At 35.5% G+C, this 142,607-nt stretch overlaps 13 protein-coding genes and 1 pseudogene across 17 annotated transcripts; 5 read left to right on the forward strand and 9 right to left on the reverse strand.

The window, feature by feature from the left end:
- Positions 1–10,405: 10,405 nt before the first annotated feature.
- On the reverse strand, positions 10,406–17,141 carry LOC133857298 (stress-response A/B barrel domain-containing protein UP3-like). 3 transcript variants are annotated; one of them, XR_009898325.1, is made up of 3 exons: positions 16,295–17,141; positions 15,171–15,232; positions 14,602–14,890 (listed from the first exon to the last, which is right to left on the reverse strand). XR_009898325.1 is itself a non-coding variant. In XM_062292507.1 (2 exons), the coding sequence occupies exon 2, from the start codon at positions 14,089–14,091 to the stop codon at positions 12,907–12,909; it is 1,185 nt and encodes a 394-aa protein (XP_062148491.1). In that variant the 5' UTR covers positions 14,092–14,890; positions 15,171–15,238; the 3' UTR covers positions 10,406–12,906. The 3 variants fall into 3 exon arrangements, 2 of the variants coding, with proteins under 2 accessions (XP_062148491.1, XP_062148493.1); XM_062292507.1 differs by lacking the exon at positions 16,295–17,141 and having other exon boundaries at positions 10,406–14,890; positions 15,171–15,238; XM_062292509.1 differs by lacking the exon at positions 15,171–15,232.
- Positions 17,142–26,248: 9,107 nt separating this feature from the next.
- Positions 26,249–32,968, reverse strand: LOC133857452 (stress-response A/B barrel domain-containing protein UP3-like; annotated as a pseudogene).
- Positions 32,969–34,113: 1,145 nt separating this feature from the next.
- Positions 34,114–34,696, reverse strand: LOC133857453 (acyl-CoA-binding domain-containing protein 3-like). The gene is made up of 4 exons (XM_062292728.1): positions 34,685–34,696; positions 34,463–34,580; positions 34,306–34,368; positions 34,114–34,187 (listed from the first exon to the last, which is right to left on the reverse strand). The coding sequence occupies exons 1-4, from the start codon at positions 34,694–34,696 to the stop codon at positions 34,114–34,116; spliced, it is 267 nt and encodes an 88-aa protein (XP_062148712.1).
- A 12,390-nt stretch (positions 34,697–47,086) lies between these two features.
- On the forward strand, positions 47,087–49,094 carry LOC133857237 (protein ELF4-LIKE 4-like). Its single transcript, XM_062292421.1, has 2 exons — positions 47,087–47,312; positions 48,404–49,094. The coding sequence occupies exon 2, from the start codon at positions 48,446–48,448 to the stop codon at positions 48,788–48,790; it is 345 nt and encodes a 114-aa protein (XP_062148405.1). The 5' UTR covers positions 47,087–47,312; positions 48,404–48,445; the 3' UTR covers positions 48,791–49,094.
- Positions 49,095–60,211: 11,117 nt separating this feature from the next.
- LOC133857376 (small ribosomal subunit protein uS3x-like) lies at positions 60,212–63,030 on the forward strand. Its single transcript, XM_062292628.1, has 6 exons — positions 60,212–60,372; positions 60,504–60,651; positions 60,746–60,917; positions 62,256–62,310; positions 62,398–62,529; positions 62,680–63,030. Exons 1-6 carry the CDS (start codon positions 60,343–60,345, stop codon positions 62,845–62,847), a joined length of 705 nt encoding a protein of 234 aa, XP_062148612.1. The 5' UTR covers positions 60,212–60,342; the 3' UTR covers positions 62,848–63,030.
- A 1,765-nt stretch (positions 63,031–64,795) lies between these two features.
- LOC133857112 (replication protein A 70 kDa DNA-binding subunit A) lies at positions 64,796–68,557 on the forward strand. The gene is made up of 2 exons (XM_062292244.1): positions 64,796–65,264; positions 66,568–68,557. The coding sequence occupies exons 1-2, from the start codon at positions 65,005–65,007 to the stop codon at positions 68,180–68,182; spliced, it is 1,875 nt and encodes a 624-aa protein (XP_062148228.1). The 5' UTR covers positions 64,796–65,004; the 3' UTR covers positions 68,183–68,557.
- Positions 68,558–69,142: 585 nt separating this feature from the next.
- Positions 69,143–69,792, reverse strand: LOC133857114 (uncharacterized). Its single transcript, XM_062292245.1, has one exon. The coding sequence runs from the start codon at positions 69,670–69,672 to the stop codon at positions 69,307–69,309; it is 366 nt and encodes a 121-aa protein (XP_062148229.1). The 5' UTR covers positions 69,673–69,792; the 3' UTR covers positions 69,143–69,306.
- Positions 69,793–71,025: 1,233 nt separating this feature from the next.
- On the reverse strand, positions 71,026–75,756 carry LOC133857271 (mechanosensitive ion channel protein 10-like). Its single transcript, XM_062292471.1, has 7 exons — positions 75,502–75,756; positions 73,720–75,370; positions 73,499–73,622; positions 72,749–73,042; positions 72,469–72,671; positions 71,908–72,212; positions 71,026–71,327 (listed from the first exon to the last, which is right to left on the reverse strand). Exons 2-6 carry the CDS (start codon positions 75,168–75,170, stop codon positions 71,942–71,944), a joined length of 2,343 nt encoding a protein of 780 aa, XP_062148455.1. The 5' UTR covers positions 75,171–75,370; positions 75,502–75,756; the 3' UTR covers positions 71,026–71,327; positions 71,908–71,941.
- A 214-nt stretch (positions 75,757–75,970) lies between these two features.
- Positions 75,971–87,348, reverse strand: LOC133857454 (F-box protein At5g07610-like). The gene is made up of 2 exons (XM_062292730.1): positions 86,401–87,348; positions 75,971–76,174 (listed from the first exon to the last, which is right to left on the reverse strand). The coding sequence occupies exons 1-2, from the start codon at positions 87,346–87,348 to the stop codon at positions 75,971–75,973; spliced, it is 1,152 nt and encodes a 383-aa protein (XP_062148714.1).
- Positions 87,349–93,373: 6,025 nt separating this feature from the next.
- Positions 93,374–94,259, forward strand: LOC133857450 (RING-H2 finger protein ATL52-like). Its single transcript, XM_062292725.1, has one exon. The coding sequence runs from the start codon at positions 93,482–93,484 to the stop codon at positions 94,004–94,006; it is 525 nt and encodes a 174-aa protein (XP_062148709.1). The 5' UTR covers positions 93,374–93,481; the 3' UTR covers positions 94,007–94,259.
- Positions 94,260–96,209: 1,950 nt separating this feature from the next.
- LOC133857790 (vacuolar protein sorting-associated protein 2 homolog 1) lies at positions 96,210–99,719 on the reverse strand. The gene is made up of 5 exons (XM_062293137.1): positions 99,559–99,719; positions 98,647–98,777; positions 97,383–97,487; positions 96,632–96,892; positions 96,210–96,491 (listed from the first exon to the last, which is right to left on the reverse strand). The coding sequence occupies exons 1-5, from the start codon at positions 99,593–99,595 to the stop codon at positions 96,354–96,356; spliced, it is 672 nt and encodes a 223-aa protein (XP_062149121.1). The 5' UTR covers positions 99,596–99,719; the 3' UTR covers positions 96,210–96,353.
- A 7,520-nt stretch (positions 99,720–107,239) lies between these two features.
- On the reverse strand, positions 107,240–108,687 carry LOC133857799 (protein BIG GRAIN 1-like A). Its single transcript, XM_062293144.1, has one exon. It carries the CDS (start codon positions 108,404–108,406, stop codon positions 107,318–107,320), a length of 1,089 nt encoding a protein of 362 aa, XP_062149128.1. The 5' UTR covers positions 108,407–108,687; the 3' UTR covers positions 107,240–107,317.
- A 5,036-nt stretch (positions 108,688–113,723) lies between these two features.
- On the reverse strand, positions 113,724–119,154 carry LOC133856486 (protein Brevis radix-like 4). 3 transcript variants are annotated; one of them, XM_062291525.1, is made up of 8 exons: positions 118,817–119,154; positions 118,594–118,726; positions 118,372–118,496; positions 118,028–118,291; positions 116,008–116,143; positions 115,339–115,739; positions 114,194–114,314; positions 113,724–113,831 (listed from the first exon to the last, which is right to left on the reverse strand). In XM_062291525.1, the coding sequence occupies exons 2-7, from the start codon at positions 118,717–118,719 to the stop codon at positions 114,236–114,238; spliced, it is 1,131 nt and encodes a 376-aa protein (XP_062147509.1). In that variant the 5' UTR covers positions 118,720–118,726; positions 118,817–119,154; the 3' UTR covers positions 113,724–113,831; positions 114,194–114,235. The 3 variants fall into 3 exon arrangements, with proteins under 3 accessions (XP_062147509.1, XP_062147510.1, XP_062147508.1); XM_062291526.1 differs by lacking the exon at positions 113,724–113,831 and having other exon boundaries at positions 113,910–114,314; positions 118,848–119,154; XM_062291524.1 differs by lacking the exon at positions 113,724–113,831 and having other exon boundaries at positions 113,910–114,314.
- Positions 119,155–126,144: 6,990 nt separating this feature from the next.
- Positions 126,145–134,341, forward strand: LOC133857149 (phospholipid:diacylglycerol acyltransferase 1-like). The gene is made up of 7 exons (XM_062292284.1): positions 126,145–127,107; positions 128,898–129,120; positions 129,296–129,579; positions 130,364–130,688; positions 131,704–131,963; positions 132,499–132,991; positions 134,017–134,341. The coding sequence occupies exons 1-6, from the start codon at positions 126,671–126,673 to the stop codon at positions 132,980–132,982; spliced, it is 2,013 nt and encodes a 670-aa protein (XP_062148268.1). The 5' UTR covers positions 126,145–126,670; the 3' UTR covers positions 132,983–132,991; positions 134,017–134,341.
- Positions 134,342–142,607: the final 8,266 nt, after the last annotated feature.

Raw genomic sequence — 142,607 nt, forward strand, 5'->3', positions numbered from 1 at the left:
AGAAGTTAGGGAAAAATATATATTAGCCCCCCAAACTACCACCCTTTCTCCGGATGGCACCCCGAACTACCAACACTTGCACTCCGACCCCCTAAACTACCACTTTTTGATTTTTTGGTCCCATCCGTCTATTTATACAGTTAATTCTAATAGAAATTGGCCAAAAACCCGAAAATACCACTCCCTTAACCGTGAGAATTTCAAAGTGTAGGAGGGGTATTTTCGGAATTCTGTTTAGAATTGACGGCATAAATGGACAGGTGGGGCCAAAAAATCAGAAAGTGGTAGTTTGGGGGGCCAGAATCTAGACATTAGTAGTTTGGAGAGCCATCCGAAGAAAGAGTGATAGTTTAAGGAGCTAATATATATTTTTCCTTAAAAATTATTCTAGCTCTTCTAAAATATATACATAATTCACGGCGAGTGCCCCCTGAGAAAGACAAAAAGGGAAATAAACTTTATGATAGCCCTCACGTGACTTAGTGTTAAAAGTATTAGTACTAAAATAATAAGTTAAAAAGAATTAGAAAAATTAAAAATTAAAAAGACAAAAGGGTTAACATCATGTCGTGGCCCGAGGGTGCTTTAATAAAATAGAAAGTGGTTCGCGATTCAAGACAGAAACGCAAAGAGGGATCGTGCAACTGGGCAAAGTCACTTTCTCATCTATCCTTCACGCTTCTGCATGCTTTCACCTACCATTTTTGTGCACGTCCCGATCTCTTCCGCCCATTTCATCTCTCACCTAATTCCAAACCTCAGTTTTCAAACTTAGCATTCCTTCATTCTAGGAGATTCAACCCACCATGTTTATTTGATAATCCAATGTATTTTTTAACAATTAATTTCTGCCTAAATCTTTTAACTATATATATATATATATATAAAATGCTTTAATTAATATATAATTAAGATCATTAAAGAGGTAAATTATAAAAAGAACATGATACTAACCATGATTTTGCTTACAAAGAGGAGACGGGAAAATGTGACCATGATTTCAAGTATGAGACAAATGAAATGTATATATATATATATATAGGAAAGTTGCCATGATTATTTGGTTTATGAGCAAAATATTCAAGTACGATAATATTCAACACATACAATTATATTTAATTTAAATGATTGGACCCACCCCCTGTAATCCTTTTTTCCTCATTTAATTGGAAAAAAAAGTTAAAATGATTGGACCCTTTTATTTATTTATTTTTTTTTTGCATAGGTCCTTTTCCCATTTGATGGGCCCTTTACCTTTTTTATGAGCAAATATGTTGCCATGATCACCTTTTTGTCATTTCCGTTTGCCAAAAGTTGTACTCAGATTTGATTTGTCCAGCAGATTTTGTTTTTTATTTTTATTTTTTAAAAAAGTAAAAAGTAAAAAATAAAACTTTTTCAATTTGTGTACAAAATGTGTACACTTTGTGTGCAAATACAAGTCTTTCCAAGTCTTCCAATAATCGTCTGAATGACAGCAAAAGAAATAAAACGTAGTTTTTTTTTTCAAAAAAAAAAAAAAAAAGAGCTAACATGACAATTTTACACTTTTTTTTTTTTTCAAAATCTTTATATAGGATTAATTTTTATTATATCAAAAATATTAAAAAAAAATTGAAAATTGAAGTTTTATATTTTCAATCTCTTATATTATATTTTGTGACATTTATAAACACGTTCATATATTTTTTCATTAATATTAATTTCATGTTATTTTAATATATTTTATCTAGAAAAAGGGTCCAATCAAACGGGGATGTGTTTCTCCAAGAAAGGCATTTGACTTTATCCCCATCACCCCCATTCTTGTTGATTCTTCCGGCTGCCAGTGCACATCACATTACGTACGTATATTAAATTAGTTTTCTTAAATATTGATAATTCAGAAAGAGAAATGATAAAGATGCTTCTAACGTCTCTTTTGTGTTGTTGTGAATGATATAGATTTAATAATAATAATAAAAAAAAATTATCTCTAAAAGTAACATTCGAAATGTAATTTTTTTTTTTAAAAAAAAAAAAGAATTAAATCCACGTCATCCATAAGGATACCAACAAAATGCTAGAAAGAGCTCGATGAGAAATGTTATATATACACATTCACACTCTCAATTCTCAAGTACACATTATTTAATGTGACAATGAAAATTATCATTGAATAAAAAATACAATTATAATTCATCTAAAATTCATTTAAAATCTAGGTTGATTAATTTTTTCTATCGCGACAAGGAATATTCACTTTGAACCTTTGAATGGACCGCTAATTTAGGTTATTATTCTTATCATCATATTTATATAATAAATATGATTGTCCTTTGGTTGACAAATGACAGTAAAATAGAGCTAGTAGCTAGCTAGGTAAATCATGTAAGAATGGAAAGACTATTCTTTTTTCTTTTCTTTCTTTTTTTCATATAGCTTATAGTTCACTTGTCACTGTTTACGTTATTTATTAAATGATTAAATTTATTTGCTAAATTTTATTATTTAATTTGTTCACTCATGTTATACCGCGCGGTCTTCATACGGATTGTCATTTGTGTTTATAAAGAGTTGTAATAAAAGATAAAAATACCGAACCTTTTATATATATATATATAAAAAAAAAATTTGTTTACAAAATGAGTGTCGTTAAGGATACTAATTTTTTACTACAAATTATTTACGAATTGATGTAACAGCTCATAATTTGTGAAATAATTTAGAAAAAAAAGCTTGATTTGTCAATTTAAGAATTTTAAGTAACTAGCGGCTAAACCATCGATGAGTATCACATATATATAGTAGTTTCTCTAGTAGCATGAGCAGTTATACTACCCATACCTAGTTTACACTAAAAATTATGGATTAACACATTAATTTGTAAAGAAATTGTAATAAAAGTAGTAATACACCAAATATTTTCGTTACCAAATTAGACGTTCATCAATTAGGTTGGCCAATTTTTTTGGTAGTTTATAAATTTATCATATATCTCTTAATATGTGAGAAACTGAAACATATAAATTTTCTCTAATTCGGTCTATAAAACTGCCAAGTGTCCCTTACTATGTAGAACACGTAATTTTTTAGTTAATACATGAAAATTATATGCAAAATTCTCACACATCAATGGACAATTGACAGTTTTATAAATTGAATCCTATATTTTCTGTTCTTTTTATTTTTTTTTAATTAACTCGTGAGAAACTTTTTTTTTTTTTTTTCTTTTTAAATAGATACTTATGTCCTTGGTAACTACAATTAATGCTAAAATTTTCATATCCCATCTGTTTTTGAATCAAATTCAGATAAATAGTTGTAACAGATTATAATTTTCTGTTTTCAATAAGGTTCTTTAATTCTCAAGATTCTGCCGGAGATCGAGGTCAAATCATTTTTTAATTTCAGGCCAATTGCAAAAATAAATAAAAAAAGATTATTTGTGGAATTGCAGGAGGAATCAAAGTCACTCCGTAGAGATTATGCTTCTTGTATGATTGGATGTTGAGGATCATTGTGCAATATTATATTGTGGTGGAATTATTATAAAAATGTTGCGGTAATAATTTTGAGTTGGATTAAAAAAACGAGTGAAATAAAGTATTCATTCTCTTGCGACAGCATTGGGCAGTAGAGAAGAGGGGAAGAAAAAGACCAAAGCAAAAACCAAATAACAAGCAAACAATTAGTTTCATACTTTATAGATTCTCTTGACGTCCACAACATATATATATATATATATATGAGACGTTTTGCATGACGTGCGGGCAATCATGGAAAGCGAATCAAGATTCATCATAACCAATCACAACCGTCGCGATTAGATCACCAATCAAACAGTCGGATGGGGAATCCACATGTACAGCATGACGTACTCAAACAGGTGCGGCATTCACATTTCTTCTATACCGAAAATGAGTGTGATTTCTAAACGACTCTTCCACAATTTGGCCATGAAGGTGGCTCAGCCATCCCTACAAGATTAAAAAGCAAGGCCAAAGAAATAAAAAAGGGTTTAGCCATTGAGGGTGGCCGAACTACCTCCGTGGCCCATGGGGGTGGTTCAGCCACCTCCACAAGGCCAAAGAGCCAAAAAAAAAAAAAAAAAGGGGGCCGAGGGGGGGGGGGGGGGAAGTTTAGAAGACTTGACCCTTAAGGCTACGGGGGTGGTCGAGCCACCCCCATAATGCCAAAGAGCAAAAAAATAAAAAAACAAAATAAATAAAAAGTTTAAGGGTTTGGCCCTTGGGGGTGACCAAATCACCCCCAAAGGGCCACGGGGGTGGTTCGGCCACCCCCAGACTGGCCGATCTGGGGTGGTCGAACCCACTCCCAGGCAAAGTGGGGGTGGTCGAGCCACTCCCTTCAGGCCCTGGTAGTGGTTCGGTCACCCCCAAACCGACTATGGGAGCCACTCCCTTATATTTTTTTTTTCATTTTTTAAAAGTTTTATTATTTGCATTTTTAAAGCTTTTTATTTTCAATTTTTTAATTTTTTTAATACATATGACACGTGTCAACACCTTAGAGGTGTTGACGTAGACTTCCATCAATTTTTTGATGAAAATACCATCTTCGTCTTTCGCCATAACCAAAGTATCATCTGCAATACGAAATCAACTATAGAGAGAAAAAAATAAAGTCGTTAAACCACAAAGGGCAAAAACATATTTAACCTAAATTAAAAGAGATGCTATTTGTACACACACTAATATTTGGTGTGAGACTCATGCCTGTAAAATAGGTCTCATACCAAATATTAGTGTGTGTAAAAAAAAAAATGTATACAAATGTCAACAGAGGACAATTGGGGATGATCATCCTAGTTAGAAAAAGCAAAAAAAAAAAAAAAAAACAAATTTTCTTTATTTATTATTATTATTATTATTATTTTATATATTTTCTAACATCCAAATATTCGATTCGATATTCAATAAAACGAGATACATAGAAATCAGGTACAATGATTGGAAAATAGACAGAGTATAGCACTTTTGACAACCCACACTCATTTCTGCCTGAATTCTGAAGAGGGAAAATGATTTTTCTACATCACATTACTCTACATCAATCTTATACCAAGACATATAGGGTGTGAGACCTATGCATATATGTGGGTCTCATATATGTGGGTCTCACATCCAATATGTTTTGATGTAGAATTGATGTAGGATAATATGATGTAGAAATAACACATCACTTCTGAAGAGTAACATAAAAATTCGTACAATCTAAGACGGGATGTTGTGGGTTCACATGTCCTTTATCACGGGAGTAATATATTATTTATTAATGAATAATACTATAAATTATATTTTTTGCATTACTAATGTAGTAGTTATAACTAATCATTGATTCAGTTATTGTTAAAAAAACAATGCTACATACTATGTACACTCATATTTCACTAGCTTGATATGGCAATACCCTTCACACATTGTTAAAAAAATAAAAATAAAAATCAAACATTACTTGACTTAAACAGACGGGAGGTGTGGGACCAGGATGGGTGTGGATTAATATTGAGACAAAACTTATATACATTCAAGAGATAAGAGTTACAAGATGATAAATTATTGTTAGCAGGGGTGTATTGAGACAAAAGTTACATACACTCAAGAGACAATAGTTACAAGATGATAAATTATTATTAGTATAGATGTAAAAGAAACTTGTAACGTTTATATTATTTTTCTATAAATAGAGTCTTGTATACAATCAAATATATAAATGAAAGATATAGCCAAAAAAAAGGCTTTCAAGTGTGGATGTAGGTCATAGACCGAGCTACCTTAATTTTATGTGTCTCTATTTCATTTATTTGTTCTTACATGGTATCAGAGCTATAGACTAACGCTAGTATTCTATTCGGTGCCAATTATTTTTTTGTTTTTGGTTCACTCATCATTTTGCATTCTCAATCATAACCAAAATCAAAATACCCACAAATATCCATCGTGTGCCAAATTTTTCTTTTCTTCAATTTTCTCATCCTTTGCCCGAGCTATTTCTCTTCACACACCCACGTGAGTCACTCTCTTTGTCAAGATGACATGCCGCACTGTCATTGTTTCTTATACTAGCAAATACCACCACTCAATTCTCTCTTGTTGAAAAAAAAAAATGCTCAAAGAGGTTTTATGCCCATAGTTGGCTCAATTCTAGCTATAGTAGCAGCTTCCGGTCAAAGTCATCAATGTCCATGTCCCGGCCACAGTTGCCGAAGTTCAAGTTTCAGTCATAGAAATTGATCATTCAATTCAGGCCATAGTAGCCATATTTTATTTTTTAGCCCTTGGATGTTCAAAATCAAACCTCAACGTCTGTGTTATACCGTTGGGTTTGCGGGGGTGTATTGAGACAAAAATTACATACACTCAAGAAACAAGAGTTACAAAATGATAAATTATTGTTAGTATAGAAGTAGAAGAGACTTGTAATGTTTATATTATTTCTCTATAAATAGAATCTTGTATACAATCAAATATATAAAAGAAATTAAGATGTAGCCAAGAAAAGACTTTCAAGTGTGGACGTAGGTCATAGATCGAACCACCTTAATTCTATGTGTATCTCTTTCATTTATTAGTTATTACTTGAATGTATGTTATCCTTTGGGGCCCAACGCCACTGTCTTTTACAAAATTTGGGAATAATTAATTAAAGCCCTGCAAAATAGTTCATTTATTTCTCTATTTATTTATTTTTGTTCATTTTCCTACAATACACGTGTAAATTCGTTGTTGAACTTGTGAAATCCATCTGAAAGACCTATAGATTTAATTGTAATTTTTTTTAAAAAAAAAAAAAATATGGACAAGTCCCAAAATGGAGATGACCAATTTTGTAGTCATAATTTAACGACGTTATATTTAACTGTGTAGATAATATCGTAATAAAAATGTTAACACATCATTCCAAAAATTTAAAGAATATACTATTATTTATACCGTTAAATACTGCAACTTTAAATTTTAACTATAAAATGACTTATATTTATTTCAAATAGAGATAATTCTTTTCCTCGACGGACATGCATATAAGCATGTGACATTAATTATTATTATTTTTTGAATGTTGTCTTTTGCATTATTATGAATTTTTTTATTTATTTATTTGAAAGTGCATTATTATGATTAAGCAACTAACGTGGTCCACTTTGATATTGGCAATTCAACTATCACTATTAAGGGAGCCTAGAATAATATATATGTTTATTAATGTTTTTGTTTTTATAATATAAAATGAAATCGATAAGAAAATGACATTTAACAACAACAAAAAAACATTATATTGCAAGGTGACAAAAACATTTAGGCTATTTTAGCAAAGAATTGAGAACCGAGTCACTTGCATGTGATTGTTAAATCACCGCTTATATTAAAAGTTTAAGCTAATAGAAGATTTAATAATTTAATTAATATTTTAACATTTCATCTCACATGTAGGCTCAAATTCCAATTTAGTAAACAAATTCTTAAACCGAAAATATTTAATTAAAATGAAAGATAAATGACATAAATAAGATTTAAACACATAATCTTAACTCTGATACTATGATAACCACATATGACATATTTTAAAAGCTTAAACAGATAAAAAAAAAAAAAAAAAAAATCATTTAATTAATATTACAACAATAACATCACTTGCGATTTTATATTCCAATATTATGTCCAATTATCTTATCTTATCTCATTTTCTTTTCTCTTTTTTTTTTTTTTTTTTTTTTTTTTTTTTTTTTTTTTTTGTATTCCTATTTATCGTTAGTAATTGTATTTTCTTTTTCTTCAGAAGCTTCACGAACATCAATATTGTTTTTGTTGTCCACCTTAGGTAAACCAACTCAACTTGCCACGTGCCTCACGACAATTCAATTTGTCAGCATAGTTGAGTGGACAGTGGTAGGTTGCCTTGAAGCCCCGCATATTTATTTATTTATTTATTTTACTCTGTATTACTTTTTTTTTAAAAAAAAGTTGACCGAGTAAATATTTTAAAAAATTTGAGTACAATAAAATTTTATTCACAAACGAATTGCACTATACCAAATAAATGAATAGATATTTAGTGTTTTATTTCAGTACTATAACCAAATTAAGAAATATAAATAAATATTTCATTCAAGCTTCTTTAATTTATAATAATGTTGATTACTTTTCTATATAGAATAGTCATTTCAGCACCCACACCCTCTGAAATATGGACAGTGGTAGGTTGCCGCATCATGTCAACTCAAAACATGTATGCAAACTGTTGGGGAAACAGAACAGCAAAGTCATGAATCATGTATTATTCGTAGAAAATAATAAAAAAAAAAGAGAAATGCTAGTGTTCCCACCCCTATTCCACTCCCATCCCACCACTCCCTAAGTACAAAAATCTGAAAATGAATTTATTAAATAAAAAATTAAAATCACTTAGGATTGGTGGGATGGGAGTGGGATAGAGGTGGCAACTCTAGCATTTCCCTAAAAAAAAATAATAGATTATGTCGGGTAATAATACTTTTTGGCTTGTCCGATCTAAATTCAAATTATTGGGATGAAATTTTCATTGATCTAAATCATTGCATTCAAATATTTTAAGAGTTTTTCAGATTCTTTATCTAAATACGACATTAAAAGTGTTCTTGCGGTCTTTTTCAACTTTTTTGGGATTCTTTGCCTTTCGTAGTTGCTTTGCTGTCTTGTTTGTGGTTGCTTTTGCTGGTTGTTGTTGATTGGCTGAGGCTGATCCTTGTTTGCTGCTATTTTATTTAGCAGCTTGCTTCTTTTTCTCTGAAATGTTTGTAGACTTTTTGAGTTTGGGCTTTATAAAGCATTTATTCATCCAAAAAAAATAAAAATAAAAATACAACATTAAAGTAAAAATGATCGTCCCCTTTAACAAAAAAATACAATTGGTTAAAATTCACTTTTTTTTTTTTTTATTATTAGTTGTTTTCTGCTTTCAAAAATAAAAATAAAAATTAACAAACCATTGAAAAGATAAATTACTCAAACTTGTTTTAAGTTTTTAATCTTTATATCACGTTAAAACTTTTTTTTTTTTTTTTTTAAAAAAAAATAAAGAATAAAAAAATCAACAAAAACACATTTACCAACATCATATATCTAATGAAATTCCAAAGTATTTGAGAGAGAAGACAGAGACTTCCGGTGTATCGGCCAATATCTCTTGAGATCTGCGCCAAACTACAAACTAATAACCAAGTTGTCGTTGATTGATGACTGTAGCTCACCTTTGACACAACAGCTTCTTATTTTAATGGACTAATACTAATTACTAAAAGGACTTAACCAATGATTAAAATTAATAACCAAGTTGTCCTTTTTTTCCAATGGGCTGCCGAGTTGTGTTGACTTATCACTTTAAGATAATTTTTTTAAAATTGTAAGATTTTAAATTGTAAAAGAAAAAAAAAAAAGACCGTAATTTATTTATTTATTTTTTCAACATGTCCACACAAAAAGGGGAGAGAAATTCGAACTAGTGACCTCTGCTTTATAAGACGTGGTCTTTAACCAATTGAGCTGCTCATTTAAATCGTAATTTAAATCACTATAAATTAAACTCACTTTCTACCTGAAAGGCGCAAAATGTAATCCCTTGTTCAATTTTAAATACTGCTGGTTTAGTTATCTTTACATGTTTTATTTGTCGAAGCGAATCCAGTGGCTGGCACGAAGGGGCTGCAGCAGTGGCCCATGACTTTCCTTTTGCTTCTAATAATATTCCAGTCTAGTTTTGTTTTGGGCCTTTATATCTGGACATAGGTTTTAATAGCTTATTCTGTTAATCAAACTTCCGAATTTCTATATATAGTTTATAAAATAAGGAGTCATTCTCCCACCAGTATGTTCCTTATTCAGAGTTGAATTCAGAGTGTTCCTAGAAGGGTTGGCGAATCGTTCCACGACCTATGAACCTGACACCGGATAAGCAAATTAGAATTGAAAAGTCTCACTCATTTAATTAAGTAGGTCGGATTATGATTGACCTAAATAATCTTCTACCCTTGCTCAATACAACTCAACGCGCAACATTTAAAGTTTACAATTTTTTACACGATATACAAATTCAACACAAACCCAATACAAAATTAATGAGTTATGATTAAAGCGTACTTATTTAATTAAATGGGTCGAGTCAATATTAACATATATAACCTTATACTCATATTTCAATACAATCTAAATGTAAACGCAAATTATCACCCTTAATTCCGAACAGTTTTGAAGCCATTTTGAAAGGGATGTGATTGCTTTCTTTCGAGTTTCGAGAGTGATTGCTTAGACACCTAGATGTGATTGGGTATGTCTCTTATCTTTTCTTCTTTTTTTCTTTTTTTCTTCTATATTAATACTTTTGTGACTATAAAAGACTTGTAAAGAATCAATATAAGACTTTTGCGCTTGTGGTTTACAGCTTGCTTCTCTGGTCTTGGAAGGCGTCGATCTTTATTCCTGTAGGGCATCCATTGTAGGGGAGTTCCCGGAAAAGACGCATGTTTTTACACGTGCAGACTCTGGTGGCCGATTTTTTCGCGGTGCTTGTGTTCTAGGGTTTTTCTGTTTAGTGTCTTATGTAAATTCTTGTCTTTGGTCACAGTCTACCTTTTGGTAGCTGTTTTAAACCGGGTTGCCTCCAGGCTTTGTGGGTAGAGATTTTTTATCTCTACAACCTTAGGGCTCAGATTTTGCCTTCGGGCTTAATTGTTGTATTGGTGCTTTGTGCTCTGTATTGGATTCCTGCTTGTGTATTCCCTTTGGGGATGGTTTCTCCGTAATTAAGATAGCACTGTGTTCAATCAAAAAAAAAAAAAAAAAAGGGTAAAGAATCAATATAAGACTTAAACTTTCCAATCTGTCGCAACCTTTAAAAACGTATCTGGTTTCTTGCCTACAGCAAACCAGACCTTAAACAATTGACTAAAGCTGCTGCAGGACAGTTGACATTCTTCAACAAAAGGGAAATAGTGAATTGGTGCTAACTTGCTAAGTAGTAGATCTTTTACTCCATTGTGTGGTAGTGAGGGAGCCTTGTCATGTGCGTTCTCTTCAGAGCTATCGTCAATCAAATGAATTTTTCTTTTTTTCTTTAAAAAAAAAAAAAAAAAAGGTAGTAAACTTATACAAAACTTCCATCCCCACATTCCCATGAATAATACTATATACCACATCCACCATTATTATTATTTATTTATTTTTAAACAAAAGTTGATTTAAGGGTAGATTGACACTGCAATATCAATATAATGGAATAATAGCATGATATATAGCATTATTCGTATACTAAACGACCCTACATAATACTTGATGTCATAAACCTATTCAAAATCCCATGGTCAAATTAAACTTGATCATAACACACTACTGATCCAAATCTCAACCCAATGCTTAAAGATTCAAAATGGCACGAGTCAAGGGGAATTCTAGTTGGAGTTCAGAGATTGCTGGTATGAATCCTAACATACTTCTGTGAGCCCATTTGCCTCCAAACAAACAAGTTAAGAAACATCCTTCTTCATTATCATAGAAGCTTTGAACAAAGGGAGGGGCTTGAGTAAGATTATTTAGGTGGAATAAAGAAAAGGGAAAGCGAGAATACAAAGGCAAAGAAAAAGTTTTATTTTTTCAAAATGAGTTAGATGAAATTTCTTTAATCTAGTCTATTAAATTCATATATGTTCTTAAAGCATGTGATTCAAAATATTGAACAAAGTTTTTAAAAAATGCATGCTCTATTAAAAATTCATCTGAAAATTACATACTTCAAAAACATGTCAATTTAATAGACTAGGTTGACAGAATTTTCTCTAACCTAATTTTTTGATAAGTAAACAAAATTTTATTAAAGAAAAAAAGCGTAAGGCGCTCCTAAGTACACATGAAGTATACACAAGAATAACCAAAGCTAATCCACAATAACCCAACAAAACCCATAACCAAAACCCTAGAACCCGATAAAGAGCACCCAAAAACAACCCGCATAGGAACCCATACAAAAACGCAAGGAAAAAACCAAGGACCCGTAGGTCAACCCACAAAACCCACCAAGGCTCACCACCTTACATCATGTGAGCCTTGCATTTCCTACGCCTAGAGGAGGCTTTAACGTCGCCATAATTGATGGAACTTTGCAAATTCAAGAGCTCTCTCGTTTTTAGACTTCTGGCGCGCTATCATCTTGTATCGCAGAAAATCTTCTACCACGACATCCCTAATAGCCAAGGCCTCCTCCCCAAAATCATCATCCACCGCCCAATCCAAGGGTAATCCATTCCAAAAATCAACGTCCTCCTCCCAGACCACAATCTCCCCACTGTGATCAAAACTGACAAGCCAATCTTGAGATTGGGAAAATCCATTTTCCTCAACGGACGAGGGAATGAAACAACATCTCGTGTGGGGAGGAAGGACCTACAACCCCAACATCGATGACCTCTTGAGGTGAAACGGGAGTGACAACCCCGACATCGATGACCTCTTGAGGTGAAACAAGAGTGACAGATATAGTTGGGCAGGGGTTGAGAAACCCTTTCTTAAATAGACCCTGCTTCACTGGAGGTTGAGGCTTTGCTGCCTTCTTCGCAGGAAGCTCTGCATCCGAAATCTTCCCTGGAGGCTTTGCACCCGAAACTCTATTATCAAAGAGGCTACTAGGGAGTCTTCAAGTAACACATCATTCCACTTCACGAAATGCTCTTACCTGAGTTCTTTAGCCCTCCTGTAGTAACTCTGAAAAGGCTTAGTTATCTGCAACACAGGGAGAGAAGAACACAACTTCACTCCCAACTCAGCTGCCCCAGTGGAGGAGGAGGAGCAAAACAGGGCTGAGAAAACCCCACATGAGTGGGCTGAGGGACCACCTGTGCTGCCAAAGCAGCACCTGAACTACTCGGCAGAGGGAGAGGATTCAGAGAAGCAGCCAAAGACACCGGAACCAGCAACTTCGGCGCTGGCAAAGGGGGAAAACCGAACGGCTTGGAGGCTGGAACTTGGCTTGGGACCACCAGAGCCACCTGCATGCTGCATCCCCAGAAACTAATGGTGACGTGGACTTTAGTCGAGAAGAACACCCAAGAGAAGTCGACGGCACCAGACCCGCAATCTTTGTGGAGTCCAACTTGAGAGAAACTAAAGGTTTGGGTTTCGGCAAAACCCGTCCCAACCTAACCCTTTTGTGTTTAGAGCCCGAATCGGGTCCAGCAGCACAGCCCAAAAACTTCCCAATAGCCAAGCCCAAAGCTAAGTTAAAACCGAGAAACATCCGAAACCACATATGCAAATTTGAATTCAAACTAGTTGATACTGCGCCTCGAACAAAGTGAGTAGTATGGGTCTTTTTCTTACCCAGCGGATGAAGCAACAAACCCATATTCGTCGGATCAAACGAAGAGCAACGAATTGGAGCTTGCTTCTTACCCGGTGGATGAATAACCAGAGGGAGCCCCAAAATTGAGCAGTCCACTACCGTTCTCGAAACCTTAGGGACAGTACTCCTCAGCGCCGGAAAGAGGTCAAGGGCGCACAGTTCGGCCAGTGGAACCCTCAACCCGGAGAGACAACCACCCTTGAAGGGCAGCTCCTTCGCAATAAAATCCGAAAACGACCTTAGCACTGCACCATACGATGGCCCCTCCTGCTTTACCGTCGCATTAAGGGAGATGTTCCCGGGATCCACCGAAGCAAAAAGCGAAACAGGAACCAATTTCAACACGCCGGAAAACTTATGCCAGCCCCATCCTCTGTGACCCTCAGGGATCAGAATGAAACCTTTTCGACCACCCAACCCAAAGGCTGCTGCCTCTAAGAACTGGCCAGCTTTATTTTCACCTCTATGGGCAATCAAAAGTTTAGACCCTTCCCTAAAGGATTTGACGAAATCTTGATCTCCAAGGAAACCCAAGAGAATCTTCAACGTCGACGCTAGCCAATCGAAGCACTGGGTGCTCAGGACGATCCACCGAAGAAGTTTTTTCTTTTCTCCTCCAACCACACCATCGAAGCCCCCTCCAAAATCGAGATAGAAAAGGACTTCGACTCCACCAGAAAGTTCCTTTCCATCACAGACACTCCCGAACTCAGAAGGCCAACCCATCGCACATGTACTTGAGAGAAATCAAAATCGTCTCAAGGTTTGAGTACAATGCCTAACCTGTAAAGAGAATTCTTAACAAGCTTTTGCCCAAAAAATAAAGGACGCCATATAGAACATGTAACAACTGATGCAACCTCATATGAACACAGACTAACTGAAACAACCCTACCTCCCAATGAACGATTGTAGTTCAGCTCTCGAATTAATATGATCAAATTTCATTTAACATGAGACCAAGTATCATAACCTAAAAAAGCCTTACTTGTAGCTTCTTCATAACAAAGAGCTTCCTAATATTTTGCAACTGAGAGCTTAGTCATTGGGGCACCAGGGTTGGATATGTACTAGCATTGGTCCCAAGTCGAGTAACCAAAAGAAACCAACCAAGCCTGAAGGATACACCCTAAAGTGTCACTTAATATCATTCCCATTACTTTTCAATAAGTAAATGGAATTCATTCAAAATCAACGGCGCACCCAAGTATACTGAAAGTATAAAAGAAAAACATCTAAACAAAAATAGAAAAATAAATAATAAAAAAAAATTCATGAAAACTAGAAATTGGGAAAACTGTCACAAACATCTATCCACTAAATCAGGGTATGGAAAAATAAGGTCTTAAGCTCCAGCACCATCCTCTAACTGTTTTCAAAGTTCCGGTTATTTCCTTTTCTCCAAATGTACCACATCAAATAGAGTAAAATCATCTTCCACAAAGCTTCACTTTGAGAATTTAAAATCTTTATTCTCCAACAAACGAGTAGATCTCTCACTCGACGAGGTATGACCCACGCTAAGCTGCATAAACCGAAGATAGAGTACCATAAGACACTATCTCACAATAGAATAAGAGGTGGTCAACGGTTTACCCACACTTCTTACACAAGTAGCACCAATTTACTACAACGATTTTCCACTTTCTTTTTTTGATAAGTAAAGTATTATTCCAAAAGCGCAACCCATGGTACACAGGAAGTATACATGAAACCCCTAATTTAAAGAGAAAATAGAGCACTTATCTAAAAAATCAGAATAAGAACACTCAGACATAGATTGTAGTCCACTATAAGGATCTTACCTAAAGTGGCACATCAAGCGAAGAAAGCCACTCTCAAATAAGCTATGCTCCACCAAAAACGCCTACAAGAGAAATGATTGCTATCATGGGGGATTAAAACATTCTATAACGATTTTACATCAAACAACCCTTGCTTTGAGGGGTTCCAACAAAGCTTGTCAGCACCGTCATGTTCCAGCTTAATAAAATACAACTAATTAACAAGGAAAAAAATTCCAACGCCCAATTATGCGATGTTGTAACAAAATTAACGTTCCACAGAAGGGAGCCATTAGAGAACTAGAGATCATCAGCCACACAAGCATCACTAAGGCAAGCAATGTTATACAACTCCGGAAAAGTTGCCTTAAGAGGCCGTTCCACTCACCACACGTCATGCCAAAAACTAATCTTGCAACCATCACCCACCTTGAATCTAGAAAATCTAGAGAACTCCTCCCATCCCCTCCTAATGAATTGCACCCAACCCATAAGAAACGGAGACTTCATTCGAGCACTACCCACCCCCACTGAGTGACCATTGTAATGCCATAACCACTTTACTAAAAGGGATCAGTTGAACATGAGCAAATTTCAAACCCCCAAACCCCTCAGTGAGCAGAAAACATCCCTCATGCCATCTCACCAAATGAAATTTGACCTCATCACCCATACCTTTCCACAACAAATCCTGCCGCAACTTCTCAATTTGATTGGGAACGCTAGCCGGAAGGGGAAACAATGACAAGAAATATGTAGACAAATTAGATAAAATGCTCTTGATTAAAGTAATCCTACCCACTCTAGACAAGTACAGCCGCTTCCAACCTCGCATTAATACCCTTACAATCTCGGCCTAGTAGCCGTAATCTATAATTGGCCTCCATGGTTTCTAATACTAATACTACGATTGGGAATTAGAATCCGCTAGAGTTTTTAGACTACTTATCAGGTTTCCCAAAATCTTATATATTATTTTCAACTTAAATAATTAGAATTTTGCTCTGTCAGTAATTACTAATAAAATTTCATGTATTTAATTTGAAAACAATGATGGGTATTTGAGAAATTCTAGATGATCGTCGTCAAAAAAAGAGTAAAGATTTTTATTAATCAAATTAAAAGTCTCGGGGAAACATAAATACCAAATTCTAAAGGCTCGCGGATTGTGGCGGCGGAATCACGTAATCAACGACGACCACACTGTCCAAGTAATCCCTAACCTTCTCCTTCTGCGAGTTCACCAATTCCTCGTTGGAATCCACGGCCTCCATTTCGCTCACTCCAGGGAAAACCGCGAGCGAAGCCAGCGAGTACCCCTTGGCTCTCGCCGGCGAGAAGTTTTCTCCGCAGGTAATCTGATCAACCTGCGAGAATTTTCCCTTTATTCCCTTAATAACCCCGAGAATCTCAGATTTTACCTCCTCGCTCAGGCCCTCCTTGGGCTTCAAGAAGGTGAGTCTCATCGCGGACCCCGGCGGCGGGGCCAAGAGGAGATCTTCACTATCACCGTTGGCGATCCAATCAACGGCCATGATGTCGTCGACGATGGGGAGGACCGAGTCCTTGACCACGCTGACGTGGCGGGGGTGAGCTGAGTAGTCAGCGAGGTCGTCCTTGGTTTTGTAGCGGCTGTGGAGAGCGTGGGTGAAGGCGATGGGGGAGGATCGGGTGCGGTGGACCGGGCCTGCGGTGATATGGAGGACCTGGTCGAGCGAGATCAGGCCGTTGAGATTGCTGACCATCGCGTTGACCTTGGACGGCTCTGTGTTCTCCTTGACCTTGAAGAGGACCACGTGTTCTATGACGGATTGGGACGGCGAAGATGCCGACATCTTGGCGGCGAGTTTGAAGGAAAATGAGGGTTTGAGGACGGGAAGATGTTTGGGATGCGAGAAAATGAGGGGAAATGGAGGGGAAAAGAGTGTGCGGGCTTTCAGAGATAGCATTGTGTGAATTCGATATCCGCAAGTGAGTATCTGATGGAGTGGTTGGTTGCTTTGATAGCGATGGGTGGTCGAGTAAACAATTATTTTATTTTACAACGCCTTTTTCTATTTTGTTTTATTTTTTGGTAAGTAAATCCGACGAGTTAAAATACTTGGTAAAATAAACCTCCACCATTTAATGTAAGCTTATTGATATTCTGATTTCTTATTTCTTAATCACATTTTTTTTTAGAGGGCTGCTACACTTACACCCAAGTCTCACACCAATTTTTTACAACCTGACGTGACAGCAAATACATCACATACTTTTACTGGTTTCTTTTTTTTTTTTTTTTGAAAAAGGGGCACATCAACGGAGGAAAAAAAAGAGAAAGAAAAGAAAACAAGAAAGAGGAAGAAGACGGTGGTGACGGGGGAGTGGCAGCCCAGAAGATGGGGTAGCGTTGGCGGTGGGAGGAGAGGCCGGAAACGACGCACACCGGCCAACCACCCCGACCCCGACGTGGTACCTCTGCCGGAAACCCGAGCGCCCCGTCGCAGCCCAGGTGGAATATCGACCCGACCCGCCTCCCTCCGTGGCAGATCTCTCCGGCCGTCCCGAGCGTCCCCGCCTCCCTACCTCTTGTTCTCTTCACCATCTTCGGCAGATTCACCGGCTCGACATGGTACCCCGACCCCAACCTCGGGCTTCGCCGGTGAAACTGTCTCCGGCCATCCGGTATTCTCTCTCTGGAGCTCGGCGATCCCCTCTTGTTTTCTTTTTCTTTTTATCGTTTTTTTTCCTTCTGTTAATGTGATGTGCCTCTTTTTCTTACCAAAAAAAAAAAAGAAAAGAAAAGAAAAGAAAAAGAGTGAAAATATGTGATGCAGCTCTTACCACGTTAGGTTGTAAAAAAATGGTTGTGGGAGTTTGAGTGTAAGTGTAGCATTTTTCTTCTTCTTTTTTATGACATTTAACTATTTTATTCAACTAGTTTTTATCAAGTTAAAATTATCCCAAAAATTAATTATATGGAATACAAATAATCTTGTACTCTAATTTACCAATGTCTTTTTTTAACATAAAGGGAACCGTCTTAGGTTGACACCGTGTTAACAAAGAATAATTCTATACACGATTAGGGGTGTGCAGCGGTTAAATCGGCTAAGTCGATTAATTCACCGACATTTAACCGACATGAACAATTTTCGAAGTTTTCGATTAACTCGGTTAACTTGGTTAAGGCGGTCGGTTAATTAGTTTAGGTTAAGATTAAGCCTTAAAATGGGCCTTCTAGCCTTTCTTAATTTGGGCCTAATTTTTTAATGAGTCAAAAAGACTCAAAATAATTTTAAAAATAATTTTAAGGTCTTTATGCTTTATTTTTCAGTATTTACCGGTAGGCCCAGCTGTCCAGTAGGGCCACTGGGCCAGCACCACCACACCACTAGACACTAGTCCACTGTCCACCACAAGCCAATGCCAGTGGCCCTACTAGCCCATTCAAAATTCAAAATTTCAAATGAAAATTATTGAATATTCTTATACCTTGAGTCCTCTTTACATAATTTTTTTTAAAAAAATAATAATAATACATAAAAAAAAAAAAAAAAAAAAAAAAAAAAAAAAAACTGAAAAAGTGGCCAGTGAAAAACATAACATAATTACATAAAAATAAAAAATCAAATTCAGTGAATTCATAGTGAGTGCAAATGTGCAATTGTGCTTTGCGCAAAACATCAAAGTCCAAATTGCAAAATGAGTCAAATGCACTTATGCACTCAGACACTCAGTGCTGACTACTGAGTGCAAACCATAGTCCACAAATCTACAATCATACATTCATAATAAATTATAAAATTACTCCACTTTTCTTCAATAATACATTAATAATTGAATAAAAATAAAAATAAAAATAACTTAATGTTCAGCTAGTCAACTACTAGCTAGCTGCACGCCTGCACCTTGCAAGAAAAAAAAGTAGGAAAACATATGTTCTAAAGACTAAAAGCAGCAAGAAAAAATAGTAGTATCTGTATCATCCTAAAAAATGCAAGAAAAAAAAATAAAAATGCATGAAACATTGAAACTGATAAAAAATAGTCTAAAAGAAATTGCTTAGAAATCCTTTGCATATTCTGGTAAATCATAATATCAAATTCAGGATTTATCATAGCACACATCAAACAAAAAGAATATCTTGTATCTCTATCTCAATACCAACTCACAATAATAAGTATAAACTTATCAGTTATCTACTATCAAGTTTCCACCAACAGGCAACAACTCCAGAATTCCAAACATTATCATTTCCGAAAGCTCCAGAATTTCAAACAAAAGTTACAAAACCATAATTTAATAGTAACAAGCTAAAAATTACAGCTCCAAGTCTCCAACAAAAATTCCAAAAGAGAAGAGAAATAAAAACTTCTTCCAATAGACATGTGATGACTTTCAATGTGCTTCCTTGATCCTTCAATGATCAAACAAATTAAAAAACATAAGTCATAAATATAGATTATATAGTGATCAATAAAAAATAGTAAAAGACCATTAGACCACAAACAAGTAAGTGTCAAGGAAATAATAAGATGAAAAAACATACCACTTACTTTCAACGTGACAAAGTACATCATTCAAGCCTCATTGTTAAATGTGATGGACTCAGACATAATTTCTACCACAAGAAAATTTTAAAAGAACTAGTAAAAATCAATTCAATCGAATAATTGGAACAATAAACAAATATGATTAACAAATATTACTTGAGTCAAGCTTGTAGCTATCTTCATCTTCAAAAGTAGAAAGATGTAACTCATCATGCTCACTGACCCAAGAAGATCTCAACCAATTCTGAGTACATGTAAGAGCCTCTATTGTTTTTGGAGCTAAAGAACTCCGAAAAGGATCTATGACGTGACCTCTAGTGCTAAATGCCAACTCGGAAGCAACAGTGGTGATCGGAATTGCCAAGACATCTCGTGCAACCTCAGCTAGAACCGAAAACTTTGATGAATTTATCTTCCTCCACATCAAAGAATCAAAAGTTTTACATGGTGGCTTAACATCTTCTGCGAAATATCTTTATGTCTCTGTCCGACACAATGCCAAATTTTTGGACACTCGAAATCAATGGAAGTTCGTTAAAGCATCTTTTTTACTTCTAGAAGTAGTAGAAGTACCCACAGCCACTGAGGCTGAATTTCCGCAACTTTACTCTTCATTTGACTTGTCGTCACTTCCCCCAACATTCTTAGCATAGTGATTATACAACTGCTCCAATGCATTCTTCAATTTGGTGAAAATCCTCTATACTTTTTCTTCACCTACATTACTTTTGAACCAAAATTCTAAAATAATCATCTTGTAATGTGGATCAAGCACAGCAGCGACAAACAACAAGGGGTTAATTTTCTCAAAGTCTCCCCAATACTTGTCATATTTCATTTTCATCCTAATCAACATAGAACTCAACAAATCATCATCACTCTCACAATACTCAATCAAAGTATTATAAACATTTTAGAATATATTGAAATAATTGTTAGAAGTTGAGTATAAGGAACCCAATATCTCAATTGTCACCTCATAAAACACTTGCAAAAATTTGGCAAAGTTTCTAACATTTTTCCAATCTTCATCAAGCCAAACCCCCAACCCCATTCTCCATCCATCATCCTCACACTAGTAGTTCCCAAAACTAACATTTTCATCTAACATTAGTTCAAATGCACTTTCATACTTCTTTGTCACATTCAACATCATATAAGTAGAGTTTCATCGAGTTGGAACATCAAGAACCAATTGAAGCATAATACCCAATTGTCTTCCTTTCCGCACAAGACTTAAAGATGACCAATCTTTGAGGGGGTCCCTTTACATATTTCACCATATTTTAGATCCTTACGATTGAATCATCTACATCTTCTAATCCCTCATGCACAATTAAATTGATAATATGTGCACAACACCTTACATGAATAAACTCATGGCGACAAATAACTCTATTATTGGCCATAGTTCGCTTTTTAAAACAATCAACTGCAGTATCATTTGTACTTACATTGTCAAGTGATATTGTCAAAAACCCTGGAATCCCCCATTCCTCCAAACATTGTTCCAATTCTTTCGCAATCGTTAACCCCTTGTGATCGGATACTTGGCGAAATGCTAGTATTCTTTTATGATATTTCCAACTAGGATCAATGAAATGTCCAGTGATGCACATGTAATTCATATTTTGAATCGAAGTCCATGTGTTAGTGGTCAAATAAACCCTTTGACCAGTTTTCAAAAACTTGGTCTTCATTATTTCCTTAATTCGCATATACAACTTGACACAATCTCTCATTAATGTATAGTGAGAAGGAAGCCTAAATCGAGGCTCAAGAACTAGGGGTGTGCAGATTAACCGATTACCGCCTACCGACCGCCTATCGAACCGCGACCGAACCGAAATTAACCGCCTACCGACTTAACCGACAAAATTCGGTTCGGTAGTCGGAAGAGAATCTTTTAACCGAAAATTGGTCGGTTCGGTAGGCGGTCGGTTAAGCGGTTAACCGAATTACCGAACCGAAAATTAACCGACCGGTTGACCGATCGATTAACCGACCAATTAACCGATCCGTGAATTGAGATTTGAGAATTCACTGAATTGGATTTTTCATTTTTATGTAATTATGTTATGTTTTCCAATTTCCACTGCCACTGGACTACTTTTCCATTTTTTTTTGTTTTTATGTAGGGGAGTGATCCTTACACTCACACTACACAACAATGGCACAACACGAAGGCACAATGGAGTGAAGTCCATGTGTGGGCCCCACTCCATTGTGCCTTGGTGTTGTGTCATTGTTGTGTAGTGTGAGTGTTTTAATCATTTATCTTTTAGGTATTATTGTTTTTTTAAAAAAAAAATATATATATATATATATGTATATATGTAAAAAGGACTCAAGGTATAAGAAAATAATTTTGATTTTCATTTAAAATTTTGAATGGGCCAGTAGGGCCATTGGCATTGGCTTGTAGTTGTGGAGTTGTAGACCTTGTGGTGGACTAGTGGCAAAAAGGCCTTAAAATTATTTTGACTTTTTGAGTCTTTTTGACCCATTAAAAAATGAGGCCCAAATTAAGAAGGCCCAAAACCGATTAACCGACCGCCTTACCCGACCATTAACCGATGCCTTAACCGACCGATTACCGACCGCCTACCGACCGCCCTAACCGCCTAAACCGAAACCTTCAAAAATTTTTCTTGTCGGTTAAATGTCGGTGAATTAACCGACTTAACCGACCAAGTCGGTTAACCGAACCAACTTAACCGATTTAACCGACTTTCGAACCGCTGCACACCCCTATCAAGAACCTTGAACAATTTCTTAAACCCCATCCTATCCACAATTGAAAAAGGCATTTCATCCACAATAATCATCTCACAAAATGTCCCCCTAATGATTTTTTTCAGAGTACTTTGCAATCATTAGGTTCTTACAACTACCAGTATCACCATCACCCTCACTTGGCACAGACTCAAAAGTGAACTTAGATTGAGATACATCTTGATTAGCTAATAATGCCTTGTACTGTTAGCATGCTTTGATATACAACATGTTAGAGGTGACATTGCTCTTTCCGTGACATTTATACTCAAGCCTACAATAATTACAGCGTGCCACAGGTTTATCTGCAGGACTTTCTAGATCCTTAGTAAAATGTTGCCACACTATGAATTTTTTCCTAACATTTATTTTTCTTTTGTTCTTAGGGAGTAGTGGTCGTCCACCACGACCAACACATCTAATCCCTTGTGTATCCGTCTCCAACTCATCAGAATCACTTTCAACATTAATGATTTCTTCAATACCTATTGAACTATCAATAGGAGTTGATGGATAACAAGATGCAGCTACTGATAATGTAGGTGCATGTGCAGGTATAGGTGTAGAGGTACCAATAACCATAGGTGTAGGTGTAGGTGCAGGTGCATCCATCTGACCATCTGGATTATGAAAAAAATAATAATGATCAAACTTTTCATACTACCATGAAAAGCTCAAAAGCATTCCAAAGATTGTTAGAGAACTTAAAGGCTTAGAGCTCCAAAATCAGAAAGAAAAAAGCAAGCTCAAGCTCTTTACCCAATTTGGTTAGAGCACCAAAATTAGAAAGGAAAACATAGACTACATAGTTACATAAAGCCCAATTTTTATTTTTATTTTTGAAGACCAAGCATTCATTCGGGTGAACCTCAGCAAAATTCAGAGCTTATTAGAATTTCAATAAGAAATTTTGATAATGCTCCAGACCACCAAGGCTCCACTAACAACAGTGAACTACTAATGATAAGTCATTATCATAATTTCTTATTGAAAGGATCACATCAACAAATTACATACGAAGATTTACTTCAAAACACAAATAATTATTCAAGATGCTACACATATATAACAATTCAGTGCCATCTCATAGCATACAAATTTGAAGAAAAAGAACCAACAGTTAATCTCATCTCATCTAACATCTTCTCGGCAACGGCAAATTTTATAATCAAGAAGGGAACAAGTAAAAGAATAAGAAATAGGACATGGAAATGAGTTAACATGATGAATAAAAGGTGAAGAAGAATAAGGTAGGGGAAGAAACCAGCAAGCTCATAAACTTCAGCATGTTCTAAAGATTATTACAATGAATTTTTTTTTTTGAACAGAAAGAACAAACAAAAATGAAAAAATAAAACCTCAGATACAGAGTTAAAAAATAATATACTTGAAATTTTTTTCTTGTTCAGTTCCTAACTTGCTTTGCAATGGCCGACTGGCTGTTTCAAAAAAAATTAAAAATGATACATCAAAAAAAAATAAGACTAAGAGAGAGAAAGAGAGATACCAGACAGTTCAATTCCTAACTTCAGTAACTTGCTCTGCAATGGCTGGGGAGAAGATGGCAGTTGGCACTAGGCAGGTCACAAACTCACAGGTGGGGTCGTGGGGAGGCACCGCGGCAGCAAAGAAAATGGTCCAAATGGAAATGGAATGGCTGAATGGAGAGGGGATCCGGGAATCGTGATAGCCGGATAGGTCAAGCCATCAAGATCAAGGACTCAAGGGACTCACAAAACTGATGAAAGAAAGCAATGAATATATAGTCCTTATAAAACGGCGTCGTTTCATGTGTAACGAAACGACGCCATATATATATATATATATATATATATATATATATATATATATATTTTAAAAAAATGAATTGAAATGATGTCATTTCATTATCACTAAAACGACGTCGTTTCAATATAGGCGGTTCGGTTAAACGGTTGGGTAATTGTCGGTTCGGTAATTTGGTTAACCGCTTAACTGACCGCCTACTGAATTGACTAGTTTTCGGTTAAAAGATTCTCTACCGACTACCAATCGAATTTTGTCTGTTGAGTCGGTAATCGGTCGATTTCAGTTTGGTAGGCGGTCGGTAGGCGGTAATCGGTTAATCTGTACACCCCTATATACGATCTTTTTATTCACGTTTTATTCTCTCATCCATGTCACATTAGCTTTGGGAGATCAGAGGTAGAATGTTGATAAAAGTATGGTATATAGGCTTATAGCATTAATACTCACTTAGGAATTATTACAATAATACTTTGTGTTTAAGAATTATTGTTTAGAGTACTTTTAACTCTTTTACAAATTATTGACACGTGTGTTCAGCATGTGATTGGAATAAACCCAACTATTAAAAAAAATTAACACATTTCAATCACATGCTTATTCGTGCTAATAAGTTGTAAAAGAATTTCAAATTCAACATTTTCTTTTATTATTATAGCATCAGAGCAAAAAATGGCCTAGTGGTAATTACTCGATATACATAAATCTCGTGAACCGTATATGTAAGTAAGCTTTTACTACTAAGCCTTTTGCAAGTGTCTCCGGCAAATGCCCTAATATATATATATATATATATATATGTGCGTGTGTGTGTGTGTGTATTTAGTTAATATTAAGTAAAAATCAATTCAACCAACTTGTCTTCCTCCTGTTATTTAAAACACATATACTTTTTCTTTTTTTTTTGGGAAAAGTACACATATCCCCATCAAACTACCACTCAATTGTCAATGTACCCCTCAAACTACCAATTGTGTCAATGTTCCCCCTAAACTACAAAAAAATTTCAATGTTCCCCTTAAAGCCCTAAAGCCAACAAAAAGTCAAAAATAGCCTTAAAAAAATTTCAATAGGACAAATGTATTCTTATAAATTCGAAGAAAAACAAAATCAAATAATAAATTTTTTAAAACAAATAAATAAAAAAGAATTGAAAGATTGAAAAAAAAATTATTTTAAAAAAGAGAAAAATAAAAATCCAAGGGGCTAGCCCAAACTGAAAATTATATATATAAAATTTTTAAAAAAAAATCTTAAAAAAAAATGAAAAACCTTGGTTTTTTTTTTTTAAAAAAAAAATTTCCTTTTTTTTTCATTAAATTTGATTTTTATTTAGTTTTTTTTTTCAAAATTTTAATTTTATATATATATATATAATATATAATTTTAAGAATTTTATAATTTTAGGAATGATATTTTTGTCATTATAGGGTACATTGACATTGTTTAATAGTTTAGGGGGACATTGACACAATTAGTAGTTTGGGAAGCACATTGACAATTTTGTGATAGTTTGAGGAGGGTTTGTGTACTTTTTTTTTTTTTTTTTTATTAGCTTACTTTTAGGCAAACACTTTAGTTTATGTATTCTTTTTTTAGTCATTTTTCTCTTCTTCTTTTTTTCTCTCTACTCTTTTAGTGGTTTAAGAAAACAATAAAATAAAAAAATAAAAAATTGTGAAATAATATTTTAAAAAAATAGAAAATCATTTAGAGTTTGTCTCGAAAAGATAGTAAGTAAAGTGGGAAATTGTGCTTTTTTATTGACAAAAATGCTAAACATTGCTGAAGTATTTTTTGCTCCTGTACGAGCCATGTCATTTTTGTTCAATATACTTTTGTTTTTCAATCTTCGGCCCATTTGTTTTTATAAGCAAATAGAAGGGTTCATGGGCCTAGCCCAGATTCGAAACCAACCAAACCGTGTAAACATTCAAAACTATACTTGCTTCAAGAATTAATGAATCTAAAGAAGTAGAATCTCCATGAATATGACAAACTCTAAAGACTGGCGGAGTGTGGCGGCGGGACCACATAATCAACGACGAGCACTCTGTCAACGAAATCCCTAACCTTCTCTTTCTGCAAGTTCTTGAATTCGTGGTTGGAAATTTGGAATCCACGGCCTCCATTTCGCTCACTCCAGGGAAAACCGCGAGGGAAGCTAGCGAGAAGTTTATTTTTGGTTTGAAAACAAACCCTCTGGCTCTTGCCACCAAGAAGTTTTCCCCATAGGTAATCTGATCGATCTGCGAGAATTTCTTCTTTATTCCCTTAATAACACCGAGAATCTCAGATTTTATGTAACATAACCAATATTCTGCTATGAATTCAGGAAAGAAAATGGAAAGAAAGAAGAAAGATTGAGAAGGGAAGAATGGATTTTATTGAAAGAGATGGCATGTTCGAGAAGGCTACTCTTCTACCTTGGCATTCGAGGTGCCAAGAACCTCCAAAGTTCTATGAACCAATTACAATTACAATTAGAATGAATTACTCAACCCTTTTCCCTCTCTTTTATTCATTCAACTAACATAACAGCCAAAGTAGTTAACAACTACTACAACTTGTACACGTGAAAGCCTCCTGACTTCAACACATGCAAAACCACTTGCCATCCAACTGATACTTCTAATGACACCTCTGCACCTCCTATCACCACATCATGCAGCCATGTGTACTATCCTGGAATGACCCGTTACAAGACTCCCTCTTTTAAAGCACCTTGCCCACAAGGTGCGGGTAGGCTTGAGCGAGTTTATGATAGCTTTCCCAAGTAGCATCCTCTTGAGTTTGTCCTGTGACGTCCCACATCGCCTGGGAATGGGGATGTGCTTATATGTATAAATGCACCATATATGACACAGCGCGTTTTAAAGCCGTGATGGCAATGAACCTATCAGAACTCCGCAGTTAAGCGAGCCGCTGCGAGAGCAATCCCAGGATTGGTGACCTCCTGGGAAGTCTGGTATGGGGAGCTAAAAGTGGACAGTATTGTGTCATTGTGGGTGGATCGTTACAAATGGTATCAGAGCCATTGCCCAGCCTGAGATGGTGGGAGCGTGCACAAGCCCAAGAGGGTTGCCGGCGGGCACTCGCTGGGATGCCAAGAATGGGGTGATCCCATGAGGGTCGCCAGCGAGGACGCTGGGTCCCAAGGGGGGATGATTGTGACGTCCCACATCGCCTGGGAATGGGGATGTGCTTATATGTATAAATGCACCCTATATGACACAACGCGTTTTAAAGCCGTGATGGCAATGAACCTATCAGAACTCCGCAGTTAAGCGAGCCGCTGCGAGAGCAATCCCAGGATGGGTGACCTCCTGGAAAGTCTGGTATGGGGAGCTAAAAGCGGACAGTATTGTGTCATTGTGGGTGGATCGTTACATGTCCTGTCCACTGCACCAACACTTCAACGAGTGCCCGATTATTATGAGGCCTTGATCGACGATCCAGAATAGTCATTGGTTCCGGTTGAATAACCCCTTCAACATCCACAAGTGGCAATAGAGGTAAAACATGAACATGGTCTCCCAACTTAGGTTTAAGTTGAGAGACATGAAAGATGGGATGGATCCTGGAATGAGTGGGCAGATCCAATTCATATGCAACATCCCCAGCTTTCTTCAACATTGTATATGGACCATAAAAATCTTGGAGCCAATTTTAAAGCCCTTCTAGTTGCCAGTGAAGTTTGCCTATAGGGTTGCAGCCTCAAATAAACTTGCTGGTTTACTTCCAATGTTCTCTCACTTCTTCTCATATCCGCAAACTTTTTCATCCTCTGCTGTGCTTGAATCAAATTCTGCTTCAATAAGGCTAGAATCTGCTCCCGGTTCTTCAGTAATTCATCAACAGCTGCTACATTAGTAGTCCCCCGAACATAGGACAACAATCTTGGGGGAGGCTGACCATAGACTGCCTCATAAGGAGTTATTCTAATTGAACCATGCCAAGTAGTACCATACCAAAACTCAACCCCTGGAAGCCATGACAGCCACTGTTTTGGCCTATCCTGAGTAAAGCAACGAAGATAATTTTCCAAACATTTGTTTACCACTTGAGACTGGCCATTCGTTTGAGGATGGTAACTGGAGCTCATCTTCAAAGAAGTGCCTTGCTGCTTAAACAATTCTCTCCATAACTGACTTGTGAAAGCCGGATCCCTATCAGAAACTATAGAGGTTGGCATTTCATGCAACTTAAAAATATGAGAGATAAACAATTGGGCCACCTTAACTGCAGTGTAAGGATGAGCCAATGAAATAAAGTGGGCATACTTGGAGAATTGATCCGCTTCTACCAAGATGACTGGATGGCCTTGAGAAATAGGCAAACCTTCCACAAAATCAAGGGAAATATCAGACCATATCCGGTTTGGAATTAGAAAGGGTTGTAATAAGCCAGCAGGTAATGTATTCTCTTGCTTATTTCTCTGACAAATAGGGCATTCTCTAATGAATCTTTTGATACTTTTCTTCATTCCCTTCCAATAGAAATCCCTTATGGCTCTCTGCATAGTTCTCTCATAGCCTGAATGACCTATAACTGGATCACAGTGCACAAAATTAAGAACTTGTAGATGCAAATCCACAGCCCCACCAAGATGGATTCTATTTTTGAACAACAAAAGACCCTGCCGCATAGAAAACTTATGAGAGCCTAGAGTGTTAGACTGCCACTGGTTGATCAATTTCAGTAACTCTGGATCCTGTTAATACTGCAACTTCAAATTGTCCACCCAATCAACAATTGGAACTGAAATGGCAGAAAGAGTAGCTTCTGTGTTCCACCCTTCTCTTTTAAACAAGGCATCTGCTACCTTGTTATCTACTCCTTTTTTATACTCCACACTAAAATTAAACCCCATAAGCTTTGTTATCCCCTTCTGCTGAAAAAGGAGTATCGACTTTTTGTTCTAAAAGGAACTTCAAACACTGCTGATCTGTCTTCACCACAAAGGGCCTGCCAACCAAATATCAACTCCATTTTTGTACTGCAATGACAAGAGCAAACAACTCTTTCTCATATGTTGACAAATGCAAGGCTTTTCCCTTCAAAGCTTTACTCAAAAAGGCAATAGGCCTATTTCCTTGCATTAAGACAACTCCCACACCTAACCCACTAGCATCGCATTCAATGAGAAAAGGTTTCTCAAAATCAGGCAAAGCCAAAATAGGAGCCTCAGTAACTGTAAATTTCAACCTCAAGAAGGCTTCCATAGCCTCTTCAGTCCATATGAATACATTTTTCTTCAACATAGAAGTCAAAGGAGTTGCAATAGACCCATAAGCTTGTATGAACTTTCTGTATTAACCAGTTAAGCCCAAATACCCTCTTAAAACCTTGATGGTAGTTGGAATGGGCCAATCCACCATTGCTTGGATCTTTCCGGGATCAGCAGAAACCCCATTTGCAGAGATGATATGCTCCAAATATTCCACCTATGTACAACCGAATTTACACTTGGATCTCTTGGCAAAAAATTGATTAGTTCTCAGGATATCAAGAGTAATCCTGAGATGTTCTTGGTACAGCTCTAAGGTAGGACAAAACACCAATATATCATCGAAGAAGACCAAGATGAATTTCCGAAGGAAAGGCCTGAAGACATGATTCATCAAGCTCTGAAAAGTGGATGGTGCATTCGTTAAACCAAAAGACATCACTAAAAATTCATAGTGACCCTCATGTATAGGAAATGCCGTTTTTGGAAAATCTTGTCCAACCACTTGGATCTAGTGATATCCAGACCTTAAATCAAGCTTGGAAAAGATTTGTGCACCACATAACTCATCAAGCAGCTCGTCCACCACAAGGATTGGAAATTTATCATTCACTGTCACCTTATTCAAAGACCTATAGTCCATGCACATCCTCCATATGTCATCAGCTTTCCGGACTAAGAGGACAGGTGAAAAGAAAGGACTAGTACTATGCCGAATAACTCTAGAATCCAACAACTCCTTTACTATTTTTTCAATTTCTCTCTTTTGAAGAAAATGATACCTATATGGTCTTACCAAAACTAGCCCAGCACCCTCTACCAATGGAATTGCATAATCATGGGTTCGGTTGGGAGGAAGACATTTAGGTTCTACAAACACATCCTGATATTCCAAAAGGAAGCTATCCAATGGTGTTTGAGTCTCACCACTTTGAGTACCCTGCCTAACTTTTGCTGGAGCAGCATTTGCATTCTCCAAAAGATGGAGCACTACTCCTTTATCTCTAGTAGTGGAAAATTTAAAATTAGCAGCATCTTCTAAACTTAATTGTGGCCTTTGCAACACACAATCCACTTGACCATACTGGGACTTCATAGTAAGCTGCTGGAAATCCCAAAGAATGGGACCTAAAGTCCTCAACCACTAGATCCCTAGTAAAATATCACAACCAGCCAGAGGAAGGATATAAAATTCAAGTTGGAAAACAACCTTTTGAATTTTCAATGGTAATTCCTTACTTCTACCAGGACTCAATGTCTTGCCCATTAGCTATTCTAACTCAAATAGACTGAGTAAGCTGCACTTGTAGGCCAAAAAGCTTGGCTAGGTGAGCATCCACAAAATTGTGCCTACTACCTGAATCTATGAGAATGACCACTTGCTGATTCTTCAAAACCCCTACCAGCCTCATTGTTCTAGGATTAGGGGTACCCTTGATAGCATTAAGAGAAATCTCTGGTGTTTCCTCCATCTCCCCATCCTCCAACTCTCCTATCACATTGCCATCCTCAAGAGTTTCTACTTCTTCAATCAAGAAAAGTTTAGAGGCTGCCACACATGCCCCCTAGTCCATTTGGAATCACAGAAGTAACATAAACCCCTCATTCTTCGGTCATCCATTTGGGCTTGAGTCAATTTTTGAACAGGAACAATTGCTCTTTCAGCAGTGCCTACATTCAGTTTCTGAAAATTGGAAATAGGCTGAGATGATGGAGAACTGCGCTAGAACTGAGTTCTGGTGCCTACATCCTTGTTACTGCTTACTACAACTTCCGCATTTCCCCCCACCATACTGTTTTTACTCAAATTGGTTAGCCAAGGCCTACTACCCTTACCATTATTCAAGATATTCTCCTCCTGAATTTTGGCTAATGAATAGGCTTCTATCAAAGTCTTTGGATTAAACATCTTAACAAGAAACCTAATTTATGCCTTAAGACCCCCCAAAAAGAAACTCAATTTATGGTGCTCAGGCAAATCGTGCACCCTATTAGCCAACACTTCAAATTGACTTTTGTACTCTTCTAACTCCCCAATTTGATGAAGTTTGGAAAGAGTTTCCATCGGGTCATCATAGGACCCTTTCCCAAAACGAATTCTAATAGCTTTCAAAAACTCAATCCAACTATTGAGTTTATTTGTACTACGAAGCTCTTGAAACCAAATTAAAGCCTTACCTTCCATGTGAAAGGTTGCAAGATAGAACTTAAGTTGATCAGCCATTGCGTAACATTCGAAGAATTGGGTTGCCTTATAACACCACCCGTTTGGATCCTCGCTGTCAAAGCGTGGAAAATCCAACTTCAGTGATTTAGGTCGAAAAGAATCACCTGAACTGTAGTCTTCTTGAACAAATGAATCGTCATGGTCTACAAAGAATGGCCATGCACCATTGTCAGATACATGTTTTTGTTTGGCGGCAAGCTTCAGCATCTCTTGCATTTGCTTCATCATCTAAGCTTGAAACCTTTGCATCGAATCTTCCATGGATGCGGCTGTGACAGAGTTTCTCAGCGAATCTTTAAGGGAAGAAACGTATGTGTGGACTGCAGCTAAGCCCCGCTGAAGCTCAATGATACTTGGTTCGCCTTCAACCATGGAACGTGTTTTCATGAATTGAAAGGTGAATGAAAGAAAAGAAAGCGATTGTGAGCTTTGATACCACTTATAACAGAACCAATATTCTGCTATGAATTCAAGAAAGAAAATAGAAAGAAAGAAGAAAGATTGAGAAGGGAAGAATGGATTTTATTGAAAGAAATGGCCTGTTCGAGAAGGCTACTCTCCTACCTTGGCATTCGAGGTGCCAAGAACTTCCCAAGTTCTATAAACCAATTACAATCAGAATGAATTAGTCAACCCTTTTCCCTCCCTTTTATTCATTCAATTAACATAACAGCCAAAGTAGTTAACAACTACTACTTAACAGACTACAACTTGTACGCATAAAAACCTCCTGACTTCAACACGTGCAAAACCACTTGCCATCCAACTGATACTTCTAATGACACCTCTGCACCTCCTGTCACCACATCATGCAGCCACATGTACTATCCTGGAATGACCCATTACATTTTACCTCATCACCCAGGCCCTTTTTGATCTTCAAGAAGGTGAGTCTCATTGCGGACCCCGGCGGTGGGGTCGCGAGTTGATCTTGATCGTCAACGTTGGTGATCCAATCGACGACCGTGATGTCGTTGACGATGGGGAGGACAAAGTCCATGACGACGCTAACGTGGAGGGGGTGGGCCGAGTAGGTGGCGAGATCGTCCTTGGTTTTGAAGCGGCTGTGGAGCGCATGGGTGACGGAGATGGTGGAGGATCGGGTGGGGTGGACCGGCCCTGCTATGAGATGGAGGACCTGGTCGATCGAGATCAGGTTGTTGATATTGCTGACCATGGCGCCGACCTTGGACGCCTCTGCGTTCTCCTTGACCTTGAAGAGGACCACGTGTTCGATGACGGATTGGGACGACGAGGACAACATCTTGGAGTCGAGTTTGAAGAATAAGCAGGGTTTAAGGATGGGGAGGTGTTTGGGAGGCGGGAAAGTGAGGGAAAATGGTGGGAAAAGAGTGTGTGGGCTCTCAGAGAGAGCATTACATGAATTGTTTTTTGAACAGAAATTTCCTACAAAAAAAACATGTGAGAAGCACATATTGTTTTATTAATGCTATTAAAAAAGCATGTGAGAAGTACATGCTATTAAAACAACATGTGGTTCTCACATGCTAATAGACACATGTCAATTTTATATGTGAGTTGTATGGAATTTCATACAAATCGGTTTGTAAGAAATTTCTGTCATTATTTTTATTGAAGAGATTGTACAACAAACCACCTAAACTAGAAACAATGAAACAAATTAGACAGATACAAGAGACAAAGAAAAGAAACAAATTAAACCAATGGAGCAAATACAAAAGGAGCCTCAGCTCGAAAAACAGCAGCAAAGGAGGATCTTTTTCCACTGTGAGGAAGATCCAGTAGGGGGATATATATATCCTCAAATGAGTCTCTAATGGAGTACTGGTTGGTGCTTAAAGCTTTGATAGAGAAGGGAAGTCGTGTAAATAATTATTTTCTTAAATTACGCATAATAGATTTATTATTATTATTATTACACTTAAAACAATTGGATCCACACGTACAATAGTATGCTTATTCAGAAAGCAGTATATAATTACAAGGAATACATATGATATATTTTACACTAAAGTATTTTTTTCTCCTCTTCGAGCCAAGTCATTTGTTCAATCAACTTTTGATTTTAACTTCGGCCCTTTATGCATTGATGATTGCCAAATTGGCCTATCTTTAACTTACATGGGCCTAGCCCGGCCAGTGTTGAAACCAACCAAACCGTGTAACACCGTAACATTCGAAATGTACTTTATTGACTGACGTGATAAGTATCACGTAGAGTAACGCAACATGCCACAACTTTTAATAGACTTGTATAGTAAAAGTCTCACTAAGAAACTTGAAGAACAACCAGAGCGTAGATATGAATCCACTTAAAAATTAGTATACCGAGCACAAAGACCATAAAAGCAGTTTGAAACGTCTTGTTTGTATATATATATATATATATAGAGAGAGAGAGAGAGAGAGAGGTCGACCGTCGACCATTTATGTGGAAGCTACTTCTTGAAGCTGCTTCACCTTCGCGATGTAATCAGTCATTGCTTCTTCTTTGATCTTCCCTGCATCACATAAATCCCACTCTACTTATTTCAAGAAATATTGACAGAATGACAGTCAAAGAGATCGACTAGAAGCAGTTTACATTGAATTTTCAAACAATATCATATGATTTTAAACCTTCGACTGCTTTCCATGCATCCCATTTCGCCCTCTCCGTGGGACTGAAAAACCCTGGTCGATCTGCATTGTATATATATATTATATATATCATGGTCCACGCAGTGATGGACAACGGTCAACGGTAAAAGAGTGTTCAAAGTACGTTCTAACTCACTAGTGTTAATGGCGCCCACTGTTGCTTGCTTGTAAAGCCCATACAGGGCTAACTTATCTGAGTCCTTTGTTGTTGGAGGCAAAAACTTGGCCTTCTCTGCATATTCTTTGAATTCCTCCTGTCGTGGATCATGGTTGATATATTAGGAACTTTTGAAAGGGGTGTTATCATCGAAAACAAAATCAATAGAGAGAGAGAGAGAGAGAGAGAGAGAGAGAGAACCTGCAAAGCCATATTGATGGAGGTTGATTAGGAACTTTGAGACGCTTCTTATGAGCTGTGGGATTCTTTCTTTCTTCTTGTGAAGGTGATAGCTAGGTAGATAGGCATTGGGAGGGGCGGGATTATCAAGGAACATAAATTAATTTCATGTACAGTGTATGAAACTGTGACCATCTTCACGTCGATGATTGCAAGGAAATTGAAAGAAAACATAAATAAATGGAAAATAAAGATTGTGGAATAATAAAATAGACAAAGGAATTTTACGTGGTTCGGTCTATGACCTATATTTATAGGATAAAGCCCTAAAGCTACATTATGCTCTTATTGCTTGATTGATTTACAATACAAATTTTCCCTATTTATAGAAATATAGAGAGAATACAAAATGGTATGTAAAGAGAATACAATCAAATCAGAATTGAATGTATTCAAATCTGATTTGATTATAATCAATTACAATTAATGAGGATTAATTCAAATCCTATAATATATGGAGAATATCGTAATATACGGTATTGTTATATTCTCTAACATCTATATGGAGAGTACCGTAATATACGGTATCAATATATTCTCTAACATCCTCCTGCAAACTCAAGGTGGAAGATTCTGAAATCTTGAGTTTTTTTTTTTATTTTTATTTTTTATTTTTTTTTTATGTTGGGTCGTATATAACCCAGTTTAGAGAATATATTTTTTCTTCTTCTCTTCTTCTTCTTCGTCTTCCTTCTTCTGCTTCTTCATCTTCCTCCTCCTTCTTCTTCGAGCCAACTGGGGGCTAAATGGGTATGGGCTTAAAATAAGACCACAAATGCCAAAATACAAATAATGGGCTAACTATGAGTCAAATATAAAAGCCAACAATGAACTGAAATGGGCCTGGGTTTAAAACAATACCACAGGAGCCAAAAATATATGGGGCCAACTATGGGCTAAAATAGACATGGATTTGAAACAATACCACATGCCAAAATATGGGTCAATGACCAAAATAATATGGGCAACTTGGCCTCTTTTTAATGATTTTTTTTTTTCCTTTTCTTTTCCTTTTTTTTTTTTTTTTTTTCTTCCTTCGTTGCATCTGCACGATGCTACACTCATTTGATTCAAGTCATGCACATAAATAACTAAGCCTTTCTCAGTTTCTCTACACGTTTCCCCCTTTTTTTTTTTCTTTTTTTTTTCTTTTTTTTTTTTTCTTTTTTGACCAAGAAAACACTGAACTGAACGGTTTGAAAAACCAAACGAAATACCTGTAACCAAACGGAGACCTCCGTCTCCAACAGCTCGCCTGAGACCTGCCAAAAACTTGCCGGCAGGACTTAATCTCGCCGAAGAACACCACATATCGCCTGGAACATCGCCGGACAACTCAAAAGTTGGCGGAAAATATCAAAATACCACAAAAGCCGCTAACAACCATGAAAACACCATTAATGGCCAAACGTCGCCGGTGAACACAACAGAACCGCCCGAAACTTGACGAAGACAACCAGACGCCGTCTCAAACGATCTGAAACTGTCGGAGCAGATGAGAACTTGCTAGTGACACCAACTAAGATCGACAAAGAGTCAATCTACAGACACCCACCGTGAAAACACACGGAAAGACTTTTTTTTTTTTTCTTTTCTTTTCTTTTCTCAGGAAAAGTAATCTCCCCAAAACCAAAATGCATTTTTTTTTTCTCAGGAACAGTACGAAATCTCCTCATAACGAAATTTCCTCTTCTTTTTTTTTTTTTTTTTTTTTTTCTCCTCAGGAACAATAAGAAATCTCCTCATAACGGAATACAATTTTTTTTTTTCCTTTCCTTTTCTTTTCTCAAGAACAATACGAAATTTCTTCTTTCTTTTTTTTTTTTCCCATCAAATACACTGCAATATCTATGGGGACGAGATTTGCAAAGCATTGACTATAAGAAAACTAAAATACAAGAAAATGAAAAACAAGAGAAATAAATCACAGGACCATTGGATCGAACATTGGCGTTAGCCTATAGTTCTGAAACCATGAAAGAAAACATAAACAAATAAAAAATAAAGATTGCGGAATAATAAAATAGACAAAGGAATTTTACGTGGTTCGGTCTATGACCTACATCCACAGGATAAAGCCCTAAGGCTACATTATGCTCTTATTGCTTTATTGATTTACAATACAAATTATCCCTATTTATAGGGATATAGAGAGAATACAAAATGGTATGTAAAGAGAATACAATTAAATCAGAATTGAATGTATTCAAATCTGATTTGATTATAATCAATTACAATTAATGAAGATTAATTCAAATCCTACAATATATGGAGAGTACCGTAATATACAGTATCGTTATATTCTCTAACATCTATATGGAGAGTACCGTAATATACGATATCAATATATTCTCTAACAAAAATAAGATAGGGCCGACTACTGATGATACGATGTTTAGTGTCTTACTTTAGTTAAACTGCAATTTTAATTATCTGTATATAAATTTTTAGACACTCTTTTTACAAGCCGATTTTTAAAGGTAAATTTTACTTGAAATTTGTATTAGATGTTTAGTGGACCGTTCAAAAATTATAAAAGCTCAAAAAATAGTTAAGAACCAAAAATTAGAAGGATATATATAAAGGTTTTTTCCAAACTGTACAGGAGAAACTTATTTTAACTTTGTCTATTAAATTGATATTTGTCTTTAAGGAATGATATTTTTCAATCTCTAAGCATACTCAGCTGATTTTGGCATGCTCAATCCACCCTTGAATTTTTTATTTTTTTATTTTATTTTTTTTCATTTTCAATTAAGATTGATCTGAGGGTAGATTAAGCATATCATGTTAACTGAGTATACTGGGAGAATACAAAATCTCTTTGTCATTAGAATATGTGATTCCACACGCTCTATTAAAAATGCGTAAGAAATTCATATGCTCTAAAGATAAATATTAATTTAATAGACTAAGTAATTGGAAAAACTTTCCCCAAAGTGGTTGAAGGAAAACTTCATTAATTAAAAAAATAATATGCAATGCTATATAAAAATGTGGATATTTACGAGCATAGTTACTATTAGGATTGTCACTAAGGACGTGGCTTCTTTAATCATATGCTAAAAACGCTATTTAAATTGATGGCTTTACGTAAGAGCAATTAAAAATATATTTTCTACATGTGTGACAACTTTTAAATGCCTTGCTCCAATAATGCCTTGATATTGTAGCCATGATGTTTTTAAAAATCCACATATATTTAATATTGTTTTGTATGACGTTAAATGAGAGACCAACTAAAATATATGTTCCATGTGAGCATGTAAGATTAAAAAAAACCTTTGAAAACAATAATGTTTTTATGTGAATTAAGCTGATAGCTAGGTAACGTATTGTTTTTCATAAATACCTAAAGAATTGATTTATAATGTTATAATTTTAAGGGAAAACTTCACTTATCACTCCCGATCTTATATCACTTTTGCAATCATACCCTTAAACTTTAAAAAGTGTCAATTTAGGGTATATACCTTTTAATTTTAATTTTAAATTTTTTTTAAAAAAAAATTCATCCATCCATTAGGATTTTTCATTAAATCCTAACGGATGGGTGTCAAAACTCCTAAAATGCGTACCTCCCTTTTTTTATGAAAGAAAAAAAAATGAAACAAATTGCATGGATTTTGGCGTTGGTAAAGATTTAATGAAATTTACAAAAATACACATGCTTGAATCTTTGAAAATAAATTGTAATTTTTTTTTTAAAAAAAAAAAAGCAAAAAAAGGGTATTTTGGGAGTCAAAAATCCTAAAATACCCCTCATTTTTTTTAGGAAACAAAAAAAAAAAAAAAAAGGAGAAAAATTTGCAAGGAATTAGGCATTGATAAGGATTTAATCGAATTAGCAAAAATACTCATGCCCAAATCTTAAAAATAAATTTAAAAAAAAAAAAAAAAAAAAAACTTATATTTTCTTAGAATTGGTATTTTGGAAATTTTGACATGATTTAACGAAAAATCCTAATGGATGTGTGAAATGAAAAAAATTTGAAAGGTGGATACACTAAATTGACACTTTTTTAAATTTTACGGGTATGATTACAAAAGTTATGACAGATCAGGGGCGGTAATTGAGTGAAGTTTTTCCCAATTTTAAAACATGGATTGAAATATAACTTTTATAGGAGTCTTCTATGCAATTACATTAAAAACACTCAATGCAATGTTATTATGCCTTCGTAATTACTCTTCACACTTATTTTATATTAGTTAATTATGTGGCGTGTTTTAAATAGCTTACATACCTATATTAACTACTTAAAATATATTACGCCAATCAATATAAAATTGATGTAATAGATGAATATGAAGTACAACATTAGTAATCACTGCATGAAAAAAGAGCTCATCAAGCTCATAGATATTTATGGAAGACAACCTGGGAAGGGGCAAAGAATATTTCAAAAACTTTAAGGAGATCTCAGATCTGGGATACTCACATTTCAATTCAACTATGCAAAGGTTTGTATAATCAGGGAAACCGAAGCATCTGTCTTTGGATTGTCCCCCAACAAGAAAACCAGTCGTGGGGGTTTACAGATAATCATTGAAATCATTGGGGTTTTAAATAATAGTTCAAGAAATATCAAAACAGGATAATAAAATGTGTACTACTACTGCACTCCTCTTTCTTACTATTCTTCATCAAAGCCACGAATAGATTCCCTTTGCTTAATTAACCAAGATGCCCCCACATTAATACTAATTAAACTCTTATTTAATTAATAGGCATGGCCCTCGGGGATTTAATTAACTAAGTATGATAAGCATTAATTAATATCTAAACGCTAGCTTTATGAGAACTTGACAGATATATCTAACAAGTTGTTCTGATTAGCCCAATATTCAAAATTGGGGAACAGGATGTGCTAAACATAGCTGCAACGACTTAAGGTTTTAATCAACTGTTGTTAATTTTGTATAGGACACAAGAAAGAATATATTGTTCTTAAAATTGACGTTAAAATGAATGAAAAAACTCGTACATGCAAATTTTTATTTGAAATGCTAAAAAAATACCCTGATTTTAGGAGTTATAATATTGTATTTTTCCTTCAAATAATAATAATAATAATAAAATAGAGATGGGGTGGCTGAATTATCCCTACCTAAAGAAGACTTTGGGGGTAGCCGAACAACTCACTCGGGTGAAATGAGTGGTTCAATCACCCCAAAAAACAACTTTAGGGGTGCTCGAACCAACCACTTAACCTAAGAGGTGGTTCGGCCATCCCAAAAAATGATTTTAGGGTGGCCAAACCACCCCCATAACTTTGAGGGGGTGGTGAGGGGGTGGTTTGGCTACTAGGGTCTAGGGGTGTACAAGCGGTTACGATTAACGGTTTTTGGCTAAAACCGTTAACCGCAACCGCCTAAAACGGTTATTGAATTTTAACAACCGTATCTGCTTCAGCCTAGGCGGTTTGCGGTTATTTTTATAATCGCCGATTAGTGGTTATTATATTTATAATTGGTAGTTTGAAAACCGCTTTTTAATTTGAGCTTTAGGCATGTTTTAATTTTTTCAAAAAAAAAAAAAATTAATAATAAATTTTGGACCTTTTGGTACAAAATTAACAAATCTAAATACAAATCCAAAATATCTATTAAAAAATATATGCAAATTGAAATAACCAAATAAATTCAAAACCAAAACATTATTGGCCACCCCATAAAATGATTTCTGGGGTGAGGGTGGTCCATCCACCCTTTCAAAAAAAAAATTTCTTAGGTTGAAGGGTAATTTAAATATTTCAAATAAAAACTTTGCACTTGTACGTCCCATGCACACACTTCCATCTATTTTAATGTCAAACACCAACTAATGGTGCTAATTGAAAGTTAATGATTTGAAGGGAGTCAAGTATCGCAATTGATAATTTTGGGGGAACGAAGCATATTTTATCTTCTTAAATATATCAAATTTATTTTACACAATGAATATTACTCCATATAATAGTAAGGAAAAAAATTTGCTTACCACCCCTTATCTTTCATTACTTGTACAATTATACCCATAAACTTTAAAAAGTGTCAATTTAATGTATCTACCTTTCAAATTTTTTTTTCAATTTTTCTCTTCCATTAGAATTTTTCAATAAAATCCTAATGGAGGGGTGTCAAAATTCTTAAAATGCCCATAATTTTATTATGAAAAAAAAAAAAAAAAAAGTTGCAAGGATTTAGATGTTAGTCAGGATTTAGCAGAATTTGCAAAAATATCAATGCCTTAATTTTTGAAAAAAAAAATGAATATAATATTTAAGGGTACAATTGCAAAAATAATAATGGATCAGATGTCGTATGTGAAGTTTTCTCTAATAGTAATAATGCCCAAAAAAAAAAAAAAAAAATCAAGTTACTCGGTCTATATAATAAGTACTAAAGTAATACCGAGAAACAACTAATATTGAATTAAGTTTATTTTTTCCTTTTGAAAATAATAGTTAATCATGATATATGAATCCATTAAAATAGTTCTCTTAGAGCATTTATATGAGCTTCCTTTAAATTTTTTTTTTTTTTTAATGTAAGGAACAAAACTATTTTTTTGTTTTCCTATCCCAATAAATTCTACAATAACTTCCTTTATATTTTCCTATATCAATATTAAATATTATTTCTTTACAAATATAAATTCCTACCTACTCTCATATTTTTTCACAAAATTTCAATACAATTCACAATAAAAGGCAAAGAAATGAAAGGAAAGCTGTTATTAATGTTCTAATAGTAATAGGGCCAAAAAGAAAATCAAGTTACTCGGTCTATATAATAAATACTAAAGTAACACCGAGAAACATCTAATATTGAATTAAGTTTACTTTTTTGTTTTGAGAGAAACCCAAGTTTAACTTCTGAAAATAATAGTTAATCATAATATATGAATCTATTAAAATACTTCTATTAGAGCATTCATATGAGCTTCTCTTTGCTTTTTCTTAAATTTAAGAAACAAAACTACTTTTTGATTCTATATTCAAATACACTTCACAATAGCTTTTCTTATATTTTCCTATATCAATTAAATATTATTTATTTACAAATATAAATTCCTACCTACCCTTTACATGTTTCACAACATTTAAACACAATCCTCAATAAAAAGCAAATAAATGAGATGAGAGAAGAAAAAGAAATGTTTTATATTAAGATAATAGATAGAGAAATTCTTTTGGTTCCCAGGAATACAAACAACCCAGGACCGAGAGACAAGTCGGTCAGCCAAGGCCTGGGACAAGTATGTCCCGGGAACTTAGGTATCAGTCATCCTAGGAAATTCAGATTAAGATTATGCTCTAAGAATTGAAGTAGAAGTCATCCTCCAAGTCCAAGTCTAATCTGATCAACAATCCTATTTCTGATGGAATCGGGATAGGACTCCTAGTCCAAATCCGATCCTGAATTTTTCGGGATCAGATCCTATGTCTACTAAGGGATCAAAGTTCAAGTAGAATTCTAATTGCACTCATAGATCAATAAGGAGTAGGAAACCTAATTCAGGTTGACATATATCTCTTTGCTTAAAAATAGGCTCATACCCAAGTATAAATGACATCTATTTTATGCATAAAGTATATTTTTTTATCAGAAGCTAATTAGGCATTGGAACAAGACCCCTAAAAGAGTCTATAGTCTTAATTGTTTTGTAAATTCTTTGGAAGTTTGAAAAACGTTAAAAAAGAAAAAAAAAAAAGAAAAAGAAAAAGTGCAATTTACACTGTACCAACATTTAGCATACTCCCATGATAGTACCTAATCAAGCTTTGTTTAAAAAAGGAAAAAAAAAAGAACAAAAGAAAAAGAAAAAAAAGAGATTGATCGAACTCTGCAACATCAATCCAGTCAAATGGGATGAGATATGGAACATGCTAAATAGCATTTCTCTCAAAATAATAACGTAATTAATCAGGTTTGCATTGTACGTTGGGATTAATTAAGACGACTACACAACAAAAAGACTTGACAATTGGTGTGATTAATTAATTGCAACGGCAGAAAGAGAAAAGATTTCGTGAGATTATTTATTTACGTACAACCAATTAAGCATGCATTCCCAGATTAGTTAAAAGATGATTTTGGAGATATAAATAACAATGAAGCCTGCTCAGATACTTCTGGCCGAAACTGGACAAAACAAACATAGTGTACGTGTTACTAAAGGCTCTGTTTTCATTGGGCATTCACATATTTTATTTTTATTTTCTTTAGTGCTTTTTTTTTTTTTTGTTATCTATATCTATATATTTCTCACCACTTATATCCAATCTAATCAGTTCGTAATGTCACTTTCCAACAATAGAAAATGTTGTATACGGAATTAGGACGGAAATAGGACTAAATATTAATTAAATCCACTTTTATTATTATTGAAAACGTCTACTTGTGGCATATGTCCAAGAAGACTCTTCTCTTTTTTTCTTTTCTTTTTTCCTTTTTCATATTGTTTCTATAGTTATCAACCTTTTTTTTTTTTTTAATTATTATTCTATTAGTATTAGTTAATGACCCCAACTCAATAAGTGTTTTCTTTCTAATGTAATAATTTTGCCATTCGTGCCATTCTTACATGGATAGAGTATTCTTTCCAATTGATTTAGAAAATAATAATAATAATAATAATTCAGTTTATTAAACTACTACATGTTTTTTTATGTTTTTAGAATATGTGATCATGAGAAACAGTTTCTATATAGATAAAGTTTTCTTTTAAATTAAATTGAAAAAAAATCTTTTAATATAATTTATTAGATTGACATATGTCCTTAGAGCATGTGAGAAATACATTTAAAAATGCATGTAGGAATTATGAATAATGCTATTTAATAAACTGTTTTATTATTGTTTCATATAGTTTGATGATCTGGTAGTAAAAATCAGTATTTAGATCGACACTTGAAAAAAAAAAAAAAAAAAAATCAATTTTTATTTTCTCTTTTAAAACAAATAATTTAAATACAAAACATCCCCAAATCACGAAAACATTTCACGAGAATAATTTTTGAAACTAAAAACAAAAATACGTTTTGAGATGGACGTGTTGAGATCGACTCTACAACAAAAATGAACAAAAACCAATCAATCATTCATTTTTCGTCAAAATTATTTGTTATATATTTTCAATCACCTTAATGTGTCGTACTAGGTCGTATAAGATTAAAGTATGGAAGTGGTCATAAACATTGCACATGAGCAGAACCGTAGGGTACCATCAGGAGCGAAAAACATCATCAGCGTTGGACAGCGTGTCCCCCACACACACAGGTTTCTCTGTTCATGTGTGTGTATTTACTGCACTGAGAGGGCGTGATAGGGTGCGGGACCCAGTCTGGGGAGAAAAGAGAATCGCAGCAGAGCGAACAGACAGAGGCTCGGGTATCTGGATAGGCTCGGACCCGAAGCTGTAGATCTCCCGAGCCTCTTCCTGAACGTGGTGCAAAATGATTGGATGGAAACAGCTGTTCGGTAGATTTGATAATAATTTTAACCATTCTAGGCCAAAACGAAGATCCGCGGGCGGACTTGGGGCAGGCCGAAACCAATGTAACATTTATTTTAGGCCTCGTTACACGTCACCACTTGTGGTGACATAAGGAAAGGACACTCTCCAAAAAGTCCCATCTTTTAGGTATTTTCCCACGATTCGGCCTCCATCTCCTTGGAAGGTTATGTTTGATTTAAATAAATATTCGATTTGTGTAGTGGGACAAGGTTTGTATTATATATTTTGATTGAGTTGGAGCTAGATTTGTTTTATGCAAATCACATTTAGTAATGTTATACGATACGCATTTATCTTACTATACTTACGTGATAGGATGTAACGATAATTTTATTTTTTTATTATTTTTTTTTAAATATTATAAATTATATTTTTATTTCAAAATGATCACATAAAATTAACGTGACAGTCTTAATCAATTCTTGAATATATATATATAACCTTATATTTATGTCTTGTCATAACCTTAACCCGACATGTGACATAATAACTGATAATTTTTTACATGACTTACGAACTCTAAATGAACTCAACACGAAATTAGCAAGTTATAGTTGAGGAGTATGATCTATTTAATTAAATGAGTCGAATTATAATTGACTTGTATAATCTTATACACATGGCTCAACATGATATAAACCCAACACATTAATACGAATTGTTATTCTTGGATAAAAATTAAGCGTATGGCATTACTCTATATTATATATTTGGTTTTGATTTGTGCTTTGTACATGTGTGCGCAACATGCAAATTAAAGATGTTACACGTTCTTAATTATTGATGTAACACTCTTATCTTGCCTACTCATAAAGTCTTATCATGTGGTTTTAGTGAACCTAATAGAGATGTGAAGCGAGCATTTAAACTCATAGTCTTAAGGAGAATTTATTTGAAACACATACTATAGCTAGTTAGATTAAATTACACAATATTTTTAAATACGTTTTAAGCAATTAAATTAAACTGTATGAATCGAATAAGATATTTTTTGTACTGCATAATTGGTAATTTGGTACCAAGAATTAGGTTTAAATTAATGCTGAATTAGTTCGGAGAAAAGGAGTTAGCTTGACTTTCAATTGATTTAGAGTTATATTTAATTTTAATAAAATAGGGTATAATGTTTTAGACATGCAATGAATAAAACTTTAGTGGATTATGTCCCTATCTTTTAAATGTAGAATATAAATTAAGAATCAATCCATTTTTTTTTTTTTGGCATTATACTTGGGCATCCAATAGGATGTGAATCTTCAAAGCTAGCTATCATTTACAAAGTAATATTGCTTTATACATTTTTTTTTTTATCTTTTTTTTTTTTTTTTTGTAAAGTATACGTGACTTTTAAAATTACAATATAATCAAAATTTAATAGTGATTTATTCTAAATTCATTGATAATTTTTAAAAATCATGCCAACTTTAAATAATAATGATAATGATGATAATAATAATAATAAAAGATAGAAGAGTAGTATATAAGACTTTTGATACAGATGAAGGGTGAGAGTAACCATTTAGTCGATGTGAATTTGGAAAGAGAGTTGTACTATTCATAAAAACTAATTTTATGATTTCTCAAACACTCCTTATACTATATAACATGATATGAAGCTTTTTTTTTTTTTTTTTACATGTCCACATAAGAGGGGATAGGGAATTCGAACTAGTGACCTTCGCTTCATGAGGCGTGGTCCCCAACCGATTGAGCTGTCCCTTGAGGACACATGATATGAAGCTCACTGACAAAGATAAAACCAAGATTTCTCATAGGATCATGAATGAAAGGTTAAACATAAATTTGCCGAGAATTATTGATAATTCAAGTTTTATAGGTGCCAATTACCATATTAACACTAGATTCTCACTCATTTAATAGTTTGAATTACGTAGAAAACGACTCAATTTTTGTGCAATAAAAACACCCATATTACCTCAAGAATGAAAAAAAAAAGAGAGCATAAATATAAAGAGGAGATGAAGCCTTCTTTTATTATTTTTACAATGTATTTACTACATTATTTAAAAAATTAAATGATGGAGCAATATATTCACATGACATAATACATATCGTTAAATACAATAAAATACTGCATTTGTTTTCTTGCAACAGCAATTTTCTTGTTGAATTGAAGAATGAAAATGCCAGCCTAAATTAATTGAAGTTTTTGGAGGTGATCACCTTGCAACCCTTTCCTCCAATTGAGTTGAGCTCATTTTTATTTCACTTGAAATGAAATATAAATATATATATATATATATATATATATATATATATATATATATATATATATATATATATATATATATATATCATGAGCTATAGGTAAAATTGTAATAAAATTAGGAAATTTGATTGTTGTGATCCGTTTGTTAAAGAATTTGATAAACTTTCCTTTGAACCGACGGATACAAAATGTATTTTAAAAACATTAAACACAATCTAATTATCAATAATTATTGTACAACAAGTCTTTTCACCTATTTTTTTGACAAGAAGATCAAGTCGTACTCGGAAAAGAGAAAGAAAAAACATGGGGAAAATTCTTGTGGAGGAAGAAGAGGAGAAAGTGGTGATGAAACCTTTTCCCACAGTCGCCTTGTTAGGAAATCCCGGAAGTGGGTCCTTGTCATGATGGGAACTACATCATCCATCAACCGCCACGTGCCCAGAAATCAAATTAGCTTGAGAAGACAAGGACTTGGATCTGAGCAAAAGACACAAGCAGTCCCCCACAGAATCAATCAAAAACCTCAAAAAAAAAATAAAAAAATAAAAATCATTAATAATTACGAAAGAACAGGTGGATATGGATTATAGAATATAGCTAAAAAAATATTTAGACACACAGGGGGGTCCGAGCGTGACTGTCAAATCTACATATTCTCTCTCTCTCTCTCTCTCTCTCTGTGAAGGATTGGAAACTCTCTCTCTCTCTCTCTCTCTCTCTCAGAATTCAGAGGGCTTTGTTCCGGAGATTCGGATTGAATCGGCGATCTTTCCCACTGCTCCTCGGGAATCCCTCGTCTCCCTCTTTCAATCTGTGTCTTCTCCCAGAATATAATGTTCCAGATTTTCAAGGTACGAAATATTAATATTAATATATATTTTTTAGGAAACATGTTGGAATAAAAAAAACCCAGAAAATATCTTCTTCTTTCTTTGTTGTTTTTCACTTCCTTTGTTTTCATTCGTAGTTCTTTTTATGGGTTCGTTAATTTTCATTTGCTAGAGTATTGGATTTCAAGAAAAAGATATTTATGAATCTTATACATATTATAGAGTATGGTTTTCCTTTTTGTAAGATCTTTCGCAGTGCTAGTGGGTGTCGGATTTCTTTTTGGTAATGTTAGTGGGCATTATGTTATGAGTTTCTGTTTTTATTTTTTCAGATTAATTGTTTTTTCTACTTCAGGAATTTATGATTCTGTACCTGCAAGTTTTCATGTACGGTTTGAACGTATGAATTCCCAATTTGGTCCTTGTTTTCTGGTATTCCTGAATTTCAGGCAATACCCATTTGGATTATTTAATGGGTTTTTACTTTAATTTTGATTTCAACATTTTGGACACTATTTTTGAGTTTTGTTTTATCTTATTTTCTCTGGGTTTTTTTCTTTCTTTCTTTTTTTTTTTTTTTGTATTTTTGCTTGTAAAGATCAATAATGCTGTCTGTGCAGTAGTACCCCCTCATGGCCTCATCTTCTCCGCATCATTGACTGGAATTTTTTTTTGGGTCTTAGAGATTCTTTTTTGGGGCTCTGAGCTTTAGGTGGGTATTTTCTGTGTACATTAAAAAAGGTTCCCTTTTATGGAAATGGGATCTGCTTTTCCACATCTCATCATAAATAATAACAACGCTAATAATAATAATTCATGTTGGTTATCTGATCCCCTTGTGAAAAGAACCACCCATGGAGGTCATGATTTCTACCACAGAGCACAGACCTTGTCTTATGTGCAACAAATGCCTTAAAAAAATGCCAAACCTTCTCATGTTTTGTCTGGGGTTTTGGTTTGTGTAGCTGTGTAGGCATGTTCAGGTAAGAAGATATGATTATGGGTATTAATAGAAATGAATTTCGATCTAATTTAATAAAGACTGTATCAGCTTTTGTTCCTTCTATGCTCCTTCGCCTCCTCATCTTCTTCTTTTTGTTGGTTGAATGCAGGACTGGTTTTGATTCGATAGAATTTTTCTGACTCTCAAAAGAATGGAGGGTGACACATTTTCAGGACTTGGTAATGGCACCCAGATTGATGGCAAGATCTTGCAGACATTTCAGAAGAACTTTGTTCAAGTCCAGCATATCTTGGATCAGAACAGGGTCCTCATCAATGAGATAAACCAGAACCATGAGTCCAAGATCCCTGACAACCTCAGCAGGAATGTGGGTCTGATCAGGGAGCTCAACAACAACATCAGGAGGGTGGTTGACCTCTATGCAGACCTTTCCAGTTCCTTTACCAAATCCGTGGAAGCTTCCTCCGAGGGGGATTCTAGTGGTGCTTTGAAATCAGATGGCAAAGCTGGCCACAAGCGAAATAGGCCTGCGTAGAAAATTTGAGTTCGAAATTCTTTTGCATGGTGGGAGACAAGAATTTCACAATTCGTATTGAGGTGGTAGAGCATGATTAGATTATGTAACTCTCTTGTATCAGTGAACTGTCTAGTTCTTCACTTACATTTCGTAGAGAAAATAATGAATTTTCCAGAAGTTCTACTTGGCCTCCTTGTAACTCAGTGTAACTGTGGATCACTGGATCTAATTTGAGAGTACCGAGCATGTATGTGCCATCTATTTTCTTCTTCTGGTCCTGTTCTTGAAAATGGGTAATAAAAAGGTTTTTTTTTTTTGAACCTATTTATTCTCCGCCCAACCCCCATCCATTTTTTCTATATAACTCAGGGATTTAACAGAGAGCTGATCTGTCATTTATATACATGTACAGTTTCTTGATTTCCTTTTCAAAGATATTTAAGAGCTTTTTAGCTTCCATTAACTTTTTTCTGTTTGTCAAAAAGGCTGAAATCTAATATGGGGCTTTTCAAATTTGCCATATTATCGATCTCTTTTTCCTGTATTATCATCATCTACTTTTGATAAAGACTCATTTATTATGCCCTTTTGGACCTCCCCACATGCCAGTTTCTTTTAGGCCTTAGCTGAGGACTGAAGTGAAGAGGTTTCAGATACTGTTTTCAGTCATCTACCCAGTTAGCAAATCTCCTTTTCTTCCCTTCTCTTTGCCAAGAAGCTACTGTTGAAATGTATGTGGAGAAGTGAACAAGAATTCTTCTCCTGTGAAGATGCTCTGAAACAATTGAAAGAAAAGCAGCTTTAGATAATCTTTTTAGTTCCAAGTCACACACCACCACAAGAACAGAATCTTAGATAAGAGATGATGAGCTTTTGACCAATATTTTATCTCTGTTGTAACCAATGACAGTCTCTGGGATAGGGTATTGGTAGGGAAATAAAGTATTCTACAGGTGGTTTAAAACAAAGCACTACAGTTCCTGGAGACAGACAGATATGTGTAAACAGTGACCCCCAACAACATGACAAGGGACCCAAAGGTTCTTTTGGAGATGGAACTGAGCTTCTCCATGCTTATCCCTTCCTCTACATAGGTTCTTTCTCTTTTACTTTACAATTTTTTTTCCTCCTTTTGATTCTCATTATGCAATAAATATCCTTTATGACTTCCTTCAAGTTGATGATTCCCCCGGCATCTCTCTCTTTCTCTGATTGAGTACATGTCTTTTTTGGTGGACCCAGCTTTTGGAAACCTAATTTCCTGATCTTTGGAGAATGGCCCACATGACTGATTGCTGGAAATGGCTCGTTTCTGGTTCAGATTATTTTGAAATATTGATGCTGAGGGTATTACTTCTCCCTCTCTACCTCTTACCTAAAGGCACTTCACTTGTAAGCTAGTACCTTTTCAAAAAGCTATTATAATTATTACTTTAAATCACCACTTATTTTAAAAATTTAAACAGAAAACAAAAAAAAAAAATACTAAAATTTAATTATTTAATTAATATTTTAACATATCAACCAAATTCATTTGTGCCGGCCGCCAATGCAGGTAAAGAAATGAGGCTGGAATCTACTGGCCGGATCAAACAAAATATACCGTACGTACAGGGCCTCCATCTTTATTAAAAATACAGGTGGTTTGTTTAGGTTATCATCAAGTGGTAGAAGACCAGACCAGCTGGTTCCTAAACCAAGCCAAGACAAACGAAGCATTGCTTTTAACATAACATGTGAAGTGGGAATCTACTTTTTGCCTTTCTTTCCTTTTGTTCCTTGCATTTCCAGCAAATAGGTTGGAAAGGAACCCAAGTCTAGTTTGCCCCTTTATCCTGTACAATAATAATGGATATTATAGGTATCCACATCATTACTTGGACCCAATACAGTGATCCAACAACAATAATAATCTATGCCCATCCTTCAAATGTCAAATTATGGCCTAATTACAATATTAATAATGATCATGATAATATTAATAATTACAAATTCAATAACCTTTTTTTTTTTTTTTTTTTTTTTTATAGTATATTTTGGCCATACACACAATTTTAAATTACACCACCTATCCGAAAAGCTTAAGGTTATAAAAATGATTGATTTAATCATTTAATTAATATTCTAATACTTTTCTTCACATATGGGCTCAAACTCACATTTAATAAGTAAGTCACATTACGTGGAATATTTAACTGAAGTAGAGGTGAATTGACTGAGACAACGTTCAAACTCAAGCCTTTGCTTTGATACCATGTATTTGAAACTCAAGATCTTTGCTTTGATACTATGTTAAATCATCATTTAGCTCAGAAGTTTAAACTTATAAAAAAATGTTTGATTTAATAATTTAGTTAATATTCTAACACACAAACATCCATTTGAGTTTCAAAAAGACACATAACTCCCCTTTTAATATTGGACAGAGTTTTTTCTCCAAATTATATAGAAAAAAAAAATTATTCTAATCAGTCTATTAAATTGACATATATGCTTAGTGCACTATTAATCTTATTAAAAATAACGTAAAAATTACATGTTGTAGAGGCATATTTCAATTTAATAGACTAAATTGAAATAATTTCTTCCAGCCTAATTTTTTTTTTTTTATTTATTTAAAAAACCACTTTGTCCGTTAACCTGTTAACTTAATATCGACATCCTTAGTTAGGTAGCCCATGACAGTTTTTGAGTGGACAAGTTTATCGATACAACTTAGATGTTTTACTCTTCACTAATCAATCTAAAAAATATTTTTTTAATGTGAGTGTTCATTTGGTGGGATGATTAGAAAATTGGGTGCAATTTGGCAGGTCAACCAATCCATGGTCATGTTTAATCGATGTATTAAATTGATATATGTTTATAGAACACGTCATTTTTATATATATTTTTAAAATATATGTAATTTAATAATTTTATTAAAAATGTATGAGAAAATCACACGCTATAAAGATAAACGGTAATTTGACCGACTGAATTGTTGAAATTTAATCTGCCTAATTTGAAGAAAACGAACTTTATCCTCAAATTAATTCAAGCTTTTGAGATTTTGTCAAGGAAGAACAATTTGACTAATAATTGCCTATCCCGATGGTCCTAGCTTGAGGAATTAATTGCGAGGTGCGACCAAACAAAGCTTTTGAAATCTAAGCTGCAATGGATAGAACTGGTGAAACAGTTGGATGGACTAGTTTTGAAGTCTCCTAAAGTTGTTGGTTGGGTGATTAATATCATTATTATATTGTTGTTTTCTTCTCTTCGTAATTTAAGAGGTTTTCTGACCATGCTCTCTCACTCCAGTTATGGTAGTTGTTATTGGCAGTCAAACCATGTTGTTATTGTTGTAAGTTGTAACATGCAAATCCTATGTTTGCATCTTGTTGAAGCAATTTTTTTTTTAGATGGCGGGATGGATCGGGAGAGCTTTCGATGCTTAAATCAATAAGGTATTTGACAGAGAAAACTGAAAGGAAGAAGCGGGAGAGAGAATGTACGTGCTACTTGACTTTTGGAGATGAATGCCATTTTAAAACAGAGGATTCTAGAATATGGTCTCTCGGATGTTTGTCACGTGGCAAGCTGCTATCTTTTTCATGTAGTCGATTTGTTTCGGTATGCCTTTATTAAATTTATTGTACTAACAAACATGAAGAAAACTTAGATCTATTATTATTTTTGTTATTTTTTTTTTTCATCCACAATATATGAACATTTACGAGTAACATCTATTTTAATGAAATAATTGCTCTTTCTAAACTGTTTTTTACATCAAGGTGGTTCTAATATTAATTTAATGATTAAATCTATAACTTGTAACGAGTTTAAGTGTTTTTTAGAATAAGTAGTAATTTAATATGGTGTTAAAGTGAATATTTTGAATCTTAACTCTATAATTTATTCTCACTTCAATTAAAATAGTTCACGTATCATTTGATCCGACATGTAAAAATAAGTGTTAAAGTATTAATTTTGAATAATAAAATTTATCATTTTAAGTTTTTAAGACAATTGATAATTTAATAATAAGTAATGTCAGAAACTTGGTAATCTCAATTTTCAACTAATTTTTGGATTAATAATTTTTTAACAATAATCGATCTAAAGGTTAATGGGTATTGTCACATCAGCCTAGTTGTATGCATTATTATTCTTCTCATAAAAAAAATATATATATATATATATTAATTGAAATTGTCACATCAACCTTCCAAGATAATTTTCAGATAAAAGGTGGGTTATAAATTTCTCCAAATATGCAGTAAACTATGTTCAAATTTATAAAGGACTCTGCATAAGATAAGAAGATGGGTCATCAATCCAAAGGGCTTCAAAACAAGAAGGTTTTATTCCCCTTCCAGTGTCGTTCCAATTTCGCAGAGACAAGAAGAAAGAAAACTGTGGTCGGAGCCCATTGGTTTTTTTTTTTTTTTCAAACAAATCAATCATTCTTATAAATAATAATAGGAATAGAGATGATCTCAATAATTAGAATCTAGGACCAACTTGTTCTTTAATTACAATATCACTAATACTAGTGAGAATGTCTTCCAACCAACTAAGATCATTACTTTTAGTGATTGCATCCTTTGCCGGAGTATGAGCTGGACAATTTGCTTCCCTTCGAATGTGGACAACGGAAGGGGATCTAAAAGTATCCAACTCTTTTTTAATGCCTTCTATGAAATGGCCCGATCTGTGTATAGAAGAACTAATCGAATTGATCTCTCTAACAATATGAAGAGCATCACCTTATAAAATTATATAAAAAAAGCTCACCTCCTTGCTAAAAATCATCGCATTAAGTGTTGCAATTGCTTCTGCCTCTTTTGGATCCACAACTAACCTTTGAGAAAAACTATAGACACCCAGAAAAAAAAAAAAAAAAAAAAAAAAAAAAAAAAAAAAAAAAAAAAAAAAACCATAGTTGTCACAAGCTATGATGCCAATACAACAATTATTCTTGTTAATCACAGCATCTCAATTGACTTTGATCACACCTACCGATGGAGGTTACATAAAATCTGTTCCACTGTTTCTATTTCTCTTGCCTGCAAAGCAGCTTGTTCTTCTAGCAAGTTGCAGACACCACTTATAAACTAACGTGACAGTCAACGTGGGATTGCCACGCCAGCCACAATCAAATTCAATCGTTTAATGATTGGTGTGATAAGTCTATTAATATAAGAGTTAACGTGGTACTGCCACATCAGTCACGACTGATGTGGAAAGTGTCATGTGAACATACAAACTAATATGAGAGTTCACGTGGTATTGTCACATTAGACACGGACAAATTTAATTGTTTAATAGCTAACATGATGAGTACCAATAGACTGCCACATTAGTTTGTTGGTGATTAATTTGTAATAAACACATTGTAAGGGCTTGGAGCACTAGCAGTAGTTTCTCTTAAATTTTTCTTAAATTTAGGGCAACTAAACTATTTTTTTTTTACTTATATATTCAAATAAACTCCATAATAGTTTATCTATCATTTTTTTTATACCATTTAAGTATTCATTCAAATAAATGTTAGAGCAAAGAGAATAAAGAAAAAAATATTTTTATATTAAAATAACGTTAAAGAAAACGTTTTTACTTCCCTAAATTTATGGTAGCACTCGTGATTCGCTTGGTGTTACATTGGTTTGGGAACATCAAAATAATCAGTTGGAAGTCGTTTTTTTTTTTTTTTTTTTTTTTTTTTTTTCTATAAGTTTTTATTACATTTATGAAATGTAATGCGTTTTAAGAAAGCTATTCTTAGTGCTTTTAGAAACTAGAATGAGATTCCATGTGGTATTGCCACATCAGTCATCAATAAATTGAATTGCTTAATGATTAACATGGCAAGTATTACAGAAACTGTTACATTAATTTGTAATTAATTTAAAATAAAAATTATATTTACAGCAACAGCCCACGCCCAACATTTCTCTTACCTTCGGACATAATTGACCTTCGTGGATCGTTTTTACTGTTTAGAAGGCCTTTGATGATGTCATTGGGCCGTGCGCCCCAACATTTGGGCTCTTTTTGCTTTACTCTCTCTGTATTGTCTTTCTTTTTTTTCTTTTTTGTTGATTGCACTCTCTGTATTGTCAATATGGCTTCGATGATGTCATTTTCTGTATGAGCACATGATAGCTTATCTTATGTGACATGTTTTACGGACCTACAGCCTTGTATTGTCACGTCCCATTTGAAAAGAGTTTCAAATTTTCAATTGTCGAAACAAAAAATACAAATAAAAGGCCCTCAATTGACAAGACAACTGAGTTGTGATTCGAATACACATATGGATTTCACCTGCTGGGCTTGGGCTAGGAAGCCTGAACCCAGACTAGCCTATCAATCCATTTCGGCAAATGCAGAAAGATTGTAAGAGAGCGGGTAGCACTCAGTCTTCCTTTTATCTAAAAAGGGGACAACGCAAAGCATGTGAATAGATCTTTTTGGATAGCCCATGGTTTGGACTATGATTATTTATAATTATTAGTTTGAATTTGAGAGGATACGGATGGGTAATTGTGATATACCACTTAAGAGACCCACTTGACTAAATAAAAATTGGATTGTCCAATTACTTGTCCGGTCAGGAAAGTTCCATAAGTGGTATCTCACAGTCATCTGTCTACAATTATTTGCCCAAATTTGAGATAATTCAGGCAGGTGATTGTAAGAGACCACTTATGAGACCTACTTGACCAAATAAAAATTAGGTTGCCTAACTACTTATCCGGTCAGGTGGGTCCCATAAATGGTTATCACAATCATCTGCCCGAATTCTCTCAAATTCGGACAAATAATTATAAAGGATTCTGGTCCCCTATGGTTACACCATTCTCCTCGATAGTGGTGTAACCATGGGCAATTTGCACGTGTAAACTTTATGTAAAAACCTAGTAAACAACCAATAGATGACTAATTTTTGTTTTTCATAGGTCTTAAAATTTAGGGTAAATATTTAATAAATTCATGAGTCAATGCATGATTGGAAATCAGTCATTCCGTGATTTATCCGTCCAATTTTTTAACTTCTGTTAGTGCTACACTAGCCTTTTCACCACATAATCTTAAAATATTATTATTTTTTAATAATTTTATTTATTTTATTTTTTTTAAAAAAAAAAAACTTAAAAAATGAAAACGTTGGGTGGAGGGGTGGCTCGCCGCCTCCCCATGGGCCTAGGGTGGCCATGCACCACCCCTTCCGTGCAGCTCATTCGGTTTAAGGGTGCGATGGTAAGCCTTTCACTGTTTGTTAAAAATCTGTTATTTTTGGCTTGATGAAGTGGTTTTTAGTGTTTTTGTCGACGAGATTTCAAATGGGTTGTGACTGGAATGGTTGAATTCATCGTCATCGTTCCATGTAGTTGGTTTCTAGGGTTTTGAAGTTGTTTGTGCAAAATCCCAGCTGGGCTTCTTTTAGTAGTTTGATTTTAGGACTTCGAATCTGTCCAGCACTACAGTTTCCCATCGGGGTGTTTGTCAATTCCCGTCAAAATAGAGATAATTGGGCTCAAATTTTCATCTGGGTCAACTTCAAAATCATAAATTGGTTTACCTTTCCCTAGCTCTAGCATTTCGTTTGGTGGCAGTTTGGATATCCTAATGGAGGCTTGATTTCTCGAACCAAGAAGTGTTTTCAAGTCCGAACATGGGGGAGTTTCGGACCAGTTGCTCAATGTTTAGTTTATTTGATGAACTTCTCAAGAACACTCATGCTTGCACTCTAACCTACACTTGTAATTAGGGGTGTGCAAAACCCGTCCCGCCCGCCCGCCCTGCAAAACACCGAATTTTCAGTTTTTTTTTTTTTTTTGACGGTTTAGGGTCCAACAATGATATACCCATGCCGAGCAGGGCGGGTTGCGGGTTTAGAGTTTTAAAAAAATCAGGTTCCCACCCTGCTTCAATGGGAACAATAATAATAATAATAATAATAAGCTTATAACTACATTTACTAAAATCTGTGAGGACTGGAGAGAGAAAAAATCACCAGAGAGAAAACCAAAGAGCCTCCCCGTTTCAGAGCCGTTTTACCGGGGAGGGACCTCCTTCCGGCTGTTTTTTGTTTCTCTCAGTCTTTAGGACTGTAGAGTTTTGTTCCCTCCGGTTGAACCGGTGGAGGGTGTCTTGCCCCTAGCTCTTTGGGCTATGGTGGCTTTGTTTTTTCTTGTTTTTTCTTGTTTTTCTTTCTGTTTCTGGCAGGTTAACTCTTCTTAAGAAGTCTAAGGTGGAGTGAGGCCGGTTTTAGTGTCGTCAACGGCGTGTTTCTGGCCGGACTTTCTTGGTTTTCTCGGATTTTTTGAAGCTAGATCTACGCATGTCCGTCGACTTCTGGTGGACACTCGCTACCCAGCCTAAGTCCTTGCTGTGTTCCGCCCTGGTTGCCGGAAGCTGCGGTCGTGCAGGTCCTCGAAGCTCGGCGCGTGGCCCTCACGCACCAGGGCATCTTTGTTTTCTGTCTGCGCGTGTAGGCCACGCTCCGCACTTTCTGGCCGTGCTTGGCGGCGTCTGGGGTCTCCGGCGACGGATCTTCTGCTGGGTGCGTCCGGATGCGGTGCGTGTCCTACACGTGCCGTCACTCAAGTGAAGCTGCCACCCTACTCCACTGCCGGTGACTTTTTTAGGGTTTTCTGCCTTTGTGTTGTATTTTCTCATGTTTCTATGTACAGTTTGCCTATGTGTGGCTCAAGTTTTATTAGAATTTTTTTCGTAAGGGGCTTTATTGTAATTCTAGTGAGATTTGAGATTCTGCTAGGCAGTTGTTTTTAAGCTAGATCCTTCTGGCTTAGAGTGTGAGGGATCTGTCCCTCATTTCTCATCTTGTACGCCTTGGGCTTTTAATATCTATGGTTAGCACATGCTAATCCGTTCAAAAATAATAATAATAATAATAAGAAAAATAAAGAAAGAAAACCCTAGTCCCTGACTCCCTAAGTCCCCCACTTACCCAATTATCCAGCCCTAACACCGCACGCACACTACCCCTTTAGCCCACACTTCAGTTTTATTTCTTCTGTCTTCAAGTTCGAGCGCCGCACTTCACTGTTCTTCTCTTTGCATCTTCGCTTCTTCATCAACTTTCTTCAATCTTCACCTCTCCATCTCCTTCGGGTTTGCATTTGCAAGTATTATATGCTCTTTTTTATTTCCTGTACAATATTTGTATATTTGTATAGTTTATATTGAATATGTATCTGCATATATTGAATCTTCATTTGAAGTTGGTCTTTTGATATACTGATTGTAGCAGATTGTGTGTATACCCGCCTCGCCTCACCCCGCCCCATGAAACCCACAATCTCTGCCATGCACGAATTGCCTATTTTTTATGTGGTTTGTGGGTTGAAAATCGTCAACCCGCAAAGGTGCGGGGCGGGGCCAAAAAGAGTAGAAATCCACCTCACCCCGCCTCGTGCACACCCCTACTTGTAACCCATCCGACCCTCATTTTCTTTTTTTTAACTTTTTTTTTTTTAAAAAAAATCTTTCCTTTTAAATAAAATTATTAAAAATATAATATTTTAAGGTGATGTGGCAAAAAGACTGACGTGGCACTAACAGAAGTCAAAAAATTGGATGGAAAAATTACAGAATGACTGATTTCAAATCTGCGACAAACTTAATATGCAAAAATTGATTTTTAAACAGTGAAGGGCTGATTTCAAATCGTGCATTGATTCAGAAATTTATTAGATATTTACTCTAAAATTTATGTAAAAACCAAAAAGGCCACAACTTATGAAAATCTGAGTTTTAAAAATTTGCAAAGTGCATAAAGTGTATTTTTGTTTTTTTTTTTTTGAAAATTCGTAAAGTGTATTTTAAATTAAGGGGTAAATACCTTTTGGGTATTTGTGGTTTGAAAACTTTATTTATTGGTACTTCAATTTCAATTTATTACACAGATGGTACCTGAGTTTTGAAAAAAGACGAATTTGATACATCCGTTTATTTTTTCGTTCAAAATTTAACGGACTGCCACATGTCTACTCTAAGGGGTTGACACGTGGCGCAATTTAAAAAAAATTAAAAAATTGAAATTAAAAAAGTTTAAAAATTAAAAATAATAAAACTTTAAAAAAATAAAAACTTTAAAAAAAAAAAATTGAAAAAAAAAGAAGGGTGGCGAGGGGAGGGGGTGGTTCAGCCACCCCAAGGGCCAAAACCCTTACAATTTTTTTTTTTTAGAGGGTTTTGGCAATTGGGGATGGCTGAGGGTGGGCCGGCCACCCCTAAGTCGGCCGGTCTTGGGTAACCATGGGGTGATTTGGCCACCCCCAAGAGCCGAAACCTTCACTTTTTTTTTAATTTTTTTTTTTTAAGTTTTTTTTTTATTTATTAATTTTTAAATATCATTATTTTCTATTTTTTATTTTTTTTAGATTGTGTCACGTGTCAGCACCTTATAGTAGACATGTGACAGTCTATTAAATTTTGGACGGAAAAATAGACGGAGGTAGTAAATTCGTCTTTTTTCAAAATTTAGGTATTATTTATAAAACAAATTGAAACTGAGTTATAAAAAAAAAAAAAAATTTCAAATCACGTGTACCAAAAAATATAATGATGTGTTTGGCAACCGAGTGGAATAATTATTCCACTCGGATTTTTTCTAAAACCCGCCCACCCGCCCGAATACCCGAATTTGACCCGAATTTTGTTTGAATTTTAAGCTGACGATTTGAGTATTGGTTGGGCCCCACGTGCAGGACAAATTGTCTCCCAAAAAGCGCGTGGGTCCCACATATAAATAATAAAATAATACAAATTTAAATAAAAAAAATAAAAGAAATTAATTAAAAACACAAGGGTGGCTGCCACTTGGGGGTGGCCGCGCACAAGGGTGGCTGCCACTTGGGGGTGGCCGCGCGGCCACCCCCGACCCGGGCAGGGGTGGCCGCGCGGTCACCCCCGAACAGCGGGGGTGGCCGCGCGGCCTCCCCCGACCCTTGGGGTGGCTGCCAACCGGCAGCCACCCCTGCATCATTTTTTTTTTAATTTTAATTTTATTTTTTTTAAAAAAAATTATTTATTTATTTTTTAATTAAATAATCAATATATAATAAATTATTATTTTACACAACTTTTCAAAATACCAATCATTATACACAACTTTTTAAACTTCCAATCATTTTTTACCATTAAAATATAATATTTTTCAATCTCAAAATTCAACATCCAAACACAATTCTTTACCTCGATATTTGTAAATAGAATTAGAATTGAATTCTAATTCTCAAAATAGAATTAAATCAAACTCGACTTTTTCTTTTCAAAAAAAAAAAAAAAACTGGACTTTTTAGTCCTTTCCCCGTTTCTCCCTATGAATAGGTGAAAATAAAATAAAAAAGGTCACTACTTACCCTAATAATAAACTAAACCGATCCCATCCGTTCAAACAAAACCCTAATTTCACATCCACCGTCCGATCGGTTCCCTCCCTGTCTTATAATCCCCTCTCTCAACCTGAAGCCCTAGCGTGACTAGGGTTTACAAATTGCAGAGCTACCTGCCGCCTTGCTCTCAGATCTCGCCCACGCATCAGATCCCCGAATATGGCAGCCCAAATGAGCAAAAAGCGAAAGGTCAGCTCTTTCTTTCACTCTCCGTTTGTTTCATGAGAAAATAATTCCCAAGAAAAGCCCAAATAAAACAGAATATCACTCCCTCTTTAGCAGTGATTAATGCTTTCTAAAGCTTTGGTTTTTGGTTACAGTTCGTCGCTGACGGAGTCTTCTTCGCCGAGCTTAACGAGGTCCTGACCCGTGAACTCGCCGAGGACGGTTACTCCGGAGTGGAGGTTAGGGTCACTCCGATGCGCACCGAGATAATCATCAGAGCCACACGGACCCAAAACGTTCTGGGTCTGAATTTCCTTGATTTCTTCTGTGTTTCCAATTTTTGTTTGGTTTTGTGTGTGATTCCAACGTGTTGATTTTATGGGGTTTGATTTTATAGGTGAGAAGGGGAGGAGGATCAGAGAGCTGACCTCGTTGGTACAGAAGCGGTTCAAGTTCCCGGAGAACACCGTGGAGCTCTACGCCGAGAAGGTTAACAACAGAGGGCTCTGCGCTATTGCCCAGGCTGAGTCTCTCCGCTACAAGCTCCTCGGTGGTCTCGCCGTTCGGAGGTTGGTATTTTATTGCTGTCCTTTTGTTTATTAGGATTTCTTGTGTGCCTAGAATTGAAGTTAACAGTGATTGGAATTTAGGATTCTGATGTGGATTGAATGCGATATAAAGCTTTATAAATTTGATTTTCAATTCTGATGCGCGTAATATTTGCTTGGTTGACCTTTTGCTGTATTTGTTAATGGGTTTTATGTTTTTGTGTCTAACGTGGAATTTATGTTAGGAATCCTCGTTTGTGCTGTGTAGACAATTTGGAAAAAACAATCTTGTTTGAAGTCTACTGGGTCTGGTTTTTGTGAGATGTCTTTCTCGTGGTTGTACTTTGTTCCAGTTTTGTATGTCATCTATAAAGCAGATTGGTGGTTATATACCAACGTTGTGTCGGAAGATGACTATAGTAATATTACTCAAGTCCCCTTTGTGCCATCATCCTATTGAAATGCTCTGGTTTTCATGTAGTAACCTCGGGAAGGGGACATGATATTTTGATTATAATTTTTTTCTGCATAATGAAACTCATACCTTTGCATGGACTACTAATTTTGTTTGCCATCTTGTATTTTCAGTATCAATTGTTCTGTCCTTGTACTATATAATATGGTCAGTCATCTATAAAGCAAACAGGTCATATTTCATACCAGATTTGTGTCGGAAGATGACTATATTGACGTCGCGACTCAGGCTATTGCAACAATGACAAGAAATTTGCTTAGATTTGTGTGCTTGGAGTTGCTACATAATTGTTCATTTTCGTCCAAGTTTGTCCAAGTCTTTTGTCAACTCGTTTGTACCCTTGTTGTCTCACGTGTTTTCACGACCCAACAACCCTCCAACCTTCCAACAAAAAAAAAGTCTTCTGTTTTTATATTCCCTATTTGAAGAAGGATCTGGTTATTCACAAGGAAAGAATCTGGTTTTAAGAAGCTGCATCTTGAAGAAATCATTACCCTACACTGGTTTTGCTAGTTTTATTCCTTTTGTGGGTTTTGGTGTTGTTGTTGGAGTGCAGAAGAATGACTCTAGTCTTCCTTGTAGCATTACTCTTGTGATTGTATTTGAACTACACTGCTCTTCTGGTTGTGAGTGAGTTATTGGCTGGTGTAGAGGACCAAGATATTTAACAATAGATATAGTGTGAGAATTTGATCGCTACTGCCTTTTAGAAATGATTCTCACATGTGAAATGTGTTTCATCACAAACTTAAGCATCCTTTTATGGTTTTTGGTTTTGTGTAAGGAATCAGCTATGTTTGCTACACAGATTGACTTCATTCCTACAATGTTTGCTTAAAGGTTTTTAGAACTAAGCTAACTTGATTGATGTTATTCTTATTTAGGGCCTGCTATGGTGTATTGAGATTTGTCATGGAAAACGGCGCAAAGGGTTGCGAGGTTTGTAGGCAGCTTTTAACCCTTATAGTGCTAACTTTTATTCTTCTGCTTGGAATATGATTTTTGATATTCTTTGCATGTAAACAGGTGATTGTTAGTGGAAAACTTAGGGCACAACGTGCAAAGTCCATGAAGTTCAAGGACGGATACATGATTTCTTCTGGTCAGCCAGTGAAAGAATATATTGACTCAGCTGTGAGACATGTTCTTCTGAGACAGGTTAGCTTGACTAAATTTGTGTTGCTTAGAGTATATAGTGCTGCTCTCTTTGGACAAATCACTTTGCATTACTTTTTATGAACTCTTGCCTGTACATTTCTTTCTATATAGTGATTCTGTTTCTTATCAAAATATCAAATTTTCATACAGGGGGTGCTTGGTATTAAGGTCAAGATCATGCTTGATTGGGATCCTAAGGGAAAGGTCGGCCCCACCAAGCCCATACCTGATCTGGTTACTATACACACTCCCAAGGAGGAAGAGGAACACTTCCGGGCCCCGGTGGTGGCAACTGATATTGAGCTCCCAGTGGCTTAATTGCTGTCCTGAATTATTAGAGCCATCCGTGTTATACTTTATTGTCCTGCATATCTAAATTCTGTGGAGTTTTTTTAATTGCCAATTTTGGTTTCTAAGGACTTGTGATGGGTTGTTTGATATCTTCTTTTAGGATGTTACCCTAATTTTGCTATATCTTAAGTCACTATTTTTGTTTAATAATCCTTGCATTTATTTAATTGTTTTTTTCATCATTTTCTTATTTTATTGTTCTTGACAACCATTTTTTCTTTAATTTCGTGGCAATGAACTGGTAGATGGCCACTTCGTATTGAAAAATCCTGCACCAGTTAATTGTTGGAAATTTGGTGGCTGCTTTCAGGACCTAATGTTGTTTTGAGTGTTACTAGTTTATCGAAAATGATTTGTGGGGGACGTTTTTCCGTCCCCCATGAATCACTGTTCCTAGTTTATTATGACTGGTTTAATTTCAAAGACTGGATTTTCTGAGTTGCTCTTTTGGGTTGGGTGTTTCAAGTGCTCGATGTTCATGCCCTGAGAGATTTTTATTTTCGTCCAAGCAAACGAAAGCGAAATGTATTCCCTATTAGCTGTTTGAATTGTGTGTACAATTAGCTCGAATTACATGTGATTAGAATAATTCTCAAAAATGTGTTGGAAGAAAACAAGAATAATTCCCAACGTAGGGTTTGTTTGTTTAGCTCATAAGGCGTAAAGTATTTTTGGATCAAATAAATTATTATAAATACTACGCTTGTGCCGTCCTTAACCTGCATTTATCTCAAACTGCTTCCAATAACAATGGCTGATTGGAAAAATTTACTTGACAACATATTTTTAGGAAGATTAATGCTAGATTTACTATGCTTGTTTTAAAAAATAGAGTGCTGATTAAACAGTATTACATCAGTAAAAGTATGATAAAAATGAGATAAGAGGGCGGTGAAAATTTGAATCTTAACATATAAGATGTGTTAGGTATGGTTTTCTTAAAAATTGATGTTACCGATGTCTCTTCCAACAAAAACTTTTAAGTACATCTACGGTTTTTTTTTTGAAGTGGTGCTTAAGGGATGAATGTGTTGTTGGGCAACGAAATCACCTTTGTGAACCCTTTTGTTAGAGAGAAGTGACTGTTGTAGCTTGGTAATATGATTTTCTTTGTAACCAAATGTTTTTGTCGAAGGGGACATTTTGTTACTATTGGTAAATTCTGCTTTAACATTTAAACAATTAGTTTTCGTGATTCATAATTATGAAAAAGTATTACTTTTCAATGAGATGAGTTTCTTTTTCTTTTTGAGTAGTGCTACTTTTTATATTCATTTTACACACGTTGATGTGACATGCTCTACGAGGTTTCTTTTTTTTTTTTTTTAAAAAAAATTTCTCAAGTGACTCACATGGAAAGGCACTTAAAACATGCAATATCAGCTAGTGCATAATGAGTGTGATAAATGAGTGAAAAAAGTTGTATGTAATTCGTTAAAAGAAATTTGTTAAACACGCCACATGACACATCATCTCTCTAAAAAAGAAAAAGAAAAAAAGTAATGACAAACTGTTGAAGGTAATTTTAGGGCTGAAAAAGTGGGTGGTTAATAATCATCGCAACCGCCTTTTCAGCCCTAGGTAGTTTGTTTACTTTATCAATATCATTATGACTTATGAGTAACGCTAGTGATTCATTCTAAATTTAATAGTAATTTTAAAAGTCAAATCAATTTTAAAAGAATAAAAAGATAGTCTATAACATTACTTATATAAAACAACTAAATAATTAATTATTTGTAAACTTTTAGTATATTAAATTAGATTTGGCTTGGGTCCCAATTCAATTGAAATTGGGACGTATGTTGAACAATAGATACTACGGGTTTAAATCCCAACCGCCGAATTTCAACTAGCCACAACGTAAGATGTAAAAGATGAAAATGCACTATATAACGAAATTCTTTTATTTCCTTCAAAAAAATCAGATCTCTGGCCCCACCGAGTCAGTTATTTTCCTTCTCCAATCCCCCGCCACCATCACTCTCCAAAACATCAAATTTCTAATCTCTCTGCCTCTCAATTTCCATTTCTAGGGTTTCAGTGTCACCACCTCTCCGGCTGTCGCAGCGGGTAGGGTTTTCCTGTCTCTCTCTCGCTCTCTTCGATCGGAGGTCGAGAGCCATGGCAGTGAACCTGACGCCGAACGCAATTGCGGCGATAGAGTCCGGCGACGTGAACGCGAAGCCGCTAGTGCAGGTGCTGGACATCAAGCTGATCGGGAGCACGCAGGAGCGGTACCGGTTGCTCCTCTCCGACGCCGTTTCGACTCAGCACGCCATGCTGGCGACTCAGCTCAACGACCGGGTCAAGTCCGGCCGGGTCCGGAAAGGCTCCGTCGTCCAGTTGGTCGAGTACATTTGCAGCCCCGTCCAGAACCGCAAGTGAGCTCGCTTCATCAATCTTTAATGTTGGTTGATTGATTGATTGTCGACTTGATTTCGATCATTATTGCTATAACGATGAGGTTGTTTTGATGATCGAACGGTACTGTTTTCGTTTGCTTTGCTGATTGATCATTGACTTAGTTGTCATCCTTATCGCTATGAGATTGGCTGTCTGTCTACGTGCTAGAAAAAGTAGTTATCTGTGCTCTGATTTTTTTTTTTTTGGATGAACTAAACCATTTTATAACCAAGCACTTCAATTACAATTCACTCCAGTCAAAACTGGACACTCTCCCAACAACAGGGAACAACACAAACATTACACGGGAAACCACAACCTACAATAGAAAACACAGCCGACTAAAAGCAGAGAACAGCAAATCACATGATTACAACTTCCAAATCTGTGCTCTGATTTTTCGTCGATGCGAGTTTGAGCTGGTGAAATATACTTATGAAAGGCTCTGACTCCTCTGAGAAGTTCAATTTAAAATTTTTGAAGCTCTACTATATTCAGGATTTAAAAGAAAAATATTTCATTTTGGAAGAACTTATTTGCTTTCGAAAGCAAAAGTTTGGCTTGGCATTTTACTGAAAGAAGTGAGTAGTTCGAATTTAAGATCAAAAGGAGAATTCTAAGTTGAGATGCAGAATATTGTTATTTGTTGGGCTTGTGTGGCTATGGGTTGTGAATTAGATTTTGAGAATTAACTAGAAGTTGTTGGCATTTGAGGAAGTTATTTTCGAAATAAATGAAGAAAGTTTCTGAGAAGATTATTTAAGCTACCACCTTTTGTATTGGAGTCAATCACTGGTGGGCTTTCTGCAGAAAAATTGATTATAAAAAGAAAGGGATAAAACTATATATGAACAAAATTTTTGAGGACCAGTTCAATGTTTTGTTTGATTGGACTTGTTTTGCGTACTTTCTTCTCGGCGCCAGTGAATCTGGGAAGAAAAGAAATAAATTTCTCATGCTCTGAAGATATATGAAGTTGGATAATATGTCTGAAGCATAAGCCATGATAAGGTCATTTTGCATTGTAGAGGAAAAAAAGAAACTTAAATTTATGTAATTAGCAAAACCTTTTTATTTTATTTTTTATAAGTGTAATTAGCAAAACCTTTAGAACAGTCTTTAAATGATTACTTTGTTACTCTGAAGATTCATGCCTACTTAGTTGAAGAATTCTCCCTCCCTCCCTCCCTCCATCCCTCTCTCTCTCTCTCTCTCTCTCTCTCTCTCTTAAAAGCACACTTAAAAGTCTGGAGTGAATTTTGAATGGCACCATTTTTACAGGATAATTGTTGTGCTGAACATGGAAACTATAATCCCAGACTGTGAGATAATTGGGAATCCAAAGTCACTGGTTGAATCTGATTCAGCAGCTCAAAAACCATTGTTTAATGGCAATTTAGTGCAGTCAGCAAGGGTTAGCAATAACAATTTCAGTGCCCAGAAACCAGGTCATAACGTGCAAAATTTCCCACCAACTGTTCAACCTCCATACAAACCACCGCCAAATTACAAAAATCATGGTCCAATTTTGAAGAATGATGCACCAGCACGTATAATTCCCATTGCTGCTTTGAATCCTTATCAGGGGCGATGGGCTATCAAGGCTAGAGTTACTGCAAAAGGCGATCTCCGTCGCTATAATAATGCCCGGGGAGATGGGAAGGTGTTCTCTTTTGACCTCCTCGACTCTGATGGTGGAGAAATACGTGTCACTTGCTTCAATGCTGTTGTTGACCGCTTCTATGATGCTATTGAGCTCGGTAAAGTTTATATGATCTCAAAGGGTAGCTTAAAACCTGCTCAGAAGAACTATAACCATCTGAAGAATGAATGGGAGATATTTCTCGAGGCAACTTCGATGGTGGAGCTTTGCCCAGATGAAGATGGTTCTATACCAAGGCAGCAATTCTCCTTCAGGCCTATCAGTGAAATTGAGAATGCTGAAAACAATTCCATACTTGATGTTATTGGTGTTGTGATATCTGTGAATCCTTCAGTGCCCATTTTGAGAAAGAATGGGATGGAAACTCAGAGAAGAATCCTGAATCTGAAGGATGGATCTGGCAGGAGTGTTGAGCTAACCCTCTGGGGGGAGTTCTGCAACAGGGAAGGTCAAAAGCTGGAAGAAATGATCAACTCTGGGGGTTTTCCTGTTTTAGCTGTCAAATCTGGGAAGGTTAATGACTTTAGTGGGAAATCAATAGGGACAATTTCTGCGACACAGCTCCTCATAAATCCTGATCTGCCTGAGGCTCATGGTTTGAGAAACTGGTTTGATGGAGTTGGAAAAAGTGCTTCTTCTGTATCAATTTCTAGAGAAATTATTCTAGGAGGATCTAAGAATGAGATACGTAAAACAGTGTCTCAGATCAAGGATGAGGGTTTTGGAAGATCAGATAAGCCAGATTGGGTAACAGTGAAGGCAGCCATATCTTTCATTAAGACAGATACTTTCTGTTACACAGCCTGCCCATTGATGATTGGAGATAGACAGTGTAATAAGAAAGTGACAAGGTCAGGAAATGCAAGATGGCAATGTGACAGGTGCAATCAAGAGTTTGAGGAGTGTGACTATAGATACCTTCTTCAAGCCCAAATTCAAGACCATACAGGATTGACTTGGGTGACAGCTTTCCAGGAATCTGGGGAAGAGATCTTAGGTTGCTCGGCAAAGGAGTTGTATTCTTTGAAGTATGAAGACCAGGATGATGACAGGTTTGGAGGAATAATCCGGAGCAGACTCTTCATCCAATATCTTTTCCGGCTTAAAATCAAAGAGGAAATGTATGGTGATGAACAAAGGGTTAAGATCACTGTAGTTAAGGTGGATAATGTGAACTATTCTTCAGAGGGCAGATACATGCTAGATCTGATTTCAAAGTTTCCTAGGCAATGAAGGTTTCGAACCAACGTAAATGAGTTAGGATGCAGGAGCTTTCTTCCTGCCACGATGCCTGACACCTCTTTAGTGCGCAAGGTAACACCGAACTTGTTAGTTATTCTATAAATAACTATCAGCAGATACAAATTTATATACGCCCCCCACAAGTGCAGTTCTAGGGTGGGCACCGGTATTCTTCATACTCCAGGATTGAGGTGCATTCTTTTTCCAGTTTACTTAATGATTTAGAAGTCTATATCTTGTATTGACCTTTGAAACCTACACTGGCATTCATGTTGAATTCCTAAGAGAGGTATTATTCTAGTGTTCCAACTTCTTCATCGTGTCGGATAATAATTTCATTTTGTACATCATACTGCTTCTTACTTCTGAGTGCCTGTTAATTTATTTTTATTTTTATTTTTATTAAGTAATTGAAATATCATTAAAAGCAATAAGGTGCGCTCATGTACACAAGAAGTATACTTGCGAAAACACCCAACTATAAGGAGAAAATAGAACAAGGAAATCATGATAACTAATCACCGAAGGAAAAACAAAAGCTGATGTCCAAACATACAAGAGTATAGAAATATAACGAATTAATTTTCTCCAAAGTCGTCTCGTGGTCCTTAAAACTTGTGTCATTTCTTTCCCTCCATATATATATTGCAAAAGACACGAAAACACAATTTTTCACTCAAAAGCACTCTGAGCGTTACCGGCAGTCTATCAATACGCATATAAAAGTCGACTATTCGTTTAGGCATAACCCAAGACAGGGAGGGAAGAAAACATCTTATAACCAATTTGAAACTTTGGATATATTCTTGATATCAAATGGTTGAAACTTTGTGGTCTTGCTACATTAGATAGACCACGTATCAGATCTTATACCCGAACTTTGTGGGTCTCTTTGTGTAGAACTGATTGCTGAGGCTGAGTGGGTTGCTTAACATTCCCAAATACTGCAGAGAATATGAAAGATGGAAATTAAATTTCAGAATTCAGTTTCCGGCTAAATTACAGCTGAACGAGTCGCATATTACAAACATAACAGAGATCATTACTAAAAACATCAAACAGATACATGGAACTGAAAATCAATAAATTTCCAGGATTCACAGAATTGTTCTCTCTCAGCTCCGCTTGACTGGGTCAAAGTTGGAGACACCAACGACAGCACCAATTATCACAGTAAGCACGACTCCACCGGCCGCAATACTGAGCAAGAAGTTCTTGAGGGATGGAGAAACCCCAGAGCCAGCAGCCTCAGCCACCTCTGGTATCACCATGGAAGCCGTCAGCGCAGCTGCGGTGAGTCCTGTGACTGCCTTCTCCTTCAGAGAAGCCCTCACTTGAACCCTCCCACTTGATTTTGATGCAGCTAACGCCTTTGAGGGCCTCACTGGAAGTGGCCTGAGGAAGGCCTCTGAGGATGGAACCCTCTTTTGGCTGGCATAGGTTAATGGCATTGCCATTGAGACCGCAGATGTTGAAGCCATATCTCACTCTTTTACTTCTCTTCCCTCTCCGTTCCCGCTGCTTCTTTATGTGATTAAGTTGATTGACAAGGTTTTGATGCGAGTTTTTGAGAGGGAATGGGTGGACTTGGATAGAGGTGGGTGGAACAAGGAGGGGAATGAGAGGTCGAAATATTTTGTCATCTTTATCTCTGTCCTACGTGGCAGCTTCTCCAGTTGGAGCCGTGGATAAGGTTATCTTATTGGCCCAATCACCATCAAGCTTGAGAATTTGTTTAGGTTTCTCATAGTTTGCCTTGTCGCTAATAATGGTGCCAATCGCTAATGATAGTACGGGTCGGGCTTTCCTAGATGTGATTGGGTCCAGCCCACGTCATGTTGGGCCGAAACTCAACAAACTCGTCCATTTTAAAAGGACGGTTGTAGTTTTTGATAATAAATGCGAATTAGGATCCCCGCAACAGAGACTAGAGAGAGAGGATTTTGGGGCCTACCTTCTTTGGATAGTTTGTCGGTCGTGGAAATCATGTTAAAAGTACCACTCCTACGTCATCTGATTTCTCTCCCGATAATGATTTAACGTGATATTGGTTCAGCCTAATTTGAACAGGAAAAGAAAAACTAATCAAATTGCAATCCCTATTAAAATTGGTTACTGGAGTTGTTGTCTACGTGGTGTCTAAGAAGCATTCACGACAAGGTAAAGGAGTAACAATGTCGCTACAGCCTCTGATTTCAACAATATTGCAACCTGGAATAATGCAAAGCCATCGTCCACAAAGTAAATGCAGATGTTGAATTCATTCATTTTAGCCCACCAACAATTCTACACCTAATCCGCCACAACTTGTTTCAACCAACAAAGCAACGCACAGCCAAACAACACGAAATATAATTTTATCTCATATTTCAATTAAAATTTCACGTATTGAGCCTTTAACGGTCTTTTAGATTTGATCTTTTCTTGTAGTCAAGAGGCCGAATTCCAAATACAAATTCCAAATACAAACGTTAACAAAACAATATAACACCTTTGATATCATCATTGCAGATAATATGTTCACCCCATATTCTATTTCGTTACTGGCATGTGCAGCTTTAATCTGTCTTCCATCATTTTGGATGCTACAAGAGTTGGACTGGCTTTTGCAGCTTTAACGCATTAGTCAAAAAATTGAATCGGTTACTGCCGACGTAATAAATGTCATGTAGACTGACACTCTATACAAAAAAAATTGTAGTACTCTTAATAGCACTATATAGTGATTAAGGTTTGGCCTGTGTTCGTAGTGGCAAAAGTTTTGGAACATGCATGTAGCAAATATGTTAACAAAGCCTTGCCTCTGAGCTACGACCATATAAGAAGCAGGAGAATAATGATAAGCCAGAATACCCGCATCTTTGAAATTGAATAAACATGAACTCATCCTAAACTTGTAATAGACAATTTTTGAAAAACATAACAATCAGGATTTTCAACAATTCGTGATCACTTTGATGCGGCTCTTTTCCTTACAACCAGCCGGAGAATGTCGCAATTTTTGTTCATTTTACAGGAGGTAAGAACTGAGATCCAGCTTGAATCATCATTCTTCCTTGAGATGAATTACAACAAATCCTGCTCTTTGCTTTACAAACCACAGAGACTAGGAATTCACCTCGCATGCACCTGTCCTCTACAGAGGGATGAAAAATTCAAGATTAGTTACAATTCAATTGATTCAGAACTGTTAGTGATGACATTTCCAGCTAAGAAAATCTTGCAAACAAAAATCAAGTTATGAATTTGCTTTTGACTTTTAACATATGGTCAGTACGAGAGCAACAAAAACCTCAAAAGTCTATTCCGTAGCATGTTGACGTAGTAATGCCAATCAGTCTTTGTTAAAAAAATAATAATAATAAATGAATTCCAAAGGCTTTGTGATTTCTAGCATTACTTTATCCAGATAAATAAATAGGCATTTTATTGAAAGAGAGGAAAATGATGAAGTATACAAGAAGTCTACTAGATAACTCCTAAAAATTTACAATCCAAAGTTTAAGAGATCAAAAAATTATAGGAAAGATGTAGAATGAACACTGCCTAAGACAAACCTCCAGTCATAAAAAGTTTTCAGGATTTAAGATTTAATCAGGGACGAAAGTAAGTTCAACTCTGATGCAAGAATTTGATCATTATTGCCACAGAATCTTTATCTGCGGTATCAGAAGCCATGCATGCAGTGTTAGAAATATCAGAGAAGAAGCGCAAACCTGCAGCAGAGGAAAATTTTTGCACAAAGAATCGTCACCCCAGAGGTTGAAATGCTGGAGGAGCTGAGTCAACATATCTGAGATGAACTTCTTGAGGCAGCAGATGATACTTAATACCAAGCTCTTCAAAAATTTTCTTCAGCTCTAAGAGTAGTTCGGATCTCCGACTGTTCTTATCCCCATAGTTCTGAAAGTTTATGGTGTGTGTGACGTAAAGACCCATTTTCATCTTGTTTACATTCTCAATCTCCTTAACAACCACATTATGGCCAGGACGCCAGTGTTGAGGCTTGCTCTCCAAGTACCTGAAGTTTTAAGGACAGCCATCTCTAATCAACAAAGTATTTCTTAATCCCAAAAAAATGGAAACAAAGGGAACATAACACGGAAATTGAGCTGTACTGTCAGTATTGGAAAACCATTAGTTCATCATTATGTTTGATCAGATCTAAACATCTCTGCCTTTTGAGATCAACTAGTGTTTGAACATATCAGAAACATGAAGATGAGCCCCCCACCAATGTTAATGCAGCATACTTAAGATAATTAGAGTTGACTTACGTTTTTATTCTCCCTTTTAGGGCTCCAATACTCTCAATGGAAGTAGAAACATCTACCGCAAATTCAACAGAATCACTCATTTCTGGGCTCCTGTAAAAGTTGCTGATCGGTTTGGTAGACAGAACCGAATTTGGATAGAATATTTTCTCATTGTCATATTTCAAGAAGACTGTTGTCAAAATGTTCATCTCTTCAACAACCATCTGTGAGGTAGAAATACGTCATGCATAGTCACCCAGATCTAATAGATTAAAATTCATTCTTAGGATAAGGGAGTTACCTGCACTCCATCAACAACACAACGGTCCCCTACATCAAATGGGTGCATCACAAATACAAATATGATGGCTTCAAACATGGTCTTGGCACTATTACCAAACATAAACGCCACAAGTAGAAGTTGAGAAGAAATGAAGACAAGGATTTGGGTTGTTAAAAATCCCATCATAAGTAACCCCACAATAAGGGCCACAATAAGCACAATCACTGAAGCAATCTTGTTCAGCTCCTCTATGGCTGTTTTGGTATCATTCAAGGAATGTGCCAGTGATTTGCGTTCGAGGTAAACATTCACCTGCAACCAAGAATGATGTTATAAGAGCCATGATTTGAAATTTCCCCTACCACAGTTTCACTACTGTGAAATGGAAATATAAAAAGTTGTCATAGACAGACTCTACTCCCCTAACTAATGTTCAAAATCTAAGGTCATGCAAAAGAGAAGGTTCTGAGAGTTACAACCACATGTATCTGAGAACTTAGTGGACATAGAGATACTTGAATTTATCTTGTTGAACAATGTAATAATTTTTTTGTTGTATTTAACATCATTCCAAATTTTCAGTTGTACACATCACTCTGAAATATTATTGGCGTGCAAATAGTCATCAAGAGGTGTTTGAGAAAGATTTCATGTTTCGATGATAAAAGTTCTGGGGAAGTCCGGGCTCGAGCAAAACATTTAGAAAAAATCAGATATTAGGAAGGGCCCGTTGATCTGATAGGAAAAACAACTTGATAGAGAACTTACCAACCAGTTCTTTAAAAATTTTCTCTTGATCTTTCTGGTTTCTGCTGCTCCTTCAATCAGTGGTAGCAAATTGTCCACCTCCTCCTTTTTCATGAAGCGCAAGAGGTCCTCCTCATCAATGTACCTATAGTACGTAATTTGACAGAGTTGTTAGGGAGACAATTCAGAAACAAATAAGTCATCAGAAAATTGTAGGAACTTTTACAAGATGACATTCTCACTTGCTTCTAGGCTTCGCTACATTATTGAAAATCCGATAAGCAGCAGCCTGTGCTTCCCACTCGCTAGTGATCTCCTCATCTTTTTGCTCACTCTCATCATCATCATCAAAATTATCTAGTGTGTTTGAGATGGTAGACAGTCCAGAACCTCTTATGACACTAACTAATCCTTTCATGGTCCAAGCAGAAATTTTCTCTTGCTTCATTCTTTTGAGCTTGTCTACATCAATCACCTCTTCTTTCCCCTCACCCTTTGCTTTCTTCATATCCCTAAAACTCAATTGCCCCGCACTTGCTGAGGTCCCAACCTTTTCTGCCATCTCCATCAGCGGAGGCCCTGAAAGGGTCCTAAGCACATACTGATGAAAGATTGATTCTTGAATCCGGTCAAAGAATCTCGTGCACTGGAAAGAAGTAGACAGTAACTTCACTAACAGATTCTTCACAAGCCATATAGCTGCCCCAATAAGGCAAGCAGCAAGAGCCCTCGTGATATAATTTAGAACCTGAGATGTTTTCCTCGATCTTTTTACCCCCCTACTCAACAACAAACCCCATGCTAGTAGAACCAAACACAACCATACAAAAACTTGAACACTCCTCTTCAACCCGTACACAAAATACAAAACATTCTTTTTAAGCAAGAAGTTCCTTTCAATCAAGAAAACCAAAACATTAATGAACCACCCAGTGAACAATCTACCACAGAAGATTACCAACACTAGCACACTCAATTTCCACAGTTCCAAACCCCAAATCACACTGTTATGCAATTTGTCAACAGCTAAGCTAGAAACCAAAAACCCCATAATACACACAAACGCAATCCACTCAACCAAGACCGTCATTTTCAACTTCTTACCTATTTTCTCTCGCACTTTAAGATTGGCCGACTTGTACACCTCATCGTCATCTTCGTCCTCTCCTCCTGGCGATCCGATCAACGGCGTTCTGGGTGTAATTGGTGCTGACTTCAAGTTATCCCGTGGAGTACTAACACTGACTCTGTGGCTTGGGGAAGCGACATTCGGTGAGTTCCTATTACGGGTATTCACCAACTCGGCCTTCTCTTTCGCCAAATTGGCATCACCAGCATACGATGGCTCCACCAATCTCGACTTGGGCTTCGAGAACGCCGATTGCGCAAGCGATTTTCTTCGCGTTAAGGTCTCATTTGGGATCTTCGGAGGCTTATTAGGAGTCGGACTTGGGGCCGGAGAAGTAGTGGCTGTAAATGTAGACGTTTGGGCTCGGCTTTTGAGATCCTGCAGCTCTGTTAGCTCCAAGTTTGAACCTTTATTCGATTTCGGAGAAGACCCAAACCGGGAATTCTTTGAAACAGTGTAGGAACTGCTATCTTTGCAGGGGACGAAAGCTTCTTCGGTACCCAGAATCTGCACAACGACCTCGTTTGTTCCTTTCTTCTCTGTCACGCCATTTTCTCCCTCCATGGAGAGAGCTTTCCTTGGCACTGTTACAAAGCTCTAATCTTTTGCAATTTCAGTCACTCAGCCTGTAGCTTTTACGAATTTTCCCGGGGAAAAAAAAAATCCCGCTCATAAATCAGAAACAACGCGCTACTAACTAGTGGTTCTAATCCAGGACTTAGCTAAGAGGGAGCATAATGGTCGGTTTGCCTAGCAGGAAAGTTCTGAATAAAAAAATAGAAAAAGAAAAAAGAAAAAAGAGAATAAGAATAATCGGGATCTTACCACGTCTATTTCAATTTGCCAAGTGATTCTTATGATTAACTAGGAAAACAGAGTGACACAGAGGAATAACCTTTTTATCTGTTTATAAGACGCAACTCGATGTTTGATGAGGCAAAAACCTGTTTTGTTTCACCCAGAAGCCGGCGCTAATGAAGCAAAGTGTTGGGTTAAGAAAGAGCAGCGAGGGACAATAGTAGGGCGAGCCGCCATGAAGTTGCTTGTGTTGGGTCAATATATAAAAGGAAAAGAGAAGGAGATAGAAGAAAAAAAAAACGTGGGCTGCGTTTGTTGCTGACTGCTGAGGGTTGAGGAAGGTGAATAGGCAGGCTTTCCAATTCTAGCAGGATCTGTGTGTTCCCGGCTGAGAGTATTTAAATCCCACCCTACTACAACTTGTCAACTACGGCTCCGTTTATTAATGTTTGTATAATTGTATTTGAAAAATGAGGACCTATGAATGGTAGAACCTACCTGCATGGATCTACCAATCTTAAGTTGTGTAAATTTTTTTTTTGAACAGTGCCATCTTCTTCTTCCATTCAAACCAAAGGAAACAACTCCCCGAAAGGGGTACAACCAGGGAAGAAAACATTACAATCAAGGCACCAATAACAAATCAAACGCCCAAAGGCGAGAAACAGGTCGAAAGGCCGTTGGAGTGAGCAGAGATGAAGAATCTCTGCCCACAAAACCAGGAAAACCTGGTTTGAAGCAGCTACCCACCGGTAGACTGTGATTACAAGCTGGAATATACAAACAAAACCCAACACATACAGAAAAAACACAAACAGAAACCCAGACAGCAGACTCCAGCAAGAAACGACTGCCGGAGACGGCGCGTGTAAAACACGCCCCCTCGCCGGGAACCTTCCAAGCAACAGACGACTTCCACAAGCTGAGATCGGCATCTTCCGAGACCGAAGTTGTGCAACGAGTACATCACATTGCATTTATGTCTTTATAGGAGATATAAGTGACAATAATCTTCGTAACTTAAAATGTTGTGGTTCATTCGCTTGCTAACGAAGCATTACACGTAAGCAATGAGTAATAATTTTTTTAAAAAACCTCACGTATTTCAGATATTATCTTTGTTGAGCGTTATGCTTAATTCATATATATATAAAATGTGCTCGGTTCCAATAATAAAAAAAAAAAAAAAAAAAGTGACAATAATTTTAAATATTTTGTGCTTTAAGTTGTTTGTTAATGTTTTTATTTTGAAAAAAAAAAAGAAAAAAAAAACACACTTTAACAAACAAACTGGATCCTTTTTACACAATTGCATTTAATAGTATATGTGACGTATCACTCTATTCAAAATTTTGCCAGTATATGTATCATTGAATCTGTAAAACTTTTAATTCTTCATTTCAAATTTCAATACAACGCTTTTAAGTTTTGAATTGAAGTTTCTTTTAAATTGGGTCGAAAGAATTTCTTCCATTCTATTTTATAAATTTGACATATGTAAAAGTGATTCTCACATCTTCAAAAGTAACAATAGTTTTATAGACCAAGTTAGAGGAGATTCCTCTACCCCAATTTAAAGAAAATTTATGTTGTTGTGTTTTATCATCATAAAAAAACTAAAAAAAAAAAAAAAAAAACTACTTCATATATATTAAATTATCTTACTAGTATTATAACTATATTACAACGTGCATGCATTATGCAAAGATGCTAATTCTGTAAAGTAAAAAACAGCCAAATTTTGTCGGATGCCAATAGAGAAGGTTAAGTAATGGTATGTGCCATGTGGTAAGCTAGAGGGGTTGACTTTGGCAGAGCTGGAGCCCGACATTATGTGGCTGCTGAGTTGGTGTTGAATCTGTTGATAAATAATTAAGTATTTAAGTATATATGATGAGGCAATTGACCACATCACTAATCTTATCACCCTTCAACAAACATCCTTTCATATAACAAGAATGTAGGCCCATTAACCTTTTCAAATGATTCAAATTTAAGATTTTTTTTTTTTTTTTTTCTTTTACAAATGAGTTTGGCATAAATTAAGGAGATTCCAAAATTAGAAATAACGAGCATGTTTGGGTAAGAATTTTTTTTTAAATATCAAATTTCTATTTAGATTTTATTCAATATTTTTTAATTTTGTCTCAAATTTCTTAAATTATCCAAACCGAAATTAGTGGGCTTCGTATTTCGAGCTATTCAGAGCAAGTGAACAATATGGACAATGCAATTCTCCTTTTTGTGGAGTCGTTTGAATTGCAAAAAGACAAAAAACAACAGATCGAATAACAAAATTGTAAAAATTCCGACCATTCCTTAACTTTATCCTTACAACAATTTTATTTTTTCGATAGGAAAACGTTCCATTCAAGAATTCTTTTTATCGATTCTCTGTTTTTGTTTGTGTTGGAGAAATAATCAGCTCTAAAGACATGTGGGCCTAAGGTTGTGTCGGGGGCCGAGCCCGTCGGGTCGGCCCGGCCAAATCAGACCTAAGTATAAGACCATTTGTTATCTCCAAAAAAGATACACATCCCGAGTATATCAAGATAGGCTTTTATCCCATCAAATATAGGATAAGGTACCTAATAGTATGTCATCAGCTGAAGAGGTAGTGTCCTATCCAGTTTGGACTCTACTACCCAATTTAAATTATATGAAGATAAGATTAAAGACTATGTGATATAAGACTCAAACTTCTAATCAGATTATGCTTTAAGCACTTCAGTAGTTTCATAACTCTGAAATTATTGATACTTTCCAGAAAATAAATAATTTGAACTGACTTAGGCATCAGAGTGGGCATAGTCGGCACCTCCAACCAAGGAAGGCAATGAATTACAAGGCAACACGTCACCTTACTTGAAACTGTACCAACAGTTTGAAATCTCCTTTTGGAGCTTGATAGTAGTAATTAACTAATTATGCCACGTGATAATTGTTTTTTAAATACAACATATGCAGGTAAATGCATGCATGTCATTTTCTAAGTTACCATGTACATTATGCGTGATTGTAACAATTATGAATTCAACCATATCCACGTGGATCTTATGAAATGATTATATATTCAATGGGCACGTGGAAAACCATATTCATTGCCTTATTATTATTATTTTTTTAAAAAAAAGTATGTCTTTTCGTGAGATGAATAGTGTTTTTTATTATCATATATATTCCTTCCGCATGTGAATGCATAGGAACGTCAATTTTATCGGAAAGTGATGATAAAAATTGTATATTTATTTTTTAATGTTGACGTGACAGTTTTAACTAATTTTTAATTTAGTTATTTTTTTTTAAAAAAAATTAAAAGTTAATTGAGAATGCCACATCAATATTCTAAAATAATTATAAAATAAAAATATAGTATCTAAAACTAAAAAACTCGTATATGAGATTCACCACCGGTCCACCATAGTCTACGAGATTGTCTAAATTACATGTAACTTGAACAACTAATTATACACATACAATCTCTAAGACTTGTAAAAAGCGTATACACCAAGTAATAATTTATATATCCAGGAGTGGATCTAGCATTTAGGATTTGAGAGGTAAAATTGAAAAGAAATAATAATAATTTGAGAGGACAAAACTAAAAAAAATAAAAAAATTTAAAGGTAATTTTAATTTTTAATTTTTTTCTTTTTAAAAAAAAAACCGTGAAGCTTGGGAGGCCCAACCCCAATCCCAATGTAGCTCCGCCCTGTTAATTATCTTTCGATGCATTATTTGAGAAAAAGAATAGATCGTTGGAACTTGGAGCCCAGACCAATAATTCTGGAATGTTTTAGACCCAAAATGAGGGAAAACCCCAAAAGAAAGCCCATTGGGTTACAGCAACATGAAAATCAACATTTTTTTTTTTTTTTTCCGAAACTTTTTTTTCCTGGGTCATACTAATTTTTTTATTTTTTTTTATTTTTTGACTGGATCATACTATTTTAAACAAGCAGAGAAAACCAGGATTAAAAAGAAAAATCTCTACAAAGTGGTAAAAATATTATACAAATAACTGCAAACAAACCAAAAAAATAACCAACGAACTCTAGATAACTGTTCCATCTTCCAGTAACTCTTCAAACGAACTGGCTTTAAGTAAGATTGAAAGGAGAAAATTTCATGCGGTCTATTGAGGTCGACATTCACCCTGTGTACATTGGAGCAGCAAGTTTTAAAGTTGAACAATATTAGGCTCCAAAAGCCCTTCTTGAGTGCACAATATCCATGCTATTAAGCATGTAACCTGCAAGCTGCCGCTCATACAAATTTTGTGGATGCTGATTTCTTCTGACTCTGTTGATATTGATGACCGCATCGGTGACAAAGCCCAACATATTCATTCCTTTTTTGTTCTTTTATTCTTTAGTGAACCTATATATAACTATGTTAACATTTGTAGTTGATAAAGGATTGCATCTGATATAGGAAAATGATTCGTGCACAATTCCTTACACAATTTCTCTTCAAAATTTTCTCTAAATTTAACTCAAATAATCTACTTTTTTTTATTTTATCTATTACTTTTGAAAAACTCCATAAATCAAACTCTCTAAATATTTCTCTATTTTAACTAAATATTATATTTTATTAATTTTGAAAATAACTACTTTAATTGTCAAAATTGATTTCCTTCTTCAACTACTTTAAATTCCCTAGCCTTCATCAAACGCCAACATTAATTCCCTTCAACAACCAGCCAAGCCACTGTGCTTTAATTACATTAATTGAACCAACAATTAGCATGGACTTTTATTGTCTTCAATAACCAGCCAAGCAACTTCATCAAATGTTCTTTAACGTCCAACAACCAGCCAAAGCCAAAGAGAGATGAACGTCTAGCGTTGTTTTTTTTTTTGATAAAGAACGTCCAACGTTGTTGTCTTGTTGAGGAGAAGATGAATTTATTGATAATAAATAAGGCATGACAAATAACAAACAAAACAGTTGGACGTTGCTTTAATACCCATCTAGTGTCCCGGTTCAGGAAAAAGGTCGAGCACTTGAGCTGCAACCCTTCGAAACCACAGAAAAAACCGAGCTGTTATGAACAGATTTGATACTCGTACAACCCAGAAGACCAATTAGATCTAGAACTATAATCAGCTCAAATGACTCAAAACCCAAGTAAAGCATAAAAACTCAACAGATCAAAACCAAAATTCTAATAGCCAAAGGAAAAAACACATCATCCTCCTCAACGTCATGGGTCTCACTGCAAACGGGGTGGAGATCCGTCGTCGTCCTCTTCATCGTTCACGCTCTCCTCCGAACTCGATCTCCTCGCTGCCATCCTCTCAGCCTCGCCGCTTCTTGCAACTCAGGTTAGGCGCATGGTCGTTGGTCTCTTGCTTATGCACTGGAGAATTGGGGTTTTCTGTGGAAAGAACTGAAGGGGAAGGTGGGAATGAAAAAAAAAATTGTTAAAAAACTCAATAGAGAATACAATTTGTGAGCTGGATTTGTAATGAGAATCTGACAAGAGATAAATTAGAGAAACAATAAAGAGCTTGATGCATCATGCTTTCTGAAGGTATTCTCCAAATTTTAGAGAAAAGTTTGAAATAGCTAACTTGATACGGATGCTCTAAGACATATTGGTGGTATTCATGCAAGTGAGTCCATGTAAGTGGATTGTGCAGCAAACACATCCCATATATATATTTTAGTAATATGTCTATTCAATTTTGGACATAAAACGAAAGTCCACCTAGTGTCTTTTATTCTTGGTGTTTTTGCTATGTTGCTTTTTATCAAGCAAATCAAATGGTTATTTTATTAGACTTCGTTCATGAAAATGTGTCCTTAACGAAAGTAGATGCTATAGTAAATACGTGTAGATATATTTTTTTTAATATCTGCATATTCCTTTCACATGTGAATGCATAAGAACAATCCATTTTATAAAAAAGTGATGCTAAAAACTATATATATATGATGCAAATCAATCATTCACTCAGTTATTGTTAAAAAGAAATTTAAAGATTAGTTGGGACTTACACATTAAAATTGTGAAATATAAAATAAAAATGTGATATATAGAATTAAAAAACTCTACTAGAAGACTGGGTAATCAAGATGCCACTGTCAGTGAAGCTTTTGCAGCTTTGTTCGCGGTTCAGCTGGCTTCCACTTGATTTTTTTGTCTTGAAAAGAGGTGCCTTAACTGTTGTTGTTTTAGATATTCGTCTTTCTTTATCTATATCTTCTTCTTCTTTTTTGTAAGTTGGATTTTTTTGAAAATTTCTAAACGTGCCAATTTACGTGCATATGCTTTAGCGAAGTGAGTCACTTCTCACATTGAGTTTGAAAGCATTTCCAAAAGGTATCTCATTAAAAAAGAAAGGGTCGACATTTAAAATAAGTGTTTCAATCAAAGAAGTTTAGTATATAGAAATTGAAACCTATATAGTTCTCTTATCCAAAGTACGATGCCAAACTATTTGGACAGCTCAAAGCGTGGGATTTAACAGCATTGTCTATGAGGTGCCATGTAATTCAGACAACTAATTATAGAGATATGTTCCACCTGTAAAAAGCGTATACACCAAGTAATAATGTACATGTCTTTGGAGCCATTCTAGGCGAAAGAATAGAGTTCGAACCAGACCAACAATTATGAAATGCTCCAGCTAGACCCAAAGTGAGACTACTGATCTCTAAACAAAGCCCATCGGATTACAGCAACATGAAAATCCAACATTCAAAAGATAAACCGATCCTTCTCACGGAGTTGAAAAGATAGCCTTCTCCAAAACTGATTTTTTTTTTTTTTTTTTTTTTTTTTGGGATCATACTATTTTAAACAAGTATATCATATCTAAGAAAGACATGATTAAAATATATCCATTGTTTTTCCTTGTACCGGAACTGACTTTCCTTTTATTTATTTTTTTCCTTTTTCCTTTATGGGCCATACTATTTTAAACAAGTTCAGAAATCCATGATTAAACCTATTATTTCTCCTTGTCCCAGCTAGCACAATTAGAAATCGATAACGTAGACCCAAAAGAAAAGTACGTAACATAAGTTAGAAGAATTTGAATGAACTTTCAATTACTTTTCCATATGTATATCAAATAAATTCACAATTCAAATTAAAATTGAAAAATACTTAAAATTAATCTATTACATATTTAGATGTAACCTTTTTTTTTTTTTTTTTCCTCATATCACAAAGAAAAATCTCTACCTAAGTACTAGAAATACTATACAAGCAAGTACCGCAAGAAAACCAAAAAAACTTCCAAAGAACTCTAAAAAAATGTTCCCTCTTCCCAAAACTCGATCTTCAAATGAACCGGGTCTTAGTGAGATTGAAAGGAGAAAATTTCATGCAAAAGATTGAGGTTCACATTCAGTTTGCATACATTGGAGTTGCAAGTTTTAAAGTTGTGAAAAATTTGGCTCCAAAAGCCCTTCATTAGTACAATTTCAGAACTGTCAAGACTTAATGAAGAAGTATAGGCCAAGGTTCCACCCCGTCCCCTTGAACGGCTTCCATGCTGATAGTCAGTCTCTTGCTCCATATTTTTGTGTCGTAATCTTTCAACATCCACAGTTGCACTGAACTCTCTTCATCGCAAAGCATCACAAGGCAGCCACTATACTATACAAGCTTCAAATGCTTAAAATAACATTTCTTGCACAGAGGGAAAGGAAGATCAAACATTGTCTAGCTCTCTGTATGTACAAAAAATGTGAAGATTTCGTTATTGCTCATAAACCAATTAAGTGCACCACATGCAGGCATGGCGGGTTCAAAGCTTAAGGACTTGGAGTACGGCAACAAAGCATCTTCCAATATTTTCCATGCCCATTTTTCTGAAGAAAAAATTTCACAATGAAGGACATTGTACAAATTAAATAAACTTGTAGTTGATGTATGGAGATTTGGGTTTTGAAAACTGAATTATCTTATAACACACAGGCTATGATCTAAGTACCACCATCCCAACTCTTTCGGTGAAGTAGTGTGTTTTGGGATTCGGTATCTGGTGCCATTCTTTGGTACTAGGCTTGTAGAAATAATATTCTTGTGTTGCTTTCATTCACACATAACAATATGCCTTGTTTGGTAGCAGCTTTAATATTGACGTGAGGACAAGGCAAAAATTTAAGGGAGAGTAAGGAATCAGTACCCAAATCTTTGGTAGAGACGAACAATTGGGACGTGGGCTTGTTAGAAAACAAGGTTTGTATGAAGAACCTAGAGATTGTTTTTGTTCTTTGACAGAATACTTGCACGAACTTGACTCGTAGGTGGTCTAAGTTCAAATCTTTGGAAACCAACCTGGATCGCCAATGGTTTTAAGAGATGGTCACCTGAAGATTTCGAATAATACATCCGATGGGAGAGAACCGGGAGACTCCATTAGAGACGTTGAATGTCGGGTTCCCCAGTTGCATTGAACTCTCTTCCATACTAAGCATCGCAAGGCGGCCACAATACTCCACAAGCTTCGTATGCTTAAAATAACATTCCTTGCACAGGGAGAAAGGGAGATCAAAACCAAACTATATATATATATTTCATACTGAAATCTATAAACAATATAACACTGTTTTTTTAATTTCCTCCAATATTTTATTTTTTAAAGTTTATTAGAAGGCTCAAACATTTTGAAATGACAGTCTCTTTTGGCGAATTATAATGACAATATTCATGCTATTAAACATGCAGCTCATACAAATTTTGCGGATGCTGATTTCTTGTGACTCTGTTGATATTGATGACTCCATCGGTGACAAAGCACAACGTATTCATTCCTTTTTTGTTCTTTCATTCTTTAGTGATCCGATAACCATGTTAACATTGGTAGGTTATAAAGGATTTCATCTAATATTTGTATATACATTTACTCTTCTTTTCTTTTCTTTTTTGGTGAAATGTCTATTCAATTTTGGACATAAAACAAAAGTTCACCTGGTGTCTTTTATTCTTGGTGTTTTTTCTACGTGGCTTTTCATCAAGCAAATTAAAGAGTTATTCTATTAGATTTCGTTGTTGAGACATGTCCTTAACGGAGGTAGACGCTATAGTAAATACACGTAGATATTTTTTTTTTGAATATTTACACATTCCTTTCACATGTGAATGCATGGTCCGTTTGGGTGTTGAATTTTTTCGAATCCGAATATTATTCTAATTTACTGTGCGAATTACGAAGTTTGATTTTGTGAGATAAAATTTGAAAAAATTTGAAAAAGTTTTAAAAAGTTAAATAAAATATGATTTATTTTTGAAAAAAGTAGAATATTATTCAACTTTTTATTCGAACTTCCTTTTTTTTTAAAAAGGAAAAAAGAAAAGAAGTGATGCTAAAAACTATATATAAAAAAAATGATGCAAATCAATCATTCACCCCGTTATTGTAAAAAAAAAAAAAAAAAGTCAAAAATTAGTTTGAACTGACATGTTAGAATTGTGAAATATAAAATAAAAATGTGTATATAGAACTAAAAACTCTACTAGAAGATTGGGTAATCAAGATGCCACTGTCGGTGTAGCTTTTGCAGCTTTGTTCGTAGTTTAGTTGGCTTCCACTTGACACTTGTGGTTTTGTCTTAAAAGGAGATGCCTTAACTGTTATCCTTTTAGATATTAGTCTTTCTTTTATCTTTTTTTTTTCAAAGTTGGATTTCTTTGAAAATTTATACACAGTGCCAATTTTTGTGCATATGCTTTAGTAAAGTGAGTCACTTCTCACGTTGAATTTGAAAACATTTTCGATAGGTATCTCATTAAAAATAAAAAATAAAAAATAAAAATTTGGGTCTACATTTAAAATTGGTGTTTCAATCAAAGAAGTTTAGTATATAGAAATTGAAACCTATGTAGTTCTCTTATCAAAAGTACAGGGCCAAACTATTTGGACAGCTCAAAGCGCGGGATTCAAAAGCATTGTCTATGACTATGAGATGCCATGTAATTCGGACAACCAATTATAAAGATAATCTCCGCTTGCAAAAGCGTATACACCAAGTAATAATCTATGTCTTTAGAGCCATTCTAGGCGAACAAATAGAGTTCTAATTGAGCCAGACCAACAATTCTAGAATGTTCTAGGCCCAAAAGTGAGAGAGCCCTCTAAATTAACAAAGCCCATCGCTGTAACATGAAAATCCAACTTTTTTATGGCCCATCAAATTAGATTATCACTAAATTGGACCATCAAGACTGAAAATTTAAGCTTTCTTTTTCTTTTCTTTTTTTTTTTTTTTTAATGTTAATCCTTTATATAATTAATGGCTTAAAAAGTTAAACTGATCCTTCTCATGGAGTTGAAAAGCTAGCCTTTTCCGAAACTGATTTTTTTTTTTTTTTTTTTTTTTTCAGGGTCATACTATTTTAAACAAGTAGAGAAAGACATAATTAAAATATATCCATTGTTTCTGATCCTTGTACTGAAACTGATTTTCCTTTTTTTTTTTTTTTTTTTTTTTTTTTTTCTTTTTAATTTCCGTTATGGGCCATACTATTTTAAACAAGTTCAGAAATCCATCATTAATCTATTATTTCTCCTTGTCCCAGCTAGCACAATTAGGAATTGATAACGTAGACCCAAAAGAAAAGTATGTAACATATATAAGATAGAAGAAATTGAATCAACTTTCAATTATTTTTCCATATATATATATGTATATATAAAAATTAAATCCACAATTCAAATTTAAATTGAAGAAGACTTACAATTAATCTATTACATATTTAGATTTAACCTATTTTTTTCCTCATATTACAAAGAAAAATCTCTACCTAAGTACTAAAAATATTATACAAACAACTACAAAAAAACCAAAAAAACAACCAAAGAACTCTAAAAAAATGTTTCCTCTTCCCGTGACTCTTCAAATGAACCGGCTCTAAGTCAGATTGGAAGGTGAAAATTTCATCCGCACAACTGAGGTCAACATTCACCTTACATACATTGGAGTTGCAAGTTTTAAAATTGTAAAATATTAAGCTCCAAAAGCCCTTCATTAGTACAATATCAGAACTGTCAAGACTTAATGGAGAAGTATAGGATTCCACCCCTTGAACGGCTTTCAGGCTTATAGTCGGTCTCTTGCTCCATATTTTTGTGTCGTAATCTTCCAACACCCACAGTTGCATTGAACTATCTTCTATGCAAAGCATTGCAAGGCGGCCACTATACTCCACAAGCTTCATATGCTTAAAATAGTATTTTTTGCACAAAGGGAAAGGAAGATCAAACATTGTCGAGCTCTCTGTATCTACAAAAAATGTGAAGATTTCGTTGTTGCTCATAATCCAATTAAGTGCACCACAAGCAGACACCGCAGGTTCAAAGCTTAAGAACTCAGAGCATGGCAACAAGACATCTTCCAATCTTTTCCACGCCCATTTTTCGGAAGAAAAAATCTCACAATGAAGGACATTGTACAAAATAGACTTGTACTTAATGCACGGAGATTTGGGTTGTGAAAACCGAACTATCTTATAGCACAAAGGCTCTGATCTAAGTACCATCATCCCAACTCTCTCGGTGTAGTAGCGTGTTCTGGGGTTCGGTATTTGATGCCATTCTTTGGTACTAGGCTTGCAGACATAATATTCAGGTATTTTCCGTCTTCTTGTGTCACTTTCATTCACGCATAACAATATACCTTGTTTGGTAGCAGCTTTAATATTGACGTGACGACAAGGCAAAAATTTAAGGGAGAGTGAAGAATCAGTACCCAAATTTGTGGTAGAGACGAACTGTTGAGACGTGGGCTTGTTAGAAAACAAGGTTTGTGTGAAGAACCCAGAAATTGTTTTTGTTCTTTGACGAAATGCTTGCACAAAACTTGACTCATAGGTGGCCAAGTTCAAATCCTTGGAAACCAATCTGGATCGCCCAATGGTTTTTAGAGATGTTCGGCTAAAGATTTCGAATAATACATCCGATGGGAGAGTACTGGAGGACTCCATTAGAGACGTCGGACTTTGGAGCTCGCCTGCCAATTCAGTGAAACAAATTGACGTGTTACAAAATTGATGAAGTTCATTGTGCGATTTTTATTAGAGTTATATAAATTAATGAAGTTCCACATGGTTAATTAACAAGAGAAAAGAGACTAGATGTGATGCGAAGACAGATCGACTTCATTATACATATACATATATATAAGATATTGAAATATTATTGGTTGTTAAAATAACTCCATAAAAAATAAAATAAAATAAAATTACAATAGGAAATTATCAAGTAAATACAAAAAGAAAAGTCTACGTACGACTCTTCCTGGCCATCACCCTCTGGACCAAAATTGATAGCTTTGATTTATAATAACGAAAAACTTGACTCATCTCTGCTACGGTTACTCACAGAAAAGAAACAAGGGAAGGAAAAAAAAAAAAAACACACAAGTAGACCATGCTATGCTTGTTACGGTTAATTAGCATCGAGAAAAGGCATGGAAAAGAAAAATCAACTAAACATGATGGTGCGTACTCGGCTATATATATTAAGTAAAGGGAAAAGAAATAAATAAATCTTATGAAGACATGCTGCGCGCTTTGGTTAGAAAATTAAGAGAAGAAGAAAAAAAACAATTCTCATGAGCTGTTATGGCCGGCTAGAGGAACAGATCGAAAAAGAAAAGGAAAGGCTAGCTAATCCTATGATGCTACGTACGTTTAGAAGAGAAACAAAGAGAAAAGAAAGGAAAAAAGAAGAAGAAGAAAGCATGGTGAAAGGCTATTCTACCTGCTATGGCTACCGTAAAGAGAAAGAAGAAAAAAAAACAAAAGCAACTACTACACATGCAGTATACACGTAAATTAAGAGAGGCGTGCAGTTGAAAGTGTAAGGAAAAATCGTGCATACCTTGCACCGTTGCACGCACAGTGAGAGGGAGAGAGCAGTCCGAATCTGCAAGCTTGAGAAAAAAAAAACTGCTGTTTGACGGCGATGAGTGTTGCGGAGGCGTGGCTGAAACTCGATCTTCTGTAGTATGCATGTGATGAACTCAATGCTTCCTCTGACTCTTCTTTTATAAGCTAATATATTATCCAAAACTGTCCAGGATTCCAAATCCTTTCTAATATCGAGTTGGGTTTCCGAAAACATGTATGATTCCAAATCCTAAAATATATCGACATGGTTTGCGTAGGATTCCAAATCCTTTTCCAGGAAGGTTTATGAGTCCTAGCTCACTTCGCAAATATATCTTCGCTCTCGGCGCTGCTATTATCTCTGAGCTTATAATAAATAATATTTTTTTAAAAAGTTTATTAGATGTTGAATAACGAATCCATCGCAGGCCTTTTCATCTTTTCTTTTATGGTTAAATAGGCTTTTGATAATTGGGTTTTGAAAACTTTATCTTTTGATATTTTAATTTTAATTCGTATCGTAGACAGTATCTAAGTTTTGAAAAAAGACAAATTTGATGTTTCCGTCTATTTTTTTGTCCAAAACTTAACGGACGGACCGAGGATTGAAACGTGTTATAATGTAAAAAAACTTTAAAAACAGAAATTAAAAAAAAAAAAAAAAAAACTTTAAAAATTGAAAAATAATAAAACTTAAAAAAAAAAATTAAAAAACTTAAAAAAAGAAAAAGAAAAAAAAGAGGCCCCTTTACCGGTCTGGGGTGGCTCAGTCAGTTTGGAGGTGGCTGAACCACCCCCGTGGCCCATGGGGAAGGGGGGTTCGGCCACCCCGAAGGGCCAAAGAAAGAAAGAAAAAAAAAAAAAAAAAAACAAGGGGGTTTGGCCCTTGGGGGTGGTTCGGTCACCCCCATGGGCCAAAGGGCAAAAAAAAATAAAAAAAATAAAAATACATATGAAGGGGTTTTGGCTCTTGGGGATAGTTCGGCCACTCCATGGGCAAGAATGGGGGTGGCCAAAGGAGCCACCCCTTTTCTTTTTCTTTTTCTTTTTTTCATTTTTTTTAAGTTTTTAATACTTTAATTTTTTAAGTTTCATTATTTTCAATTTTTCAATTTTTTTTTATTAATTTTTAAAGATTTTTTTTTATTTTTTATACATTATGACACGTGTCAACCCTCCGAAGTTGACATGTGGTAGTCCGTACTAAATTCATATTTTTCCAAAATTCAACTACCATCTACGATGCGAATTGAAATTCGGGTACCAAAAAAAAAAATTTTCAAAACTTAGGTACCAAAAATGTTTTACCCTTTCTTTTAATTGAAACCGTCAATAATAAGGGGAATGATTCATGCACTATTAGTGCACAATCCCAAGACACATTAGAGTAAGACTTACACATGGGGGCTTGTTATTTGCACTTCATTGAGACCCACCCCCACCCCATGTGAGAAGGTGTTGTATCCATGTTGTACACCTAAAGTGCAAATAACATTTTTCCTTACACGTGTGAATCCCTTTACTGTGTACTTCTTGTATTTTTAGCATTTCCCAAATGCAATCATCATTGATCCCTCTCTAAGTTTCTCATTCTTTTCGCGAATTCAAAACAGACATGAACTCCAACAGAGGCGCAGAGACTATCAAGTATCAAGTATCAAGTTTCTTTGTAGCTATGGCGGAAAGATCCTCCCTCGCTATACCGACAGCGAGCTTCGTTACGTCGGCGGCCTTACACGAGTCCTTGCCGTCGATCGCTCTATTTCCTTTGCAGGTTCGTGTTTTTCGCTTCCAGCATTGACATTTAATTCAATTTCGTTGAATTTGTTTGTTTTTGTGAGCTTATTTTTTTATTTTGTACTTTTTTACAGAGTGAATGGTGAAGCTTTTAGAGTTCTGTGGCAATTCTGTGACTCTGAGGTGTCAGTTGCCGAGCGGAGATTTGGAAAATCTCCTCCGACGAAGATTCGGTGAATCTCAAATGGGTGGGCCGGCCACTCCAAATACTTCACGGGGTGGTTTCCGCCACCCACCAAATTTATTTATTTTTACTCTTTTTTTTTTTTTTTTTTTTTTTGTGTTTTTAAATTGATTTTTTTAAAAGATATTTTGAAAAGAATTGCTTTTAAAAACCCACGTGCGTCGCACGTGTCTATTTCAGTAAAAAATGACGGACTTAAGTAACGGATGGACAATATTGAAAATTTTCGTTAGAGTGCATTGCGATTTTATTTTTTTTTTTCACTTTATGCAACGTTTGTATCGGCATAAAATGATTTCTAAAATGATTTCGGCATTTTACAATGTTTGGTAGGGGCGAAAATAATGGTCAACGGAAATCATTTTCAGTTTGACCGTAAAAGCTTCTTTAATTTTTAGAAAAACCGTAAATCGTTTTCGAAAATTAAACTCTTTGTCCTTGCACGTATGTTTGATATCCGATTGTCAGAATTCAGCAATTGTCGGTCGTCGAAATCCAGCCGGTGCAGGAGCCCAGCAACATCCAGTCGCTAGAATCCGGCCACCGTCGCCGAATGTCGACGAACTAGATTCCGGCCGAAACTGGCCTGAATATTGCCATATTCCAGCCATGGTCAGAAGCTGGCTGGATATAGCCAAAATGGCCGGAATCCGGCCGGGATCCAGCCATTGATCTGGCTGGATCCGGAAGAGTCCAGCCGGAATCCGACCAAACTTGCTCGCCGGAATCCGGCAACGGCAACCGGACATTGCCAGATTCCAGTGGCATTTGTCAAATTCTGATTTTCGCATTTCGTAATTTTTTCGTACTAGCAAAATGCCAGAAAATATTTTCAAGAAAATTATTTTTCCTAAAAATAATTTTGTTGAAAATGTTTTACGACGGAAATCATTTTACATCGAAACAAATTTAGCATTAAAGACAAAATTGAAAAATAGATGAAACATTGAGGAAGTAAAAGTGTATTTTTTCCAAAAATAAAACTCAAATCCTGCTACAATAATAATGATTGGATTATTATTATTATTTTTACGTTAAATAACTATAATAAAGGAAATAAAAATAAAAAAGAGAGTAAAAGATAAAGGAGTAATAATATAATACACTGTAGTTAGATATAATAAAATAAAATTTCAACCGTAAAATAGATTTTCATATTAATAATGAAACTCATGGGCCATAATTTTTGGATCCTAAGTTTATTTTTGACGTCGGACTGATTTCCTGATGGTCGAGACTAACTATCACAATTGTCGGACGAAGTTGTATTAGGGTTCGTTTGGATATGCGATTTCGAAATAGTGATTTTAAAATGTGCGATTTGAAAAAAGTGATTTTTAAAAACGCAGTTAAGCGTTTGATTTTTAAAATCGCAGGTTAGCCTTTTAAAATATTGGGTTTTCAAAAAAAGCACCGCATTGCTTGCGATTTGAATAAGCAGAAAGGCAATTTTTTTAAAACGCAGTTTTCAAACGGTTTATTTTCTGCGATTTGGTTTAAAATCGCACTTTTTCTTCTACGAAATCGCAATCCCAAACACATCCTAAAGAGCATAAGAAACCGCTACCTCTTTCCTTGGTATTTGCATAACATGCCCATTAATTAATAATAATTTTGAAACGAGTATGGAAATTAGGTAATAATTAAAATCAAATTCTGTTTAATCTGTTTTTGTACACTTGACTTTTTTTGTTTTTTTCCTAATTATGTACACTTGACATGATCGGTGGTGCGTTGTGGCCTCTTATGGAAGTCCATAGCCTATTATTATGATCTAATTCAAATCAGCCATCCTTCAAGTTCTAGCAGCATATGATCACTTCAAGAAATTAAAAGGTTCTTGTTCCCTAAACCCATTTTTCGTCCATAAAATTAACAGAATTTATTAATTTACCGCATCATATAAATAATAAGCTAGATAATCTTTAAATATTATTTGTATTATAATCCACTGTCGGACTGTTTTACTGATCGAAGATCGTCGATCTTGATCCATGTCTTAGAGCACTAGTAGCAGTCTCCCTATATTGGTTCCCTACCCTAAATATAGGGAAAATTTAACAAAAACTCACAAAAAACGTCCCACAATAGCCACCCTAAATTTAGATAATTTGGTTGGATAGCACTGTAGCTTCCCAATCCATTATTATATTCACACAAACTCTGCTAGCCTGCAACGTATGTCCTCTCTCTTCGCGCTTCTCTCTCCTCCCTCACGGACGCTCGTGTGACTCTTCTTGTTGCCACCATCATACCCACCTCCTTTATACCCACCACTGCCACCATATCCACCCCCGCCACCTCCTCGCTCACCAAATCTCCCACCACGGACTCGATCTGGTTCTCCAAAGCCTCGCCCTCGCCTAGGATTCAGAAGCCCTCTGTGCATATCCAGGACAGGTGCACGAACAGGTCGTCCCCTCTGTCATCTGGGGTTATGAACTCGAACCCCTTTTGGTCATTGAACTACTTCACTGTCCCACTCAGCCTCTCGCCCATCTCTCTCACAAAACCGAAAGAAACTCTCTCTCTCTCTCTCTCTCTCTCTCTCTCTCTCTTCCTCTTTGCGATATGTGTGGACTTTGGCGTTACAGGTGTGGAACTGCTAGGATCAGCCGAACAAAATTACTTGGTACGGCCGTCAGATCCATGAGGAGGAAGAGGACTGCCAGGATCAGCTGAAGAGGTCGATGTCGTTAGTGAATCCCGGAGAAGACAATGGCAGCAAGAGAGAGAAGATGAGAGAGTAAAGAAAGAAGAAAAGAAATGAGTAAAAAAATAAAAGTAAGAAAGAGAAAAAAGAATAAAATAAGAGTAAGAAATAGTATTTAATTGATATAGGGAAATATAAGAGAATTTATTGTGAAGTGTTTTTTTTTAGGAAGCAAAAAATAGTTTTATTCTCTAAATATAAAGAAAATGGTTGAAAGACTGTTGTTAGTGCCCTTATCTACAATTCGGTCCCTGTCCTGGATCGTTGTTTATTGTCTACTGATTTGTACGTTGCTGTGTCTTTCATTATTGGGTGGCCCATAGATTGAGAAAAGAATATTATATATTTCCCTCGGCGACTAATTAACCAACACGGCTTTTAGATTAACTACTGAATATTACTTTAATCCTGATAATGATAGAATTCTCTTCACTCTTACTAGTCATACCCACTGGGCCACTGCATATAATGATGTTAACCTTGAAGCTTCTCTACAAAATTCCAAATCCTTGGCGATTTTCACAAACCCAAAAATGGGCGATGTACCAGGCCTCCTCACACAGCCGCCGCCTCCCTCTGCGCCAAAACCCCACATGCCCATGTTGTATTACGGCCTCCTGGTTATTGGAACCGCCGCGCTTCTGCTGGCAGTGTACAACCTACTCATCATCAGATGGTGTACGCAGCGCCGCCACAGCCAGGCTCCGCCGAGACCAAGTCCGTTGGTGGAGATCTCAGCGGGCGGCCAGAGCTTTGAAAACCTTAACAGGAACTTGTTGTCCAGCTTTAAGTACAAGAACGAAGATGGAGGAGGAGGAGGAGTGGCACAAGATGAGTGTGCGGTTTGCTTGTCGGTTTTTGAGGAAGGTGAAGAGCTGCGGACGCTGCCGCGTTGCAAGCACTCCTTTCATGCTCCATGCATAGATATGTGGCTCTACTCTCACTCTGATTGCCCGCTTTGTAGGGCTCCGGTGGGTTCGTGGTGTCAGCGACATGCCTTGTATAGGCAGCCGGCGAATTCTAGAGGAGGTTTGCTGGATTCAAGCATCTCAGTTTGATAGGATTTTTATTTTTATTTTTATTTTTTATTTTTCGATTGAAAAATACCTTCTCCTTTTTTTCATTGGGAATTGAAGGGGAATTTTGATACCCTTGCGTGTACGTTTGTTGGTGTCTGTGGGCCTGTGAGGACGATAAGAACAAAGAAAGATTGGGTAGGAAGCAGGTTGCACCGATGGTGTTGTGTCTGGACAAACTTTTTATCCAATTCAGTCCATTAAATTAATTGAAAAAAATATTATTCTTTTCAAACTTTCTCTCAAATTTGCTCACCAAATAATGTGTTACAATCTTATAAGATGGTGATATGCTTTTCAAAATAATAAATTATATAAGATTGTGACACATAATTAAAGAGCAAATTTGGGAGAAATTTTTTGAGAAGTGTAACATTTCTCAATTAATTGCTGTGTCTAAAATGATAAATGCTAGAGCTTATTCTAGTGTCTTTTTGGATCCTTCTATGTTAGCATAAAAAGATCTCAGAAGAATACTAAAATGAGCTCTGACATTTCTCGTGTTTCTTTATAAAGTTTTCCTCCAAAATGTTGTGTCCGAGTAATTCTTTTATGCATTTTTAGAAGTGTATGTTAGAATTACATGTATCTTGAACAGGTGTTAAATTAATAGACTGAATTAGAGGAAATTCTTTTCAATCCAATTGTGAAGAATCCTGTCCTTTATGTGATGCTTTTTTGTATAAGCCTTTCCATTCAAGTTCCATAATCACCATTCTAACTTATGTCACTTTTGATGAATTTAGTATCGTCTTATAATTGGATAAGGATCATCTTCATTTGTGTGGTCAATATTTAATATTGTTGCCACTAACAATATAAATGATGTCATAATATTTAAATTTTTTGAATAAATATCAATATATTTATTATATCTATAATTAAAGAAACCGTTCTTGTTAATTGGTTTAGCCTTCTATTTCCCATCTAAAATAAATTTTTTTTTTAAAAAAAAAAATCCCTTAAAAATATGATTTATACAATATAATCGTGTTTTAGTGAACCTAAACGAGGACATAATCCAGATTCCGGACAACTAGTGTTATCTATTACGTATTCAAATGCAACCTAAAGCAGAAAGAATAGATTCATTTTCCAACGGGCTGCAATAAAGAAGGTGAAAAGAAAAACAAACAATACTAGAGACCTCAATATCCAGATTTAAAAGGCAGATTTCCACTTCAAGAGCCTAGCTGCGCTGAAAAAGTATCCACTTTATGCTGGTCCTTGGCATTCAGGGTTTAAACCTCATAATATAATCATAATTTAATATTATTGTATTTAATGGTATAAATAATGTCAAATGATAAATATGTTGACATACTATTCAAAAAATTTAAATGATGTGATATCATTTACACCATTTTTTTTTTTAATAAGACACATCATTAAAAGCGTAAGGTGAAAAAACATATGCTTCCCACATGCTAAAGAATACATGTCATCTTAAATATGGTTTGTATAAAAATTTCCTACAATCCGGTTTGAAGAAAATTTATTTATTTTAATTAAAAAATAAAAATAAAAACCCAAACGAGAAAGAGCAAAAAGTACAAAAAAGAAAAGAGAAAAACTATAATTAATCGTCAAAGAAACACTGAAGCTGCTGTCTATGTATCTAATGGTATCATTTACACTCATTTTTAATGACGAGGAACCCCTCCAAGGCATGATCACTTCGTGTACCCACTCCTGTCAGGTAAACCTCAGACCTGTGTAAGGCATCTCCTCCACACAAATCGGATAATACTCCAACTTTGCCCGCGGGCTAGCCCCAAAAAATTATTTGTATCCAAGACGATTCGAACCTTAAACCTCATGGGTACACCCTTAAATGCAACAATATTAATTCCGGACCACAAAGCGGCTCTCCTACCGTCATCACCACTCATGAGTGTATACATTTAATTTTTATCCCCACTGTATCCTGTTGTGTTCATCAATTGAGCAAAACCGGAAAGGAATAGGTACGGTCTCCAAAATTATCTACTAATATTTCATGTATGACATTAACGCAGATATAATTTCAACACTACCAAGAGCATTTTAAACGCCAATAGAATCACAACACATGAAGAGAATCTTCTGATTTCACCGAGTAATGTGTCTATTGCCTACACAAGCATATATATCTCGGCCTATAATAGTAAATCACACATTTCTATATGTATAAATTTTCCACATGTTATGCTATTGAAATCTCCACTTTGTTTTTCAAACCCTGAGTTAATCAATTCTGGCTCAATTTTCATAAAAATTACATGCCCCAAATGAAACTTTCACTTTATACAGCAGACCTGAGGTTTATAATATAGAAAGGACATGAAGATTACATTCTTCTCAAATTATCTAACCTTGCCTGTAACTCGCTATCTATTCCACCGTCATCAGTAGTCGCTGTTTCCACTTGTGGAACCTTACTCTTGGCCGCCGGCGTAGCAACAGCAGATGATGGTGCATTAACAAGCTGTGTATCAAATTAAAACAGGTTTAAGACAGTAATTGTGATCCAATAGTTTGATTCCAACACCCAAGAAAAAAAGAATCCTCATTTGCTAAGTCAATCATGAGAACAGTGGGGAAAAACATGAGAACAGGTTTAAGTACCTCTTGATTGACGTCAATTCCAATCTCATCAAGAACTTGATTCACTAGTTCGTCTGTCTCTTCCTCTTCCTCGTCCCCTTCCAAAGCATCATCAATAGCATCTCCCATCACTTCAGTCATCAATTCCATCTTCTCATTCTGCCTCTCAAATTCTTGCATAATTTTCTGCAATGATGGCAAGTTCATCTGTCTATTCATCTGGCCCATTGCCTTTGTCACACCTTTCATTGCCTCTCCCATCGCTTGTGTTGATTTCAACGTCTACAAGTAAATCCGACTTTTAGAATCACGATGGGATAAACACAGGCTTTTGCAAACTTACGAGGTCATGCAAGACTCAAACCATAAGGCTCAAAGAAAGACTGAGATACGCAGTACTATAGATATTTTAATCTGGTGTCCCTAAAAAGAATACAGGGTTTCATAGCCAACCCGCAAATTTTTTTTTTTTCTCTCTCTCTTTTTTGATAGTCAAATATAACTAAAACACAAGTATAGGACATATACCACCTCCTTTTTCATAGTTACAGCGTCAACCTTGAAAACTAGCTGGCCTTACTTAGTGGTATCCTAAACACCACTTATATTCTTAAATAACAAAAGGCTACTAGCTTCCTCACGGAAAGCAAGTAACCACAATCATCTTCTGCTAGCATGGTTGGAAAAGATAGGCCTTGAGCTATTAGTACAATAGAAGAAATGCATGCCATCAGTATTAAACATTACAAGCATATAAGAAAGCATAACATACCTGAATTCTGAGGGATACACCCTGGAGTTGAGATTTAAGCTTATAAAATTTTTCAATCTGATGCCGTGTTCTAACAAGATCTTTCGCCATCACCTTCACAGCTCCCTGAAACAAAAATTACACCAAATCAAAGATAAATTTGACTGGAGTGGCCGCCAAACCTGTTTTATCGGGCTCCATTAAAATTGTACATAAAGCCGGTTTAATATCGGCCATAAATTTGGCAATTCTGAGACAAACAGATTTTGTGGCAGAAAAATGCGTCATTAGTTCACAAGTTGAAAACCAAAACTAAGTTTGACCTGCTTCTTCACACCAGTTTGATGAAATCTAAAGAGAATACCCCCATAAACTTGAATGAAACCAACCGGAAAGTGGCAGGGAACAAAAAATATGAGAGCCAAAAAGCTCTAGTACAAATGGTTACTTCCTCCCCATGTACAAACAAAGTGGATGGTGAGGTCATGGACTCAAGAGCCAGTAGTTCATGACTTAAAAGAAGAAATGAACTTTAGTACTGGCTTGGGAGATTCAAGTGAACACCGTATCTAGGCATTTGCCTCTTGTTTTTTATTGAACTTCGTAAGGATTGATGACTGGTCAGACAACAAAGCTCTTATTTAATGTAAAATAGCCATGCCATTACTCCTGCATTCTAGGTCACAGATATGTCAATAAAAAAACTATTTTATCTTAAAACTAAAAGAAAGACACTCGCGTGCCTGTGAAAGAATCTAAAGAGATTATGAAATAAAAGTGCATGTGACGTTCAACTAGAGAAGCATCATGTGCCGCATTAATTTTTTTCCTTCTTATTTTTCCCGTTACAAAGTAAAGTTTTGACAGAAACATTGTATAAGTATATTTTCTCAGACACTATAACTAGCATCAACATGCGTGATCTCATTCACCTCAACCTAGTTGGAGCAATTAAACCTCAATATGACATCCAAAAAAACAAAGGCACACTTAAGTCTAACAGAAAATAAAGCTCAAAAAGATCAAAATTATGCCTGACTAGTATAAAGTTGTCAAGTCAATGCATGTAAGATATTAACTCCAAAAACTGGAACTCTTGCACTGAGATTGCCTACATCACAGTTGAGCTGTATTTGCCTTCCCCATCTGCCACATACGGCAGTTGGGTAGGGATCTGTGATCACAAAAGTAGCTCAACTAGCACCTATTAGGAGATAAAGAAAGCTAGACATATATTCTGATGAAACAAGCAAAACGTGCAAGTAGTAGGAGAAGATAAACATACCATCTGCCCTTGTTTAGCACTTTTCTTTATCTCCATAATTAGTTTCTTCTCCTGCGTTTGCAGACCTTGTCTCTCCCGTTCTATTTCTCTAATGGATTTGTCCAGCATCCTCTTATTTTCCCGCAGAAGTTCTGTAGATAACAATTTTGCAACCACGCATAAATTCAGTTTGAAACACGATATATTGGTTAAAAATAAAGCCCAATTGTAACTACGAAAGCAATGCACCATCCCCAATTACAACAAAACACAGTTGATCTGCTCGCTCAGATGACAATATGCAATGTCATTTGTGACATTAGGCAAATTATGGACCCGGAACACCCCATTTTATAACCCAATCAAAGAAGTTATAACAAAACGATATCCTTGTATTTCACAAATTCTGAAATCCACCATCAAATAGATTACAACATGTACGCAATTATATCCTGATTCTTTGTGAACCGTAATCGTTACAAAAATATTCTAATGTGCAGCAGTGAAGAAATCTTTTTGCTTTTTTTCTGAGCAGCCTAGCAATCTACATCTGACAAATTCGATGTGATTCTTTCTGATTAATCTTAGTACACAACATTATACTCCAATTGTACATAATCACAATCAAACAAAGAGATCAGCGATTCAGGATGAAGTAATCCTTCAATTTCCTCCTCGGAAAAACGGTCAACAATTGAAAAGCCTAGCCGGCTAGCCCTGATTGCAAATCTAAGTCCTAGTCCAAATCAAAACCTGTATCGTATCGCAACTATCAAATCGATCCAAAAACCAGGCTTCGATCGCACCCAATATCAGAAAATAAATCCGTAGACTTCTTGCGACATTTAAATCCGACAGATACACGAATCGTTTCCGCAAATCATGTTCTTAACAAACCACAACAAACAAAAAAGGAAAGGTCAGAGGACGAACCTGCGGGAGTTTTTCTCTTGCCGAATAGAAAGCTCATGGCGATCGAGAATTGGTATGCTTCTGAATCGTGTCCGATGGTCCGGAGGTCTTTGCTTTTGGCTTCTTAAGCAAAGATGGTCGCTGAGGTTTTTTGATCGTCCAACTCTTCTCTCACGCGGTATAGTGGTTGAGGAATGGAATATCAATCTGCGGAAACCCCATCCGTTCACACGTGGCAACGCTGAGGTTGTAGGGCCCCACTCCCATCTTTTGCTTAATTGCTTAAACTATGCCATTTTGGATGGCGAATGGTGTCGGTTGTGACGAAGAAAGGTGACAATTTTTTTTTACAGGAATTGCAAATTTCACTCGAAGTTAATATAATTTTTGAGTTGACGTGGAATACTCAATTTATTTTTAAATTAATTTTAATTAAAATATAAATAAAAAAATTAAGAGCCCGTTGAATATGCCACGTCAACTGAATATGCTGAAAGAATGTCAAATAGTATTTTTTATATATTAAAGGTTAAATACATTTTTAGTTCTTGAGTTTTAAAAACTTTATTTTTTAGTACCTAAGTTTCAATTCGCATCACAGATGCTACTTCAGTTTTGAGAAAATACTGAATTAATACCTTAGTTAAGTTTTCCGTCAAAAACTAACAGTCCGCCACATGTCAACCCAGTGGCGGAGCTAGGAATCTATCTTAGTAGAGGCGGAGCTAGGAACATTTGCGTGTAGAGGAAGATTTGCTAGTACAGTCAACCCCTGAGGATTGACACGTGTTGTAATATAATAATAATAATAATAAAAATAAAAAAATAAAAAAAAAATAAAAAAAAAAAAAAGAAGAAGAAGAAGATAAGTAGTGGCTGGCCACCCCGGTCATGGGGGTGGCTCAGCCGCTCTCTTCTTCTTCTTTTTCTTTTTTCATTTTTTTTTTTTAAGTTTTTAATAATTTTTTTTAGTTTTATTTTTTTTTAAGAGATAATTTCACAAAAAGGTATCGAACTATAGGCCGTTTTGACGGAAGGACACTAAACTTCAAAAACTGTCGAACCCAGGTATTCAATTATCCTAAACCTCACTTTAGGGTATTCCGTCTGGTTCAGACGTTAAAACCAGACGAAATTGCAATCACGTGAAATGCACGTGACTTTTTCGCCCGTTTCTACCTGATTTGCCCATATGAGCAATGTATACAAAACTGATGATTGAGGGCAAAACGGGTAGAAACGGTCGAAAAAGTCACGTGTATGTCACGTGATTGCAATTCCGTCTGGTTTTAACGCCTAAACCAGACGGAATACCCTAATGTGAGGGTTTAGGATAATTGAATACCCGGGTTCGACAATTTTTGAAGTTTAGTGTTCTTCCGTCAAAACGGCCTATAGTTCGATACCCTTTTGTGAAGTTATTCATTTTTTTAATTTTTTAATTAATTTGTAAAGATTTTTTATTTTTTATTTTTGTAATTTTGTATATTGTGACATGTGTCAACCCTCATGGATTAATATGTGGCGGACAGTTAATTTTTTAACGGAAAACTTGACTGAGGTACTAATTTGGTATTTTTTTTAAAACTAAAACATCATCTGTGATGCGAATTGAAACTCAAAGACTAAAAAATAAAATTTTCAAAACTCAAGGACCAAAAGTGTATTTAACCCTAATATTAAAGATGACATTGTTTATTGAAAGACAAATTTTAGACTTACACTACTGTTAATATGTAATTAGAGTGTGTTAAACAAAAATTATTAGCTGCTGACATGGCCCGACCATGACGCTGACGCATGTCAATAAAAAGACACAAGAACAAGCAGGCCCAATACTACAATGAAGCCCGTTTGGATGATTGGAATGGTAGGTCCACCAACATATTCAAACTATTTGTTGGTTCAGATGATGTAGGCCCAAAGCTCATGAATTCGCAGGTTCGAATTGATAGATGGTTGTATTTTTGAGACCAATAGAACCAGGCCAAAACCATTCGGCCAAAAATATACATTGTCGGACCATAACTGGACATGACTTAAACAATGGGTTTAGGACTTTTTGAGTTCAAAACTCCTGTCCAGCCATTGGATCCGTATTGAATTTATTGATGAGTTTTTTCTTTTTTCTTTTAAAAAAAGTGTATATTTTGCAATAACAATTTTAAAATGTATAATTTTGAAACATGGTAATTTTAAAATATATTTAATCAAAATATAATTTTTAAAAATATAGTGAAGTATTTGGTGGAATTTTTATTTGGCCTTTAAGATAACAATACATACTACTGTTTAAAAATTGCCCTTTTTTTATTTTTATTTATTTATTTATTTTTTATTTTTTTTGAAGAATATTGCTATACTTCACATCAAAATCACACCAGTAACACCACAATCACACTATAGTGATGTCAGACGTGGCACGGGCTAGAGTAACCCTTAGTTTTTTTTTTTTTTTTTAAAACAACGGCAGATTTAAAGGCTATTAATCAATGTCATACGAGCATAGTGTGATTTTGGTGTGAAGAATAATATTTATCTTTTTTCAAATGAGTAATATTACATACCACATAAACATCTAACAAATATTCTGCAACGTTAATGTGGTAAGGTCTAATAACTATATATATATATATATATATATATATATATATATATATATATATGTTTGCTCTGCTTTTTATTCTGCCAAGCAATCGGTAGCCCCTTCCCAGGCTTCCCGAACTGAAGAAGGAGAAATTTCTCCCCCTGCTTCTATTTCTCCCTTTGCTTCTGATTTAAATGCTCCCATGTATGAGCCTATTTTCATCATTGTAATACTATAACTGCTTACCTCAAGAAAATGAATTTTCATGATCTTGATTGGCCTTCTTTGGAAAAAGATATTCATTCCAAAGAAAACCTCTGGCATAGGCTTATTTTTGCTAAATCTTTTTCAAAACACGAACAAGGTTTGATAAAACTTCAATAGGTGGAAAAGATGATTGAAGATCAAAGGCATATTTTGTTTTTCGATTTTCTCCAGGAAAATAAACCTAGTATTTTAAATATTATTAAAAAACCTTTTATTTTGGCTAAAGATAACACAGTTGTCAAAGCCTCTCATATATATATATAATAAAATAAAAAAGACTATTAGACCCTGTCACTTCAATTTTATGGGATATTTGCGAGATGTTAACATGGTACCTAACATAAAAAAGACTATTAGACCCTGTCACATCAACTTTATGGGATATTTGCGAGATGTTAACATGGTATCTAACATTACTCTTTTCCTTTCAAATGATATACTTTTCGCGATGAGCAATGCTACTCTTTACATTCAATTTGTACTAGACATGATGTGTTTAGTCACTTGAAACACTCAACGTTAACTGATGTGAAATAAGTACAATACATAAGTGTAAAGAATAATATTATTCCGCAATTTCGTTTGAAGATGCACTTTTGTCTGCTAAATTGCAAGACCAAACATGCTCAAATTGGTAATTAAAAATCTCTAAAAGATAAAGAGTGGTTGGTGCACAACATTTATACAGTCACTCACATTGGTGGAACCCAAGCATATGGATTTCACATATAAAGGTTAGAGAAATGATCAAAATACTCGCAATGTACAACAATGGTGTGTGTGAGTCCTACCCCAATGTGTCTTCTTGTTGTACAATTGTTGTACTCCAATAGTGCAAGGATCATTTCCCTAAAGGTTATACTAATGTGAGTGGTTGTGTAAATGTTGTACACAATATTATTGTGCTACAGTGCAAAGATATTTTTCAAAGAAAAAAGTTGGTGTTCATTTCGTACTAATAAATTTATTTTTAAAATGTGTTAGTTGTACAATATAAAGGTGTATAATATTTGTATAATAAGACACATTGGTAAGATTCATATATATATATATATATATATATATATATATATAAATTCATTAATATGTCTTTGTATAAATATCGTGCACTTTATATTACGAAAAAAATCATTTTTTTCTTTTTGGGTGGTTAGATAGCACGGTGTCGATTGTGAAAGAGTAATGGGTGAGCAGCTATGATTTTTCTTCACCTGAGGGCCTGACAGGGAAATGAGAGATGGCTGAGACACGTGGGGGGCTTTGCCTTTGGGAAAAGCCAAATACAGTACAGACACGGACCAGGTGGTCACGTACGGTTCTGCCTCACATTTATGAGTACACGTGCTCCTTTGTGACAATGCTTATCCTCAAACTGTATTGGAATTTCTGGCAATTATATATATAATTCTTGTAGAGTAATTCTCCCTAAATATTGCCTTATTAGAAGTAGGTTTATTTCCTAATATTGATCCATTCACAATTAAAATAGCACTTTCCTAAAGATGTAACGAGGAATTCAAACGAAGACTTAAAAATAATTAAAAGAGAGTAATGTTAGAAATTATATTTCTGTTATATAATGTTAACATGGCCGCTTCTACTAGAGTTTAGATTTTTTTAACAATAATTAGTTTAAGAGATAGTTAAAACTATTACATCAGCATTGTAGAATAATTAAGTGTTTTAAAAGGGTTAAATACATATTTGTTCCTTGTGCTTTACGACCTTCATTTTTTGTCCCTTTAGTTTCATTTTTTTATCAATTTTGGTACCTGTGGTATATGAAAAGACGGAAATGGTACCTCCGTCTGATTTTCTGTCATGTTGTTGTCTGGATGTTGTTGGAAACGATGTGTAAAAAATTGGGTTCTGGGCTTGAAATTTTTAGGTACCCAATGACGTGGGTGGACATTAGTTTTGGACGAGAAATCAGACGGAGGTACCATTTCCGTTTTTTCATATACCACAGGTACCAAATTTGATAAAAAGTGAAACTAAGGGGACAATAAATAAAGGTCGTAAAGCACAGGGGGCAAATATGTATTTAACCCGTTTTAAAATATTAAACTATTAATAAAATGATTGAATTCATCATTTTCTATCCATTTAAACTTTTGAAATAAGATATAATTTAACACAATATCATAAATCTGCTATTGCCTACCGCAAGATAGATATAAATGTTATTCGTTGGATGGGACGGACTGACTTCCTAAAACAGGAAGCTGACTAGAAGATGGATATTGCGGAAGGCTAAAAGGATAGCGGCGGGGTGTAGTGGTGGTTTTGGAGGTCGCATACCTTGGTTGCAGTGACATCGACACTGACAAGTCTTCTCATTTTCGCAATCCCAACAAGACTAGTAGTAAGGGACACAGAGAGTGCTCCCTCAGCATAAGCGCTAAGCAATAATAATTCCTCAGATTAGTCATCCATTTAGGGCTTCTAGGTGACGTACACAATATTGAACTCTAAGAGTTACATTTGCTACCTTGTTGTCACGGGCTGGCTTTTCAAAGAGATACTTTAGCAGGTCCATCCTTGCAATCAGCATGGTCGACTAGTTCAGCATGTAGTGGCGTAGGTGTTGCGAGGCCAGTATTTTTCACTTAGTTCCCCCAAGATGGATTTCGAGGGTTAACCTCCCAAGAAATACTAGAACATCTCTTGGTGTACATCCGGAATGACATAGATATAATTATTTTAATTAAAAAATTACATTTATCCCATCCAAAAGGACATAGATGTCTATGCCATTCCAGATGTATACCAAGAGATGCTCTAACATTTCTTTAACCTCCCTTGCCCAACTCTACTGTTTTCTTTGTAAACAAATATATTGAGTTCGAATCTTAACAGTACTACAATTTATCTTATTTCAATTAAATATTCAATGTATTGATGAAACTTTACCGACCCAAAATGCATCGTCGTATTACGACATATACGGGGGAGATGGAACCTACTACTTATAAACTAGCTAGATGGCTGGTATGTGGTCCTGATCAGCTTTGAGTAAAACGTATATAATTGCCCCACATCCACTTGTTACAAAATTATAATCCTTCCATGCATATATGTTCGAGATTTGTGCATGGTTGGTGAGAAACATGCCCCACGAATTCTTACTGGCAATAGGTATAGTGGGGATCTATAGTTTTTTTTTTTTTTTTTTGGACTCAAAATAATTAGGGGTGTGAAAAAACACACTAAAAAATTTGGCGAAATAGGAATGGGAAATGATAAATATACAACCCCATCACAACTAGGAGATCGATCGTTGCAAAGTCGTTTAGCAAGATGTACAGTATCCCAAAATAGGATACTTACAAAAGAATCTTTAGTCTTGCAATTTTCTTTGTATTTTTCCCATATGCTACAGAAATATGATTATTGTGAATGTCTTTCGTTCTCTTTTCAATCTTTGATATGGGAGTAGATAATTAAGGGATGGTGTTCAAGTCAACCATGGTGGCCACTGGTGTACCAAATCATCCCAAGAATGTATACTTTGTCATAAACTTTTCTATTTTCTCCTTTGGTGGAAAAGTTAGTTTGGATTTTTGCCATCATGTCTGATCCTGCTACATTTTTGACTTCTCAGATTCCCTTGTCAGCGTCCCTACTTGTCTGCCAAGTGTTCTACTGTTGTTCGTGTGGATATTATATGGTAATTGCGATATTAAGATCATTGGTAGGTTGGGATTTTATTCTACCCCAATTAAGTTTGATCACCATTACTGTTAACAACAATGATATGACTTATGAGGATATGCAAGTTTTGTGATTGCTTCTGATACGAGATCTGATATTAATATAATGTAGAACTTAAAAGCCAGGTGGTACACCTAGGAACGTAACATATCACCACGTTATGTTTATGGCAGCTCATTCTATCTTATAGGCTGTCCCCTCCGAGACTTAAACGTGTGACGTCGCGTCTGACTCTACTATCAAATTATATAAACTTTAGGTAGAACTCACACGTGAATACCGGCTTGCAAATGGAGAGTGCCTAATAATTAATATACACATAATTAAAATTATACTTAAGTCATTTGGGACAAGTATCATTAGGTTACGAAGACACTATTCAACAGCTATGGTTCAGAATTTGCTCTGGAAAATGACAAAATAGACAAGCTTTAGGTTGGCAGGGGAAGCTCTCTCTCTCTCTCTCTCTCTCTCTCTTTGGCTTCTAAACACACACACACACACATATATATATATATATATAACAGATTTGAGGGAAAGTAAGTCCAGGTTTTACAAGAATAAATCTCAGCATTGGGAATTTTGTTGTACAGGTGCTGAACAGAGATCTTTGCAACTGCAAAAGGATTTACTGATTTAGTTTGAATCTGCAGAGGCACTAGTTGTTACCATCTGTTGTATGGCTCGCATTGAAATTCACTGTTTCTTCCTGCTTTACTTGCAATAAAGTAGTCATTCAAAGGGACAAAGTTCTACACTGTAATCATTTTTAATTCTATGATTTCAAAGTGGGACTAAATTATTAGTGAAGCTGATGCCATGTGCTGAGCCAGTGAAAAAGTAAGTGCTTTTAACTTTCTCCATTCTCATGGGGGAGAGAGATCTATGTAAGCTTTTCCTTTTTCACTTTTAAAATTCATCCTTGTCTATTGCCTTGACGATTAAGCTTGTGAATGTGACATTTAGCTTTTGAATTGCTATTTCACATTAAACGGTCATTGCTCTCCAGTTTGGCTTGCCCTACTGAACCCTCTTCTTGTAAAAACAAACGGTAAAAATTGCTTCCAGTAAAGACATATATATATATATTCCATTAGAAGTTGTAAAATGACTTAGGGAAATGTAAAACAAAGTAAAAAAAAAGAAAGAACTAATTAACAACCCAAAGTTAATTAAGTTCTCCAAACCATTAATTACATTGATGACAATGAACTACAAAATAAACCCATTAGCAATTGCTTGATTTGTTTGCAAATTAGTAGTTTCATACACAGGAAGCTCCTCTCTATACCTTCCAATCCCAACAAGGTGATCAAGCTCAAACAAATCCGAACTGGAACAGCTCTGAGCATCATCATCATCTTCCTCATCATCAGCATCAGCATCCCCATTGTCACGAAAACCTCTCAAATTGAATGCACTTGTACTCTTCTTTACAGAACAAGTTTTTGCAATTTTTCGAAGAGTTGGAACTGGCATTAGGCAGGGATCCTCTTCATAGATACATTTATGAGCGCATGGCTGAGAATCCTCACCAACGATCACGTCGAGAGGAGAGAACCTCACTGACCTTTTGATACCATTGCTCAATTTTCCTCTTGAAGCAGGGGTTTTGCTCAGGCAAGACCTCGAAAATGAAGCCGCCGAAGAACACGCAGGCTTGGATTTAGGCTCCAAGTTCACATCTTCCACAGCTCCAACATAACACATTTTGGCTTTCTTGACATTATCCGAATTGAAAATCGAATTGAGAAAGGTAGCAATGCGACCGCCAGGTGAAATGGGCTGCTTCACTTTCTTCAACTCACCGTAGATTTTCAATGCCCGTAGTTTCGTCTTCGTAAAACCACCCTCAATCTTCGGCTTGGACTGCTTCTCTGAATTCCTATACTCCACGTTCGCTTGCTTCTTGGAGCTCTGCAATTTCGGCTTCAATTTGTGTTTGTAGCTCGACTCTGTTTCGGAGGATGAGAAGGCTGCGCCAGAGCTAGACTCTGAGGAGCTTGAGGTTGAGTTGAAGAGCACAGAGCTGCGAATGCTCTGCTTCTCCATCCAATCTTCGATCATGACCGCTCGGCGAAGATTCATCGCCTCCTTTTTCTCTTCGCCTACCCAAGTGCCACGCTTAGCTCTAGAACTGCTCTGTTTCTTGAACATGGTTGTTTCTTTGAAGTGGGCTTCGTCGGCGTTGGATTCGTCGATGGAACGGTAGATAGCGTCGAGGAGAGTGGAAGAGAAAGATGGGGTTCTCCTCCTTTGTGGGAATGTGTCTTCTCGTAGCGATCTCTCCCTTCTGTACATATTTGTGATGTACAATGGAATTTTGAAGATGAAACAGAGAGTCTTTCTTCTTCTTTTTTTTATAAGGGAAAACACAGAGGAGACGAACAGAGGACAAGACTGAGGTCTTGGGTTTAGTTTATGGGTAGTGAAGAGCTGTAGTGTTTGCTTTGAGAACGTCAAAAGCTGCAGGAGACATTAATAGAGTGCAAGTAGATCATGTGAAAGAACAAAAGAAAGAGAAAACATGTTTCTTGCTGTGCTTGTGTACGGCTTCAAGTAAACATAGATGAGAGAGATACGACCACTGGCACTGAGCAAGGAAGACAGGGAGAAAAAGGCAAATCACACGCTTGGATTTGGACTTTGAAAAAGTAAAGGTTGTAATCCCACCCGAATCCAAACTCCACTTGATAAGGTTAACAAAGAATACAAAAAAAAAAAACTCGGCTTGAGTTTGGCTCAAGCTATATGTCAAACATACCACGAAGATGTCCTAAAATTTTTTTGGTTCTTCCAATTGTTTTACATAAATTTAACCAGCTCAAGGATGAGATTGTGAGATTCATTTGTTTCGAATAGTCTAAGATATAAGATTTATCTACCTGAGACAGGCGAGCTTTGTAGTCTTCATCGGCTCTCGTTGAAGGGATTTCAATATGTAAGAACTAATAATAATTTAAAGAGAGATAAAAAAGAAGAAGAGAGAAAACATAGATTTTAGGTGGTTCGGCTTATGGCTTACATCCACACGTCAAAATCTTTTCTTTGACTACATATTTCCTTTATTCATTTTATAGTATACAAGACTCTATTTATAGAGAAAGAGTCTTAACGTTACAAGTCTTTTTTAATTTTACATTAACAACAATAAATTTAATTTATCATTTTATAACTCTTGTTTCTTGAGTACTTGTAACTATTGTCTCTTACTTGCAACTCTTGTCACTTGATTTCTTATAACTCTTGTCTTAATACAATCCATGTCATCTATATACTTAAATTAGGCTTGATAAAAAGTTTGATTCTTTTATCATTAGTCAATTCAATTTGAGTTAAGGATGTCAATTTGTGTTTTCGTGGTGGGTTTGAGTTGTAACGAGACATGAATATAAAATTATTTAGGTCAATTTTAACGTGCTAATTTCGTGTCGGGTTCACATGTCGTGTAAAAAATTGTCAGTTTTAAACGTCTCTTGTCGAGTTCGGATAATGTATGGGTATAAAGTTATATAAATCAACCATAACCCTACCAATTTAGTTAAACAAGTCAAACCCCTCAACCCGAACTCTCTAATTTTGCGTTGAGTTTGTGTCGGGTTTGCAAGTTATGTTGAAACTTGCACGCTTTAATCTAAGCTCAACCTATAGTGAACAAAGTATTATTTTAAATTGAGTTATAATTTTATTTTATTTTTTTCATTTTAGTTTATTAAACTGACATGATTCTCATGTGTATTTTTTAATAGGACATGTTTTCTTAAATGTACTTTTAAAAATATAGTGACACATGACAGTTTAATAGATTGCGTTTAAAGAAATCCGTCCAACCCAATTAAAAATAAAAAAAATAAAAAAGAATAAAACTTTGTCCACCTTTAATGAAACCCGAACTTACATATCCCTATTTCTTAATCAGAAAGTTCAAAAACTACGTAACATAATGAAGATAGTTAGAAGATAACTTGGATGAAAGAACGAAAGTGTAAATGTAAGAAGTTCCATTAATTCCCTTAGGCTTAGGCTCCGTTTGTTTGTTTGGTGTGCCTGATCATCATCGAGTCATTTTAGACCACCATCGGGTAACTCCAAGCCACCCTGGACCACAATTGAGCAACCTCTGAGTCACCGCCCGACCACCATCGAGCCACTGTCGTTTACTACTGAACTATCGACAGGCTTCCGTCAGACCACTGTCGAAACTCAATTTATCAGGTTAATTTTTTTAAAATTATTTTATATTAGTATTTTTATGTTATGAATAACAATTGATTTTTATAAGTTAATATAATTGATTGAAAATATAAAAAATATTTGTAATTTTTCGTACGTGTCAAACACAAAAAAAATATTTTCTTGAAAATTAATTTATCTCAAAACATTTTACGCCGGAAGAAACAAAACATTAAAATCCATTCTCAAACTTGTTTATCAACATAATAACTTGTTTGAGTTGTACTAATTGATAAAATATTTCCTAAAATAAAGATGTGAAAGAGAATATAATATGAAATATAAATAAATAGACACAAAGAATTACATGGTTCGGTTTATGACCTACGTTTATAGAATAAAAAGTAAATGTAGCCACGTTTATAATATAACAAGCTCTTATTTATAAGAGAATTAAATAATACAAATAGACTTCAATTACAATTAGGTAACTGTGATTAAGTGATAGACTTTAATTCTAATTATGTCAGTCTTCAACTGTGTCTAAGTAATAATCTTTAACTGTAATTAGGTTACAATCTTCAATTATAAGTAGGTGACAGTCTCCGGCTATAACTTGAATTTTATATCTCTTATATACACTAACAAAATGAATTACCCTTTCAATAAACAAACATAAATAGGTATATATATCAAGCAAATCGAAATTCTAGAACTTTTCATGAAATATTCGATTCGTTTAAAGAAAAAGTAGAGAGAGAGAGAGAGAGAGAGTAATTATGGGTGTTAAAAAGTGGAATAAGATCCCATACATGTAGCTAATCGTTTTAGAGCACTAGAAACTTTTGGAATGGTGAACGTGGTGCCGTTTTCACCAAGAGATATTGTTCCATATTCGATAATTGTAGAAAAATGAAACGATTTTTTGGGTAATAATTATAGGGTATTATTGGTCACAACAACTATTGTAAGCCAATTTGTAAGCCACTGCATACTTTTTATAAATACAGTAATGCCCTTTTCCCATTAATAATTGCAACTCTTCCAACTCAATCAAAAGATGCAATCTTTGAAGAGTTGTATTTATCCCCCTATCAAGGAACACCTTCCCTATCACTCTTGAGAGATAATTGTATATGTGGGAGCAGACCACCCTCCGGCCCCCCCCCCCCCCCCCACTCCCCAAAGTTTTTCATGTTTATCCTCTAATTTTATTTATTTATTTTTTAAAAAAAAAACTTCACTTAATCCCCTTGACCTTTCATCACATTTGCAATTATCTCCCTAAACTTCAAAATCTCTAAGTTTTTTAGTGTATCAAATTTTCAATTTTTTTTTTTTTTTTTTTTCACTTTCACATCTCTCCATTTAAAATTTCCGTTAAATCTTAATTGACGGGCGTCTAAATTTTCAAAATGCCGCTCTTTCTTCTTCATCTTCTTCTTTTTTTAATTTTCAAAAAATTTGGTAGGATTTCCAAAATGCTCATCCTTTTTCTATCAAAAAAAATTGCAAGAATTTAGGCGTTGGTCAAGATTTAACGGAGTTCGCAAAAATATTCAAGTATGAATCTTTGAATTTTAAATTTTTTTTTTTTAACAAAAAAAATAGTATTTTTGAGAATTTTTACATGATTTAACTGAAAATCTTAACGGATGTGTAAAATTGAACCAAAAAAAAAAAAATAATAAAAGACGGATACACTAAATTGAGAATTTTTTTAAGTTTAGAAGGATCATTGCAAAAGTAACAACGATTCATGGGGTTAAACCAAGTTTCTCCTTAATTTTTTACCCTCCCCAAAAAGCATTCTTTTTAGTTTTGCTGCCCAAATTAACCTAAATTTTTAGTTCCGCTCATGTGGGATTAGACACTATTATATTGCGATCACCCCCACATAAACCTTCAAATGAGACCAAATATGTCTCAATAAAATGTTTTAGGGTTAAATATATTTTAGCCCCCCAAACTATCAGCCTATCTCCGGATGGCCCCCCAAACTACCAATGCTTAGATTCTGGCCCCCCAAACTACCACTTTCTGATTTTTTAGCCCCATCCGTCTATTTATGCCGTCAATTCTAATAGAAATTTGTCAAAAACCCGAAAATACCCCTCCTTTAACTGTGAGAATTTCAAAGTGTAGGAGAAGTATTTTCAGATTTCTGTTTAAAATTGACGGCATAAATGGACGGACGGAACAAAAAAATCAGAAAGTGGTAGTTTGGGGGGCCATCCAAAGAAAGAGTGGTAGTTTGGGGGCTAAAATATATTTATCCCAATGTTTTAATAATGAAATTGTAGTAATTGTGTGAAATAGGCCTGTTACAATCAAGAACGGAATTAGAAATTTAATTTGGAAGGGATAAGATTGCAATGGATTTTTTTAAAGAAGTTGTCATTATTAAAAAACAAATTTTTGGAAAGAAAAAAATATTTTTACAAATTTTGGGAGTGGGGGTATGATCCAATAATGTTATATGTAAGACTCATATCTTATCATTCCAAATGTGATATGCCTTTTAAAATTACCATTGAATTTGAGATGGATTATTTTTTTTTTTTTTTATTGACATGTCCACACAAGAGGGAGAGGGAGATTCGAACTAGTGACCTCCGCTTCATGAGGCGTGGTCCCCAGCCTATTGAGCTATCCCTTGGAGACGAATTTGAGATCGATTATTATTAGATTTTGGTCCAATAACGGATGCTAAGGACTATCACGTCAGCTTGTAAAGTACTCATAATAAAAACTGTAAGGCCAAGCTAAATCTTTTTTTTGGGGGGGGGGGGGGGTTACTAAATTTTTGAGTGGTCTAAGCAAGAATGGAGTAAACTCTATAAGCAAAAAAAAAAAAAAAAGAGACCTAATATGTATGCTTATGAAGCTAGTTTGGAAAATCGTCACAATTAGTGGCATATAATTTCGTTAGCGAGATAAATAAATCAACTTTAATCCAACTGTGAAGCTAGTCTATTATCAAAATATGCTTCAACGGAGTATTGCCTGCATGCCCCCAATTGATTTTTTTTTTCAGCCCTACCTAACATAGGTTCAAATGGGCTGTATGTGGTCCAACTACAAGTCCATGACCAAGCCCACTCTAATCAGGACTCAAATGGACATGGATCAAGATTGGCTTGTTCAAATTGCATGTCATTTTGACTGCATACAAAAATTGAAGCCCATTTGTTTACAAATGTTTAGTTACCCACTACGTTAAGGGAGTAATGCTATAATTTCCTCTTGTATCACTCTTGTATCCTTCAAAAAATAAGGTGACTTTCAAAATCACCATTGAACTTGTGATTTATCACTATTAAATTTTGATCAAATAATAATTTTACAAGCGACTTCATTAGGGTGAACTGACGACGAACCTGTGAAAAAAAGTGTTTGAATAGCAATTAAACGATTAAATTTATTAATTTTTTATGGGCTTAAACTTTTGGAATAAGTAGTGATTTAACGTAACATCAAAGCAAAAGTTCTGAATTCGAACCTGCCTCTGTAATTTGTCTCCTATTTCAAGTAAATATTCCACGTATTGAACCTATTTATTTAACAAAAAGCAGCAACTTGAAATTAGGTGGAATATCAAAAGAAGCTAGATCCTTAAAAATTTATTCAGGAAGAAAAATGAACATATTCTTTTCATTGATATTGACTTAATCATGTTATAAACTTTACCACCCATATCCCTTGAGAATATTCTGAAGCAATAACGAAGACAGAAAAACTTTCATAAGCGTGACTCACTTACAAATGGTGTGTGTAGCCCCCCCAAACATGAAGTGGCGCCAGTGGCACCTCACCTCTTTGCACATCTAATTTATCTATAGACGACGAGACTTTACTAGTGTGGCCAAAAATAAATAAAAGAAAACACTCCAGTAAGCAACATCTCCTCCACACCTTGGAAAGCGCCAGTATCCATCCTCTTTGCTCAATCACAATTCACAAGTACTGTTCATGTATCCTGGCACGGTTCTCTTCCCACCATAATCTAGCATGCATCTCCCCAAATTTTTCTCGGCTGCCAAACACGCATATAACAAGAATATCCAATAGCATTCGAGTCAATACAGAGAGAAGTAACATTTCCACGTTCAAAACTTTCTTATAGAAGAATAAAAAACCAAAGGGAAAAGAAAAGAATTAGTGGAAGCAGAATAATTAGTAGCAGCAATGATGATGTTCTTAAAGATGTCATAGGTGATAATTGTGTTGGTTTGAAATTCAAGTCACAGTTGGCCATCGGTCGAACCTCAATTAAGGCCTCGATAACATGATATGACATTGTGCCTTAAGTCTAATCATAGTCCATAGAAAGCCTAGTTCTTAAAGCATTCACAATGGATCTGAAATCCTAAATTTTCTTCATAAAGCTCAATTTTCTTCTGATTTTGGTACTTGTCCCACCCTGTCATCAACCATATGAAACCCTAATTGAAAATAACAGGAACTTTGCCGCCACAATGCTTAAACCAGATCATTTGAGATCTTGGCAAGCCAAGTACAAGCTAATAGGGAGGATGGCCAGCATACATGGATAGATTATGCCCATCAGAGAAGTTAGTTGACTAATCAAATCATCCTAACATCAGATTGACAACTTGTAGGTAAAAGGTGGGGCAGCAGGTGTAAAATCATATCATGTTTGTTCTTTCACTATCAAAATTGTAAGAAAATGCAATGACCAGAATTTTTCACATGGGACCCATCAATTCATGATTTTGACAAGCCAAAAGTGCAGGAGCATTGTAAGCATCCCACCAACGATGCTAATGGATTAAAATACCAGATGACCATGACCTAATATGTACTCTATCATATAGTTGCAAGAACATCTAAGTGCGACCATTAGGATCAAACCAAATATCTAATCTGTAATCGATCAGATAGTTGGAAGAAAATCAAAGGTTGTACAAGGATCAAAATTCTACCAGGCCAATTTATTTGTACTGGGCCATGTCTGATGAGGTACCTCATTATAATTTTCACTAGGTATGCTTCTTAGGGAACTCTCTATCTGACCAAAAAGTTGCCAAGAAGCTCACCTGAATCTGACTCTTCTGAGCTCCCTTTTGCCGCCTGGTAATGCTCTAATTGTGATGTAAACCCCTGGTTCATCTTGTTCAACCCATTCAGTCTCAAGATCACTAGCATTACTGATGGATAGCTCCCCTGAGCGATCTGCCTCCCTCGATGAGCTACTTCTTATAGAAGCATCCATCGATGATGTCTCTGTCTTGGCACCACTGATGCTGGAGAGTTTTGGGGTTGATCCGAGGCCACCTGAGTCATAGTAATGTCGAGATTGCATAGAGTGTTTTTCAAGTGAATCTGAAGATGAGTACCCCATTCCCATCCCTGTTGGACGGTATAAGTTACGAGGTAAGCGTTCTCTGGTCAATGGGGGTGTGACAGGGCTGCCTTCTGCAGATTCCATCTTTGAGCTCTATAAAAGGAGAGAAGAATGACAATATTAGCACATAAAAATGACAAAAAGGAAATAATTGTGTACAAATTATTAGCACATCTATGGGCCAGGGCCATGCATGTGAAAATGTGATTGAATGAAAAAGGTTTTGGTTGCTCTACTATACATATTGATACCCAACATCAAACTCTTAAAATTATAAGTGGAATAACTACAGGCTGCAGCCATCAAGTGCTTTATTGTCCTTGATAATATGTCTTAAGAGGTTATTAGGCTTAGAGCTGACCTCATCTTCAGATCTTGGGGGGGTTGGAAGTGGGAAAGCTTGGCGATTGAATCTCTGGACGTTGTACAGTTCCATAACCCGATCATAGTTCTCTGCCCACCACCTTTGAGCTTGCCATTTATTAAACAACTCTCGACTGATCATAGAAAATAAACTTCAATCAAAATTCCTGAGTTAAAGAATAACTGCATGAGCAGTGAGAAATAGTGACCCATGCCACATTACAAGTGTCATACATTTTTATACAGTGTCAATCCGTTTTGTTGATGATAGAGAAATGCAAGTTTTATTTTTTTTTTCTCTTTTGGTAATAATACTCTTACACATCTCACAAACATGTCATCAAGTTTATTACCTGCTATAATTAGTCCGCGTGCCTATTGCTTGAAGCCTTGAACCAATTCCATTATGTTAAACTATCATTGGTTATGGAACTGTTGTCAATAATGTTCGACCAGTGAACTGCACACTCATACATTTTGACAAAAGGAACTCAAGAATAATTAAAAGCAAAAACTGACATTCGGTGCTTGTAATAAAGTAGTTTTTATGGTGGAAACCATGACCTAACATTAGGGAGGGAGTGTCTTTGACTATAGAAAACAGGTGGGTCCACATTCAATCAATTTCCTTGCTACATTACCAAATCAACAAAAGCACAAAAACCATTAATTGGATCTTTTATTTGGTATCACCTTCATTTTAAAGTCAATCCATGACTCCAAATTATTGTTGATAATTATCCAAAATATTTCCATACTCCATCTGATAGGATTGCACCCAATATTCCCATACTACTTTACAGCAGTTTTTGTCTCCTCCTAGAAAATAAGGAAGCAGCTGCAAAATCCTGCCAACACACTGCTAATGGAGGTTCACATTTTGTCTTCTATTTAGTTTTGGTGGCAGATGATGTGGGTATTCCAAGTTCATCAGAACATGAAATGACAAGAGAATGGTCATAAAGAGACAAAGCCACGGAGAATCAGGCAGGCGTGAAGGAATTTGAAAAAGGACGGGAAGAGCCTTCTCCGACACGACGACAGTACTCAGTGAAATAGGTACCCAACACAATCAAATCTGCCCCACCACCATTAACAAGTCACAATGAGTTCTCCTTTTGGACTTTTTTGGATTGCTTTTCATAAGGGCGTGAAAATTGCTGTCAAAGTGCTGGCCCCACAAAAATTCCTCATATGAGCAGAGGTTTCCAATGGGTAGTGTTTGGATGTCACGTTCAAATGGGTTCCCTTTTTTTCTATTAAATAATTAAGAGAATAAAATGAGTGGATTGAACCATAATTTATATAGTTTTAATGTAGTTTTATATTGATACATAATATGATAAAGAAAAGCCTAGTTGTGAATGGCCCCCATAGGAATGAAACAAAGTCATCCCCGCATTGACACATCTCTAACAATTTGATTATCAATAAAAATACAACCGTTCCTTTTTCCTTTTAGCTTTTAAAAGCTACCCAAAGCTTTAACTAAATGTTCATGCCCAAGAACCACACGGATTACGGGATTAGGATCTTCTTTATTTAAGTGAAATAATAAAAATAAAAAATAAAAAACATTTATTTTATTTTGTTGTATAATTCTGTACATCATGTCACGTAATTTAAAATAACGTAACAACTTGTGGTCATAAATATGTATAATTTAATCTTATCATAAAATAATTTCTTAATTTCTCTCTATTTTAAGTGAGACGAAGAAGATCCAATTCCTCTGCGTACGATATAAAGGGCCAGTAAGCTCTCATGCCAAGAAATGAGTCTTTTTCCATATAACCAACAAAAATAAAAAAATAAAAAATTAACGCATTTAGCGACACATCCAAACACCTCCATTCTAAACAGTGTAAACACCCGAATTGTGACGTATGCAATTCACCAACAGAGTTGCAAATCATAGTGTCACACAGTAACTAAAATAAACTAAATCACAACCACCGTCGGATCAAAATCAAACTATACCAAAGGAACAGGGAGAGAGAGAGAGAGAGAGGGCGTACCTGAAGCGTATCCTCTTGAGATCGTTCCCGCCACGCGGGAGCGAGACGAAGGTGATGAGCACGCCAGGCTCCACCTGGGCCACCCACTCCTTGGGCTCACTCTCCTCCACGAACACCACCGGCTCCACCACCCTCCGCCCGCTCCCCGAGCTCGGCGTCCCCTCCCCGCTCGAACTCGACATTCCCTTCAGCCTCGCCTCCATCTCCTTCCCCCACACCCTCGTCGTCCCCGAGCTCGAACTCCCCGTCCTCTTGTACGACCACCTGCGTTGCAATTTTAATTAAAATGAATTAATTCACCGTTTCTTATTAGATATTATATATTTAAGTCGAATTTTATCGACCTGAACCGCTCGGACTCGGCGTCCGACTCGCCGGTTCCCCTGAGTCGACTGGCCGGCAGCGGAGGCCCTGTGCAAGGGTTGCAGCTCCGGTACGCTCCCGAGGCCTTCAACGCCATGTCCTTGAGCTGAAATTACGTAATTACCCCCGGTCACCAACACAACCCCGAGAAAGGCTGATAAGATTAGGGTTTCAGGGAAGGAGAGCACGCACGTACTACGTACCTGAGAAGTGAGGGATCTGATAGCCTGAGTTTTGGCGCCGGACGCATTGGCTGTCGGGTCGGAGTCTTCGGGTTGACCCGGCGAGTCATCGCCGAGTTTCTTGGGCCGAGCTATGCACGTCAGCATTTTTTCTCTGCGACACACACAAAGAGAATTCACATTATAAAGAGGTAATGCTTACAGTTACAGAAACCAAAACGGGTCCGTGGACCGTAGCCCGTACAGTTTGGTAGGAAGGGCTTCTACGGTGAAACCTGCGGAGCGCGCGGCTGGTTGGATTTCAGAGCGCAGAGAAGGAGACTTTTAATGCCACCTTAAATTACGCCCAGAGAATCTCTGAAAATTGAAATACAAGCTATGGACGGAAATTAAAACTTGTGGCAAAGAGAAAGAAGGAAAACTCATCGGAGTTAATGGCTGGTTACGAGGTTTGACGCGGATTTCGGAGGGTGTGGAGTGGAGTGGGGCTGGCAAAGGTAGACGGAGCGCGGGGGCCGGGGAGTGAGGTAAAGGCAGGCTTGGCTTTTCTTTGTTGCATACTTTGCTTTGCTAAAATGCCAATGCCTATAATGGGGCTCGTGTTTCTGTTTCATTTCACTGCCAACTTTGCTTTTCTTCTCACCTGCTACCGGCTTTTTACCGGTTATTACATGTACAGTCCGAATGTTCCTAACAATTTTCCGAATGAAAGTGTTTGTTGCACAACCCAAACACACAACTCTTAGACAACTCAAAACATGTTTACAGTAGGAAAGATAACTGTTAGGAAAAACAAAAAATTATATAATTTTTTAACCCAAACTCTATTTTACCTCTACAATAAATCAATAATGCCCTTACAATGCTACAAGTCCCTACAAATTAAATCAAAACATTCATTCACATGTATATGATGTATTTGCTCAGAAAAATAAAATAAAATAAATTCAAGACAACTTAGCCCAGTCCCAACAACACCCTTAAAAAATGAAAGTTATTCTTAAATTTGGGCTGATATTAAACTAATAAAACCCAACCTAAAACCAAAATTAGACACCATAAATGATCGACACATCTTAAATCTACTTTGATGTGCTTAATCATCCAAAATTAAAAAAAAATGTCTTCCATTGCGGAATTATGTCTATGATTGATAGAGACAGAAAAATCATAGACATGCTATCTTATTGATAGATTGATTTGTCTTGTTTTGACTATTTCAGTGTCTACGACGACTATCGAACGAGCGTTTTCAGCTATGAAAATTGTTAAAATAAGACTTCGTAACAAAATGGAGGATGAATTTCTTGCAGATAATTTAGTTGTCTACATTGAAAGAAAAATTTCTGAAAGCTTCAATTCAAATTTGATATTTGATGATTTTGTTTCTCTAAGGGCGCGTATAATGCAATTTTAGACACCTTGTATTTTGTATTTTCTTCTTTTTTTGTATTAGTGCCTACATGTTAACTGATATATCAATTTGGTAGATATTTATGAAGTTTGATAGATGCATTTTTTTGAATTGTAATTAACATACTTTTATCTATTATAATAAAAATATAGTATATAAAAAGAAAAAAAAATATTTATCGTTATATTTTATTATTTTAATTCCGTTCCTACTAAGACAGATTTCTGGCTCCGCCACTGCACGTTGATGGCACCTATGCATGTGGATCCCACCAATGTATCTTGGGTTGTATAAGAGTTCTGCATTTTAGTTGTGCAAAAATCATTTTACTTCCCCAATAAATGTGAAAGAGTTATTTCGAAATAAAAATAAATAAATGTGAAAGCTAGTCCATATGAGAGACTTACAATATATGGAATAAGATCCTCTCAATTTCAAATGAAATGGATACTATCTATTTTATGGTCGGGATTTAAAGTTGATGCATCTAATGATGTACATGATTTCACATTATTTAATTTAAAAAAAAAAAAAAACTGCCAACATTAACTTCATATACATTATTAAATGCATCAACTTTAAATCATGAACTTTCATTTGAAATGGTTATTATCAATTTCATTAAATAAAATGAAGATGATCTTATTCCAGTATATAGAGCCCAAAATTTGCTAATAATTCGATCAACAAAATTACTAGGGATTTCTAACTATTTTGGTATGCATGAATAGACCAAGGAATGGAATAATTTCGTTGTTTGGTTTCACATCATTATTAAATTAAATAACTATTTTTCCGTGAATGTCTAAAAAAAAAAAAAAGGGTGTTTTGGGAAATGAATTTTAGTGGTAGGATATTTTAGAGAATTTGATTCAATTTCGGTGAGGAAATTTGGTTATTATTATTATTATTATTATTTTTTTTTTTTTTTTGTGATATGTCCACACAATAGCGGGGGATTCAAACTAGTGACTTTCGCTTCATGAGACGTGGTCCCAGCCGATTGAGCTATCCCTTGCGAACATGTTATTAATGTGCTGTCACCAAACAAAAGAATATAAGTGGTTATTTTACTCAAACTTCTTGTACTCATAATAATACCCATTCATATTCATAATGAATCGCCAGAATAGTGTATTAAATGTTGCCTAAAATGTTTTCTAATGGAGCTCAAACTTGAGAAAATGTTTTATGAAAAATGATCAAAACACTCACAATGCACTACAATGACACAGCACCAAGGCACATTGGCGTGATGCCCACACATTGGGTCTCACCTCAATGTGCCTTGATGTTGTATCATTATTGTGCACAAAAAGTGCAAGCATCACTCCCCATGTTTTATATGGGTTATACCGGCTTATTTTGAGAAAAGCACAAACACATATAGAGTTTTACTTTTACTTCTGAAAAAATAGTGGTCGTGTGGCCGCTCTCCTCGAATGAAAGAGTTGGTGACATGTTCAGCCCAATTTAGTCAGGATGACTGTGCATCCGCTCTTCTTCCATTAAGAGTAGCCACACGACCCGTCTTTTTTTTATTATTATTTTTTAAAACAAAAGTTAGCTTATGCCCACACAAGAGTTCAACAGGATTTTTATTTTTTGTTAAAATATTCCTATAAAAAGGTGTGAATTTTTTTTTTTTATAAAAAAAGTGTTTTGAGATGTTCAGTAAATATTTGTAGTCAAATGATTCTAATTTTATTACATCAATGTATAATAAAAAATAACATATAATGAATTAAAAATTATAGATCTTTTAAAGATGATAATTTTTTATCACCTCCCGTGTCTTTAAATTGTTTAAGATGATTTTGATGAAGTTTTTAACTCTTATTTATTTTTGTTAATAAATAATTCATATTTATCACATGAATGTTGGATTCAGATCCTTTATATATTATTAAAATTAAATTTAAAAGACATTTAAATTTGATTGTCTCAAAATATAGCAAAATAAGATAAAATAAATTAATAATCCAGAAAATTCTGACCCAATGCATCCTTGGACACCGATGGAAAACGGGAATAGGATCTTCTCCATTTCGTTTGAAATTGATAAGAGCCGATTCATTATCTAGATTGGCTTAAAAAGATCTAAGGTTATAAATTTGGCACGTCATTTAAAAGCTACTTAACGGCATCCAGAGAAAACGTTCAACATTCTAAACCAAACCATTCCACGTGAGAATTGTGAACCAAGGACAGTTCCAGGTGGATCAAAGAGTTGTCTGAGCGTGGGGGAGCGCATAGCGGCGCGTCACGGTTGCCCTTGGTTAGTGGCAGCGGCTCCGTTCTTGCTGGGTGATGGGGAAGCTCTTTAGTGTGTCGTTTGCGAGGAAAGGGAGATGTGAGTGTAGATCGGGCCGGTGTGTCTGTGTGGCCTGCTAGGCCTGGAGGTGTTATGCGGCCGTGTCCTTCGACGACGCCGGCCGGTGCACCTCTGTGGTCTTTATCTTGCGTTTTGTTATGTTCCTTTGTACCTCTAGAATTTCTGCCGTTTGACATTGGGGGTGAGTTGTGCAGAGGGGCACAATCTTCTCAAATGGGTGATGTAGAGGCTGGTTCGGTGAGTGAAGTGGAGGCTAAGGAAAAATGGAACGGGTTGATTTTGTTTATTTTCTCTTTCTCAGCAGCCAAAAAAGAAAGGGAAAAATGAAGAAGAGACACAAAGATTGGTTTTTAATGCTCTAAAGCTGAAAAATTATTGGGAAAATGAAGAAGAGGGGGGAAGAAATAAACAGAATACTGTCGGCTTAAAAAAAAAAAATCCTGCATCAAGTAGAGGAGAAAATAAACAAAATCAAGACCATGATTCCATGCCTTTGCCATCATTGTCGAATCCGAGTCAAGCTTCTCTCCTTGCAGACATGGGGATGGAAGAGGAGAGGGGGACTTTTTTTTTTTTTTTTTTGTTCCTTTCTGAACTCATAATGTGGAGTTAGTCTAATGTTAAAAACTTGACTGGCGTTAACTTTCCATCTTTTATTATGAGAGCACTAGTAGCAGTTATCCTATATTGGTTCCCTTCTCTATATTTAAGGAAAATTTCATAAAAAAAATCAAAAAACCTTCCACAGATACCACATATTTAGATGAGGGGGTTGGGAATGAATAGTAATTCTCTATGTATACATATCTACTATTCCTTCCCTATGTATTATTTTAATATAAAAAAAGTATAATTAATTGATATAGGGAATAGAGAAAAAGTAGAAAAGAGAGAAAAAGAATAAAATAAAAGTAAAAAAATAATATTTAATTGATATAGGGAAATGTAAGGGAATCTATTGTGGGATATTTTTTTATAGGGAAGCAAAAAATTGTTTTGTTCCCTAAATATAAGAAAAATTGTTAAAAATCTGCTGCTAGTGCTCTCAAAGTCGGATAACGTGGCACCTTTTTGTGCCTGAACCGATAGCTTTTAAGTCCACATCTTACTATGTTGTCCAATTTTTGGATATTTCGCCAACAAATAAGTTATGCACTAATCATAATTTATTTTGGAAGAATTCATTTTCTCTTCCACTTTATGGACAGGGAATTTATAAGTGGTAAGCGTTAAAAAATAATAATAATAATAAATAAATAAAATCATAAAGCCTACGACCAATAATTTGACCCATGTAATAAATTAGAGTTAAATGAATAATGGATATTAGTAGATTTGCTATTTATGAAAAAGTTATATAGGTATTAAAAGTCGACTAAATTAATACATGTACTTCTTAAGTTTATCAATTTGACTCATTCGCCCACCTACCATTTAAAAACTTAACGGAATTTTCATACCTCCCCACCCTAGGTCCTTGAGGGTAGTCCAGCCACCTTTAAGTGATAGAGAGTTGTGTTTTTTCATTATTATTTTTTTTAAAAAAAAATTATTAGGCATTAAGTTAAAGTGACATTTTGTACATGTATCAACGTTTTATTGGTCTTAGATGACTTTTTATATATGTGGTAAAACTTTAATTAAGTTTTTAAATGGTAGATGAACAGAAATATCAAATTAATAAGGGTAAAGTCCACATACATGACTGTTTTACCAAATTTCAAAGCCAAAAACATGGATAGTTTGTGAACTTTTATTGATTCAAAACCATTTGGTCAAATGGAGCCACCACTAGGTTTTTCCTTTAAAAAATAAAAAATAAATTTGTTGTTTGGAGTTTTTTTATTTATTTATTTTTAATTCACGAGTATATTTTTGTTTTCGTAAAAAATTGTGGGGGTCATTTTTTTTTTTTTTTGGGTTGGCCCGAAGAGACATTGATAATTTTTTTTTTTTTTTTTTTTGTAGTTTGTGAATCTATTGAAAGTTTAGAGGGACATTGTCAATTGAGTGGTAGTTTGAAAAAAAAAATATAAAGTATGTAGACTTTTCCTAATTAATAAACTTGAAAATTACATGTTTCAATTTTATAAATTTTTAAAACTCAAGTACATTTTTTATAAGCTTAGAACTCACATGTATTAATTATGCATTTAACCCAATCAACTAATGCAAACCAATATTGGGTTGGGCTCCAACTTCCAAGAAAACATGTCGTGTGTGGGTGGTCCAAGCCCAAATCAATGTTTGAAAGCCTATGTGTGCGACTTGCCCTAACGGGCCTAACCTCAAAATTTCTAACATCATCTTAATTTTGCTCTTTCTCTCTCTCCCTTCTTCTTCTTCTTTTTTTTTTTTTTTTTTTTTTAAATCATCTTTATTTTGTTGAGTAATGCTATTATAAACTAAACTTTTATATAATGACTATGCCATAATATTAATGTGGTAGTCCCAACCAATCCTTAGATGAGATTTGATTTTTACACTACATCATCACAACAACTGCACAACAACCCGTCACATGAGGGTGAGCCCCAGTGTGATGTTGTAAATCTAACATTTTTCAACTAAATAAGGTAGGGAATAAACCTTAATAGAAATGACAATAAACCAGAGAGAATAATATCAAATATTCTAGCATTAAGGTTGGTTGGGACTGCCACTAGTGACAGAGCGAGGAATTCATGCTTGAAGGGGCTGAATTAAATGCAATGACAATTTTTTTTATTTATTTTTTCTCTTTATATACTATGTTTCTACTATGGACATAAAATATGATAAACATAATTTGAAATAGGAATTAAATATTTTATAACATTCATATTATCACATATCTATCAAAATTCACAAGTATATGCAAAGATTGATATATTAGTAAGGTACCATGTAAGCTTAAGTAAAGAGCAAAGTTTAAATTGCTGCATACCCTTTTTTCTAAAGAAGACAATATAAATTTGTAAAATTTCTATAAGATAAAAATATAGTATATATATATATATATATATATATTATTTTAATTTAGCTTAAATGCTGTAAAAAAAAGTTTGAAGAGATTTCTTGTAGTTATTCCAAATAGTCTAAATTTAATTCTAAAATTTTAATGAGAAAGAGAAAGAGAAAGAGAAAGAGAAAGATAATATAATTAAATATGGCCCGTTAAAAAAGCTCAATAGAATCTCTTATAATTTTTTTTAGAGAATCAAGACAAATTCAATATTTTTTTTAAGGGATAAAAAATGTGAACTAATTGTGGTTGGCCTCCAATATTGTAGAAGAAAACATGCACGTCTGAGAACTACTTTCACCGACCTACCTACCAAAAGGCCCAAGGCCCAAGCTTATATATATATATATATATATATTAATTTCGTCCATTCACATCCAAAATCCTAGTTTTGTCCCTGCTATGATATATTTCCTTTTTTTTTTTTAAAAAAAAAAAAATGCACAAAATGCCAACATAGTTGTTCAGAATCTCGCAAAATGAATTTATGCTAGTTCTTTTGGTCTATCCGTAATCTCCTTTATATTGTTAAAAAGTGTGCTTGATCCAGCAATTTTATAATTTTAAAAAAAAAAAAAAAAAAAAAAAAACTGTATAATGTAAAACAGAACGATTTATAACAATTTTTTTACTAAAGAAAATCATATTACTTATAATTTGAAAACATGTATATATATATTTTAACCTTTTTAAATCACAATTTTTTGAAAATTCATTCTCAAACTTACATTTTCTAGATTCGATTTAAAATCGTAGTTATTTTTTAGAATAATAATATTTTGTCTCTTTTCCTTTTATCTTTTCTAGAACAATGTAAAGGCAGTTTCTGAGTTCTGACAGGCACCCCATTTAGCAGCTTTTTGGCTGCCAATGGAGAAAACCACCGGAAAGCTCTACCTAAAAAAGACAAACCAAAACCGCCAAAGGCATTCAAGTACACCGCTCTAATCCACTGCTTCAACAAAGGTCACGCAAAGTCAACCTCCCCACCGCTCGATCATCCCCGAGATCTACGCCACGCCCTCTGATGGGCAGACCACTCGTTTTAGTATTTTCATACTCCCACGTCAGATCTGAAGCTCCAGCCGCCCGAATATGAGCCAAAAAACGCCCATAGGGAAACACTGCCAATCCCGTGCCTCCACCTCTCACTCGCCAAGAAAGCCTTCTCTCCGGTCAGTGACGGTTACGGTAACCCAATCATATTATCCTTCTGGAAAGAATCACCACACACACCAACAAAACTCAGGGTTTGGGTTCGGATCAGGTACTTCGCCGAGCACTACACCAGCTCAGACTCCATTAATGCCCACTCCGACCTTTTGAAACCCAGCACCCGTAAACGATGTCGTTTCTGCGGCGCAGAAAGGCCACGGAGCGCCCAAACGCAAAGCCTCACGACATCGACATCGACACCGAGAACGACGACATCCACGACAAGAAGACGAAACCGAGGCCGAAGCTCAGGCCGAAGAGATGGTCGTGCGTGGACACGTGTTACTGGTTGATTGGGTGCGTATGCTCGGTGTGGTGGTTCTTGCTGTTCCTGTTCAGCGCAATGCCGGCGTCGTTTCCTCAGTACGTGACGGAGGCGATAACGGGTCCGTTGCCGGACCCGCCGGGCGTGAAGCTGAAGAAGGAGGGTCTGACGGCGATGCACCCAGTGGTGTTCGTGCCCGGAATCGTCACCGGCGGGCTCGAGCTGTGGGAGGGCCACCAGTGCGCCGAGGGCTTGTTCAGGAAGAGGCTCTGGGGTGGGACTTTCGGGGAATTGTACAGAAGGTATTGGCTTTTGGGGTCTCTACTGCGCATAAATTCTGGTGCTTCGTGATGAGCAATTTGGGTTTTTGGTTGTACTCTTGGTCTTGTTCAGAAAAAAAAGAAAAGAAAAGCACTTTTTGTCTTTTGGATTTTGGGTTTTCTTTAGTAATGCTCAAGCAAAAGTTCTTTATGTGTGTTTTGCTTAGTCACAAAGCTACGGGTGAGGGAGTGGAGCGGTTGTTGGGTCACTTGGGTGAGACCCATGTGAGCAAAGTGTTTGATTGTTTATTTATGGTCCCTTTTTTCGTAAGGAAGAAACCTATGATGATTTATAGGGTTTAGGCAATACTATGTTTGTTTATAGGGTTTAGGCAGTACCATTTCCTTTCATGGGATTGGGAATGGATAGTATTGGGTGGTGTTTTTTTTTTTTTTTTTTTGGAGTAATTGAAGCTTGTGGAATCATCTTCCTTTGGTGGTAAATAAGTGTGATCTTGAAGATGAAGCAATACCATTTCCTTTCATGGAATTGGGAATGGATGGTATTGGGTTTTTTTTTGTTGAGTAATTGATGCTTTTGGAATCGACCCTCTGTGGTGGTAAATAAGTGTGGTCTAGAAGATGAAGCGGTAGCAAATTGAATCGTATGTTGCATATTGGTATGAGAAAATCTTTTGGAGCATGACATTTGAGGAAAGTTTACTTAAGTGTTAATTGGGTTGTAGCAAGAATGCAAAACTTCATGTCATATGGTTCTTGGCTTATAGTGGAAATCATAATGGAGAGGTTCTTGGAATCTGACTTATGTTAATAATGTTCGATAAATGTCTGAAAAAAAGTACTTTGCTGCTGACAGAAATTTTAATAATGTTTGAACCAGGGGGCGTTGTAAACGGTAGTTTCTATATAATATCTTTAACATAAGATTGGCTATGAGGTGATTATATAATGATAGTCCAGTAGAGATGTCTTTTGTTGTCATCTGCTCTGTACAGCAAAGCTGTTCAGAACATTAAACTACAATAGGGTCGACTGAGTATTGCATTTTGTTCTCAATAATTACCAAAAGTTTATCTCCAAAAACCAATTACATGTTAGATGAAGATGATCTTTAGGAAGTTATCGTGTGTTATCTCAAATCTCTAATTCTTAATTCTGCCAACCCAATTTAACCAATTTTAAGCCTTTATTGAATATTTTGTGGTCTTTCTGCTTGAGTTGGATTTATTATCAACACTCAGGACTTGTGAATTCTGTGCTTCCACCCTTTTTCATTCTTTCTGATATAGGCATGGATTGTTCCACATAGTTAATAGGTTTCCTGTATCCATACAAAAAATTGACTTAAGAGCACTTTTCTTTCTTGCTTCTTCTGACACATAGGAGTTACATTATATGAGAGATTTTGTAGGCAAAATATTGTATCCTTTTAAAAATACGGTTTGAGTGGGTAGAATTTGATGATCAATGAACCATAATTCTCCCTGCGTACCTGCTAATTTAATTTATACTTTTAATTTTTAATAAGAAATGAATATTTTTTGGCAAAGCACAGGAAAGTAATTAAAGATAAATGAATGTACACTAACTACACCTTATATTGATTTATTCTTGTTATATATGTTAAATTGACCATATGTATCTGTTTTTGATTATTAACAGCGGGTAGGATTTGATCATGCCAAATTTGCCTATATGCTTACTGTTTGTGAGAGTTAGCTCCCAATTTGTTACAAGTTTTACAATGATTGGTGGTGGAATTCACTCTTTCAGGGGGTGTTTCCCTCCTTGTTTCTGTATATTCTCTGCAGACCATTATGCTGGGCTGAGCACATGTCGCTGGATAATGAAACTGGACTGGACCCTTCTGGTATAAGAGTCAGGCCTGTATCTGGACTTGTGGCAGCTGATTACTTTGCACCAGGTTATTTTGTCTGGGCAGTCTTAATTGCCAATTTGGCTCGCATTGGATATGAGGAGAAAACTATGTATATGGCTGCATATGATTGGAGATTATCATTTCAAAACACAGAGGTATAATCTTCAATTAGGAATTAATTTTTCCTAGAGTTAGTCCACCAAATCATCTTGCATTGGTGAAATTTCATTACTTAACTATTTGGCTGAATTTTCTGTTATTAACTTGTAGTATAGCATATGTTACTATCTTAAATCAGTTTGTCATTTTCTGCCTAATTGGATTGATCAGGTCAGAGACCAAACTCTAAGCAGGATAAAAAGTAATATAGAACTCTTGGTAGCTACAAATGGTGGGAACAAGGTGGTTGTTCTGCCACACTCAATGGGTGTTTTGTACTTTCTGCATTTCATGAAATGGGTTGAGGCACCAGCTCCAATGGGTGGTGGTGGAGGGTCAGATTGGTGTGCCAAGCATATAAAAGCGGTTATGAACATTGGTGCACCCTTTCTTGGTGTTCCAAAAGCAGTCGCAGGACTTTTCTCGATTGAAGCCAAGGATATAGCTGTTGCCAGGTTTATATCGTAACTAGTATGATTTGAGTAGGACTAGGTCATTATCTTGTCATTGATTGTCTTAATCACACCAATTTCAGAATCACTGCAGAAGAAAAGAATGTTTTGTAGCATGTATAGGATCATTTCAAGGAAATCAGGTGCATCAATTTCTTTTAGTATGAATTTAGTGCTGGTCCTAATGGATGAAGAAGTCATCAATTTCATGATGACTTCAATCTAGCTGATGGGTCTATGCTGTCAATGCTAAGAGAACAAAGGGAATCATTCCATTTCCATGCAATTCTTCATGTATGCCATAGAGATTACTCCAAAGCAGAAATGTCCGAATGTTCTGTTTCAGTTTGCTTCTAGTAGCCTTTTTCCATATACAAGAATTAATTTTATTACTAACAAGAGACACTCAACTACATGGGGTATGTACGAGAGATCCCTTAAAAGTTGCAATATAAAATTCACTCAATCAAGAAATTAAAAAGAAGAAAAAGGAGTTCAAGAATTTTCTTCTTAGTCTTTGATTTGCAATGTACTTTCTCGAGGAATCCTTGTTCATTTACTCAAAACGTTGTTTCTCTGATGTTTAGGATTTTTGTTGTTTAAGCTTTTACTTCCCAGCTCAAAATAATGCCATCATGCTCTCCAAGAATGCCCATGCATCTTTGGGTAAACTCTGTGTTCAAATATCATTTACCTGAACACCTAAATTTACTTCCAGACGCCAAACATCCATGCATGTTTTCATATCTGTGTTTGGTTAATTGATGAACTGCTAATCCTTAAACAGGGCTTTCGCACCAGGTGTTTTTGATAAAGACGTTTTTGGTCTTCAAACTCTACAACATATGATGCGGATGACCCGTACATGGGATTCAACCATGTCAATGATACCAAAAGGTGGGGATACTATCTGGGGTGGCCTTGATTGGTCACCTGAAGAGTACTTTAACTGTAGTGCAAAGAAGCTCAAGAATAATGATACCCGCACTGCAGACGAAAATGAGAATGGGACTCTGGGTTCTACAAAGAGGGTAAATTATGGGAGGATAATATCATTTGGGAAAGATCTAGCTGAGATACATTCCGACGAGATTGATAGGATGGATTTCAAGGTAATGTTCTGAATTTCTGTTTGGCTACTGTTAAGTTAAAGCCCATTCCATTGATCATAAATAGATCATCCGTGTGTGTGTTTGTGTGCGCGCGTGCACATATGTGTGTTTCTATTTGTGAAAGTACAAACCTTTCAAAGAGTATTTTTTTCTTCAACCTGCAAAACGTTATGCTATTGACTTTATACATTTGAAGGAAAAGAAAAGGATTTTTAATAAAAAGGGAAAAAGAAAAATGAATATAAAATATAGATAAGTAATAAAAATATCATATTGTAGCAATTTATTACACATGAATTAAAGGAATACATAAGAATAATTTTTTCTTTAATCAATTTCACAACAAGAATCAAGAAGAAGATAACTTAGTTGATGGAAGAACACGAGCATATCTGGAGATCAACTGGTAGTGAGAAAAGGGATCACTTATTTCTTGAACTGTTCTTTCAGAAATCTGATTGATGAGCCGTAATATAATTCATGGCTCATATGGTAACATATAATTTATATAGTATTTTCAGTCAGTCTGTATGCAAAGCTACTAGTCCCATTGCAGATATAATGGGAGGGTTTCTTGCATTTTGCATGGTGGTGATTTTGATCTCAATGCTTCTGCTTTGCAAGATTATGCAAAAACGACTTATCAAAAAAAAAATATTTATACTTATCAAAAAGATTATGCAAAAACGAAAGTGCTGCATTTTTTTTTCCCTTAGATTTTGTGTGGAAGCATGATTCTTTGTTTTTGTTATATCAAATGCAAGCCTGTAGAAGTTGTCATATATTACTTGCTAGAATGCTCAACCAATCATATGAAGGGCGGAGTGCCATCTACTGCACTCTAATAATGGCTGATTTCCTATAATCAAAGTTTGGTTTTATGTCTGAACTACATTTTTATACTAGCTGAATTATCCCAGATTTGTTTTTGAGATGCTTACTGATTTGAGGCATTTGCTACCTGCACTAGCAATTATTATTTGTGTGAAGTGTATTGCTGCTCATTGACCAACAGGGTGCTGCCAAGGGCAATAACTTTACAAATGCAACCAAGTGTGATGTATGGACAGAGTACCATGAAATGGGTATTGAGGGTGTCAAAGCTGTCGCAGATTACAAACTTTACACAGCTGGATCGATTTTGGATCTGCTTCGTTATGTTGCCCCCAAGTTGATGGCGCGTGGAGATGCTCATTTTTCATACGGAATTGCTGACAATTTGGATGACCCTAAATATGAACATTACAAATATTGGTCAAATCCCTTAGAAACAAAGTGAGTTTTTCAACTTTTCTTTGTTGTTCTTACAGTTGTTTCATATGAATGATGAATTGAACTAGGCATAATAATTACTTTCCTCCTTTAAATGCTGTTGATGATGCCCTATCAAATTGTACAAAAAGAACGCATTAATGTAACTGCCCAATGTCGAAGCTTTTAACTAGCCAAGCGTGCATCATTCTCTATTGTGTGTGTGTAAATATGTACATGCATGCACATACGTACACGTACATACATATGTATTTACATGTTTATACACGTCAGGCCATGATGCCACCTAGTCTAGGTTGAAAAAGCCACATCTGTGTGGTACAGAAGCTCAGATTTGAAATCCATCTTCATGTTGTAGTTACTAAAGAAAATAGACATCTATGTGATAGGTCTCAGCGGTTGGAAAGTGTCTCTTATTGATCTTAAAATGGTCTTCATGATTTGTTTCGTCTTTATTTATCTCGGCAATTTGTTGTTCTAGGTTGGTAAATTAGCCCTTAGTAGCACTGCTTAAACTTCTGTTACTCTGCCTTTGCAGATTACCAAATGCTTCAGACATGGAAATCTACACTATGTATGGTGTTGGAGTCCCTACAGAAAGAGCATATGTGTACAAGTTAACTCCTGCTGGCGAATGCTACATTCCTTTTCAGATAGATACCTCAGCAGAGGGTGGAAGTGAGGAGTCTTGTCTAAAAGGTGGAGTTTTTTCTGTTGATGGAGATGAAACTGTTCCTGTTTTAAGTTCAGGTTTCATTTGTGCAAAAGCTTGGCGTGGAAAAACCCGATTCAACCCTTCAGGCATTCGTACTTTCGTAAGAGAGTATGATCATGCGCCTCCAGCTAATCTTCTAGAGGGTCGTGGCACCCAAAGTGGTGCTCATGTTGATATAATGGGTAATTTTGCATTGATTGAAGATATTATAAGAGTAGCAGCGGGGGCTACTGGAGAGGACTTGGGTGGCGACCGAGTTTACTCTGATATTTTCAAATGGTCTGAAAAGATCAATTTACGGCTATAGACTTATATGGTGCGTATCTAAAGCTTATTGATAACATTATATCGAATGTCTGATGGAGGGTCCGTTTGGGTTTGCAATTTCAAAAAGTGCGATTTAAAATAACGATTTTAAAATGTACGATTTGAAAAAATGATTTTTAAAAACACAATTATGCTTTTGACAAAATCGCAATTTTGCCTTTAAAATCGCAAATTAGCCTTTAAAATTCTGCGTTTTCAAAAAAGCATCATATTACCTGCGATTTGAAAAAGCAGATTTTCTGCGTTTTTAAATTGCAATTTTTAAAAACGCAGTTCCCAAACGATTTATGTTCTGCGATTTGGTTTAAAATAACACTTATTGTCTACGAAATCGCAATCCCAAACGTATCCGTAATATATTGTTGAATGCAACTTATTGATACTTAAAGCTTGAGAGATTAGATTTTGCGCATTTCCCCTTTTTCTTGCTTAAAGTATTATAAGCCATTAATTTTATGCCTTCTCTTGGTTGAAATTTGGAAATTTGTGAAGTGGCCCAAGTATTTAGATACACTTATGGTTCCATAAAACACAAACATGTATCAAGTCCAACTTTTTGTATTTCTTGTAATAATTCAACCTGAAGTGAACCTTATCCCAAGTTCCTACCTATCGGTTTTTATTTGTTTGGTCATCTTAGTAAGTCTTACTTTTTCTGTAATTCAGCAATCACGGTTGACTTATAAGAACCAGGGCACAGTGCTACACTTCCCAAATTTTTCTTCAAAAGTTGGTTCCCATGAGATGGTGACACATCTTTCAAAACAATAAAACTCATGGGATGGTGACACATCACTTGGGAACCAACTTTTGAAGAAAAAAATTTGGGTAGTGTAGCATTTCTCATCAATATGTTGAGTTAATTTACCGCCATTGTCATTCCTGTCCTCCAGTGTTAAATCTTCGATTCTACAATCTCCTGGAATTTGTTTTTCTATATATTCATACTCTTCTTTTATATTTTTGCCTCGATGCTATGTTTTTGTCTTAACTTTCTTCCCATCCTTGTTTCAGTATACTTGCTTTTAGTAAATGCTTGAAGACACCTGATGAACTACCTATTGCCCGCGGTTGTGACTGGGGAGTGCTCGTTTTCGCTCACATGAAGCGCCTAAGAATTGAGGTGCTGGTTGCCGAACTAAATGCATCCCAGATTTATGTTGTATTTAAGCGCTGAATCTGGTTTATGAATTGATATCCCACATTACACCGGGCTCCCTACTACTTTAGGTGCACCTAACTTATGCAGTTCATAGTTGCCCGAAATTTTGGATAGTCATTTAATTATTTTATTTTTGTCAATAGCATTTGTTATTAATTAGTGTCTGTTACTTTGTAACTCTCTCTCTCTCTCTCTCTCTCTCTCTCTCTCTCTCTCTCTCTCTGTGTACACGTGTGTGTCAGTGTGTGTGTACCTGCTTGAGACTTGACCTTTTTCATATTTTAGATATGACATTGGGTCGAGTCCTGCGCCTGAAAATATTCTGGTTTGTTTTAAGAAAAAATGGACTGATTCACATGATGAACTTAGAAGCCTAAAATGTTTAAGACACAGATTTGCTGGCTGTTAGGCTGATTAACTAATCTGGCATAAAATGTTTTATGCTTCTGATTTTCGTAAAGAGGAGTAGGGCTGTGGGAGTAACTTCAGGAGTACTTGTCATATCTCTTTCGTAAAATATTCTCTCTCTCTCTCTCTCTCTCTCTCTCTCTCTCGTGTCTTAGATTAGAACAGCTTCTGCGATTTGTCCTGTTTGTGGCTTGATCTCTTATCGTGTTTTATTTAGATAGCAATACTCTCTTTAGGCCCACTCCAAGGCACAAACGGGCATACTCTTACATCTGCATATTTGAAGTCCCCCCCTGTGGGTCAAGTGTCTTAGATTAGAATAGCTTCCGAGATTTGTCTTGTTTGTAGCTCGATCTCCTGTTGTGTTTTATTTAGATAGCAATACTCTCTCTAGGCCCACTCCAAGGCACAAAAGGTCATGCTCCTACATCTGCGTATTCAAAGCTTGATTGAACCGCGGGTAGCTTGTATAATGCCAAAGTGAAGAAGCGTCAGGCCCGTCTGTTAGCGCTTCTCCCTACTTGTAAGTAAAGTGAAATCCCCATAAATGGAATGAAGGCACACCATTCCAAAAAGGGGCATTGTTGTGTTCTAAACAGGCAAAGTGAGGCTATCCTTTTATGAGTAAGCGCATCGGAACAACTTATTCTTTATAAAAGTCATAATCATTCGTCCTCTTTATTCTTAAGATAACCCCACACCTGAACCATTCTTAAGACCACCAAGCCCTCACGAATGAGTTCTACTATAGAAGCTTTCAATGTAGAACTGGGGACAAATCTTTCACTCACTAAGAAGTAAAAACCTGTGACTAGATCCTCCTGAAGACGGATGTGAGGAAAGAAGTGGCATTTGGAAGTGTTGTTGATTTAAAATTTAGGTAATTAAATAATTGTCCTTGATTTCGATCCCGGGTACCGAAAGCATATAGATTTGAGTTAAGGTAGGTTACGATTGTCCTTGATTGAGCTCATAGCACTAAAAGCATGGTTGAGTTAAGGTAAGATGTACGTTACAAAAAGATGTTAATACCAGAAACAAACATAAAACTTAGGAAATTCAGCCAAAGCAAGCATCTCCTAGGGACTATGGATCCCTCCAAGTGGGAAGAGTCCAACAAAGGGGGGTAACGATCCTTCTATCCGATAGATTGTTCTTGTACCTATCATCGAGGATCCTAACATCAAACATCGCAAAAAAAGTCTTTCAAAAACACCTCTCTCTCTCTCACATTATGACCCATAGACACCACCACCAAACCCATCAACGTCACACCCTCAAGTCTCCGGGGCTACCCATTGTGGTTTCATTGCTCCTCTATCTCCCAGCTCCACCCCAACTCAAGTCAAAACTCAAGCCCTAACATTCATCACCATCGTCTCGTGCCGGCTGCTTGCCACCACTATGTTTGTCACACGACAAGATGGTGGCCTTGGTGGATGCGGTGGCGTTAGACCTTGGCGCCGCCCAAGACCATAGCCTTTCCCTTCTCTCTTTTGATATTAACTTCTTAGTTTGAGGTGTTGATCTTTGATTGAGGTTTTGACCGGTGTGAGTTTTTGAATTTGGTGTTTGTGTGATGATTTTGTTGCTGTGTGTGCAATTTTGGGTGAGTGTGGTGATAGTAGTGTAGTAGTGGTGATTTTTAGTGGTGTATTTAGGGCATTTTCAAATCCCAATCAAACACTTAAGAATGTTTTCCGACAATTTTCAAGTTTGTAAACAGTTACCATTTTTTCTTTAAAATATTTTTCAAGAACAAATATTTTATACCAAACAAATGGAGCCAACGTTATATGATTTCTCACCCAGACCTCGATGCACAAAACAGAATGCCTTCTTCTTCTTTTTTATTTTTTTATATTTTAATTTATTTATTATTATTATTATTATTATTATTATTTGTTTTTTACGTTAATGACAAGCAGAATGTGCCAGCTGAACTTTTCAGTGGCCTTGGGCCTTAACTTTAAAGTAGTCCTAAGGACATGTTCAAAACAAGAGAGTTTAAAAAAGAAATGCTATATAAATTCTCACTTTCACACTCTTAAGTACATATTTTTTAACGTGGCAGTGAAAATTACTATTATATTTAAAATTTAATAGTGATTCATCCAAAATCACGTCAAAGAGAGTGTATTCGAAAATGAGGGAGTGGCATGACTGAGATGAATACTCGAAAGTGGGTTACTTCCTTGCTCGGTGAATAAGAGAAAAACTCAGAGAAAAAAACACGTCCTCTCTTGTCGAGGACAAAAAGTGGAGAACACATAGCATTCTTTGAGCACATAGGATCAAACATAAAACAACGCTTTCTTGGTCAAGAATTTTAGGTAGCAATAGACTTTAGGGTTTGTTGAAGCTGTTGAGACTAAGAGCGTTTGTAGCATTTATCGTTCCAAAAATTATCCGTGTTGTTACACCTTTTATAGGAAAAAAAATAAAAATAAAAATAAAAATTAGGCCTGGGGAAGAGACAAAAGAATGGGCTTTGGATGGGCGTGGTTGAACAGGAAGGAACTCAATGATCTTCGTCTCTACTCTCTACCAAGCCCTACCAATGTCCTCTTGTGAGGATGGCAATCAAACTCAAGGCTTTTCTTTCTCTATTTCAAGTCTCCCTAGATTCTACTTTCTCTCACTAAACGACATGGAACAAAACGACAATCCACCTTTTGATCTTGCATTTTTCATTGCGCACCTAGTCAATTTACTGAACTACCCTTTTTGGGTTAGGGCCCTTTAGGCCCTCCCAAGCCTCACCATTAGAGGGCAGCCATTTTTGGTTGCGTGATGATAATTTTTTTAAAGAAAATTTTAAAGTATATTATCTTTGAATATAATTAATTCATGCGGACAAAGGAATCTGATTATATTTTTAATTGATTTGGATGCATCTAACAATATGTTAGATTTTTAATTTTTAATTTTTTAATCGATCCTAAGAAAAATACTTTATACCAAGTGACTCGATCAAACTTCACAAACTATCATGTCATGTATCAATGAATCATTAATTTAATACATAATTAAATTAATGTGAAATATAATAATTAAAAATAATATTGAATTTTGATGTGCTTATAGAATATATTATTGCTGAATTGATTTCGTTGCTTTTAAGGAAGTTTAGACTTTTTTCTTTTCTTTTCTTTTTTTTTCAAATAATTTACAAAGTCCTTTTTCATATCACAACTTACTTTTGCAACTTGGAGGTAATGGAACAAAAAGTAGTAGAACTTAATTGGGGAAGTTAAATTATGTGTTGACTTCCGATATAAAATTTTTTTTTTTTAATCAAATTGTAGTTAGGGGTGCTCAAATCACACCCGTCTCACATAAGATAAAAGTTATAGAGTTCACCTGACCCTGACAGTCTAAGATGCAGAGGCTATTTGCATTAGGTATAGGACCACTTGTTTGAAGCAAGTGAACCCCATAGCCCTCCTTACTAGTTTTGATGAAATTGAAGTCTATTTTTAATTCAAATGTTAATGTTTTTTATTAAATTATAATTTGGGTGTTCATATTTCACCCATTTCAAATAAGATGAGGGTTGTAGAGTCTATTTGTCTTAAGCAGTCTAAGATGTAGGGTTTATTTGCATAAGATGTGGGGCCACCTGCGCCGGGCAAGTGGATCCCACAGAACTCATCATCGGTTCCTGGTCTTTTGTTGTGATTGTGCAAAATTTGGTCAACATTGCTCTTAGCCTATGGCTATGGAGAAAAGAGAGAGAACTCGATCTATAATCGGTCTAGCAATATTTAATTGGCAATGCCCTCTCTATATTACTAATTAAAATTGTATGTATGTGATAAAGATAACACCATGTATTGGCATGTTCTTTTTAATGCAGTTTTTTTTTTTTTTTTGTTGAAAAAAGTGGCAAGCACTCATAGTAGTTTATGTATTATAGAGCTGTATGTAAAATTGCTAATTAAAAGCTTAAAAACACATGTTTATCTGATTCTCCAAACCAAATGCATTTTGCATCGATGCATAAGTATTTTATGTTTCTCTCTTACATTCTCTTTTTCTTTATTATTTTACACATTAAGGCATATAAGTATTCAAATATATATATATATATATATATATATATATATATATATATATATAATGATATAGAAAAAATAATAGATAATCAGATGAACAATGCATTTGAAAAGCCATTAGTTAAAATAAAGAAGAAAAGTAGCGTTGATTAGTTATTTTAGATAGAAATTTAGAGAATCTATTGTGGATGATCTTATATTTTGGAAAGTTTTATTTTGTTTTGTTTTATTTTGTTTTTTTCCTAAATCCTTAATCCTTTTGTTACTTGCTCAGCAAGTCTAATTCTTCAAGCAATAGGTCCATGAGAAGCTCCAAGATTCATTGAAAATCACCTCTAAGATAGAACATGATGACAATTGAAAAACCATGTAGTTACTTTTTTATTATGACAAACATAATTATTGGTTACAATAATTTTTTTTTTTAAAGGCAAAAGTGGAACAAGGCTGACATGAATTTCAAAGAGAAAAACCCTCATTTAGAATAAAGTTTTCATTCAAATTGGGTTAGAAGAGTTTCGTTCGATTCAATTTATTAAACTAACATTTGTAAAAAACACATATAATTCTCGCATGTATTGTTAATAGATCATGCAGTTCTCGCTGAAATTTAATAGAATTACATGCATTTTAAATACATATCAATTTAATATATTGAATTGAAAAAAAAAAAAAAAGATTTGGCTTATTTACTATAAAGAAATATATGAGAGGTTTCCAATAATTTTTTCAGTAGTCCAAATTTAATTTCAATATATTTATCTTTCTCATGAAAAAATTCCAATTATTGAAAAAATTGCAAAAGATCTCCTATAGTTGTTTTTACAATAACTAAGCCAAATCCTCAAATAAATAAATAAATAAACCAAAAAAAAAAAAAAAATTTAAAAAAAAAAGAAAAAAAAAAAGGAAAAACTTTGTGCTTGATGAACTTAACCTTTTTATTTATCAATGGTATAAGCCTTCAACAGCCAATGAAGTCCATATTGAGATCCAATGATCCATCATGATCAACTTCCCCTTTTCAGATGACCAACTTCCCAATTTCTTCAATTTCCAAGGGCCCGGGGACTCAGCACCAATAAAGAGGATAAGGGCATTTTCGAAAATAAGGCCACCAATTTGAGCAAAATGCAAGAAACCTTAGGTACAACTTTTCTAAATCTCCCAGGATACCGGTCAATAACCTCACGCGTCTTAGTAGAGCGTGGTTGTACTGCCGGTGCTATCGCATAATTTGCAAATACTGTATTTCGAGATACAAGAGCACTCTCATCAGTTTCTTAACTATTTTCTCTGTTTAGAAAACAAAACTACTTTTTGATTCCTTATAAAAAAATACATCACAATAGTTTCCCTAAATTTTTCCTATATCAATTAAATACTATTTTTTACTCTTATTTTATTATCTTTTATCTTTCCTACTTTTTATTTTTTTATTATTTTTTTCTTCTCTCCTCTCTTGTCATCTCTGTCCTCTCTCTCTCAAAACCCACCAGTCCAACGCCCCTTCTTCTCTTCCTCCTCTTCTTTTCTTCTCCCTTTCTTCATCTTCCTGATCCTTCCTTCCTCTCTTCTCTGTGACCTAAAACAAGTAGAGTGAGAGAACCCAGGAGAGAGATTGAGAGAGAGAGAGCTTGAGGAAGAGAGATCGAATCAGAGAGAAAACCGAAGATGCAGAGAGACCCGTGGGTTCGATTTCCGGTGGCCTAAGAAGAGACGCGGTGAGAGGAAGGTCCGATCTCCAGTAGGTGATGCTAGGTCGACGCCGTAGAAGTTGAGGGTGCGATTCTAGTAGCTTGAGGTGCGAACTTCCGATGAAACAAGATGAAATTTCAGTGGAATTCCGAACATTTCAAACTGTGAAATTTCAGTGGAATTCTAAACTGTGAATTTTTCGATGATCCTAGGGCTTGGGGCTTTGCTGTGGTTGAAGAAATTTTTGATTTTGATTGAGTTTGAGTTTTGACGGGGTGGAGACGATGGAGGACGGGGAAGGTGGAAGGAGAGAGGAGAGAGGAGAAACTATTGTCTCTCTCTGGTAACAGTGGATTTGTGTTTGGTTGATGAGAAAGTGAGGGAAAAGGCGAGGGCTGGTTCATTCATGGTGTCTTGGTTGGGAAAGGAAGGAGGACGGGGAAGGAAGGACGCGCGAAGCAAGAGAGGAGAGATGGACTTTCTTTTTATTAAAATATTAGGTTGTGAATCTACAATAACCATGTAGCACGTAAATTTAAGGAGACTGATGGAGCTGTTTTTTTTTTTTTTTTTTTTTAATGTTTTTTTTTATGATATTTTCCCTAAATATAGGGAATGGAACCCCTTTTAAGGAATCTGGTGGGAGTACTCTAATAGCACTAGTAGCAGTTACCCTATATTGGTTCCCTTCCTTATATTTAGAGAAAATTTAATGAAAAACATCAAAAAACTTTCCACAATAGATGCCCTATATTTAGATGAGGGGGTTGAGAATTAATAGTAATTCCCAATGTACACATGTCTACTATTCATTCACTATGTATTATTTTAATATAAAAGAAGTATAATTAATTGATATAGGGAAGAGATAAAAAGTAGGAAAGAGAGAAAAAGAATAAAATAAGAGTAAAAAAAATAATATTTAATTGATATAGGAAAAAGTAAGGGAATCTATTGTTGAGTATTTTTTTTATAGGGAAGCAAAAAGTAGTTTTGTTCCTAAAATATAGGGAAAATGGTTGGGAATCTGCTGCTAGTGCTCTAAAAGAATATGCAACCAAACCTTTTATTTATTTTAAAAAAAAGACGTACATTTTTTTATTTATTGAAATTGAGCATATATAATAATAATAATAATAATAATAATTACTTAAACGCATTGCTCAACAGAAATAATATTCGAAATATAAAAATGGGTTTCCTCTATAAAACATTGCTCTTCCATAAGGTATAGTACTTACTTAACAAGCCTGTGACCCGCTCCATTTAACTTTCGACTAACATGCTGAACCTGCCACTTTTTCAGACCATTGAGGATTTTTTGAGTGTCCTGAATAAGATAACCATATTTACTTCTATTTGGCCCATCATGTTTCGGTGCTTGCATTATTTGGAGAACATCACCTTCTAGAACCACCTTATCGAACTCCAAATCACTACTGAATGTGGCTGCTCTCAATGCTGCCATGACTTCTGCTACATCAAATTGAATGATGTAATCTTTAGACTCCAACGGCGGTTAAATAAACGTACACTTTTAAAAAGGTGGTTTGGTTTTTTGTGTCTCGAAGCTTAAAAAAATGTTATAAGCATAAGAAAATATTTGTAACCTTAAGTATTCCTAAAAAATAAGTAGTCATTTGCTTAAGTGGCATTAATTTTGATAGAGAAGATTGTGTGATTATCCTCTTTTCAGTTGGAGATGACGTCTCTAATCTTTGGTGTCAAAACCACTGTTTTAACTTATGGTGCGTTTGGATGTTTGATTTTTGAAATAAGAATTCAATTATTACTTGATGTGCAAATATTGAAGTTTAACTTTGTGAGATAAAATTAGAAAACATTGAATAAAATATAATTTGTTTTTTAAAAAATTGAATAAAAATATGATTTATTTTTGAAAAAAATAAACACTGTAGCAAGTAGATAACATATATAGTTTTGCTTACCTCGCTTAAATTTTTTGTTTTGACCTTGCTATTTTTTTTAAAAAAATATTTTTAAGTAATAAGTTAGTTCATTCTACCGATACCTAGAGTAATACTATAAAGAAGACTCGTGTCCTTCTAAAATTGATATAACTTTTAAAATTATTATTATATGTATAATAAATCAGTATTGAATTTTTTTTATTCTAATAATAATTTTAAAAGTTATATATTAATTTTAAAAAGCTGTGTATAAAGAAGTGGAGCGTGGGAAATGGCGCGTGGGAGTGTGCAAGACGCAAACACAGTAAAGGGCGGCTGAGACAGAGATTGAAGGCCAAAGGTTTGGAC

This window comes from Alnus glutinosa, chromosome 14 (assembly GCF_958979055.1).
Source record: "Alnus glutinosa chromosome 14, dhAlnGlut1.1, whole genome shotgun sequence".
NCBI lineage: Eukaryota > Viridiplantae > Streptophyta > Magnoliopsida > Fagales > Betulaceae > Alnus > Alnus glutinosa.

What these genes read in the sequence shown, in the direction of transcription:
- LOC133857298 (XM_062292507.1), bottom strand. Translation starts at nt 14,091, where the DNA reads ATGGGTTGGCCTTCTGAGTTCGGGAGTGTCTGTGATGGAAAGGAACTT.
- LOC133857454 (XM_062292730.1), bottom strand. Translation starts at nt 87,348, where the DNA reads ATGGAGTCCTCCAGTACTCTCCCATCGGATGTATTATTCGAAATCTTT. An exon ending in GTCTTGACAGTTCTGATATT is followed by an intron (nt 76,175 to 86,400) that starts GTACTAATGAAG and finishes TGTATATTCCAG; the next exon opens with CTTGTAATCACAGTCTACCG.
- LOC133857237 (XM_062292421.1), top strand. Translation starts at nt 48,446, where the DNA reads ATGGAGGGTGACACATTTTCAGGACTTGGTAATGGCACCCAGATTGAT.
- LOC133857271 (XM_062292471.1), bottom strand. Translation starts at nt 75,170, where the DNA reads ATGGAGGGAGAAAATGGCGTGACAGAGAAGAAAGGAACAAACGAGGTC. An exon ending in AATTTTTAAAGAACTGGTTG is followed by an intron (nt 73,043 to 73,498) that starts GTAAGTTCTCTA and finishes TCTTGGTTGCAG; the next exon opens with GTGAATGTTTACCTCGAACG. An exon ending in CTAAAAGGGAGAATAAAAAC is followed by an intron (nt 72,213 to 72,468) that starts GTAAGTCAACTC and finishes TTAAAACTTCAG; the next exon opens with GTACTTGGAGAGCAAGCCTC.
- LOC133857149 (XM_062292284.1), top strand. Translation starts at nt 126,671, where the DNA reads ATGTCGTTTCTGCGGCGCAGAAAGGCCACGGAGCGCCCAAACGCAAAG. An exon ending in TTCGGGGAATTGTACAGAAG is followed by an intron (nt 127,108 to 128,897) that starts GTATTGGCTTTT and finishes TATTCTCTGCAG; the next exon opens with ACCATTATGCTGGGCTGAGC. An exon ending in TTGATAGGATGGATTTCAAG is followed by an intron (nt 130,689 to 131,703) that starts GTAATGTTCTGA and finishes ATTGACCAACAG; the next exon opens with GGTGCTGCCAAGGGCAATAA.
- LOC133857790 (XM_062293137.1), bottom strand. Translation starts at nt 99,595, where the DNA reads ATGAGCTTTCTATTCGGCAAGAGAAAAACTCCCGCAG. An exon ending in CAAGAGAAAAACTCCCGCAG is followed by an intron (nt 98,778 to 99,558) that starts GTTCGTCCTCTG and finishes TGTTATCTACAG; the next exon opens with AACTTCTGCGGGAAAATAAG. An exon ending in GTGTATCCCTCAGAATTCAG is followed by an intron (nt 96,893 to 97,382) that starts GTATGTTATGCT and finishes ATTTACTTGTAG; the next exon opens with ACGTTGAAATCAACACAAGC.
- LOC133856486 (XM_062291525.1), bottom strand. Translation starts at nt 118,719, where the DNA reads ATGCTGACGTGCATAGCTCGGCCCAAGAAACTCGGCGATGACTCGCCG. An exon ending in TCAGATCCCTCACTTCTCAG is followed by an intron (nt 118,497 to 118,593) that starts GTACGTAGTACG and finishes ACGTAATTTCAG; the next exon opens with CTCAAGGACATGGCGTTGAA. An exon ending in CTCAAGAGGATACGCTTCAG is followed by an intron (nt 116,144 to 118,027) that starts GTACGCCCTCTC and finishes TTCTATGATCAG; the next exon opens with TCGAGAGTTGTTTAATAAAT.
- LOC133857453 (XM_062292728.1), bottom strand. An exon ending in AGTGGGCGCCATTAACACTA is followed by an intron (nt 34,369 to 34,462) that starts GTGAGTTAGAAC and finishes TATACAATGCAG; the next exon opens with ATCGACCAGGGTTTTTCAGT. An exon ending in TGCATGGAAAGCAGTCGAAG is followed by an intron (nt 34,188 to 34,305) that starts GTTTAAAATCAT and finishes TATGTGATGCAG; the next exon opens with GGAAGATCAAAGAAGAAGCA.
- LOC133857112 (XM_062292244.1), top strand. Translation starts at nt 65,005, where the DNA reads ATGGCAGTGAACCTGACGCCGAACGCAATTGCGGCGATAGAGTCCGGC. An exon ending in AGCCCCGTCCAGAACCGCAA is followed by an intron (nt 65,265 to 66,567) that starts GTGAGCTCGCTT and finishes CCATTTTTACAG; the next exon opens with GATAATTGTTGTGCTGAACA.
- LOC133857376 (XM_062292628.1), top strand. Translation starts at nt 60,343, where the DNA reads ATGGCAGCCCAAATGAGCAAAAAGCGAAAG. An exon ending in GGTGGTCTCGCCGTTCGGAG is followed by an intron (nt 60,918 to 62,255) that starts GTTGGTATTTTA and finishes ATTCTTATTTAG; the next exon opens with GGCCTGCTATGGTGTATTGA. An exon ending in ACGGCGCAAAGGGTTGCGAG is followed by an intron (nt 62,311 to 62,397) that starts GTTTGTAGGCAG and finishes GCATGTAAACAG; the next exon opens with GTGATTGTTAGTGGAAAACT.
- LOC133857799 (XM_062293144.1), bottom strand. Translation starts at nt 108,406, where the DNA reads ATGTACAGAAGGGAGAGATCGCTACGAGAAGACACATTCCCACAAAGG.
- LOC133857450 (XM_062292725.1), top strand. Translation starts at nt 93,482, where the DNA reads ATGGGCGATGTACCAGGCCTCCTCACACAGCCGCCGCCTCCCTCTGCG.
- LOC133857114 (XM_062292245.1), bottom strand. Translation starts at nt 69,672, where the DNA reads ATGGCTTCAACATCTGCGGTCTCAATGGCAATGCCATTAACCTATGCC.